Consider the following 144,179-nt stretch of genomic DNA (forward strand, 5'->3'; position numbering starts at 1 on the left):
AAGCTAAATTTAATCACTTTATTATCAATGATATTTTTTTTTAATTAAATAATTATTATGTTAATATATCTATTTAATATTGGTATTTAGTGATATTAAATAAGGTCATCATTTTTCCATTTTATTTTTCAAATAACCATATTATTTATTATGCATGAGGTGTTTTTATAACTTTTACGCGAAGTGGTTATTATATTAGGCTCTCTACTGTGCAAGAATTTAAATATAATTATTAATAATATACAATTTGGCTACTAATTATTATAGCTGTATGATGCATCGAAATAAACATTAAGGGCCAAATGCATAGTAATAAATGAGACTATTGAGACTATTAGTTTCAAAGTCGGTATTCTTAACTTTTTAATTTTTTTTATCTTTCTTGATTCTGTTTGTGTAAATTATTTTTCCAATGTTTGTATATCCATTAAATATATATTCTGGCTAAATACAATAAAATCGGAAGTTGATTGCTATTATTTATCTTCCCCATATATATGCCGCCATTATTGATATTTTACGACCTTACGGTAATTTTTATTTCGCTATATTTTATTGGCAATTTTAAATATTGCTTATTTTTATATTATATTTTTAAATATTAATAAAGCTTGGCGGTTTTTGGCGATTAATTCAAAATGGTGGAATATATGGTGGTTACCGACTTTGAAACAAACCGCCTAAAGTGCTTTAGTGGACAAAATCACGTCGCCAACTTCACAAAAGTGAGAAAAATGAATAAAGTATTTATTATTATTATTATAATATTACTTAAAGCTAACTTAGCATCGACATCTCTGCATTTAGCCATAAAATCAGTAAGTATGATATATATATTTATTGTGGTATTCTTTTTAGACACGGGTTTCATAAAATTGCACGACAAACCTAAATCTAAAAATTAAACTAACACATGAATATACTATACATTATACAACTTAATTAAGTATGTAAACTTACGAAATGATATAAAATTCTTATCAACTAGGTTGAAAAATAAATTGCACAAAATATACTGGAAGATTACTTTACGTTATAGTAATAGTTGTATGTAAAAATATTGCATGTTCCCTCTAAATATTGCACCATAAAGAGACTCACTTTTGTACACATTTATATGAACCCAAAAAAACTTCAGTCGTTATTTTAGTAACGCTCGTACGAATTGTCTTGCAGCATCGGTTAGGTTAGGTTAGGTTCGCCAATATTCAGTATTTAAAATACGTACTAAGTCAGTGTTTGCCAAAAAGGTTCACTATTAATTAATTAATACGGTGTTGTTTGGGCATAACCTGATAACTGCTTTTTTGGTCATTTTATGTTAAGAGTAAAAATTGGGTCACTATTGTATTATCTTCCATTTGGTAATAACCCGATATCTATATTTCACTTAAAATGCTCAAAACGCTATTGCAATAATATGATGATATGTGAACCAACACAGTGGTTAGTTTGGTCAAAACATGATCAAAGACCTTATCATAGTTTGACCACTGATAGGTGACCATATTTTCCTAATTAGTGAAATAATTTATAATCTAAGTATTGTCATATTCTTCTTCAGTTATTTATTTTAAAATGTTTTTTTCAATTTTAAACAAAAAAATGAACTGAAATTTATGTGGGTAATTCAAAGCTTAAAATGGCTCTCCTGTAAAATCAACATTATGCAGTTAACAGGTTATGCCCAAACAACACCGAATATTATGTTTATAATTATGTATCTTTTTTCGACCATGTCTCATCCTAATAAGATCATATGGGCCTTCACAGAGTGGAGGTTTGTATTAACAAATTTTGTTTTTTTACGAAAAACGGATGTTAGCCACTTGTCAACCTATTAGGTCCATACTCAACCAACCCATACACAAATTGAATAATAATATGTGTACTTTCCAGACCCAGAATTCAAACCTGTGACCCACGGCGTTAAATGCCGACACGGCCATCGTGGGACTGACATATTTACATATTGTTTTCTCTATTTCTTCTTTTCTTTTTACACACATTCAGTTCGGTTTACCCACTAAAGCCGTAGATTGTCGGAGATATCCGATGCTACGAAACTATTCGTACTAGCTCTACAGATAATAAAATAATATACTTGCCTAAAATTTAAACAGTTCTACTACATATCAAGCATACTTATTTTATGTAACCCCATCCCTTAATTATTATTTAAATAGTTTACTTGTATAAAATTGCACGAGTTAACAATAATTTCTATTCTATCATTGCACTAACATGTTATGTTTGTCACATTATTATCCGATACAGTTGTCCTAACATCACTTGGCGTGGCCACTCTCATAAATGTTACGTCGCCACTTATAGAACTAGGATGAGACGTTTCCGAACCTCCCTGTTTGAGTTCGAATCCAGCGCCACTGTCAATGGAACCACCGAGCAACGAAGCTTTCCGAAAACTCCCGAAAAACACAGAATGCGTCTCGACACTTTCGGCTCCCGATTCACTTCTCGCATCTTCCACCGATTCGTCTGTCTCACTTCCACTGATCCTTTCATTTGCCACTTTTCTTGCCCTTATTTTTCTTGATTCATCAGATTCTGTGCTCAAATATCCTGAGTCTTCAATGTATTGGTTTCCAGTAGCTCTTCTCCAACATTTTCTCACGGATTCTGATCTATCTTTTTGTTTTCTTGGAGAAACAATATGTCGTATTCTTTTTCCTGCTTTAGGAGTTTGTAACTCACGAAACGGTGGTTTTCCAATAGTTGGTTTTATTGGAACTTCTCTTAAAGATTCTGGTGAAGTTAAACGATCTAAGTTTCTTATAGCTCTTACACGTTCTTCCTCATAGATTTTTGGTTGTCTAGGAGGAAGTGGTATACTATTTTGATCTGCGTTTTCATAGTCCGAGGCATCTTCTACTGTGGCAGAAATCCCCGGTGGACTTTTTTGAAGTCCTGATGACGGTCTTCCTGTCATCACACTGGTCTTATTATCATTCCTCGAACTAGGACTTCTGCCGCTGTCGTTTTTTGGCGGTAGTGGTGGTGCCATCTTTTCACTTATTACCCTTCTCGGTGGCTTTGGATGCTCGTAAATAGGTATACTATCCGCTGGGGGAATAACATCCGGTGGTGCTGGCTTATTGACTCCTTTGGAACTTGGAGGTGTAGATTGACGCTGCCTCTTACAATGCCTAGACTCTAAAGTAAGAAGTCGGCCTTCGTCAGAATAAACTACGCCTTTGCCATCACCAACGATTTCGTAGTCTGCATATCCTGGTAATTCAGTTGGTTTATAATTGGTATCTATCACTTCACTTGTCGAGTTGGGTTTGCCATTCTTTTCATAGATTTCCCTCAAACTTTGAAAGTTCCCTTCCTGTTTAGAATCATCAGGATTATTTTCTAAGCTTACGTAGATTTCTCCGCTTTTGATCATTTCACCAATGTGACACTCTTGCAACGTATTTAAAGAAAACGTTCTCTCAGTTAATCTTGGACCAATATCAATTTTAATTTTACTCGGTTTTCTGTCGAGGGTATCTGGTTCAAATCCATCTGACTCGTGAATTTTAATATAGTTTTCAGGATTCTCCTTCACGACTATTGTCAATTGGCCAGGTCTATCGTTTGGGCGATCGTATCTTATAACTGATTTTCTTTTACCAAACGTAGAACAGTCAGACTCACTAGGAGAAGACGGAGTACTTCCAAAATTGTATCCATTATTTACATAAACCTCACTAACAAGACTATAGTCTCCATTACTATCAGCAGCTACTTCGGGTAAGCTATAAATATGATTATCAAAAGCACTCGTTTGTAGTTTTTCTACAATTTCATAATCATCGTTATTCTTTTTACTATTGTCATTGTTTGATGATAATGCTGATGTTGGTCTACTTATAGTGTTGACTTTATACGTTGCATTTCTCATTGTCATTTCTTCATCCAAAGGCAGAGCAGTACTAAGACTTGGACTGGCTTGCGATGAAGATACATCACCGTATTCAGTTGGAGTACTAAGTCCTTGAATTCGATCACTTCTTTCTAGACTATCAGTCTCATATTCTATAACAGCTTGTCTTTTTGCAACAACGCCATCAGGATAAACTTTAATCGTTCCACTAATAGATTTATCTTTTTTCTTTTCAATATTTGCAGCTACTTCAGCATGGTTAACGATCTTTGATGTATTACTTGGTACGCTGGTTATATGTTTGTCAATTGCAAGAGCTTCGTTTATCATATCCGGCATGACTCTATTAGGTGGCAATGCTGGTGGAGGAGGTAACCTAGATCTTAAATCGATACGATTTGACATTCTTCTTCCTTGAACTGCTTCAATACCAACTGGTGAAATATCTTTAATTGTTGCTATAGTCTTTTCAGAGCGTCCATTCTTCATACTAGCGTGACTAAAACTTGGAAGAGGAATATTGAACGTGCTGTAGGAATTAGATGGTTCAGATCTAACAGAACCATCAGATCTTTTCTTCTTGAACAGAAAATTACCAGCATTATCATCAGCATACAAGGATCTAGAGTCAAAATCGTACCGTTTTCTAGGATAATCAGAGTTATCTCTTGGTAATGATAAAAGGGAATTCAATAAACCGTTAGCACTTGATACAGGAGTTTCAGGAATTATATCTGATTCGGCACTATAAACACGTGAAGTCGAAGATTTCAGAATTGGTACTCCTTCTAACCATTTTCTTATACTGATCTGTTTATTCACACCGTTGGCTGATGAGCAAGAACTGCAAGTTGCCAAAGTCCTGAACTCTGGAATATAAGCTGAGAGATCATACATGTCTCTGCTTTCGCATCCTGGACAGCCAGAGCAGAAAGGTCTTCTGCGAATATTCTCTCTTTTGAGGCTGACAACGCTGCTTTTTTGGCTGCCGATTCTGTAGAAGTCAAGAGTTGCGTCGATGGAACGGTAGCTGTCTTCTTCGGGTATTCCAATGAGACTCGGTGTAAAACGTTTGGTCGCCATCTTATGCTTTGCTATCGATATCACTTCTCTGATCTTCATCAGAAATTCCACAGCAGCTGGAGGAGGAGCCTTGATAATAAGAGAATAATATAAATTTGTAATTAATATATTGTCCAATTTATTAAATAATAAGTAATTCAGCTACAGATATATGGATTATAAAAAACGATTTATTACATTTTGTTATATGGGAGGACTTGCATTATCTTGCAGTATATAAAATGATAATTTGTCACCTCGTTTCTAACTTTTTGTAAGGAGAAAGTTACTTTTTTTAAATTTCTATCAATGTTGTATATTGTATAGTAATATTGTATACTTTTGGTCTGTCTTCAGTAGGCATTGCCTTTATTTTATCAATCAACTTCAGACTTTGTTACCTGTAATTCTACTATGCACTACAATATGTCTACACCGAATATATGAGGCGTCTAATTACAAAAAACGACAGGTCCACAATTGGATATTTGCGGGAAACAACGTTTTTATGTTTCAAGCTTCTTTTCCGTTGTATTCTATGTCAAAATTAGAACCAAATGGCAATTTGTTTCAGCCGATAAACTCTCAAATGTAATAAATATAGGCAAAATAAAATTGGACGTAGCGCTTCTTGTACCTCACTTTTTATTTTTTTTCGCATAAGGCATATATTTCCGTGGCACTGTCATGATTTTACCGGATGCTACAGCATGGGAGACGCCATTTGCAATATTGAACGTTCCCTTATTGGTTGACTTAAACACGCGCGAAATCAACCAAGCTTTAAATAATATGAAACACGGACTTTGCGCTTTTTGTAATAAATTGAGACTTAAAATATATTTTTTCGTAGGGTTTTGTCGCGTTTTGGAATTTATCGATCAATACATATTTTGTAAAATTATACAAAGATTACGTGCGTATTTTTTTCTCGATTTTGACTACATGTGGACTTATCGCCTTTTGGAATTATACGACTCTTATTCGGATTCAATATTCAAACTCGGTGAACAAAAAACTAATAAATCATACTTACAACAAGTTAAAACTGCGACGACGATTTTAAGTTATCGTATTTTCCTGGTATTGTTACAAAACATTGCATAATCAATATATAACAGTGACATTGTTGTTTTACAAATAATGGACTAACTAAGTGAATAAGTTTGAACTACTTTTACTAAAGTATAATTGAAAGAACTGTATCTAAAAAATTAAGTCATTAGTATTATAAAATTAGCTTACCATCAAGAGATGTGGTTCAAAATAAGCCGGATTAAAGTACAGCTTCCTCCTCGTACTTCCGATAGCCCTGATGGTCTCCGAAGGTCTGTCGTCTCTCATATCTATTGTTTCAATGATTGAAACGTTCTCTTCAGGCAGTCTTTCCATGTTGGATTCGTCTCGGTAGTAAAGTGTCTCTGCAAGGCGCATGCGCTCAAACTGTCTGATGCGGGCATCGTTGTGAGAGTCGTGAGCCATTGGGTGAACCGTCGCTGAAGTGACCTGATGCTATGTGTTAAAAAAAATATTTTTTTTAATCTAGGAGGCAGAAAGAGTATTGGTCTGATCACAAACAATAGTAGACAAATGATATTAGTATTACAGAACGCGATTTCCCAGGATTTGAAATCGTAATATGATTTTAAAAACGTCATATTTTTTCAGAGTTTTTCTAGTATGTTTGCATGTTTTATAATGTCAAAAAATACTTACGCAAGACCTTTCTACATCATCTCTTGTAGTCTCATCAGTCGGTTCATCAGCATCAGAAGGACAACTTGGAGAATCACTTTCAAACATCTCTTCGTTTCCTTTATCTCTTTCTCTAAAATGTCTCCCCAATCCCATCAAAAGTGGATTACTCTTCACCATAACATCATCATTAATAGAACTCATGACGCTGGCTTTTTTTTCTCTGTCAACACCTGTCAAAAGATCTCTTCTCTTAATATTTTCTGGATCTTTAGTATTTCTTGGTTCTTCAGATTTAGTTCTTCTCTTCTTAATGTGCAAGTAGAGAAAGACTGATGCTACATATATTAGACCCAGCATGACTGAGCTGATACCGATTGCTATGGATTCTGCAAGGCTTAGACCGGCCGATGCTGAAGTCACATCTGAGGATCGAGCATCCGGGGAGAAGAGAACTTCGCTGACATCTGTTTGAATAGAAAATATTATTTTACAAGTGAAATATATTATAATATTGATACATAACTACCATAGTTTTGGTAGATATGTGTAAGTGTGATCTTTCATAATGCATATAAAGAGAATCAGAATCATGTGGCTATATAATCACTATAAAAGTTCAGTGATGTGGATCAAAAAATAAATGCATTTATTATGTTGGAGGTTTTCTGTGAATGATACATTTCACAATATATTCACGATACAAATAGCCGATATACTTGATTACTTGTAAGGCTAGGTTAGGTTAAGTTTTCGTTCTTGAATTCATGAATTTTGCCAAAATCATTAAAATTGCATTAATGGTCATATTCAATCTAATAAAATTGGAGACCGTATGGCGTATAGTGTACGGTCATCTCTTTCCAATAAGACAGCTCACGGTGAACTGTGCCATGGTGAAAAGTTTGACGTACAATTTACATGACGGAACCATTTATTAGACCATGTCCGATCCTAATAAGATCATTTTGGGCCTCCACATGGTGAAGTTGTATGAACAGATTTTTTTGTTTTTACGAGAAATGGATGTCAGCCACTTGCTCAACCTATTAGGTCCATAATCTAACTCTTAACATAAATTTTAAAATAATATGTGTATTTACCCGACCCAGGATTTGAACCTGGGACCCACGAGATTATAAGCCAATCGGCCATCGTGAGCGTAATATAGAACCTAATTTGAAAGAAGTGTTTTTTAATATATGATCAAATCCACAAAACATATAGTTGTCCTTACTCGTTACATGCCTGGCTGGTGACCCAGCTACCCTGAAGGCAGCACAGGGCGTGAACACTCCATGCAAGCCTCTCGATCCTGCCCCGCCGGGAGCCAAACCGGAGCCCATGCCACTGGAGGCAGCCCCCACATCACGGCAAAGTAGCTGCACCACCAAGAGGCGACCTTCCATGCGAGACCGGACCTCTGCTTCGCCTGTCCACTGCAAACATATGCCAATGTTAACATAATTTGAGTTGCCTAGAATCATAACTCACATGTTCCAAAAATTGAGTTTTGAGATAATCGCAAAAAATCACCACATCACTGTTTTTTGTAATAAGAAGAAAACTATTGAACTCCCTTAAATATTAATGAGTGAGTCAGTCGATTTACATTATTTAAATATATATATATATATATAACACTCTGCTGCAGACACACAGCACACTATGAGAAATATAACTCCCTGAATGGTTAGAAAGGCCTTGATGACAGAACTCACATTGTGCATTGAAAAATGTGACTTATGACACCACCAGATAACTTTGTCAATGAATTTCACATGGTTTAAAGTAATTTTGATAGCAACATATTTTTCTTTATATAGATTATTGCCTTTAGAATCACTTATTAGTATATTTCTACTGAAATCGGGCCATTTTTAACAGGAACTAAGCAAACTATACAATATTAATTTTGCCGAAATTTACCAACTATCTGTCCCGCCGAGATTTATAATAAAGTAGATATTATCGAATTTTGAGATATTATTTCGGACACATAATAATTATTACTTATCTATTTATTAAAAAAAAACCTATTGATTGCATAACAAATTATTAATTCAAGACGTTCACAACATGACATTTAGAATGAAATAACAAGATAATAAGATAGAAATAACGAGTAAATTAAGTTAGTAGAGAAAAAACAAGCCAAAAAATAATTTTATTGCAAAAAATTAAAATAAATACAAATTCGTGTGTACAAAAAAGTGTCGAAGTAGGTACGTTTCTGAGGTATTCCAAATAATGTATAGTATATATTATGTACCTTTTGCTGTTAGATTAATGATGTTAATATAAAAATTTTCCGATTTATACGTGTTGATAAGAAATATGTATTATAATACCGGTACTTATTCATCAAAACCAAAATACCTGTGTTTTCGTTATCAAAATAGCAGAATAATTAATTAACTGAATTATCCGACAAACAATACAATCCAACATATATTATTTATAATTAACTATTTCTTTTATTCAACGAATAATTCACAAGATTTAAGAATGTACCATTCTGATTATTGAACATACATAATACTAAAATTTCTTTCTGCGCACATTCTTGAAATGCTATCATTGACACAACTGGAATTCAAGCCGAGGATCTTTTTCCTGCAAGTATAATATACTCCAAATTCCTGTCAATATTACGATCGATTAACTGGATATTTCACCTTTACCACCCTTGTGTTGATAATTCAGATAAGGTGATAGCACTTTTGCGATACTTAATAATATTTTAATGAAATGCAAATGAGGCATCTCAGCTCCCCAAACCCGTTCACGCAGCAGTTTAATGGCAAAGTTAAACGTCTCCCACGAGCGGGACGCAGTTAGCCCCGCTGCGATATTGCCAGCTTGGATTTACACTGTGATAAATTAATAACAATTCTGTTGATGTTGAGTTTGCTGAAGTTAATTAATATGTTTTTATTTAAGGGGAATGTAGTTTTTTCATTATGTTTATTGGACGTCGGTTTGATTTCTTGCAGTGGTTGCCAACCTTTTTTGTCAGTACCGTTTATCAATATCGAGAAAATTGCGATTCATTTTTTATTATTTTGTGTAAGTTGTTTCAGAGCATCAACACCACTAAGTCATTTACGCAGATTACGTTGACAAGAGAATTCATTATAAGTTTGAGTAAACCATACCATTTATAACCTTCTCATAACAGTACGTCGATACAGGCATATCTCAAAAGCCTCCAGTTTTCTTACAGTCCGTTCCTTCAACGTCTAGGCTTTGACTCCAAAGACCAGTATCGATATGAAATAGTACCTGATCGCACTTCAACATCAAAATATCTATACACATTAAAAATCATTACATAAAAAATAAAGTTTGATGCTTTCGCGGTTGTTTTTTATCTAAAGTTTTATCTTAGCTAATAGGATTCCTTTTGACATTCTAAGAGCAACGTTTACATTCATATACCTACGAGTCCGAAACGTCGAGTAAAGAAGGAAGAAGGAAACACGGTGGAAACCCAAAAATCTACTACATTACATAAAATGTATTTTTAAAAACAATCTATATTTTATTTATATGTGATTGAATGCCATAGAATTTCTTTTTAATTATTAATTATTTTTGACAAAGCGGCAGTCATAGACAATATCATGCAGAAAGGCTTAGCAATCAGAGCCTATCATATTGCGTACATTACGATAGACATGCTTAGGTCACGTGACATAAATTCCACACAAAAATCACCAGATTTTCTCACCAAATAATCCAATAAATACGTTCGAGATAAATGGCGTGTTGTGTCTTTTTTTTTTAAAACCGCTGACAAATGGTTCTGTAATCTGTATATATTTATAATACATTCCAACATATACGACAAATTAATGTCGTTGGCAAATTAAATTATTTTTATAATATAATATAATATAATATAAGTGATTATTTAAATACGTCAATATGCAATAATTAAAATATATTTTTCTAAGTTACTATGGCGTATTCGCCACTGGAGTAATAGTGATCGTGTCATTATTTATTTTCCCATCACACGACATTAATTGATTCCATAGGTAGCAGTACCGAACAACTATAATTGTCATTAAATGTATTTAAGGCTATACCTCAGCTGAGGCATGGTCTAAAAAGATCGTGACTAGGCGATGCGCGGATTGTGCAAGTGACGTGTGCCGAACGAAATATAATTTGTCATAAAAATCCAACATGCGTCCATTTAATATGATGTTTATTGTTATATTACCAATAATAATAGTATATTCATTGGCATGTTTCCTTTTTTAAGTACATACGTAAAGTTTTTTAGTCATCTTTACACGATTTAAAAATATTTTCATCCGACGCCATCAAAAACAATTCGACGTGCAGACAGTTCGACTGTCGGTCTCCGAATGGCAACGCGTCCGAAATTTCATTTCACATACAGTTGAAAATTATTTGCTGTTTCACTTATGTACCCTCTTAATGGTTTTATGGATACTGTACCCAGGGAACTCAGAAATAATGGGAACTGAAATACATAACGGGTAAGGCGATAGCAGGTAACTGACTCGAGTAAGGAAGAATCCGGGTAAATGGGTCCGCCATGACAGATACGTGAGAAGTCTTATATATGCGACTACAGCGACTTCCTGTTATCGATGAGATCTTGTTATCGGACAGTACAGCGACATGATTAAATTTTTTGCACGACTTACCCACAGAATGAACTCACACAACATATGGTTTCAGCAGGATGGCACCACCTGGATTACTTACGGGTAAAACCAGGGAACTCAGAAATAATGGGAACTGAAATACCCAACGGGTAAGGCGATAGCAGGTAACCGTCTAGAGTAAGGAAGAATCCAGGTTAAACTAACACACGTGTCAAGAATACGTTGTACGTCGAATACTGAAAACTGCTCTCGGTTAATGCATTTACGATCATTTAATGTTGGTGTATTACACACACTATTGCACGTGCATAATGCGTGCTTCATTTTTGTAGGATACTAACACATTCAAAACCCTGCATCAAGATGCGGTGCATTGAATATAGCCATCGGTATTCTATTTATTATCTGTTCTGTGACATATACCAATACCATATCGTGTAATATAAAGGCTTTCGCCACATCCGCAGTAGGTATCTATGTACAATATGCCACTGATACATGTATAATAATATATTCCTCCCTTTTCATATTTGGTAGTTGGAAACACCTGAGTTGTCAAAAATCCCTCTGATGGGTAAAGCACGCTACAAACATGGACGCTTAATCTTGAACTATTAAAAAACCCGGTACTTACGTATTCAATATTATTTTATTGCACTCCACGAAAAAATTTAAATCACAATTTTTAGGGCAACCTGTGAAAACATTATTATCTTGGCAGAGGGTATGAATCAAGGTTTTACTGATAAAGGAGGTTTTAAAATATTTTTAATTACGAGTTAATGGAAGTTGCTCGTGAAGCAATCAATCGTGATATAAAAAACCATCCGCCCACTGATTTTGTTTTATTAATTTTTCCGTAGATATGCAAAACACGCACCACAAATATAATGGTAAAAACAAACAGATCTTGCACTGATGCAGAAGTCCCACAAAACAAAAAATACTATGTGATAATATGGGTATATAGCCAAACTACTGAAATGGAATGAATACATCAATTGAATATCGGTATTAATGTTAAGTTTTCGGCAACGGAAATCCTTACCAACGGCCCCAATCCTTCACGTGGTCCAGTGGAAGGTTTATGTCAGTAATAAGACTCGATGGATGTTAATATTCAGAAATGTTTATTCGTCAATTTTCAATTTATAGTTACATGGTGTAAAAATAAAATGGAAATAACTCAGGAGAGTTCGATCCGCAGTGAAAGAACTCGGTGAGCAGAGCTGAGTTAAGTTTCAACAAGTTGAATGGTCCGAGTTGAATGATATCAGAATCATGGCCCCCACATCCTAAGCGGCCCCCAGACTAGGATCTTTGGCGGGCCCCCCTACCTATCGATAAAGATAAAAGCAGTGTGACGCTCTACAGTAACGTTTTCCAAATGGTGTACGCGGTAAAAATAATGTGTATATTTAGTGTTTTTTAGTATATTTTAATACATCCATTTGAATTATGGAGTTGTCGAGTATCGATACACAATTAAACATTGTATTGTCCAACCGCATAATCTAAATAACATTATTGAAGAAAGCAGGCGACTTTTTTACTATTAGAGCAAATTTGTGATGTGTGTTTATCTCACTTATCTGGTCGACTCGCCAAGCCGGGCCCCTCCAGAGCCGGGCCGCCAGGCTAAAGCCCTTTAGGCTCCGCCCCACCTTGTGGGGGCCATGATCAGAATCAATAGTATACATATGAAATTGTAAGTTAGTAATATTAGTGACGCTTAGTTCATGTACAAGGGTTTAAATGTGTAATAACTAGATAGAGTGGATAAATTGGGGTTGATCAATAATTTAATATTGAGTAGGTACAACATTGCAATAGTCGAAATCACACCGATATGATTAGCAACTTAGTGTGTCGATGAATTAAACAAAAGACAATCTATTGTCATTTTAAGGAAATATCATAGAGAGGGAAGTTACAAATATGTACATAACATTAATACCGGTATTTGTCAAAACATATTATAGAGAAAATAAGAACCGATCAATAAATATAACTAAGTATTAAAATCTATTTTAAACACTATTTTATAGCAAGTACCTCTCTACATTTATTATATTGACTTTTATAAACATGTACTTATATAGATCATAATATTTTAGAACTGATAGTTTTTACAAAATACTGTAAGTTCTGGTACAGGAAAATCTCACAAATATTAAACGTTTGTTGGCTGTATTTGAATTTTTTCATTTTCGGAATAATAATTTATTTATTTATTTAGAAAAAGAGTATTACGGCATTACAGCAATTGGCCAATGCGCCATAATACATAATAAATACAAAATTATAAAAATATCTTAATTACAAATAACAACTAATATAACAAGAAAGTTAAAAAGACAACATGTGTTTATGTAAATATTAAAGAAACATTATATATTTGGAGTAGGTATATTTGAAGAATTTTGTTTTAATAATATTATTTAACTTTTTTGTTGGTTTAAGTCAATACAATATTTACGCTTTGGCAGCATAAAACTTATACATTAAAGTTAATATACAATATAGTTGTATCTAATTAAAATATAACATTAAAATACATTTTCGAAAAACATAAATGTGTATGCTTTCTTAATATAGAAAATACCGGTATTTCGGTATCGATAAATATTCGAATACCGGTTTTTAAATACCGGTACTACAATCCCTAGTGTTATACCTTGTGGATACACCAGCGAGTATAGGGAGGTTATAGCTTCAACAACACTAGAAGTAAGCAAATTAAATTAAAAGAAATATACTTACTTGTAAAAACGTTCTTCCTTCATCTCTGAACAGAGAGAAGGGCACGTCAGAGTCAACTGTATTACGCAGGTCCACGAAGCCATTTCTGGTTAAGAATTGAGCACCTGACACTGCACAAATTGGTGTACGAACTCCTAGAAATGAAAGAGGATTTAAATATCGTCGAGTAGAAGTTACAATATTAAATCAGATACCTGCAGAACTATTCTAACTAATTAACACTAATTTTCTTGATCTGAAATATCACGGATATCACTTGGGTCAATTCTGTATACAAGGTCGTTATCTAAATTGAAAGTTAACACTAATTAACAGCTAACTGTAGAGTCACTATGTATGCGCAATGACACTGACATTTTTTTATATTATCTGACGTTTCATAAACCTAAAAAAGAAACTGAAATTATGTATGCCACAGTGGCGAAGGGTGTAGGTAGGCTATTAAGATTCGACATAGATACTGCACACTAAACTTTGACATTGAAACGTGATTCTTTTCATTGAACTAAGACTACAGTGTGTAGATAGTGTTTGTTAGTTTTTAAAATATAATTAAACCCTGCCTAATCCAAGCCATAGTAGATAATAGTCAAAAAATATTCGTTTTTCATGTATTTCCGATACAACATTTCACGGTGAAGTGTGATACGGCGAACTGCATACGTACAAATTTCCGGAGATGATTTAAAATATCGTATTACGTTATTCAAACTATTGCAACCAGTTTGTCATTTTTTGTAAGCATACATCAAGTAACGTAGTGTTTCAATACTTGCTATTTAAACACAAAGTGCCTATTGTCTAAATTCTAGGAAAATTGTATCCGCTGTGAATCACTGATAAAGTAATGATTAATTATTTCAATTTTATTTTAACTTTAATATCTTTTTCAGTTTACTTATAATACGAGGGTGGGTCAATAATTCCTTAGAAAAAAGCATTAAAACAGTTTTTATTTTTGTATTTTTTTTTATTTCTCAACATAATCTCCTTGGAGCTCAATACACTTGGTTAGACGTTTCTCAATTTTTTTTAAACCGTCAGAAAAATAAGTTTTCGGAAGGTCCTCAAAATAAGCATTTGTCCGATCGATCACTTCTTCATTTGCAAAAAAACCTTGTCCACTTAGCCATTTTTTTAAGTTTGGGAAAAGGAAAAAGTCACTGGGGGCTAAATCTGGCGAATACGGTGAGTGGTCGACCAATTCGAACTTCAATTCTTCAATTTTAGCCATTGATCGTAAACATGTGTGAACACGGGCATTGTTCTGATGAAAGAGGATTTTTTTCCTGTTTAAATGAGGCCATTTTTCTTCAATTTCGTTTTTTAGCTGGTCCAATAAAGATGCATAATAATCCCCTGTTATTGTTTTTCCTTTTTCCAAATAGTCAACGAAAATAATTTCACGTGCATCCCAAAATACAGTAGCCATAACCTTACCAGCTGATTTTACGGTTTTCGCCTTCTTTGGACATGGTTTGTCTTCGCAATCTACTGCTTTGACTGTTCTTTCGTCTCGGGAGTATAGTGGTGTATCTATGTTTCATCTACAGTCACAAAGCGGCGAAAAAATTCATCCGGATTGCGTTGCATGAGCGACAACAGGGCTTTAGAGGCCACCACCCTATTGCGTTTATTGTCGACTGTGAGCAAACGCGGCACCCATCTTGCAGAAATATTTTTCATGCCCAATTTGTCATGTAAAATAGAAATGACGCTACCTTTTGAGATCCCTGTAACCTCAATTATCTCACTCAACTTTAATCTTCGGTCACTTAACACCATATCGTGGATTTTATTGATCATTTCTGGCGTAGTCACCTCTACAGGACGTCCTGAGCGTGGTTCATCCTTTGTTGATGTACGACCACGTTTAAATTCATTTAACCAGTTATAAATAGTTGCAAGTGAAGGAGCAGATATGCCGTGAACTAAATCCAACTCATTTTTTATTTCCTTTGCTGTTAACCCTTTTATATTAAAATGTTTAATAACAGCTCTAAACTCAATTTTCTCCATTTTCCATTTTTCCATTTTCCACAAGCAAATTTTTTTTTTAAATGTACGAAAAACACACAACAACCCGACCAATCTGATTGAAACTTCGCAGTATACTGAATCGGTAGTGCCGCTGCATGAAAACAAACCGCTTACAGTACTAGTCGCGCCACTTGTCGGCTTTTCTAAGGACTTATTGACCCACCCTCGTATTATGTAAGCTTGTGAAGTATTATCAGTCTACTCATATCAATCTACAAATCGGTTCAGTAGGTAACGAAAATTGCGGGATATCAAATATTAAAACTAGAATTTTATATTGATTGTAATTAAAGTATTGATGAATTACCTGGAAAGCTGATTTCTTTTGAAGGGTGAATGATTTGTCCTTGCAGAGGTAGAAACACGTAAGGGACCCTTTGTCCTGAAGACCCGCTTCCAAATGGTGCCACAGAACATTCTAAAAAGAAAGATAGAAAAAAACAGTTACTTTCAATATAAATACTATCGACCGAGGAATTTGAATTTAAATTCTAATGGATTTAAGTTTTGGACAGGGTAACAAAAATGTGACACACGAATGGAAAAGATCAGAGAATTTCAAAACCTTGGCTGCATTATGAGATAACAAAGGTTCAGCATTCTCCAACCCGTTATCATAAAAAACATAAACAGTAGTAGGTAGAATGATGTCGCATATGAGTGCAGCTCCACCGAACTATTTCAAATAGTAGACGACAGTGCGATGATAGTCTTAATGGCGGCTGACCTCCGATAGGAAATGAGTCTTGAAATGAAATCAGTCTTTTTTCATACTGGGCGACGATACGCGGACTAAGTCGCGAGATATCACTAGTAATGACTGAAACAATAGATACCATACATTCATAAAAAATCTGTTTATCTTGAAAATATTATCATCATCAGCCGGGGTCGATCCACTGCTAAATAAAGACCTCCCTTAGCTCCCTTGCTAAATACAGTAATGTGGGTTCCATGACAAAACAGAACAACGATAAATATAACTATGACCTTTCAGGAAAAATATAAATTTAATATTGAAATTGTCCTATCTCTATTATGTTGATAGATTTTTAATAGCAAAGATTTTCAATACGCCATAATAAATCAAATTATATACCTAATTTCTGCATTCCTAATCGCTAGAAAGCCTCAAATAGACGGGACTTAACTCGGTGTTGCCGGCAAGCTTATGATATATCATCTTAATCAATATAATAATATGTTCAAAATGATTGGGTGAGTAGGTACAACGAAATAATGACCTAACCTAACCTAACCTAACCCAATCTAACCTAAATAGATTCCACAAAAATTAATGTTTCATTTTTTCCCTGGCTATTCTGTTTTGTCACTGTTCTATTTTGTCATGTGCTGTTTTGTCCGGTTACCGAATTATATTTGTACTAGATTTTTTAACTACAAAATAAATTTATTCCAACCTTATTTATGGGTGTTATAAATTTTCCTTAAAAATATCGACGATTCTTTTATTGGCAGTTATCCGTTATTTATTATTAAAACGTCACTTGAAAGGAGTATTAAAAATTCTGTGCCAAATAAAATAAACATCTTTTTGCGAAAATAATTGACTCGTAAATTAGCATCTTTAATACGATTAAGAAATGAGATTAAACAAAAATTCTCCAGTATAAAAATACTTTCTCGCCATTTTTGTTGTTCGGTGAAAATATAACACTTAATAATATATACGAGCGGTGCTCATTATATGATTATCTACCTCAGCAAGGAAATGATGAAAGATCTAAAGAATTAATAATTTTTTTATTATTATAATTCATTGTCAGTTAAATGCACTTCGTTATACTACCACTATCATGGCCCCCACATCCCGAAGCGGGCCCCCAGGCTAGGATCTTTAGCGGCCCCCCCTACCTATCGCTAAGGTTAAAGGCAGTGTGACGATCTACAGTTGCATATTCCAAATGATTTTCGAGGTAAAATTAGGGGTATTTTTTTTTGATTTTTTGCATTTTTAACACACCCACTTATATGTTGTTATGCACAATAGTTATGGACTACTTGTCGAATATCGACAATAATGAAAAATTGCATCGCACAAACAAATGTTATTAAATATTATTATGTTTGAAGTGAAACAGCGCCGCAGGTGACATTTTCTTGCTAATAGTGCAATTTTGTGATGTATGTTTATCTCACTTGGCTGGGCCCCCCTTAAGCCCGGGCCCCCAGGCTAGAGCCCTGTCAGTCCACCCCTTATGGGGGCCATGATCACTATACTTGCAATGCTCTTTTTATATTTCCATTGTTCTAAAAACCAGGTTTTCACAGCGCCCTTGACTTTGTTATCGCTTTAAAAGTACTGTTTTAAAAGTTTTTTTTCAAAATTCAGCGGAACTTGTTAAAACAAAGATATTTACAATCATCGTATGACTTGAAATTATTAAAATAAGCACCAAATTTATCAAAAATAGTCAAAACCAAAGAATTTTGACTCTAGGCAGGGTCATATTATACGCATTTCGTATTAAGAACGTTGAAGGTAGTTCAATTTTCGAATCGAACTATTGTATGTACATATGCTTGTATTGGTAACAAATTCATTATTTTTCTTCTTCTATTGGTAGTCCCGAAGAAAAATGGTGGCTCGCGTTTTGTTTTGAAGTTGGTTGCTTTGTTTAATTAATCTATGTAAGTATTTATTTTATATGATTGTTCATCTTAAAAAATATAATGGTCAATGTAACTTTTGGCTGTCAAAAAATTGGCAATTTAATATGGCAATATTTGAGATGTGTGAAAATATCAAATTGAATTTAATTATTCACTAACCCTAACCAATCCTGCATACCTACATACCTAAATATATTCAGGCCGGTGCATCAACCTGTGTTATGATCGTAATACTGGATGTTGTGCTTTCTTCGAATGCAATATGGTTAACTGTACGTAGAAAATGCAGATTGTTATAATGAATCGAAGATAATCAATAACTAGATATACCGTTGTAACTCTCAATTCAGTACCTCGGCCTAACTATAGCCTTGGCCTTATCCCATATCGGAGATCGGACACCATCGGGACGATCTTTGTTTTACCATCTGTAACCTGGAACAATTATGTGGATCTATATTCATACCAATAATAAAGACTCTTAATTATTTACAAAATGCGATGTCTTCTTCTATTAGGTTTTCTTTTGATCTTTCGTTGTATAATGTAGGTATAATAGTATGTTGAGTTTGTCCTTTCATAATGTGACTGAAGTATTGTAGTTTTCCGGTTTTGGTACTACACATAACTTCTTGGTCCTTTCTCATTCATATTTTTTCAATAGATGGCTTTATGAATACCTCGGATTTACTAGAAAGCGAAGTTAATATCACTTGAGATACCACATGATGCCAATTTTTTTCTGTCAGATCTATGAATTGTTAACAACACACATAATTAACAAATTAATACTATTTACTGAAAATACAACATGATGAAGTTTGGATTTAAATTATAAAATATAAGTTATATCGTATATATTATAATAATATATTTACCACCCACGGTGGCCACGCGGCTTAAACGTTGGACTATCACGCAGTGGGTCTCAGGTTCGAATCCTGGGTCTGGCAAGTACACATATTGTTTTTCAATTTGTGTGTGAGTCAGAGTATGGACCTAATAGGTTGAGCAAGTGGCTGACATTCATTTCTCGTAAAAAACAACATCTGTTAATACAAACCTCCACTCAGGCCCATATGATCCTATTAAGATCGGACATGATCGAAAAAAAAACCAATCCTAGGCATTTAAGTATTCAATGCATATTTCGGCAATATCTGCACTTGTAAGCGTGTATGTAATTAACTAGTTGGGTGAATCTGAAATTATAGTGGAATGCCATAGTAGAAGAGTGAAGTAGTCTTAAATAAACCTGCAATGCAAAGTAATTTGTAACTAACTTAACCAGTAGACCGGAGGTTCTTGATTTCATCAAATTTCATAGATTTAGGCTAAAAATCTATAGAATACGTTCTTTTTAAACATCTTTGGTCCAAACACTGATCCAAAGGTACTTGGGCGATAATTAATAATCACTAGCTGATAATTCAGTTTAATTATTAGGATTATTAAATAATTATAAATGGAGTGTTTTATAATAAGTTATAACAAATCGTTTAGTCTATTATAAGTTAGGTAACAGCGTCATGACTATTAATAATGATAATCAACATTTTATTGGACTGGATGAGTCGGAAGCACTTGGATGAATAATTATAGACATGGCCGCAGTATACCGCACATCGTCAGGATTATTAATATCATTTACTTCACCCGTAATATCAGTTAATCTGTTTATGACTCAATTATAAAGTTTGCTAACGAAATTTTAGTGTTGTAGCACTTATAATAAAATTATGGGTTATCAGTTATCAGTAAGAACTAACTGTTTTAAATTTACCGCCATTTTGCACTGGTATTACTTTATCATTTCAAATTCAACTAGTCTAGTTAGGGGAAATTAGTCATGAAAAATATAGACTGCAACAAGTACAGATCTTAAAAAAACATTGTCAAAATAATGGTTCAATTACTCCTGATTACAAAAAATGATTTATGAGAAATTAGCCAATATTTATTATCCTGAAAAATTACGACTTTAGACACTCACTTTTTTGTCGGGTCTGCCGAATGGCATAATCTGTTCTAACGCCATTACAACAAAGGTGATATTGCTATAAATTCCCGATGCTTTTTGTCGAGTCTCCCGAATGGTTCTGTTCGAACGGGTTCGCTCAAATAATGAACATTTACACTAGAAACACTGTTCTAACGCCATTACAATAAAGGTGATATTGCTATAAATTCCCGATGCGTGATATCGCATAATAGAAATTACGTGACGTCTACCTATACATGTGCAAATGTCGCTATGCGCGAATTTACTTGCTAGCTACTGTATTGAGTGCGTTGTCCATTAATAATGTCATTGGCAAGAGGTGTCTTTGGCCAGTTTTTTTTAAACGTGATTAGAAATGTGGTGATGGTGAATGGTAACCATTATTGTCGAACAAGATCTTCTTGTCCATGTGTTAAAATTGTGAACTAACAAGCCCTTCCTATGCAGTTAATCGTACTTCCGTTTTCAAATGAGGATCGCCCCCAAACTTATCATTTAATTTTACGCTTCTGTCGTGTACGGATGTATGAATTTACGCAATTTGATGCTTTTATAATTAATAAACCTATGTCTAAAACGATCAGGAGTGATGTTAGAATTATTAAAAGTAAAAGTTTGGTTTACTTCAAAGAAAAAAGCAGTCGCATCTGAAAAGAGAGCCGATATATTATTTAAACACGCGTTGCCGCCATGTTAGGTACGACATGATTACATTTTTTGCACGACTTACACACAGAATAAACTCACACAACATATTATGGTTTCAGCAGGATGGCATCACCTGGATTACTTACGGGTAAAACATAATATATTATTAAATTCAACATTTGATGAGACGATAATTTTAATAAAAATAAAAATAAACACAATCCAAGATGGTGACCTTGTGATGTATTAATGTTTATTTTTGGTTAATACTGTGCACATATACTATAAAATATTCTCCCCTTTAGGCAATAATTTCCAGACAAGGGAAGTTAATTTGACCTAATATGACTTGAGTAGTTAGTGATCGAATCAAATCCATTTTAGGCATAGATATTTACCTTTTACCTGCATATATACTGAATATACATTGATAATAATTATCTCAAAATATTTCAAATATCGACTTTCCATAAAATATGCATTCCAGTTAGTTAGTCAAGTTGACCGCAGACCACATAGTAAACCCGTTTCAACTCGCGGTGTCCATAAATAAAATCGATGGCTTATTTCAATAATAATTCAGGATTTCAATCCCATTTTGCGCATTGCAATGTCGAGAAGCGGATTTATGTCACCTGTATTAGAAGCTTAACTTCGCCCATGAGCTTGACTATTCAGATATCAGTTAAATACAACGTATACACGAAGATATCACAAAATCCACACAATTAAATTAATATCTTTGTGAATTAACATTTACGTGGTGACAGTTTTAAAATGAAATGTTTATAGCCACGGGGTGAAATAATACGTTCAATAAAAATCCAAGCAATATTAATAATTAATAAAGTTCAATATATTCCATTTGAGTCGTTTTTTGCTACCCGGGTTTCGCCTTTCGGCATCTTCAGGCACTGCGTACACTCGCCAAAAGGCAAATAAAAACTGACCACGAATACTGTTAACTACTAATTATCGAGTGTATTAGGTGTCAGAATATTTAAAAGGGGGCCTCGAAATAGTTCAAAGCAGTCATACAATAATTATTAAATTATACCAAATTCTTACAAGGACAAGTCACAAATTGAGTACAGAAACAACAATCTCTACAACTAACATCAAAGACGCTAAAATAACACTCAAACAGATACACACAAGTGTTGTACACACAAAAAACCACTAATATTATTAGGTGTCCATTTGTATGTCCGTATTATTTTAGCTTTGTTTTTTGTATTGTATATATACCTACCATTAAATTCATTTATTTTTGTTAATTCTCCGTGATTTTCTCTACTATGGCACTTTTATTAAATTATCTCTCTAAGTAGTTACGTCTGCTCCTAAGACATTACCTGGCGTAAAAACTGCCGATGCTTCACACCCAAACGTAGGGCTTCATGATACGCTATATTAAGACTTAATTTACTGGACTTAATGTAGTGTGGGAGGGGGTTGGTTTGGAGGGGTCATTGTTTGTGTTACTCTAAAATGTTGGAAAATTGATAGGTACTAATATTAAAACAATGATAAAGTACGAGATGGATTTAGCTTTCAAATGAAAGCATAAAATATCGAAAGACGTTAAATATTAAAAAAAAACTATTCATTACAAAAAGTGTATACAAATTACAATAAACTTTAGTACAGTTTCGTATAATCCATTTGGCGTTTGATTTAGTAAACTGTCAACGCGCAGTACGTAATACAGATAGTGCATAATGGACGGCATATAAAACTAAACTTCTAGCATAATATGAAATATAGCCGCTATTTTATAGCGTATGTAGAATAAAATATTCTACGTAAAAATTATTCTGGTATTACTAGTAAATTATGTAAACATTTTATTTCGTTTTATCATTACTTACGGAAGAAACAACAATCTTATATAGTGTGGGAAGTAGTCATGAAGTAATGACCGAAGCTTTCAATGATTCGTATATTATGCCACGTCGATAGGCTGTGTTATGTTAATGTTTGCCAAATTATGAAAAAATATAATAAATCAATGAGTTTTCATATACGATTAATGTAAATCTACTATAAGTATATAACCCTGGCAGTGGAGGCACGACGATTGTCTAGGACAGTGATCGCCAAGCGGTCGCTCGCGAGCTACCAGTAGCTCGCGGTGGCATTTTGGGTAGCTCACGTATGATATTTTATCATATTTATAAATTTGAGGTTTAGTGACTTTAAAACACTTGAGCTGCTTGGGCAATTTGTTTCAGCTCCTTTTATTAATTTCGAACTATTGCGCTCAAAATGAAGGCATTGTTTTGTTCTACCTATTTATGTGAATCAACGTTTTCCACTATGATGGTGGTTAAAGGTAAGTATAGAAACAGGCTCACAGATGTACATCTTGATAATTGCATTCGGATGGGAGTGACAATGTACTTACCGAGAATTGAAAAAAATGGGGAGGAAAGTGAATGCCATTCTTTTGACTAATTATTTTTACTTTACACACTTTTCACACTTATTTCAAGATATGTTTTAATTATTATTTTGTTTATAAATAGATAATTAAAGTACACATTTTATGTTTTATTGGAAGTTCGATGTATAATATTATATTGTATGGTTCATTCGTGGTATATTCGAATAATATTATATTGTATGGTTCGATAAAGGACGCTGATAAAAAATATAAAGAAGGAATATAAATATTGAGTAGCTCACTAGACAATTTCAATTTCTGAAAGTAGCTCATGTCCCTATTGAGTTTGGAGACCACTGGTCTAGGACCTAAGTGGTGGGGTTTAGCCATTAATTATTAAATATACATACCTACAAATAATATGATTTTATTAATTTTAAATGAGTGATTTTTCAGAATAAATAATATGATAATCAGAGTCGTTACTTGCTTAATCACATCTAAAAATCGTGCTTAAAAAAATTTACCTAATAATTAATAATAATAATTATTATAGACTTACCACTATCGGTTTTGAACAATGATATACAGTTAACTTTTTTTTACTCAGCTCGGGGTTATTTCGCTATCTGGTATGCATATACTAGCGCTAATTAATGCATTCACATAATTTTTTGTATAACGAGACTTGTACCGCGATAACGGGATGGAACCGAGTCATCCCGGTCAGCGAAAAATAAACACCATGGCTTTCTTTGTACATTCATAGGTACCACCACGGAATGCTGAGTATTTAATTAAATTAATTATTTTATTACATCATAATCATTATGTTATTACATAATTATTTACAATCACTGCTTTGTTTATTTGTGTACTAATAATAAATCACACCCACGGTGGCCGCGTGGCTTAAGCGTTGGACTATAATGCGGTGGGTACCAGGTTAGAATTCTGGGTCTGGCAAGTACACATATTGTTTTCAATTTGTGTGTGAGTCAAGGTATGGACCTAATAGGTTGAGCAAGTGGCTGACATCCATTTCTCGTAAAAAAACAAAATTTGTTAATACAAACCTCCACTCTGTGGAGGCCCATATGATCCTATTAAGATCGGACATGATCGAAAAAAAATAGCGTCGGGTTTAGATGGATTAAATAAATTAAATAGTTCATTAATTTTGACCATGTAATGAAGTAGGTATAATATGTCTAATAATATAAATATTGGACGTGTATTTTTGACATGATAGTAGGTAGGGTTGGTCCCTACGAACCCTTAAGGTAGAGCTGCTTCTGAACCTCGGTTACCATCTACACAAAAACTGATGCCCAGGCCATGAAATTAAAATTGAAATGGCAAAACGAGACATAGCTATGTCATAATTGGACATCCTACCATCCAGCATGATTTGGCAGAAAACCATTTCTTCTCAACTATAATTTATATTTATATTATATTGTTTAAAATCGCAAACAATACTTATGGTGAAACAGGCCATTTATGTAGGTCAATTAAATTTAAAAAGAGAGCTGATTTAGCAAAAGTGATAATAATTATTTATTTACAATTTACGAAACAAAACGCACCTGACTGTACAACTAAAAATCAAACATGCTTTTCATTGTCATTTCAAAACAGTAACACGGTGCAGTTTTTCAATCTATAAATATGCTACACAAACATGTACTTTTAGACACTCCATCAATAATTCCTAATGAGCAAGTCAGCCGCTTCACACTGACGTCAATCTGTTAGGTAAATTTCATAGAATCTAAATCAGCACTTCAGGCTTACCATATTGGGCACAAATTACTTATCTGCTGTGAAATTTGAGCCGCATAATATTAACTTGTAATCTTGAGTTCATAATAACATTATTGTAATTAATTATTTATGTGGGAAGAATTAACGGGTAATTCCTTATAACATGCAAACCCAACCTGATTATCGTCATTTCAATTCACTACCCTCGTTTCTATGCATCATCCCCATAGCTCTAAGCAATCGATGGAGGGCGATCAGGCCGTGAGTCTGGACGTGAGAGGAATATACAATAAGAAGACTGGAGGCTTTCAAGATATGGCTGCATCGGCATTCCACGAAGATAGTTAAGGTTGATTACTAATCTCTTTACCAATGATGAGGTTTTACATCGATCCAATAATACAAGAGAACTGATAGATGTTATATAGTGCAGAAATGCTGCATACTACGGCCGTATTTTCTGTAATGAGAAAGTATGATTTACTGCAATTAATAATGTAGGGGAATGTAGAGGGTCGTATAAGTGTAGATAGAAAGAGATTCTCTTAGCTAGGCAACCTCCATAAGTGGAAATCTTCTCCCTCACAAATACCCTCCATATTATAATTACTTACAAGATAAAAATAGCTTTTTATATACCACGTTTTTAAATTTTCTGTTGAATCATATTATAAACTTGACAATTCTATGTATTAATAATTTAGGACAAATAAGGCAATTGTCAACAAATCATTTTTTTGCTATTTTGCAATAAACAAACAAACAAATATAGAATACTGAAATGTCATTTTGATTTCAATAGTAACGCACGTATATATTAATAATTTAGTTGCTAGGACCATCCCCTTAGCAACCAATAATAGTGGATTGGATTACGGATTTCGTCCGAAATAACGTTTCATACAAAACAGAATTAACTGAAAATGAATTCAATTCTACTTAAAGATGGCTAAAATGTCTCTAGTCTAGTCTCTAATGGTCTTGCTAGTCGGGAAGCTAGCTAAAAATCGATTGCAAGATTTGTACTGGATAAATAACCACCGGACAAACAAGAATACGAGCTAAGAAAACGTGGTAAAATGAGAATCAAGTCTTCAGTTCATAATATAATCAATCTTTCGATCACATCGATCTCACCAGTACATCATTACCCGCGATTATAATCTCACGCTGTCATCTGTTTCATCTTTATTAAACTAATATTGTATTCAATATATTCTTGTAACGATGAAACTATCCTTCAAACACCCAGGCAACAACTACCTTCTCTCTCCTTCACATCATCTACTGTCAAAATACTTCCAGGAAAAGTTTCTCTTAAATTAATATGGCAATATTACATTTTTTCTTGATAAATCAAGATGGCGGGATGCAAATACCGTAATAACCCATCTATCTCTTCACACACTTCAGATATCAGTAACAATAACTTAGTCATCTGAAATCGTCGCCATGTTTGTTTTTTTCGAAGGCTATATCCAAAACTGACTGATTCTGTATAACTAAATAGTAAATAAAGTTCAAATTGAGGTTCATGTCGCCTACTATCACGTGACGTCACAGTAAACTGCCGCTACGGAAAAAGTGTGTAATGTCGTTTTTCTTGGTGTTTAAAATGTTATCAGACTGCTGCTCTAGCAAAATCTGCCGAAATCACCAGAACAACAATGAGGTCACCTGCACAGCATCGACACCTGCATGACTCAATGAACGTTTTTATCATCTTCTACATGCATCCACGTTTCGACTGTCATGTCAAAATCACGTTTTTTTTGTTTTTAGCGGTTGGCACTATGTATTTTCTATAATAATGTTGTCTATTATCTATGGTCTGAAGGTTGGCTTCTGTTCAAAATACTATCTATATATTAAATTTATCTAATATGTCATGTTATAAGTAATTTTAACGCACGCACACGTATAAACTGTTAATATAATTGAAATAATTCAAATTACTAATAATAGTTGGCACTCTATTCTTCAGTGAATTTACAGAGATGATGATCGTTCAAAATATTCTGCAAAATGACGAAACCATAGAATAAACTTGTCGTCAGGACAGCGTGTCAATAGGCGACATGCACTTCAATTTGATTCGCGCTTAATTGCGTAAAATTCTAAATTTGAAATTGAATGTAAATAATATTAACCACGTGGCAATACTGTTCTAAATGCACTTGCCTCATCACACTGCAATCTCGTTTCGTTGTTCTCTATCTGAACAAAAGTAACTATATCAATAAAGCTTGAGGTCACAATAGGTATACTCTTAAATAGACTATTGTAATCGCCTTATCTCCATATAAAAGTATCAGTATCATAATGCATTCTAATATAATAACATTTTTTTTCTATGTAGAGCCATTACAATATGGCAGGGATGTTCAACTTCAAGTAGGCTTCGATCTACTACCCAGTATCAAAACTGGCAGTGCTCTATCACACTTTTACACGTGCATGGATTTACTGTGACTGTAAGAAAATGTATGGGTAAACATGTATTACCCTGTAGTTGGTAAGATTACATGCATGAATAAAAAAAGTTTGGATGCTTCTGAGTTTTAAAGAAGTACAAAGATAGTGGCAAACCTGCCGACAAAAAACGAACTTCGAACGAATTTCCAGGTTGAACGATTTTCACTACCTGTCAAATAGTACGAAACAGTACCATAAAATGACAACATCGCGTCTCGCTCACTCTTAAATATTGAATAATTGGAGAGACAGTCAGCACTTTTACGTGTAAACAGTTATTGTCACGATAGTTTAAAATATACACTATTGCTGCCAGTAAATCCATGCACGTATACAGACGCTATTATATTTGGCTGACAACATTGAGGTGTTACAAATTCACCATCATAAACAATCCCATTTGTCGTAAAAATTATACGTTTTAAGCGCTTTTTTTGAGCCCGCATTGTACTCGTCGTTAAATTATTATCCAACTATGTAAAGACCCTACTGCGCGACGGTAAGGAAAACTACGCCTCAGTTTAAAGCGTAGAGATTCATATTTTATATTTCTCTCAATTAATTTTGCGATAGGTTTCGAGTGTACGAATACGACGTCATACAACGAGCTCACGCGGGCTTCCTCGTGGTTAATTTGACAACAACTTCCACGTATGCCGGTTAAGGAAATAAAAAGTAGGAATGGTTAATGATTCCTCTTTAAGGGAGATCCTTATGCCAGCAGAGGCACCTAGCAGAAAAATACGAAGCTTGCAATTTGAGATTTTTTTTGATAATTTACAATTTCAACTGTAAGTATTAATTAATTAATATGTATTTTGAATATAAATAAAAATGATTTCAAGTTATACAAATTTATATTTTTATAAAAATCGATATTTTTAAAATAAATGTAAAAAATATTAAAACGATGTATTAGTCAAAAATCTACACAGTAAAAAATTGAAAATTTTAATAATAAATATGATCATAAAATATAATGTAATAATAACGCAACTCGTGACATAAATATGTAACAAATTCATATTTTTTAATTATATTTTTTCAAGTTTATCTTTGACTTAATAAAAAAATCTTTTTAATGTTTTCAGATACATATTTATTAATTAGTACAGTTGAAATTGTAAATTATCAAAAGAATGTCTCAAATTGCAAGTTTCGTATTTTTCCATTAGGTGCCTCTGCTGGTATAAGCATCGCCCTTAAAATCTCAACGAAATTTTATTAGACTATAGCTTTTTTACATTTTACATTTTCACGACTCAATTGATATGGTGCGATCAGTCAAAACCCTACCGCGATCGACACGTTGTATATGCCTGCAATATGGTAATTAATTATTAAATGATAACATCACGATTCGATGACTAAGCCAGGTGGGCTAATAGCTATAATGAATTAATTTAGTATTCCATCGCGATAGTATTGTCCACTTTTAATATGCCTCATGTTAATCAGTCTACTAGCAATATGAATATATATAATATATTTGGAATGCATCTGATTAAATTATATAAAAAATAGTACTTATTGTTCGAAGTAGGTACCTACCCAATCACATTGGCGTAACAATGAAAGCTTTGAAGCTGTTGCGAGAGCTTATTAACGGCCCACATGCTCGTCGTAGGTCAAAATTGAGTTTTTATTGTATATTCAAACCATGATCCTGGACACTCCTTAAACGTTGTAGATAATCTATTTATATAATTTTGAAGCTTTATTATCCTTTATAGTTATTTTAAACATTTGATGACTGCATAAAGTATTTTTGTTACATAAAATAGTATTCTTTTAAACCTATCGCTCTATTGTTTTAGAATATAGTCATATTTCGGTACATAACTGTGCAGTGGTGTTAAGATTTTTTACATTTATTAATTTTTAAACGCATTTATAAAATTATAAGTATAATTTATGACGAGATAATTTTTGTAAAATATTCACGATAAAAAATTATATTGATAATCTCTGTGATCCCAAATTTAACAAGAATTAGGCATTTTATTATTCAAAAAATCGGCAAATTTAACACATTTAAAGATGATTCTAAAGATACTTATTATAAGCTATGTCTTTGACTATTCAAGTGTGATAAACATCTTATGAATAATGATTGCTTTATAATAATTATTGACCTAAGAACAAGGTAGTGTTTTTTTGAAATACGCCATTTCTTTTGTCATTCCCCAGTGGTTAAACTACAACATACGGCCGTAGCCATAAATTGACAAACTATAATTGAAGTAGGGAGTAAAATGATATTAACGCGCGTGTTTGAACATGTACCGTTTAAAAAAAAAAAAAAAAATCGGTTAGGTACATGTTCAAACACGCGCGTTAACATAATTTTACTCCCTACTTTAAGTATAGTTTGTAATTTAATGGCTATGGCCGTACGTTGTAGCTTAAACACTGGGGAATGCCAAAAGAAATGGCGTATTTCAAAAAAACACTACCTTATTCTTAGGTCAATAATTATTATAAAGCAATCATTATTCGTAGAATGTTTATCACACTTGAATGGTCAAAAACATAGCTTATAATAAGTATCTTTAGAATTATCTTCAAATGTGTTAATCTTGCCGATTTTTGAATAATAAAATGCCTAATTCTTGTCAAATTTGGGATCACAGAGATTATCAATATATTTTTTTATCGTGAATATTTTACAAAAATTATCTCGTCATAAATTATACTAATGGTTTTATAAATGCGTTTAAAAATAAATAAATGTAAAAAATCTTAACACCACTGCACAGTTATGTACCGAAATATGACTATATTCTAAAACATTAGAGCGAGAGGTTTAAAAGAATACTATTTTATGTCACAAAAATACTTTATGCAGTCATCAAATGTTTAAAATAAATATGAAAGATAATAAGGCTACAAAATGATATAAATAGATTATCTACAACGTTTAAGGAGTGTCCAGGATCATGGTTTGAAAATACAATAAAAACTCAATTTTGACCTACGACGAGCATGTCCCCCCTTAATGGAATCTACTAAGAACCTTAATCAATGATTTAATAATTACAAGATAAAAAGAAATTCTTATATACAACGTTTTTAAATTTTCTGTTGAATCATATTAACTTGACTTGACTAGCTTAAACGATCAAAAAAGAAATTGTACTTGATAGAAATACTGAATAATGAAATGTCATTTCATATTGATTTCCATAGTATCGCATGTATATATTAATAATTCAGTTGCTAGGACCCCAGACTCCTAGCAACCAATAATAGTGGATTGGATAACGGATTTCTTCCAAAATAACTTTTCATACAAAACAGAATTAACTGAAAATGAATTCAATTCTACTTAAAGATGGCTAAAATAATAAAAATGCATTGGCATCGTGTTCTGATATATTCTAAAAGTTTCAAATGTTTAGCCAGTCGGGAAGTTAGTTAAAAATCGATTGCAAGATTTGTACCGGACAAACAAGCACCGGACAAATAAGAATACGACCTAAGAAAAACGTTGTAAAAAATGGAGGCAATAATTTCCCTCTTTGAGAATGTCTTGAGAACGAAGGGGGTACTTATAGGCAAAGAGGCGGTGGAGGCATTAGACTAGATAACCAAAATTAGCAGACAATACAAATGTATATGTATGTAATTCTTGTTTTTGTGGTAAATGTGTTTCAAAGTCATAGAGTTTTGTGCATTTGCATTCTCTTCTTCTTTTGGTGCCGCTTTCAATCGAAGACGGGGATCAACTCGAAGCACACTTACTTATTCTGGGCTAACCAAACATAGATCCCTCCAAACCAACCGCTCTGTACCCCACCTGATCTTAATTAGGCGTATCAGCCCTTCGATTCGAATGCGAATTATCAGCAGTTTTTACGCCTGAGAATGTCACAGGAACAGCTACCCAAGGCTGAGATCACCGCACACTCAAGTGTGCTTTGACTGAGTTTACATTACTATCATAGGTTAGTTGTATCAGATTTAGAACGCTTTGGACATTGGGTCACTTACGAAGGTTGCATATATAAGAGAATATATTTTTACATACGCTTCTGCTGCTCTTTTTGTTCCCCTGCAATATGAGTTGGAGTAAATTAAACTACTTGTTGCGGAAAATACATAATATGGCTTTTAAAATAAAAATAGTTTTTCACTAATAAATGGCATTTTAAGAGGTCAAACCTTCTCGTTGCATATGTCGTTTGTATCATTTTGTGTGTTTATAATTAGTGATACATCTTGTTTGTACAATAATCACAATTTAAAGAGATTAATTATTGAAATAAGATGTCCAGTGTACAATTGTTGTCTTGTTTTATATGGGGGAGAGAGATGATGAAATAATATTATATGCTTTAAAAGGAGTTGGTAGTGAAAATTGAGATCTTAACCTAGGTCTGAGACTGCGTATGGTACATTGTTATGTTCTCTCAATTCTTTTCTATGGTGTGGAAGTATGGACGCTAAACCAAGAGATGTCACGGAGACTTGAAGCTTTCGAGATGTGACTGTATAGGCGCATCCTCAAAATTCCTTGGACTGACCGAGTGACAAATGTTGAAGTTTTCAATCGAATGGGGAAGAACCGAGAAGTTCTACGTAGTATCAAAACCAGGAAACTACAGTACCTCGGCCACATTATAAGAAAACAAAAATACAGCATTCCCCAACTTGTCATTCAAGGATAGATCAATGAGAAGCGTAGAAAAGGACGGTGCCGCATTTCGTGGCTTAAGAACCTCCGTGATTGGTACGAGTGCAGCTCCACTGAACTGTTCCGGGTAGCAGATGACAAAGATAAGATCGCCTTGATGGTCGCCGACCTCCGCTAAGGGATGGCACAATAAGAAGAAGAAGGTAGTGAAAAAAAATGATTAATTTAAAAAAAAATCCACATTGTTTAAGGTAAGCTCTAAATAATAGGTTAGTAATGAGCCATTGCCACTAATAACATTTACATATAACTTCTTAATAAGAGCATGACGCACGCCACTGAATATTCTTCCTATCAAGATATCTAATAACTGTAAAATGTAATTAAGTCAATCAAAAATATTCGCGCCTCACATAAGGCGACAAACAGTGCCACCTTTCAATCTGTAAAAATGTATTTCTGCAAAGTAAATGGCCGATGGCAGCTGGTTAACGAATGGTTAAAAACTTGCACAAAAAACATAATTAAATTATTATCTCGCAAACTTATCCGGGCATAACTATTTTTGAGTGGGCTTTATCAATATTTGATTCCACTTGAGGTATAATATACCAGAACGTGAGCATGCACTCATTGAGATGTTTCAAGATCTTCACAAGTGTATCAGACAACTAAAATTACAGTGAATTTAAAATACTTTAATAATTATTTATTTTAACCGTTAGTAATACGTCTTCATATTATATAAAACATTATCAGTACTACAATCTAACATGGTGACCATCTCATTTCCACTTCCCGTCAATATCACATATGAAGGGTATATTTTTAAAATGAACTTATTCCACTACTTGACGAAAATGAGTTATAAATGGCAGAATTTAAAGGATAGAATTTTGAACAAGTATTTTTTAATAAGAACCTAATAGTATTCAATCGAGTGGATAAATCACCTTCAAAATCGGTGTTAGTTACAAAAGTAACTTATTCCAATACAAAAAAATATATGTAACACTAACACCGTAAACAGTTTTTACGCTTTTTCCAAAAATTTGTTGAAGTGGAATTGTAGAGGTTTACTCAACCCTACAACTGACATATTAATAGTAATCAATAATACAATGCAGTTTCATCATGTATCGACAGTTAACACAATAAAAGAAATTGACGTATTATTGTCTATGCTCATTTATATATCAAAGACAATAATACGAACAGGAAATGACAGTCGCTAAAACAGTTGCATTTCGGCCTTTAAAAAGTGTAATCAATTTACGCGCGCAACTCCGCGTAACGTTCAACCTAAATTCAAATCATAATGTAAACCTTTAAACTCAACATAAAAACTAATGTGATAGTCCTGTATTAGTGCCGTTTTAATCCAAACTTTATATTTACAATATAAAACCAAGAAAATACCACCACTGTGTATTATTCCTCACTACCCGAATTTACCATATCACGCACACTCTACGAAACCTTCTGAATAAGACAATCTTAACATCGGGGCTACATCTACATCGTCGATAACCCCCGATAGAATAAGTCCACTTTGAAAATACATGCCTCATATAATATATGTACCTAAATAGGTAGAACAAAATATACTATGCTACCTGCTACCCTACGAAATATACAAGAGGGATTCGTTTAATATAATGAAAGAATACGCTTCAAGCACCTTTAAAATTTCAAACGACCGTATTCTTAACTTATTATATTCCAATATTTTTTAAGTAATGAATCGCTGATTGCCAACTGTATTCTATGGAAATATTCTCATATTATTTTGGTTTGAAAGGGAAGAGGATCGAATATTGTGCCTTCTTAAGATGGAAGAAGGGAAACATCGATCCGTTGTATCACGGTATACTTCCAAAAGGATATGGAGATATGGCAGATGATGAAATCAAATCGTGTATATTATACTCACGTGCTTAGAATTAATGATTACACTTGATTACTTAAGACTTACTCTTATTATATATAATCTGCATTCGGCCAATTTAGAATCGCGTGGAAGTCAAGGCTGTATTCTGTGAGGACCAAATATAGTTTGTTATAATAGCTACTTATGATCCTGTATGGCAGTGAGACATGACATCTTACCAGGCTCTAAAGGTCTCGGATTTGAAGATTTGAGAATCTATGTCTCCACTGAATCATATAGGTAAATTGGTACGACCGCGTTACAAACATTCACATCTATGAGCTGATGCATCGACACTCAGTGATTAAAATAGTGATGATGAGACGCTCCGTGTGTCTGGGACATGTGCTCCGAATGCCGACAGAGAGTGCGAGATGCTACACATGCGATATATGCGTTACATGTATCACATCGTGGGAGGCGCGAGACGTTAGATCGAGGGAAGTGGCGCGACCTTGTGCGTACTCTATGTCCCAATGCTAAGACGTAGCAGAATCAAGTAATTATATTTTTTATCTTATTCTTCTTATTGGCCATTCCTTTATGGGTGAGAATGCTGACCTTTGAAATAGAACCCTCTTTTGAACAACTAAGACTCCCCGTCAGTCCCCCTCCACGACATGCCTATCTGCTACTCCAAAATAAGAGCTAAGGATTCTCCCAGGAAGCTCCTCAGCTTGGTCATTGCAGCATACCAATACATTTATTCTGCTTTGCTTTCACCAAGGGTTATAGAAAACCATAATTTTCTCCAAATTCCTCCTGTCGTCCTACTCTCTGAAATACTTGATGAAATATAAAATGATTAGATGAAAATCTTGAGCCATGTCATTCAACTAGACCGGAATTAGCGTCTCTCTACCGACAGATTAGTATCAAAAACTTTCCGAACTGATCGGTACAAGCCCAGCATTATGCATTTCAGATAATATTATAAATTGTCGATAGTGTTACTATTATAATAGTGACATCAATTGGCAAAAATAATAAGTTAAAGCTCAAACGGTAATGCAGTTTACTGCATTTTTATTTGTTTAAAAAAAAACAAACGAGTCATCATTATTATTTTGTTTTAAAACAAATGAGTCACTTTTTAACTTGTCACTTTTGATTACATCATTAAACATCAATAATATAAAATCAGTTCTGTCGTTTTCTACAATTTTCAACAATTTTAATATGATATTTTAAAAGCTTTTAAATAATGCAAAAAATATCGATGTTTCTGGATAATAATATAATAAAATAATGTGAAATACAAAAGCTCGCCGAAGCACTCTAAGTGATCTGCCATAAAGCCAAATAACGATATTGTTCAAGATAAATTTATTCGTTAATATAATTTTAATTGTAGCTCGTTTGCTTTGCGATTTACTGCAAAACTTGAAAGCTTCGATTCTTTAATAATGTACAACACAGATTTTATCAGATTTCGTAAAAATAATATTTTGAAAATATTCACACGAGAAATTCTTTCATATTGTACATTACAAAAGTAATTACGTAATAAGATACGTGCAAATTTATTTTGATGAGTATAAATCAATGCGATAAAATAATATTATCATTTATTTACGATGTTTATTTGTATGTATTTTAGGTGGATGAGAAATGCTTGCAGATTATCGTCATTTTTTTATATTAATAACCATGCCATTGCTTTTTTGTACAAGGTGGTTGGGTGGGTTAGTTGCATTGATGTGGGGCTAATTAGGTTTCTCCATTTATATCTTTAATTTTCATTATGGCCAGGATTCAATATTTTGTGTAGTGTTCTTGAGTTGATCTATTGCTTAGTACTTCGTGAGGCTTTCGGAAGTCAATTTCATGATTATGCTGTCTACATTGAGTCCTGAGAGTCTACCGCTCCCTTTTTAGTATAGGGAAGTCGTTGATGATATGCCACACAGTTTGAGATGTGTTGCCGTCACATGGACAACAGTCATCATCGCTCAATTTAAATCTTTTTAGATAAGCTCACACCGCTCCGTGGCTTGTTAGTATCTGTATGAGTTCGTGTGATATTGTTAAATTCCTGGCAAGAGTGATGGCACAGTTTATGATTGGAATAAATTTCTGCGTTATTGATCCTGTGGAAGATGTTGTGTATCTGTGGTTCCATAGCTCTATTGTGTCTTCGTTTAGTTTTTGTTTTGCGTAGCTTAGAGATAAGTGTGTGTAAGTTAAAGGTCTTTTATCTGTTGTGGCTTGTTTATCAGCTTCCTCGTTTCCGGCTATCCCTGTGTGACTTCTTATCCAGAAGAATCTAGGGTTTGTTCCTATCATTCGAAGCTGTGCTGATAGTGTTAAAATGTCTCTTACTAGTGGGTGTGTGGATGATGGGTTTTGGAGAGCTGCCAGACTGGATTGGCTATCTGAGAATATGTCATTAGTCATTACTGATGCGCCTTCGTAACCAGGAAAGTTATCTACTCATGATTATTTTTCAGTTTCAGTCCCTGAAGAAAGGTACACGTTTGGCAAAACGTGGAAAGACTACAAAATAAACCAATGGATAAGAAGGCAGACAAGAGTACGCGATGTGATAGAAGTTGCTAAGCAAATATAATGAAAATTGGGGTGGAAGTCTAGCTCGACGAATGGATAACCTCTGAATAAATTCAGTCATACAACAGTACCCAATGGAGTAATAAACGATCACAAAAAGAGTCTAAAACTTGGTGGGTAGATAAACTCATATATTACATACAGTTCTTAATAAACCATTTAATTTATTCAACGAATAATTCACGAGATTTTGAGAATGTAGAAGGTTTATGAAAAATTGTTAGCAAATTCAAGTAGACGTTATAACTAAAATATTTGGCGAGAGTCGGGCGTTGGTTAGTAATTAAGGTAATTAATAATCCTTGATTTAATATACAGAAACCGATAGTAAATAATAACGCAATTTGATAAGCATTTTTTCATGTAGGACTCTCTAGTTTAAATTGTCGCAATTATATAGGAGGCTCATAGCATAATTGGTTAATACAGAGTTGGCACGATAACAGTGGTTATACTGGTACAAATCCTGTCGAGCATCGTATTTTTTTAAAATATGATTTTTTCTAGTGGGTGTTTTCAAGTTATGTATGTTCATATAGTTCTGTAGGTGTAAATGGCAGTGAAGAACTAGGGACCGAGCAGTGTGCCTACGGGTGGCTTTCTTCTAGCAGTAGATCGATCCTATCTTTCTGATGATTACGAGTGCTTAAAGTCAGACAACGTTATCTACAAAAAAGTTTTTTTTTTTTTTTTTGAGATAACGTTATTTTACATTTACGGCTACATGATAGTCAAACAACGTTATGTCAATTTTTTCTAATTTCTTATTAAATCGTCAGTAAAGTTTAACGCTAACTATATAAGTAACCCTTGTTTTCATATTTTTTTTAAACTATCCCTATAAATTTTAACATCACCATAAGCAAGATAAATGTACAATACACAATAAATTATAAAATATTAACATTAGGTTTTAAATAAACATTTCCCTTGTTGAGTAACAAGAATCTAAAATAACGATTTTTGGCTCTCCTGTAAAGTTGCACTTTTGTAGATAGTGTTGTTTGACACTAAGCCCTCGATTATTTAGGTTGTATGCTAGATGATAATTGAGACTACACTATTGATCTGAGAAATCGAGACAAGAAGCCCAGGGTGGTTTATTTTAGGCGTGGATACTTACATAAACAGCTTTACTTTCATTAAAATTGAAGCTTTGAAAATGTGGGTAGACATATAAAGTTATAAAAATCGAGTATTGAGTATGACCAATATCAAAGAAATAGAAAGTAGAACGCTGGTATACTTTGGCTATATTTTGTGAGAGAAATAAACTTCAGTATCTTACCATTCAAAGTATGATTTCTGGTAAGCGAATTCCTGGCAGAAAAAGAACTTACTAGCTCATGACTCTCAGAGACTGATTTAAGCTCAGCACTCCATCACTGTTGGAGTAGCCAGATTTATCACCGACATCCCATAACGGATATGGCACAGAAAGAAGAAGAAGTACATCAGAGGTCGATGGCGATATACCGCATCGAGGATACAATATGATAAAAAAATAAGTATAATAAATTTCAAGAATGAAATCCATTTAACAATAATTACTAAATCATTAATCCCGCGTTCCGATCAAGGATAAGTTTTTGAAAACGATTCGATTCCAGGTGCTTTCTTGTTTTCTGCAGATAACCGATACTTTAATTTAATAAGGATCTCACATGAATTTTATACGCGAATTTTGAGGTTTGACCTTCTTTTTTTTACGTTAAATTGTAGCCTTGTTAACCCTTTACATGATCATTACTTAATAATAAATAAAATTAATTGAAGTAACGGATTTAGAAATATTGAAGAAAAAAAGGTTTCGAGGACGATCACCAACAATACGAAGAAATAAATTACTCCCGCCTAGCTAATATTTCCCTCCAAACTAATCAACCAATCTACGTTTGGTGTGAATCATCAGCAGCTGTTTACGCCTGTGAATGTCTCAAAAGTAGATCTTTTTCGTCGTGCCGGATCTTCAATATCTACAGAAGTTGGCGAAGGCAACACCATTTTCCTCGGTTTGTAGGATCTCGCCAAAATTGCAGCTTACTGGGCAAGCCTTGCACGAAAAAAGATGCTCCATGCTTTGCATTTCACCGCACTCGCTGGAAAGTAGATGCCCAAGACTCACGTCTCGCACCTCCCGCCATGTTAGACCTGTAGATCGTTTTTGTAGCACCGCTGCACGCTGAGGCAGGGTCGGCTAGGGCGACGGAACACTTGAGGATCTGCCACAACTGTACGGAGTATCGAACTCTCTGACGGCATCCGGAACACATGTCTTAACCACGTGAAGCGTCTCCTCATGATTACTTCAATTATCGAAGGTTGCCATCTCCGCAACGCGGTCGTATTAAGACACCCTTAGTTTCGGCAGAGATATCGATTCTCATAGCTCAAAATTTGAGAGCTTTGACGAAATAAATTAAGAGGACTATTTTTTTCCGACCATGTCCGATCCTAATAAGATCAAATGGGCTTCCATATAGTGAAGATTTGTATTAACAGATTTTTGTTTTTTTTTTTACGAGAAATGGATGTCAGCCACTTGCTAAACCTATTAGGTCCGTACTCTGACTCATACACAAATTGGAAAACAACATGTGTACTTGCCAGAACCAGGATTCGAACCTGGGACCCACGAAGCAATAGGCCGACGCTTAAGCCGCGTGGCCTATCTTAGCCAGGCGCAGAATATCTTGTTGGAACACCTATTATTACAAATAAAGGAAAAATGCGTTTCGTTGTATTTATTATTATGGCACTTTAAGAGATTTTAGAATGTTAGGGCCAAATGTTAATTTAAATAAGGGCTCTTATTTTAATAATACGTTATTAAATATTCATAATTTAAAAACACCGTCGAAACATACCTAATAAATTCTCCAATATTGTGAATAACAGTGGCGAAGGGTGTAGGTAGGCTGTTAAGATCCGACATAAATAGTACACACTATACTTTGTCAGTCAAACGTATTTGTTTTTATTGAAGACTACAAAGTGTAGAATAAGTTCATTAGTTTTTAAAATTCAATTAAACCTTGCCTTATTCAATCCATAATAGTCAAAAAATATTCGTGTAACTATAAAATATCTAAAACTGTGCATTCAAATCGTACATGATTTTAGATATTTTATAAATAGAAAATTTTTATCGGTTATGGTTTGGTTTAGGCAGGGCTTAATAAATTTAAAAAAAACTAGCCAAAACCATCTGTAATATGTATTCTTAATTCAACGAAAATATAATATAAGCATGGCTGAAAAGGTGTGCATTATTTTTGGTGGATCACCTATTGCATACCTGAACAATCACCATCTGTAATAGTATATACCTATTCTTAATTCAACGAAAACAAATACCTATATCTGCAAAAGTGTATGCTATTTTTGTTGAATCGCCCATAGCATATCTAAACTATTATGGTTTCGTTTTGGCAGGGTTTAATTGAATTTTAAAAACTAACCAGCACCATCTTCAAATTATATTCATAGTTCAATGAAAACAGATAAGTATGATTGACAAAGTTTAGCGTGCGCTATTTATGTCGGATCTTAACAGCCTACCTCCACCCCTCGCCACTGGTGAATAATTATCAATATAATACAACAATAGTTTATATAATATTGTGGCAAGAAGGGTACAAGGGAATATAATAATAATAAAAGTCCGTTGGTACAGATAGATACTTTTGCAATTATTTTCATTTAGCAAAGTGCACAGGGTAATAATTTCTGACCACATTTAAGAATGGCGGCACACACGCGCCTATAATTTTAATGTTTTCTTTTTTCTCGATCATAAATCGCTTTTGAGACCCAAAAATACACGTTTCGACAGCTTATAAACAGATCCTGGGCGTTGGGTGCTTCGCTTTAATATCAGGCTTTTACTCTTATATTTTGAATCAATCATTATAAGGGGGGACATGCTCGTCGAAGGTCAAAATTGAGTTTTTATTGTATTTTCAAACCATGATCCTGGTCACTCCTTAAACGTTGTAGATAATCTATTTATATAATTTTGAAGCCTTATTATCCTTTATAGTTATTTTAAACATTTGATGACTGCATAAAGTATTTTTGTTACATAAAATAGTATTCTTTTAAACCTCTCGCTCTAATGTTTTAGAATATAGTCATATTTCGGTACATAACTGTGCAGTGGTGTTAAGATTTTTTACATTTATTAATTTTTAAACGCATTTATAAAACCATTAGTATAATTTATTACGAGATAATTTTTGTAAAATATTCACGATAAAAAATTATATTGATAATCTCTGTGATCCCAAATTTGACAAGAATTAGGCATTTTATTATTCAAAAAATCGGCAAGATTAACACATTTGAAGATGATTCTAAAGATATTTGTTATAAGCTATGTCTTTGACCATTCAAGTGTGATAAACATCTTATGAATAATGATTGCTTTATAATAATTATTGACAAAAGAATAAGGTAGTGTTTTTTTGAAATACGCCATTTCTTTTGTCATTCCCCAGTAGTTAAGCTACAACATACGGCCGTAGCCATAAATTGACAAACTATAATTAAAGTAATGAGTAAAATGATATTGACGCGCGTGTTTGAACATGTACCGTTTAAAAAAAAATAAAAAATAAGTCGGTTAGGTACATGTTCAAACACGCGCGTTAACATAATTTTACTCCCTACTTCAATTATAGTTTGTCAATTTATGGCTACGGCCGTATGTTGTAGCTTAACTACTGGGGAATAACAAAAGAAATGGCGTATTTCAAAAAAACACTACCTTATTCTTTGGTCAATAATTATTATAAAGCAATCATTATTCATAGGATGTTTATCACACTTGAATGGTCAAAGACATAGCTTATAATAAGTATCTTTAGAATTATCTTCAAATGTGTTAATCTTGCCGATTTTTTGAATAATAAAATGCCTAATTCTTGTCAAATTTGGGATCACAGAGATTATCAATATAATTTTTTATCGTGAATATTTTACAAAAATTATCTCGTAATAAATTATACTAATGGTTTTATAAATGCGTTTAAAAATTAATAAATGTAAAAAATCTTAACACCACTGCACAGTTATGTACCGAAATATGACTATATTCTAAAACATTAGAGCGAGAGGTTTAAAAGAATACTATTTTATGTAACAAAAATACTTTATGCAGTCATCAAATGTTTAAAATAACTATAAAGGATAATAAGGCTTCAAAATTATATAAATAGATTATCTACAACGTTTAAGGAGTGTCCAGGATCATGGTTTGAAAATACAATAAAACCTCAATTTTTACCTACGACGAGCACGTGGGCCGTTAATATTTTTTCATTTTTGAACAACGCGTACCTATATAATATTATAGTCTTGCGCTTTTGTGAAACTATTTTCAAAAATATACGTTTTTTAATACCGTACATATTTTTCAAATCATCATCGGCCGGAATCCTTCATCCACTGCTAGATGAAAGCCTCTCTCTGCTCCTAATACCAGTGGTGTAAAGTGACTTTTGGAAAGAGGTAGGCTTTGGAGATCAGAGAAAAAGAACACACTTGTCAGGTACGGGAAATAAGAAGATAATACGATATTACTACTGATGAGTAAGTAGCTACTCACTAATGATAACGACACACTAATACGATGAAATTAAAAAAAACTCACCAACGACATAAAATTGAGCAAAAAATTTAAATTACGTATTTTTCAAACCACATTAAAAATCATTACATAAAATTAATTTTTATTTTTAAAAACAATCTATATTTATCAATACGCCATTAAACGTTATAGATTTTTTTTTAAATTATCTAATTATTAATTATTTTGGCCATGAGAACAATATTCAGCGCGATGGTTTTAGGCTCTGCGATAGATCCGATTTTTGTTTTCCTAAGTTGCAGAACTAACATGCCATTTTAATGATGTCAATTGGGAGGGCAATAACTGTGTTCAATCAAATCGCTTCGCGTATTGATATATTCCACTTACGTGCGGTAAATTGAGGTGGACGTTGTTTTATATGTTTTTAAAATAATTTATATTTATACTTACTTCATTCGGTGTGCTTCCATGTACTTTTTTACTCATATTACCGTGTCCGTTTTATTTTAAAATTGTTAATATTTTAGCCATGTGTAACACAATATTATTAAGATCAAAATTTTACATAAAGAAACTTTTGATATAATATTGACTAGTAAGAGTATTTTCTTAAACGTCAGGTCCATAATTTGAAAACATCTCACAGAGATATAAAACCATTATAAAAAATACAAATCCAAGCCCCCTGGAATTGCTCATAATATGCTCTAACTACTAAGCTATGTCCTAACTAATTGCGATGGTGTTAACCAGAGTCTGTATTCTAAAAACTGGCGTACACGTCACACGGAAAGCATTGTGCACCAGCAATCAACTGTTTCAAGTTTTCAATGGGAGGGAACGAGATGGATGCTGAATCGGGGGGGGGGGGACCGGCACGCCAGCTTATAGAAGACAGACTCTGGTGTTTTTACAATTCATACTGAAGCGCTTTCTAAATTTCGTTATTATTTCACAGTCGAATTTTGTATTATAAATCAAATTATCGATTACCTTAATTATTACACACCGGTGTCAAGATCACTCTAAATTGTTATTATAACGTACTTGCACTACTTAATAATTTAATAAACTTTTTTTTTCAACGATTAATTCACAAGATTTAAGATTGTAACATCCTTTATTGAACATACATAATATGTAAACACCCCAGAGAAATATATACCATCAGAAAAAATCTTTTTGAAAAACATACGTCACCCAGTGAGTTCGAACCCGCACCTAGGATTCGCGGGGTATAAATGATTCCATAAAACACTCAAAACATAACATACCATGACGGAATAAATTAATCAAGTATCCCAAATGTATAATGCATCGTACTATTCTTTAATAATTCACCATAAACATTTATAATCTGGGTACGCTATCAATGCAATCCCTGTCTACCCGAAGAGTGATTGTTCTTTTAAAGCATTTCTTTTTACTTTTTCGTGGGTTCATTTACAATCCGCATATACTGGCAAATATTAATTTTCATGTTCCCACCAATATCACTCGCAGCTCCACGGTCTTCAAGATACCTCGTCGCAGGACAGATGTTATGTTTCATGATGCTGTGTATCGTGCAATTAGCTTATTTGATGGCACCATAAAGGTTGATTTGTTTTTTATTAATTATATAATGTTTATAGACGTTTTAAATAGGATAAATTTATAATTGTATATATTATCATATTTCTTTAATATTTACACATGCTGTCTTTTCCACTTTCTTGTCATATTAGTTGTTATTTGTAATTAAGATATTTTTATATATTTGTATGTATTATGTATTATGGCGCATTGGCCAAAAGCTGTAATGCCGTAATACTCTTTTTTATAAAGAAATAAATAAATAAATAATTATTATGTACCCAAAATACTGACCATAAACAAGTAACCAATATTGATGTTATTAGTCAATAATTTATAATCGTCTGCAAAATATTAGCATAAAGTTGATAATTATTTATCAAAAGCTTTCTACTCACTACCAAAAAAAACTCTATGGCAAAAAAACTAACCTAATTGATACGTTACTTTACGATTGGATATGGGTGTTGAAGCATATATGCGTTACATATATTTAATTTTATTTATATATGATTTTACGGTGTTTTTTTTGTTATTAAATTATGAATGGTTTTTTCGTCGGATACCCTGCAGCACACGAAGACGTACGATGCATGAAATCGGCTGTGAGATATTATATTGTGTCCATTTTCACAGACTTTATGATGTGGTGGGTGTATTAAATTTTGCACACTTTGTAAATGATTTCTAATCCATTAAATATAATATGAAAACTTCACATCACCATTTTTTTTAAATATATACTATCATAGATCTTTCCGTAGGTATGTATTTATAGCTAAAATAATTAGTAAGTAACTATTTGCATTTTTATGTCAATATGTAAGTGATTGGTACGAGTGCAGCTACACCGAACTGTTCCGGGTAGCAGACGACAAAGATAAGATCGCCTTGATGGTGGCCGACCTCCGCTAGGGGATGGCACAATAAGAAGAAGAAGGTAGTTTTGAAAGGTTGAAAAATACTGGTCTATCTTATTGATGTTGAAAAAATGTTGAATTCTGTATGTTTTTCAGATTTTCGGGTAGCCAAAATTGTGAGTTATCGCTATTCTATAATATAATAATAATAATTAATAACACAAAAATTATATTTATTGAAACAATTAAATGACAAGAATTAGTTAATTATATTTGTAGAAACAAATTAATGTATAAAAAGGTGAAATCTAATTATGTATCTATATTATGCGTTAATATGTTATTATCAATATTAATGGAAGTGTTTTAACTGTAATAATAATAATAATAAGTAATCCATCAAGCATTCTCATGCCGGGAAATTAATTAACATTCTGTCTGTTATATTAACCTATTAGTAATTCATAGCTTTACTGAAACCAAAGGTAATTAGGTACACTGACAATAATAATAATTCTTGTGGTTTGTATCAGTCGAGTACCTACAACTGGTTATATGTAAATTGTACGTAAACTATTTTACCGTGGCACATTTCGCCGTGAGCTTTCTTATCGGAAAGATATGATTATTTATACATATATTACAATTTTATTAGATTCAATATGAACATTAATTTAATTTTCATAGCTGATTTTGGTAAAATTCATGAATTCAAAAATCATAACCTAACCTAACAAATAATCCAGTATATCGGCTCTTTAAAAAAAACTGCTGCTGACTTCCTGTAAAGTGTAAACCGAAAGAACCGTGTTTTAGTTAGACATGTATTTTAAGTGAGTATTATACGGCCCAAAGAGGTTGGACGGTCTTTAATACACGGCCATATATTTACGATAAAACATTTTACGGTGAAGTGTAATTCGGCGAACTGCATACGTACAAGTTTCCGGATACGCCTACAATTAGGGCCGTCATATCGAAAGGAGAAGAGTATTGATAACTTGTATCGTAAGAAAAATAACAATACTTTTTTGACGGTCTTACTTACAACGGATGATATAACAAAAAATTAGTTAGAAGCCATTTTCATATCACCATATACATAATATTTATGTGTAAAACATAATTCATACACAGAGCAGATGTATTAAAATTATAATATTCCTAATTTGAAATTGAAGTTACTTAATTACTATTGACATAACCTTTTAATAATATTAAATTCAACAGTATATAATTTGAAAGTTTGACCTGATTTGTCTTTTTTCAAACACTAAACGCAGGGCTATTTAAAAAAAAAACAAAGGTGCCGGAACTCATTTAAGAAAATTATATTCAAATATCATTTAAAGCAACCTTTCCTATGCCACGAAGTGAATAAAAAATTAAACAAACAAATACAAATAAACAACTTAAAAAATAAAATTGTAAAAACATCATATATTTGAATAAAAGTACATAGTGATTTCCATGACCCCCACATCCTGAATCGGGCCCCTGGTCCAGGATCTTTGGCAGGCCCTCTACCTATCACTACGGTTAAAGGCAGTGTGACGCTCTAAGGTAGCGTTTTTCAAATGATCGAGGTAAAATTAAGGGAATTCAGTGTATCATCAAGCAATCAAAAAATGCAATAACATAACCACATTATATTTTAAAATGTTAATACGACTGAAAAAAATTAGTGCCGCAGGCGATTTTTTTTACGATTAGAGCAAATTCGTGATTTGCGTTTATCTCACTTATCTGGTCGATCCACCGGACTAGGGCCCTGTCATCCCCCCCCCCCTCTTCCCATTTGTGGGGGCCATGGTGATTTCCAAAGTTCAGTCCAATCTTCGTTTAGCAAATCGTCTCGATTCCTTTTTTTAGTAGAGTCTTTTTAACGTATTTTGAAGGATCGAAAAGTGTCGAAGGTGGTCCAACGAGGTTGATGAAAAAAGTATCGAAACTGTTTTGGTCTTCAACGAAGCTCTTATTGGGGTAATAATTAGATTTATTTGCGAAAATTCGAGTTCACATTCACTTAAAGAAATGGTAATAGAATTCAATTTTCAGGAAATGTCTTTTCATATGAGATGATTCAGGAAAATGAAGTAAGCGCAAACATTGTTTCGTATAATTGCTTTTGAAACATTAAAAATACTGTGAAAAAATGTGCTGGAACGCGGTCATGTAAAGCCATGACAAAAAAGCCCTGTCTAAAAGTTTTAATAAACATAAATAAACGTCAATATTTTTTCATGGAATAATATTAAAGGAGTATACTTGCTTCTTATCTCGTTCACAGAATGTTAAAAAAGGTTATTTTGTAATTTACAGTCGCTTAAGTCGATTTACTCAACTTGGTCAGCGATGCACTTTAAAAACTTAAAATGATAGGTATGTATTTATACCGTATATAGTGAGTACTATTATGGTAATGATATTTTAAATGTATGGAAAACATCTGAATATTGAACAAAGATATCATCGATAATTTTGATTAGTAACAGCTTATCAAATCGATCACTTAATTAAAATGTATCTCACCATGAAAAAAAACTATCTTGAGAAATCGATAACAAAAATTCATTGTTGCGTTATTAATAGAGCCTTATGTGAAAATTACTTCTTGTTAGATCTCACATTCATTTTTAATCTCTGCCTGTGTTTCGTAACAATAAACTAATAAATAATTCACGCCTTTGTATTTCGTTTTCATTCACTGAGTGACTACTTAGAATTTGGTGCTTATATTGTACTCTTAACTCTTGAAGATGTCAGCGTGTATTGTCATTTGACCATCATTAGATGGTTTAAAAGAGATTAGAGCAACTTTTCAGGTACAATGTGACTTTGGAATACTATTTAAAAATAATTGGGAGTAGAATTATTCCAGGAATATTTTTTATGCAATTATTTAATGATCGTAAACAAACGTAATTTTATGCCCACGATAGCCGAGCGGTTACCGCGTAGGCTTATAATGTCGAGGGTCTCCGGCTCTAATTCCAGATCTATCAAAATTCACAAATTGTTTTTCAGTGTGTATTTCAAACCGGAGTATAGAATGAGCAACTAACATCTTGTAAAAAAAATCCATTGATACAACCTTCACTCTTTAGAGTTCCATATGATCTTCTTGGGATTGAACATGGTCAAGGAATAAATACAAGATAAAAAGAACTTTTTATGTGCAACGTTTTTAAATTTTCTGTTGAATTATTATGCTCAATATGCTAAAACTTGTACTTGATATGAAGTAAATAAAAAACAAACAAACAAATTTAGAATACTGAAATTTCATTTTGATTGCCATAGTAACGCACGTATATATTAATAATTTAGTTGCTAGGACCACCCTTTTAGCAACCAATAATAGTCTTTTACTTTTTACGGATTTTTCTGATATAACTTTCCATACAAAACAGAATTAACTGAAAATGAATTCAATTCTGCTTAAAGATGGCTAAAAGTATTAAAAGAATGCATTGGCATCGTGTTATGATATATTATTCTAAAAGTTTCAAATGTCTAGCTAGTCAGGAAGTAAGTTAAAAATCGATTGCAAGATTTGTACGGGATAAATAACCACCGGACAAACAAGAATACGAGATAATAAAAACGTTGTAAAATATGTAAAAGTAAGCGACACAAGGCTAATTTAAAATAAAACATATTATCTTTTAACTTGAAAAATAGTCTAACACGAAAGTGAAGGAAACGCTTATTCTAATCTGGTTGTGAAAGATACATATTATCATATTATTATGATAAGATACTCTTATGATAGTTTGACAGATCCTTACAGTGCAGTTCAAATATATCAATCCAAGAATGTTAAAAAATTGCACTGCGACCTAGTAATTTTTCTAGTTAATTATAATATGTTAACACTCTAATACGTTGAAATAAAATAAAACAATTGAATGTGATGTTTCTTGATAGAGACAATCAGAGATAATACAATTATTACTTATATACTTTCGAAACGCGTACGTAAGTAGGCAAAGTGCAAGATCTCGGCGGCAGAGATACCAACATTGCGAATTAATAAATTGAATGAACGACCACTTTTTTTAATAACACACTAAAGTAAACACACCTTAGTGGCAGTGGCACACTTTTCTATATAGTAAATTAATATAAAACTAGTTTGAATTATTATTGGTTAAATTAATTTATACGTGACTTATATTTGGAATAGTGCATTGAATTTAACTTGACTTTCTTTCTTTTTTTTTGTTAAAACGTTTTAGATTTCGGTATAAGGGTGGAGGTAGGCTGTTAAGAACAGATATAAATAATGCATACTAAACTTTGTCAGTCGAACGTATTTGTTTTTATTGAACTAATACTACAATGTGTATATAGTGTTTGTTAGTTTTTTTTAAATTCTATTGAACATTGCCTAATCTAAGCCATAGTAGATAATAGTAAAAAATCGTCGTTTATCTATAAAACATCTAAAGTTATGCCATTAAAACATACATAATTTTAGACATTTTATAGAAACAGGAATATTTTTTATCGATTATAATTTGTATAGGCAGGTCTTAATGAATTTTAAACAACTAAACGACACCATTTTTAATATGTATTCTTAATTCAACGAAAACAAATAATTACGAGTATGATTGAAAAAGTGTGCACTATTTTTGTTGGTTCGTCCATACCACAGAACAGATAATAAATAGAAGACCAATAGGCTATATTCAATACGCCGCGTGGTGAAGCAGGCTTTTGAATGTGCACGCATTATGCACGTGCAATAGTGTGTGTAATACACCAACATTAAATGAGCGTAAATGCATAAACCGAGAGCAGTTTTCAGTATTCGACGTAAAATGTATTCTAGACACGAGTGTAAGTTTAACCCGGATTCTTCCTTACTCGAGTCGGTTACCTGCTTCGCCTTACCCGTTGTGTATTTCAGTTCCCATTATTTCTGAGTTCCCTGGTCCATACCATACCTAAACTATTATGGTATGTTTTAGGCAAGCTTTAGCTGAATTTTAAAAACTAACCAGCACCACATGCTATTAATTGTATTCTTAGTTTAATGAAAACAAATATGTTTGACTGACAAAGTTGTGGACTATTTATGTCGAAGCTTAACAGCAAACCTCCACCCTTTGCCACCGATACATATTATGGGGTCAACTCGACAATTGTGGTGTCAAGCTATTACGTTACTTACGTTTTTTCAAGACCCTCTATAGTCATTCCATGACCCGAAACTGTAAACTTCGGTGGTAGTGCTACTTATTGTTTATATTCGAATGCAATACGGTAATCTGTTTGCAGTGAATGAAGATTTTTGATAAAATATTTCGTTCAAATTAATTAATGTATCACCATTTTATATCAATCATTTTTTTTAGATATAGGTACATGTAGAGTTGGATATTTCCTGAGAAAATCTCAATCTCGAGATTCGGGATTTCCCGATATGATGAAATTTTGAATTCTTGAGATTCGGGATTTCCAGAAAAGAATTCTCGAGATATTGGGAAATTAAAAAAAAAACCTGTAAAAATCCCAAAAAAATCCCAGTGTAAAAACAAACAAATTCCAAAAAAAAAAATTTTTTTTATTTAGGTAAGAAGACAAACAAAATAGAAGTAGGAGAACAATAATAATTCAAAACATTACTTATTAAAATAAATTTCAAAAAACACAGACTGTCAATCGCGTACGCTTTTGAGACACAAAATTCCCTGATGTTGCAAAAATTGCGCTGATTTTGAGTCGACGTTGGCTTAATTGTTTTAAATGTCCCGATCAGTATTTGAACGTTTTGTGTTTCCTGTCCACTTTTTTCATATAGAAAATCGTTTTTTAAATTAATATTTCATAATAAAGAAATCCCGAATCCCGAGAATAAACTCTCGAGATTCGGGATTTCCCGAAATGTTGAAAAATTCGATTCTCGAAATTCGGGATGGAAGATCTCGAAAATTTCTCCCGTCGGGAAATTCAAGATAACCAACTCTAGGTAAATGTTAAAAAAATGCCTTTGCTCTATTTTTCGAAATAACGATGGAAAAAAATCATCGCCGACGCCCGGTGGAGGATATGGCATTGAAAAAAATAAGTAAAATAATATAATATTTTCTCGTTAACCACTTTAAAGTCGTGAAATACGTCACTGTGTTACACTATTCACAGAAGTTCATAGAAAGTTACAGTGCACTTGTTAATTTCTTATAACGAATTGAAACAGAACAAAGTACTATCCCACGATTATTAATACATAATTATTATATTATTGTACATACTGGTAACATTAGGCATTAACTATCTCGTGGCGCGTGTTTGTTTAGCTGTTAAATCATGACTTAGGATGATATTCAATAATTAATAATTGATACGTGACTTTGACACTTAAATTTGAATGTTGATTCAATACGGGTATATTTTGATTTATATAAGTAAAATTCATTTGAAGTTTTGTTATAATATTGACCAATATAGATGGTAAAAAACGTCATATTATCATGGCGTAACTTAAGTTTTGTTTTGAGTTAGAGCACGCGCTTGGTGCCAGTAAGAAGCAATGACATGGTAAGAAGTATATTCAATAAAATGGCTTGTAGTCTGACCAGTGACGTCCCTGGACAAAATGCCGCCCCTAGGCAGTGCCAAAATGCCGCCACATTTTTTTTATACAGTACTTTATAATATCATCCTTTCATGTCTCCAATATCTAAGAAATATGTGTTGTATGGATACATTACTAACAATATAAATCTAATTTAAATGCCATCTCTGCTTCAATAGACAATATTGTGACTCTACGGTTTCAGATAGGTACATTTAAAAACACACTTGACAACTTCCAAAACTCGCGAGTGACTGGCAAACATATTTGAATAAATTTTAAATAAGGTATGCACGTGTCATTGCTGTTCACCAACTTAACGTTCCAGTTCAACGAACAACGAACAACGGAAGTAAACTAGACATCGCGAACCTGACAAAAAATCCTTATTCGTACCTAATTAATACATTTTGTTTCCAACCAGTGAGCTGAATTTTTTAATGGATATATATTAACGTTATTACTAAGTTTAGGTATCTATTTGTATATACCTAGTGATTATTCTCTATTTGCCGCCCTTTGGGTAACTGCTGCCCCCCAAGTGACGCTAAATCTGCCTACCCTCACGGGATGCCACTAAGTCTGACATAATAATAATATGATCCACAGTACACGCATGTATAGGTTAATGGTAGTATAGTTTTTTAAAACGTCGTAGGAGCCATTTTTTCTTTTCTGATTTCCACGAAAATTGTCATTTGTGTCCAGTATTGTTTGGCCAATAATCATGGAAAGATACACAGTTTTACAGCGTACCTATACAATTTTTTTTTAATATTATTACAACAATAGTAAATCTATTCGAGCTACGTTTTAGGTATTACGGGAAATTTATGGTCAACATAATCGACCTACAAAGCATGCACATTAGGACGCACTTTGCTCAATTGGTATAGTAGATTGTCATAATTCCGGTTAATGTGGGTTCAAGTCCCGCCTGGCGTAGTGTTTTTTTCAAAGATTTTTCCTAGTGGGTACATTCTGAGGTGTTTTCAAATTATGTGTATATTATTGTCCTTGTGTATCGCTACTCTGAACAGTGATGGAGTACTGAATCTAAAATAGTCTCTAATGCGGTGTCCAAATTTGCAACAAGTTGCTGGCAACCTCATTAAATTTCGATTAAAATAATTTATGGTCATATAAATTATGATAATTGTCGTGAAATTTAATAAGGTTGCCAGCAACTTGTTGCCAATGTGGACACGGCACTAGATTCTTGAGCCAGAGTCTCACTTAACGGAAATCTTACATTCCTATCACGAACTTTTTAGTTTGTATTATAGCGCCTGTACACGTGCATGGATTTACTGGCATACATAGTGTGTATTTTAAACTATCCTGACAATAACTGTTTACACGCAAAAGTGCTAAGTGTCTCTCCAATCTCATTCTTCAAGAGTAAGCGAGACGCGACATTGTCGTTTTATGATACTATTTTACAGGTAGTGAAAATCGGTTAACCTCAAAATGAGTAGAGTTCGTTTTTTTACCGGCAGGTTCATCACTATCGTTCTACTGCGCAGGCGCAGATCAAAAAATCCCGACTTTTTAAGCTTTTTTGATTTATGCATGCAAGCTTGCAACTGCAGGATAATTAATACATGTTTACCCATACATTTTCTTGTTATGGCCGCGATAATACTTACTGTCAACAGTAAATCCATGCACGTGTAAACGAGGTATTATTCATTTGGTTTGTTTACGTTAATTTAATCCATCCCTATATTCGTAACTTTCACCTTTAACCAGATTATTTGAAGCATTTGTATAAACGCCCAAATTTTAAATGATTTAAGTTAACTTCGAATGTCACTTGAGAGTCAAACTCTCCATGGCCTTGCAGTTAAGTTCCACGACTCTCGATCAGCCTATAGTGATACTATACAAGAGATCAGACAGTGAGGCATCTAATTACATAAAGCGACAAGTGCACAATTCGATATTTGCGGGAAACAACGTTTTTATGTTTCAAGCTTCAATTATTTTTTTTAACGTGAGATTATTTTTTCCGTTGTATTCTATGTCGAAATTAGAAACAAATGGCAATTTATTTCAGCCGGTAAACTCTTAAATGTAATAAATATAGGCAAAATAAAATTGGGCGTAGCGCTACTTGAACCTCACTTTTTAATTTATTCCGCATAAAGCACATATTTCCGTGGTACTGTTATGAGTTTACCGGATGCTACAGCATGGGAGATGCCTTTTCCAACATTGAACGTTCCCTTATTGGCTGACTTAAACACGCGCAAAATCAACCAAGCCTTAAATAATATGAAACACGCTTTTTGTAATAAATCGAGACTTAAAATATTTTTTTTCGTAGGGTTATGTCGCGTTTTGGAATTTATAGATCAATACATATTGTGTAAAATTATACAAAGAATACGTGCGTATTTTTTTCTCGATTTTGACCAAATGTGGACTTATCGCTTTTTGGAATTAGACGCCTCCTAGGTGATACACGATTGATATGACATGATTTTCTGCTTTGTCCTATTCTCCTAGGCAGGTGCAATATGAAAGAGTGATGTAAATTAGACCTTTATCACACGGCGGATAGACTGCAATTGATGATGATAAACCAAACGTAACCAAATCATAACTGTAACATTGTATATCTCAGTAACTAAAATTACATCTTGCAAGCAGTAACGATCAAGGCTTTGTCGGTAAATTTCCAGTATATAATTTATTACAAATGTCGTTCGGAGAGCAATGAAATGAAATATAGATTAGTTCCAAGAGAACTAATGTCGCGTCGCGTTGCAGTTTACGCAAATTATAGCGGACATATTTGAATAATGTCACGCATCCAGCAAAGCAATCGGGATATAATTATTAATATCTTGTGGTATGTGGTCAACTATTTACAATAGTTTATGAGCAAAACTTATCAAATTTAAAACTACAATTGTTTCAATAGTTTGTATTGATCAAACCAAAGAGCTATCGTCCAATTATTGACTGATAAAACTTTACACCTATCTCAAAATTATTAAAATAAATCATAATACTATGTAGTACCTGCTAGTTCCACGTATTTTAATATTAATCATGGCCAGTTTCGTTCGCCTCAAAAGGACATTATCAACTGGTAAATAATATACAATAATACATATACCAATTTATACAAACACATTCAAAAAGGCAAAATTATTCTGACGATATGAATATGAATGATAATTTTAAGAAATTCTCTGTTCAAAAATAAATTCAATATACATACAAGAACACATTATTAAAATCGCATTCAGTTTCAATAATTTAAATGTATTAGGAATTCAATAAGATTTTTAATTACTTGAAAGAAATAGAGGGAAGACACCGATGAGGTGAAGTGATCAAGTGAATGAATTCGAAAAAGAGATAGCATTTAACACAAGGCTTACATAAAATATAAAATATTGATATTATTACTATCTGTCAAATCAGGGAACCCAGAAATAATGGGAACTGAAATACCTAACGGGTAAGGAGAAGCAGGCAACTGATTTCGAGTAAGGAAGAATTGATAAATTTAAATACGTGTCAAGAATGCGTCATACGCCGTATACTGATAACTGCACTTGGTTTATGCATTTTCACTAATTTAAGATTGGTGTATTACACACACTATTGCACGCCTATAATTCATTTTTGTAGGACTCTTACACATTCAAAACCCTGCGTCAAAATTTACTGTATTAGTATTAGCCCATCGGAATTCTATTTACTATCTGTTCTGTGGTCAAAATCTTTAGATGTGGCGTGAATTCGTTCATTTATCTTCTGATGACGCTTAGTTGATGGTTCTTCCTCATCTATAATGTTGCTATTTTCTTATTAATTATGGATTGCACTGATATGGTACTAAATACTTATCTAAACACAAATGTTTTAAGACTTTTACTTATATTTATCCGCTCCTAAAATCTCTTCAATTTGAATCAAGCGTATTCTTATAGAAATTAACATTTTCCGAGGTATATCATTTTCAAAATTGTCTTTCCTATCGGACATTATGCTTTTTTATACCTTTCCGTCAATCTGTAACAATTTTTTTGTAATGTCATTTAATACCTTTTCTATATAGTATTGCACTCTAAGTACCTAAGAGAATCCTATAATTATTTGTTTAATTTCACGACCCGGTTAAAAAAACGATTTCTTTATTTGCGTGTTAGTTTTAATTTATTTTTTCAAATTTAGAATTTGCGTTTACGAGTATGTTTCCTTTCACCTTACACCTTTTAATCTTGAATATGGGTCGATTATCTGTTGTCCTTATGAGGGTTCCTATAAGCTTATTTTAGAACGCGTCCAGAATAAATTTTAACTATTTTCCTTTCGATAATTCGTCAAATTATTGTTTTCCGACAGCCTTTCTAAGAGGCATGCATACTTTTCACACTCTTGAATCTCGTAGGTCTCTTTTGCTCTTGAAACACTTTTGCCTGTTATCGTGAGGGATAGTTTCCAATCCTGGTGTCTTAATGAATTTGAATTTACATGCGCCTGTCAATTACCTACGTGGTCGCAGCCATGATTTATTCTGGATCGGAACCGTTTCCTCGTGTCAAGCCTATCAGTCACCATTAGCGACGGATGCAAGACTAGTCAATGCGCTCCCCAAAGACGTAGATATGCTCGGTGACGTGCTATGTATTTTGTATTCCAAATTTTATTTTTCTGTATAAAATTGTACCTACTTAAGTATGTTTCTATTTTTATTATTATTATTTTATATAATATTTGTTATGTTCACGATATTTTGTTTTCTTTAATATATAAATAAATAAATACGTCTTCTACCTGTTTTGCTCTCCCATACATATCTCCATATGTTTTTTCCCCATGCGTTATAGATAGATTAAAACAAATATAACTAATGCAATAATACGTAAGTTCAAATTTAATTTTCCTCAGAATCGAATACGAACAGTTTTTATAAGTTATAAAATACAACCTAAACAACATCCACTCGCCGTTATCATTATAATGAAAATGCGAATTATTATTTCTAACAAAATTGCAATTTGTATCAGATTTCCTTCGCATAGAAGCGATAAATTCTAAATTGCCACCTATCCACATAAATGTGTAACACTCAATCACCTCTAATGCTAATCTGGAAGTTCTACTCGCCTGAATCGAAACCGCAAATTAAACGGATATTAGTTATTACGGACGTGAGACTACTGACAGGGCTCGGAATGTGGCCAAGTGAACCGGTGCGACGGATACATATATGACCTAGCTGGGTCGAGTGTGAAAGCACATTTATTTTTACACAATATTTTATAATAAACGATTTTTTATTCAACAAATAAGACACAAGGTTAGAGAATGTAACATTCTTTATATTGAATATACATAATTTGAAAATATCTCATGCATATCTTCTTTTGGCCATGTCCGATCCTAATAGGATCATATGGGCCTGAGTGGAGGTTTGTATTGACAGATTTTGTTTTTTATGAGAAATGGATGTCAGCCACTTGCTCAACCAATTAGGTCCATATTCTGACTCATACACAAATTGAAAAACAATATGTGTACTTGCCAGATCCAGGATTCAAACCTGGGACCCACGACGCAATAGGCCAACGCTTAAGCCGCGCGGCCAACACGAGTGTACATGTATATACACACTATAAAAAGTCATTTTGTAGAAAAAAATATGCATGAGATGTTTTCAAACTATGCAGACTCAATATTTTATGTTAAATTTACAATGGTTTACTTTCATATTAGATAAGAACTTACTTTTCGTAACTTATACTACCTACTATTCTTATTTCTTGTTTTATATTATTAAAATGTTATTAAAAATCTAATTATTTGTAGCCACTTTTTTATATTATATTCTGCAGTATTAAATTCTCAAAAGTTTAATCGTATGCGCCATTTCTTCCATGGGAAAACCATAAAAATGCGGCTCTAAATGGTAGTTTTGAGAAAATAGTTCTACAAGGCCTTTTTATTATCCAGCATATATTTTCTTTGACTTAGCATCAAGTAGAGTTTGTTTGCATGCCAAATTCATTAAAAAAATCTTGATAGTAAAAGCGAGGTATCCATAAAGGCATCTAAAATAACTGTAATGCCTTAATACTTTTTTCTAAATAAAACTATATTATTAATGTAATTCTACCAGGAATCAATAACAGAACCCCAGTGGGGGTTAGTTCAATGATTCTTCAAACTGAATATGTGGCGCTGAAGAAACTGCAGAACATTGATGGTCTGTTTATTTATTGCAACCAGCTGCACCATCGATGATAAGTTTGAAATCAATGACGCGGCCATTACGGTGGCCAAGACATGGCTGGAAAGAGTCTAGGCGCATCTCTCGCACAGATACAATAGAAGAAGAAGAAGTATAAGAGTCTAGTGCCTTGCGCTTTGGACAACGAGGGTCGGCATTTCAACTAGACGCCTTAAATGCGTGTAGCGTATAAATAAACGTTCCACTTTAGAGATTTTATCAAACTCTACAAACTGTCATACTATTGTCTATGCTCATGCTTGGAGCATAGATAATAGTAAAAACGGATACGCCCGAATCTGACAGTTTGCTTGTAAATGCCTTCATGTAGACCGGGTACAAGGGCGCTCCTCTCCGCTAAAATATTAAGTTAAAAGATTTCGTGTACAAACTTATAGCTTCAATGTATTTCGATACTAATGTAATTATTATAATGTGTAAGTAATACATTCACTGCTGAGCTGTTAATTAATTTTTAATTAGCAGATTTAAATAACACGTTTATTATCGATTGGCCAGGTATCTCAAATGCGCCAGTCGCAGGCTCAGCACCCAATGAGATATTAAACTAATAATGTGCGACGAAATACAAGTCTTACCAAAACGCCAACAAGTGTATCATTAATGTTTACAGAATTCAATATGTGAGACACGCGCAAAGTGCAACCCTCTGATTAAATAATAAATGATGTATCCGTAACACACCAAGTAACATAGGAACATCATTTATACCACCTCCAGTGCGCTGATTATGATATGCCAGTACCTACACATCTTGTTGCAATGAAATTACATTTATTTGGCCGTTCACTATTTTTTATGGGTTACTTTTAGAGTATGACCAATTGTTCACTTTGGTTCAACACTTTGTTAAAATAAATGTTCCGATTTATAAAACTAAACACTTCGAGCGCTGACTTTGTAAAACAAATTATTATTATTGAGATATCTACTGAAGCGATTAAGGTACACAACTCAATAATAGTGATCAACGGTTATGAACTGATATAATAAGCACCTGTGAAATAATTATCAGCCCATTAATATGTCTCATTTTATAGTAAGTCATAAATCTCCACTTACCTGAGTATTATTTTGGCAATCAATGTAAAATTATGGCAATTTATTTAGCGATTATGTTATTAATTTAATATGAGATCTTAATACGACAGTCTATATTCGATTTTTTTCTTCGAAGAAAAAAACAACAAATTCTATCGGTATCGAATTTAATACACGTATAAACAACATTAGTATGTAAATTCTGGATATTTTAGTTATAGGCAGACTAACATAAATGTATTATAATTAACTATTTCTTTTATTCAACGAATAATTCACATGATTTTAGGAATGTATCATTATATTTATTGAAAATACATAATTTTGAAAAAACACTTTCTGAGAGAGTATATCATTATAACCAATAAAAAAAATCTTTTTTGAAAAAAGTAAGCCACCCCGACGGGGAATCGAACCCCGTATCTCCCGGGTTTACGCCCCATCCATCGCATTTAACCAATATGTTACGGCGTGACATACTAATTGCGACAAATCTTAACTATTGGTCAATTTTAATACCTACTCATCAGCGTTCTTCCAAATCAAGCTACTTTGGCAATCGATTTTTGTTTCTTAAATCAAAGTAGGTATCTATTACTTCGATTACTAACCGACGTCGTGGATTTCTCCAATATTTTTTTATGATGTAACTTACTTGCACATGCTAATAATTTTTATAAATTAATATTTCTTTTCGAATAATTCACAAGATTTTAAGAATGTATCATTCTAATTATTTTTTCTATTGGTTATATTATATTCTCTCAGGAAGTGTTTTTCAAAATTATGTATTTTCAATAAATGTATTATATTCGATGAGCAACATTTGAACTCAGTAATCATGGTATTGATACGTTACTACAATCATTTACCGAGGTCACGTAACCCACAAAATTGTGGTAAGGCATTTAAACAAACAGAAATAGTTATCATAGATAATTTGTTTTATTGTGTTAACTGTCAATACATGGTGGAACTGCATTGTAATATTGATTAATTTAATAAAACGCAAAATGTTTTTTGTACTTATTCCACTTTTTTATTTAAGAAATTTTGGACCAGTTTCGTCCGGCTCAAAGGGAAATTTTCAACTAAACAATAAGTACAAAAAACATTTTGCGTTATATTAAATTAATCAATAATACATAATTTGATTATACACCTACTAGAAAAAAACTTTGAAATAATTATAAGATAAAAAGAACTTTTAACTTACAACGTTTATAAATTTTCTATTGAATCATATAAATTTAACTTGACTACCTTCAACGATCAAAAAAAATTGTATTTGATAGAAATAATACTGAAATGTCATTTTGACACTCATATTGATTTCCATAGTAACGCACGTATATATTAATATTAATAATTTAGTTTAGACCCATTTAGCAACCGATAATAGTTTTACTTTTTACGGATTTCTTCCGAAATAACTTTTCGTACAAAGCAGAATTAACTGAAAATGAAATCAATTCTACTTAAAGATGGCTAAAAGCATTAAAAAATGCATTGGCATCGTCTTATGATATATTCTAAAAGTTTCAAATGTCTAGCTAGTCGGGAAGTTAGTTAAAAATTGATTGCAAGATTTGTACCGGACAAATAATAATACGACTAAGAAAAACATTGTAAAAATACGACAACCAACGGGACTTAAACCAGCATTCACTGGATTCACATAGTCCCGTGGATACGTGAAGAGTATCTAATAAAATGACTGCATTATCTCTTTGGATTTCTATACTTATTCGATGTCTAAGTTACTCAGTTAAACGGCAGTCACCTGTTTTATCAGTTAAGCGACGACCGATCTCTCCAAATGTCTCTAAACCGTCGGAATATTCACAAGTAATTTGAGATAACAATTAATTAACTCGTAATATTCCAAGATAATTTTATCATACTGTACACCTGGCAACTGGATTCTAATTTTAGCCGCTAATATCTCCGTCACGTAAACATCAGATTCAACATTCAAATAAAACAAAATAGTTCAAATATAGATAGGGTCTATATGCAAAAACAAAATTTTTCAGCAGAGGAAAAAAACGTTTTATTCGATCATGCGGACTTTTGGAGTATATCTGTGATAATAATTATGTCCATGAAAACATCCTTTATTATTGACATTTTTTTTTGGATAATAAAAATAATCATATAGACTCCTCTTCTACGGTGAAAATTTCAGTGGTACTAATATATCAAAAAGTGTGGCAGTTAAAATAATAAAACTTTTCAATATCGTGAGCAATGCTATTTAGACCCGTTTTAGTCAATAAAACCACTTTTTGACATGATGTATTATATAGACCCCTTTTCGGGGACGCCTTTAATTATTTTTCTTCTTCAGCCATGTCTGCCTTTTAGCTAAAACATTTATGGACACCACACGGCGCATCCAAGAATCCCTGTCAATCGCCAGTCTTCGTCATTCCAGATCCACATGTGCAAGTAACTTCGTTATAACAAAAAATGTTGAAAAATTCTAACGTCGGTTAGGAATTCATGTAAGTTACCTTAATGAAGCCACAATAGCCAATTGCCAAAAATTAGCTCATTATTTTTTTGTGTTTCTGATTTTAGTTTTTCTTCTTCTTATTTTCCCAAATTTTTATCTTGCTATCGCCAAATGATAAATAATTATTTACCTTCCACTTTACAGCACGCTTATCTATGCATGGTGAGTCTAGTTTTATCTTGAAATAAAAAAATATTATACAATACAAAAGAAAATTGTATATTCGATAATCCTCATATAGATAACTGCTTATGAGATTGATACATTTTAATAACAGCAGGATGTCATTGTCCGAAGTTAAACGGTTCGTTTTTATATATCATTTGATTCTTTTGTGTTAGCTGTTCACTTTGATGTGGGGTGTTCCCATTAATTGGGAACTGATGATCGAGCTAGAGATTAGTAATTAAGAAAGGTGAGCGTTAATTGGCTGCCATTATGAGCTGATATCGATTTGAATCGCGAACTATGCCACATTCAAATGATAACAATTAACTGTGTACTTGTACATTGCTGTACAGTGCCCATTACTGATAGATAAGACATAATATTTATAAACGCATTGTTTATTGATTAATTTTTAAAAATAAATAATACTTAAATATTTAACGAAATAAGATTTAATATACATAAGAACCAATCGATGTATAAGTGGGTTTAAAAGAGTTCCTACTTTGCGAATGTGGTGTTACTGCCAAAAGTATCGAAATCATGTAATGGAGTAATAATTGCAGTTCGAAAGCTTGACATGTCCTATAAAATTGGGTCTAGGATGATTTGGCACTGGGCAACTGGACGCCACGGAATTTGAAAATAAATAGACGTTAGGTACTTATAGAGACTTTAAAAAAAATATTCAATATTATTATTTATATTTCAATGATTATATTATGATTTAATAGTTGGTGAGAATGTAAATATGCAGACGTAAACAATGATTTAATCGTGCATATGTTTAAGTTCCAACGAAAAAAGAGTTTTTTATTATATATAAAGCCGTAGGCATGGTAATTCTCAATCCGCGATAAAGAATACATTATGTTTTAAGAGTAAAATGAATTCAAACTACTAAGTAGTGTATAGAAACCGATTAAAATACCTCGTCTACACGTGTCTACGACAGTGCGGCGTCCAATTGTCCGGAGGCCAGTCGTCCTATTCCCATAAAATCGGGTATAATGCTAATTTCTCTCTGCGTTTTGTGCATGTTCTATATTATATCACATGAGTTTGATTTTTTAAGCATACATATTTATATATAGACACATAATCCGTTAACTCTACATACCTAAATTATCGACAGACTAACTTTTGATAGCACCCCACAAATATTCCTTCTCAGGAGGAGTTCCAGTTATTTACCAGGCAAAGGCCGCCATATTCGATGTGCTGAATTGCGAATTGCGATGGTACTCGTAGTACTAGTTATTGATTATGATTAAATGATTTTCAATTGCAGGTTTTGTTTAAATTATTTGACATGCTACAATCAACAGTTTACCATTATACATTATGACCAATAACAAGTTAAACATCTAAGTTTACAGTTTCGTGTCACGGCCTGACTTTTCCGTGGATTGATGCATTGCATTGCATTACATGACTATTTGTCATTTTGTTTTTGTGATTTATTTTCGTGGTTTTGTTTTCTAATTATTGTTTATATTTGTCTTATAATTATATTATATATAGTTGTGTATTTATAAGGCTTTGAAATAATATAATTTGTCGATAGAACGAATGCTATGTGCTATGTGCTACGAATGCTATGTGCTATCGTGCTATGTGCTATGTGCTATCGTGTAAGTGAAAATTTATTCAATATGTCGTAGTTGATCGTTTAAAATTTACGATGTGAATATTTTCTCGCATCGGACCCTTTACAAATACTCAATGATGACAAGCCACCATTGGCGGCATTAGGCCCGAAAAAGTGGTAGATCAATTTTGAATATATTATGTTAATTTGTAATAATACTATTTACATAGGATTAAAACAATCAAACACATATATTTAATACTCCGTTGATACCTAGTAGCTTTTTCAACTGACAGAAAAAGTGTCGGCATAGTACGAGTCGTATATCGTAGTCGACGTTTTATATCTGTTTCATTTGACACATTGAAAATGTATATCTATTTCATTCTCGGACATTGACGAAAATGTAGCCTAATGCTGTAACAAAATATGAAGAAAAAATGGCTAACTTTGTGCTTTCTCTCCGTCTCACATATGAAAAATTAGAGAGAAAGAAATATTTTATTCCGGCATGTTCTCAAATGAACGAGCTGAGCGAGCAAACGTGAGACATGTGTGTATGGTAATTACACACACATGAACATATACATTGGCGTGTTCTCACGTTGACGTTTAAGCCGATAATAATAATTATAATTGACATTGTACTTGTAAGTTATTTATTTTTGGAGGGTCATTGATCATTTGACCTAAAGGGCCAACTGCCATTGCAAACTACTTTTTCTTATTTTGTATTTCTTGTAAAATTTCAATTTGGTGGTTTTAACAACTCAACGACTATGTATTATATATGATATAAGAAAATGATATCTTCTGAAATAACATTATGTAAGTATTAACAAGTCGTTTGGATCTATTGTTCAAAAATCTCGCCGCTTCTGCAGTGCAGTCTGTCAAGAATAAAATACTAAAGTGACGTACGTTTCATTAATTTCAATCTAAAATGACACACGCAGGTCTTAAAGTTTGACAATGGATTATTAAATTGAACGTCAAAGGTGTATTTTTTTTCGATAAGAATTATTTTGCGGATGGTGAAACAATAGACATCTTCCAACGGAGCTTTTGCCAAATGCATTAAACCACAGGTGAGTCGAGATTGACCTTAGAGCCCAAAAAAACTTTTGTACGGTTAGTTTGACTTAAATTTAAGATCAGTGACATTTTTGGCGAAACCCAAAAGGTCAAGGTCGTGTTTTTAAAATGATTGCTATCTCGGTATTGAATTGTCAATAAATGATACGGTTCTTTTGGTTAAAAAATATTTAATATTTGTTTTTTCTTCCAAATCGTTTCTTCTTCCAGATTATCTGTATTTATTTACCCAGTCAAAATGCATTAACAATTAAATCGGATGAAAACAATTTATTAAGCGATTATAATTCTTATACGAGCAGAGTGTATCTACCTACAACAATTTAAAAAAAAAAGTAAAATTACATATTATATATTATATATTTATAGCCGTAAACGTTATTTCTGTTATGACATTTGAAATATTATTTAGCACACGCATGAAGCATAGTTAAATTAGTAAACCCCACAAATAATAACATCGCTTAGTTGCCATCCTGATTTTTTATGTTTGTCGTGATTACTTACTCGAGTGCAAATTTTTCATGATTTATTAACTCTAAATAATAATGCCAAATTTTAGTATTATTGGCTGTTTATCCACACAATATCGTGATGGATTGTCTTTTTATAAACCTTGTAAATTGGAAAATAAATATGATAACAATATTCTGAAGTTCTCTGAAAATTAACATGCAATGCGCAATGTCACGTATAGTTAACTTTATTAATGGACCCGAGGTCTTTTTTGCTTAAATTTCATACATTCAAGCTCCATATCTATTGAAGAAAGCCTTTTTTATAATTTAAACATTATTTATTACAAAAAAAAAAAAAAAACGATGTTAGTTCTAATGTGAGTTTTTTAAAATATATTTTACAATAGTTTAAAATGATAAATATATATTATCATGAGTTCAACTTCTTTAGTATCTAGTAAACATATCACAAACCTGCAATGTCACTGACACATTCTATTTTGTCCTCTCTAAAAAGTGGTGCAGTCACAGGACATGAGCAGGAGCATGTTAGTCCAGCAGTACGCCCTCCGCACTCCTGGCGAGAGCACTCCGCACCTGTATACATAAATCAATCATAAAATACCGTATTCTAAAATTAAAAATATATATATATATGTGGGGTTCGATTTGAGTTACCACTGTGGGAGTCGTCGATATGTCATAGGTCATGGTGTTGAGGATGATGATGAAGAAGTCGAAGATGGATGCAGGAGCGAGTTTTATTTGCGGCGTAATGGTCGGTACAATAGTATATTACAGTAGGTAATTGCAATACTTGTGATAATATTCCGAGGTCCAAATCTGGGTACAATAAGATGTTGTGCGAAGCGATATCGAGACTGTGATAGTAAAGGACCAGGTACTTCGATTCGAGTGACATTTCCGATGAATTATTATTCGCTATTTATACATCAAAATAATATCTATCCATTATAATTTAGAAAATATCTAGGTATATTAATCGAGTCAGCTACTTACTCTCATTTGCGTCAATGGAAATCCGAGTAGCTGACTATTCTATAAAATATAGATATCACAGAAATATCTGTAGTAAACTATTTACTGTGGGTCGTATGCATGAGATCCCCAAATACTTTATAGGTTAAATACTGCTCAGTTGCATGCATGAGTGCAAATGTAATCGGTTGTTTAGTGACGTCACGATGTGACGTCATAATGTGTCATGGCGTCCATATAATGGAAAACTTATAAAATTTCATTCCCCGATCATTAATTTAAAATTTTTAAATTGTAAATGTGTCTGAAAGTGTGCGAACGGTACCATATAAATTTAATAATCATAAATGAATAATTATTAAGAACTTTAATTAATTTATCAGTTATTTTATCACATTTATTTTATAATTCTACTGTAGGAAAGGATAGAGTATTTCCAGTAAACATTTCCATTTGGTGGCAATACATACAGTTATATTATGACTAACTTCACTTCAATCACTTCTATTATGATATGTCAAAACGGAATAAGAAAAAATGACAGAAATGAAAATGGATTTAGATAGTAATACGTAATGATCTCTGTATAATATTATCATTTATACCAATCACCGTATGACACTATTGATATTACCAGTGTGTTTGAGAGTTTTGCCTGGTTTATTACAGTTATCTTACAATTAACTAGGTAGGTAGGTACCATAATATTTTGAAAGAATGCAGAATGCTTCCAGTTCTTCCAATTGCATATTTTAATGCCAGATATAGCAGTAGGTACCTATCTTTGCGGTCGTTTAGCGGAGGTATTTTATCGTAATCTTACGTAAATCCATCTTATCTTTCCATGATAAATACTGCGTTTTTTTGATCTAAGCGAAATACGAGAGCGTTGTATCAGCTACCTAATATCTAGATTATAGACTATTGATCAAAATTATACGTATTTTGTAAACAGCACGACTAGGAACTGTTTTTAAAGTTCGCAAATGTTTTACAGAGTCTACAAAATGAATGAGGGTAACAGGCAAACGGTTGTTGTAATGAATGCATTATTAAAATGACATTTGAAAAAGTGACATATAAAGCAACCATTTTGAATGACGTGTGACGTCAGATTGCTTATGTCACAAACAGTGCTATACGCTAAATGGTGGAAAATCGGTCAAATAGCATATAAAGAATTTGGGAATTTCATACATACGGCCCTGAGTTTACAATAATTGGACACTCCAGGAAATGGATATTAGGTATTAGAGAATTTGTAATTCTGGTAATATATTTAATATCGTCGATCAATATGCTGATACGAATTGAGTTGGTATCAACATACATACAAACATTTCAATTCAAATTTAATATATAATTAACTATTTCTTTTATTCAACGAATAATTCCCAAGATTTAAGAATATATCATTCTGATTATTGAACATATATAATTTTGAAAAACACTTTCTGAGAGAATATATTATTATAAACAATAGAAAAAAAAAATTTTTAAAAAAAAGTAAGTCAACCCGACGGGGAATCGAACTCCGTATCTCCCAGGTTTACGCCCTATCCGTCGCATTACCACTATGCTACGAGATGACATACTAATTGCGACAAATTTTAACTATTGGTCAATTTTAATACCTAAGTATTAAAGTAAGTATTAAAGTAGTAGGTATTAAAAGAGTAGGTATTAAATGTACAAATATACAAAGAGTAGGTATTAAAATTGACCAATGGTTAAAATTTGTCGCAATTCGTATGTCACCTCGTAGCATAGTGGTAATGCGACTGATAGGGCGTAAACCTGGGAGATACGGAGTTCGATTCCCCGTCGGGTTGACTTACTTTTTTTCAAAAAAGATCTTTTCTATTGGTTATAATATATTCTCTCAGAAAGTGTTTTTCAAAATTATATATGTTCAAATTTAATAATAAATAATTGAATCTATTATTCATTCTAGTGAATCTACTATGGGCAAATGCTCTCTGTTGATAAAGTATTATCTGACATACTTGTCTCATACAGCAGCACTCTTATATAAACAATGCCAAGTGTTGAGCGACTGGAAAAGTAACTCACACAAAAAAAAGTTTGAATCGTTTGAGAAATTCTCACATTATTTCTTACCTTCAATTACGTATGTGGATAGTCATCGATGAAACCTGTTGGATAGCTAAACATAATATGTCATTGGCTGTGTAAATGTTTTCTCGGACCTAACGATCTAACAAGCTGGAGGGAATATTCCTTCAATAAATAATACACATGTCTATAATATATGCTTACTCCCGCAGTGGATAAGAGGATAAAATCATTACTTTATATTATTTGGATTGTTGTTCCAAACTTACTGCTTGGTTAAATTCATGCCTTGTTATTTCAAATAATATTTTGATAGGACTAATAAATTAAAGAAATAGTTAACACACGTAAAAAACTGTTTAGATACCGAGAAAATGTAAATTTACCAAATAATAATAAAGGGTCCCATGCTCAGCGTAGGTCAAAATGGAGCTTTTATTGCATTTTCAAAGCATGATCCTGGACATTCCTTAAACGTTGTAGATAATCTATTTATTGATATGAAGCCTTATTATCCTTTATATTTATTTTAAACATTCGATGACTGCATAAAGTATTTTTATTACATAAAATAGTATTCTTTTAAACCTCTCGCTCTAATGTTTTAGAATATAGTCATATTTGAGTACATGCATGTGCAGTGGTGTTAAGATTTTTTACATTTATTAATTTTTAAACGCATTTATAAAACCATGATGACAACAGTGATGTTAACGCGCGTGTTTGAACATGTACCGTTTAAAAAAAATCGGTTAGTTACATGTTCAAACACGCTCGTTAACATCATTTTACTCCATACTTCAATTATAGTTTGTAAATTTATGACTACGGCCGTATGTTGTAGCTGAACCACTGGGGAATGCCAAAATAAATGGCGTATTTAAAAAAAACACTACCTTATTCTTAGGTCAATGATTATTATAAAGCAATCATTATTCGTAGGATGTTTATCACATTTGAATAGTCAAAGACATAGCTTATAATGCCGCCCTTAAGGCGGTGAATATTTTTTTTAGCAAAACCTCAAATTTAATACATTTTACTGATGACTTTGATTTTATATATAATAATCAATATGCTTCTAAGAAAATTATTATCTTTGGTTAAATATAAACTATAGAAAATGTGTATTTTTGGAATATAGATTTTTATTAAAACTCGTGTATTTTATAAATATTGTTGTCATTATAATTTAGCTACATAATTATTTTGAAGTTATTTAAAAGGTTACAAAACTATTTTGGAAAATGTCATAGTTTTAAACTACTCTGTCTTTAATTAATTATCTTTTTTATTTAACGAATAATTCACAAGATTTAAGAATGTAATATTCTAAGTAGTGAACATACATAATTTAGAAAAACACTTCTGAGAAAATGTATTATAACCAATAGAAAAAATCTTTATGAAAAAGACATCCGCAGGAATCGAACCTGTATCTCTTGGGTTTTGCGCCTGTGCACATTGACCACAATGCTAAAGGCGCCGTACTTAATTGCGACAAATTTTAACTAATGGCTCTTATTATGCTCTTTGAAGCGATTTTTAAAATTGAGCTTCATTGGTTATCGGCTTTTGAGCTTTAAATCAAATCTTTGGTTACTAACCGACGTCACGGATTACTCCAAGATATTTTGTGTTATAACTTACGTGAACTTGCTAATAATTTTTAAATAACTATTTTTTTTATTCAACAAATAATTCACAAGATTTAGGAATGTTATTTTATGTAGTATTGAACATACATAATCTTTAATACACTTCTGAGTAATAGCAATAGAAAAAACCTTTTTGAAAAAAGTAAGTTCCCTGCAGGAATCGAACCTGCATCTCTTGGGTTTCGTTGGGATTTGGTTAGGATTGGGTTAGTTAAAATTTGTCAAAATTAACTATGGCGCCTTGAGCACTGTTGTCAATCTGCAAGGAAGACTTCTTTTGGTCACCAAATCATTTTTTTTCATCATTTTTTTTTTACATATAGTGAAAAATTATTAATTTAAAATGTACTTCAAATTACACCAATAAAATTAATCTACTATTATAAATGTCTAAAAATCTAACAATTACAGGAATCTAATTTGTGATCAAGAAACGTAATGACAAAACTTAACCGTAAGAAACGTCTGACGATAACTGACGCTTGACACACAATGGAAGGTCACTTTTAAAGATTCTATTCATACGCCAAAATGCCTGTTTGTTTCTGCGAGAAATCTCGTCATACATTGTTTTTCTTCTTTTGATCATATCCGATTCTAATATGATCATATGGGCTTCCACAGCGTGGAGGTTTGTATTAACAGATTTTTTTACGAGAAATGGATGTCAGCCACTTGCTCAACCTCTTAGGTACATACTCTAACTCATACACAAATTTAAAAAACAATATGTGTAGTTTCTAGACCCAGGATTTATTAGTAAGTGGGCTTTGATTAGGCTATTATTATTGAGTTATGTTTTGCTGTTGAAATATTTAGTGATACATACCTTTGAAAGAAAACGTATCGCCAAGATCATTCCTGGTGATGTTGACGGCATCGCGAGGCAGTAACGGAGCAAGAAGCGATTCGGCGAGAGGAATTGAAGCAGCGATCGAAACGGATGGCAGAAGAGCGGTGAGCAGCAGGGCGGGCAACAGAGCGGGCAATAGAGCGGGCGGCAAGCCGGGAGACCGCTCGCGCCGCACCATCCTTATGGCGCGCGACGTCGGCGGCCGCGACGCCCTTGGGAAAATGAGTGATGAAGGGCAGCCGATACCAGAGACGTCGATGTCATCGTGATGATCTGAAGAAAAGAGAAAATAATCAATATTATATAACCAATCAATATTATAATTCTTAATCCTTATTTATATTCAGTAATTTAAAAAAAATATCAAGTAAATATGGTGTTATATAAGAAACGAAAAATCCTATCTAGTACTAGTTTATAGTGTTTTATTAATGGTGAAAAAAGTAATTGATCAATCCCATAAATATGACTGGCAAGTACCTACTTAGGTACTATGCACCCCATAGCCTATCTCATTACCAAAAACCACTCTTCGCCTCTGGTTGGGACAATTATATCCTAGTTACATCCTTTCTTTCCACCAACCTCAAATCCCCAATTATTGTCACATATATATGTCATGGTCGACTGTTATGTAAGTTAAGTTTAGTTACTCCAAGACAGCCGAGTACGTAGGCTTGTTAAAGTTATCGCACTATATCTGATACGATACAAGCGAGGCCGCGTTAACTACTGAGTTATTCATGCACAATGCATCTGTTTGACCTTCGTTTCGCTAAATCTGATACGGTTTGAGCGAACGAACCTTAACTTGTCATCATCATTCATCCCAAAACAAAGTGAAACCGTGAGAGTGACATTCCGAACTATCAGTTGAACAGTGTGTGAGTGCGTGAACACCGAACCGGCTCCAACGCGCGCAAGTCCTCTCAAGATAAAAGGTCAGCGTCTGGCATCTTGTGTAAACCTCTCCCCCCTATATCCGTAATCAACCAACCATCACCTTGAAATTACAGTCCACTGCTAAAAGCGCCACCAGCCACTATTATCTTCGAAATTCCTGTAAGTAAAACTGAAAAGTTTACTGTGTCCTGTTTTACGGATCCTCGTAGTATACCTCCTTCCAAAATTCATTCTTCGCCATCACAGAACCGAGGTTAATATATTATATAAATGTAAAAGTCATAGCTAGCAAGGTTTTGACGCAGAGTACTTTATGACCGTCATGTTATATAACCCAAGTATAACAAAGCATGCCGACTGTCTTCAAAATTGAATGCTGGTTACATTTACGTGAAAATTTTAATACCTACATGTTATTATCATACAGACTTAACTATTGAAAATAATATATTCATTAACCCGTGTATTGGCGAAGTGTGGAGTGTTAGTGGCGAAGGGTGGAGGTAGGTAAACTTTGTCAGTCAAACGTATTTGTTTTCATAAGACGACAATGTGTGGATAGTGTATGTTAATATTTAAAATTCAATTAAATACTGCCGAATCCAAGCCATAGTAGATAATAGTCAAAGAATATTAGGAATATTATCTATTATGGTTTTTTTAGACAGGGCTTAATGAATTTAACACGATCTGTAATAATATGTATTCTTAATTCAAGGGAAACAAATAAGTATGACTGAAAAAGTGTACACTATTTTTGTAGGATCGCCATAGCATACCTAAACTATTATGGTTTGGTTTAGGTTAGTTACATGAATACAAATATAAGTATAAGTGCAAGAGTATGCACTATTTATATCGAATCTTAACAGCCTACATCCGCACTTCGCCACTAGTATATGAGGTGTCTGGAAACAAAAACGGAGATTTTAAAAATTGATAAAAACGAAAATAAAATTGTTCACCAGCTGCCACCAGAATATTGCCGTTTTTGTTTCTATCGATTTTTAAAAACTTCCGCTTTTGTTTCCAGACAACTCATATAATATAAGCTTATCCGATATTTTTTCACACTCGACGTCGACATTCGTAGCCTTTCATACCACAGCCAGTAAGGTACATCAGCTCCTATCAATTCTGTATCCTCTATTAACCATTAAGGGACGCCCTAAAACTGTAGAAGGGAAGTACTAGAGCAGTGGTTCTTAACCTTTTCGAAGTCAAGGTGCACTTTTGATCATAAGAAAAAAATGCGGTGCACAAAAATCAAACGGTCAGAAAACAAAGAAAATATGCGAACATAACTGTTATTACAAAATTAACAGATTACAAAACAGTCAAAGAAATTAAAGATATGATATATACATACATGGAAAAACTGTAACTAAAATTACCCATAACAAAATGGAATTTATTTGATATGAAAATCAATTAAAATGATACCTGAGCTTGTCGGATTTTGCAGATTTCAGAAATATGAGGTCGAATATATTTGACATAGCTACCCTCAATAATTCTTCGTCTAAAGTCGTAAGTCTTTGTCGTTTTTTAGTTTTTATATTAATTATTGTTGAGAAACAGAGATCACACAAATATGATATTGAAAACTGTAAATTTTCAGTCCCCTTATGTAGAGAGGTAGTTATTCGTCTTGGACAGAAATCCAAAATTCCTCCATTGTTATTTCAGAAAATTTAATTTTCCGTTGACAAGGTGACCAATTCTTCGTCTTCTTGGTACGAAAATTCACAACTTGATGTACCTATCAATCGTAGCAAATGGATTTCGTATCCAGTCATAATTTTCTATATCTAAGGAAGGAAATTAAAATGCAATATTTTCTTCCAATAAATTTATATTTTCTGTTATAGTGGAAATTATTCCCTCGGCAATGTTTTCGTTAAGTGAAGATTTTTCTGTTTTTATCATTTTTTTCGCGGTGCCCATGCAACAAGCTCGCGGTGAAGAGAGAGAAACTAGATGAGAACTTTAACCAGTAATAGAACAACCCCGGCTGACGATGTACTATTACGATAATATTATAAAGTTTTGTTATTCTAAATGTTTATGACTACATCTATCCATGATATCTGATTACGTTTCAATAGACAGAAAACATTATCCAATGCGTCTCATTCATTGACAGCATCGATTAAATCATCGATGTTAAAATCAGCGGAGAAAAGATGTCCGAAAAGTTAACGGTGCAGAGCTTAGTGCTAGTCTGACGCTGCCGTTAAAGCAGGCACCCGCTATGTAAGACATTAGACATGGCACGTATGCAATAAACCTGATTCCGGCGTAATAACAGGGATACAGTTTCACCTTGGGGCCTGAAAAGTGCGCGCGGAACCGGTCCTGCTCGCATTAGGAATACATTGTGATGGCGGCAACAATTATTGTTATTCTACAGGTTGGTCCTTATGCAACGGGTGCAGTTTATTTCGTTGGTTTATGTAATAGTCATATCTGATATAAATTGTGCATACTAAGCTTTGTCGGTTGTACGTATCGGTTTTCATTTAAATAAGACTACAATTAATATACAGATGGTGTTGGTTAGTTTTTAAAATTCAATTAAACCAAGCCATAATAGAAAATAGTCGTATATCGATAAAATATCTACAATCTTGATATTAAATCATACAAAATTTCGTATATTTTATAGATATAATAATATTTTTATATAATATTATGTCATGGTTTAAGCATGGCTTAATGAAATAAAAAATACCGACCAACAACATGTCTAATAATGTGTATTCTTAATTCATCTAAAACAAATAAGTATGAATGAAAAAGTGTGCATAATTTTTACCAAAACTATTGTAGTTTGGTAAGGCAGGGATAAATTGATTTTTTTTTAAATCGACCAACTCCATCTGTAAATTGTATTCTTAGTTCAGTAAAAACAAATACGTGTGACTGACAAGGTTTAATATGCACTATTCATGTCGGACAGCCTACCTCCACCCTTCGCCACAGAGTCATACACAATACTTCAAAAACATATTTATTTATTTGAAAAAGTCACGTTGAGTACATAACAAATTATTAATTCAGGACGTTCACAACATGACATTTAGAATAAAAATTACAAATAATCAGTTAGAGAAAAAACAAGGTAGAGAAAAAAAAGAAAGCAAAAATAGTTTTATACAAAAGAAATGAAATTAAAAAAAAAACAACAATAATTTAAAAAATACAAATTAAACAATAAAATAGAATTTAAAAAACAGAATATATAATGGATCGCCAAAAATATCTACATCTCTAGGGAGTGTATTGACCAGCCGCACAGCCCTCACTATTGGTGCCTGGTGAGCCTGACATGAGGAAACAGCTTTCACCCAAAATAGGTCATGGCTGCGACCACGCATGTAATTGACGGGTGCGTAAAAATTCAAATTTTCTAGAATATCGGGATTGAAAACGATACCACGTGAGAGCAGGGAAAAATGCTTTAAGAGCAGAGTGACCTACGAGCTTCAAGAGAATGAAGGGCGAGCATGCCTTGAAGAAAGTTAATCGGAAAATACTCGTTTGAGAAGGTGTCAAAAGGAAAATAATTATAAACTTAAATAAAGGTTACGAAGAAATTTTTTATATTATATTATAGGTAATATACATCTAAGGCATCACAATTTTTTGTGTGTGTGTAACCAATAATTCATCTATTACTTATCATGTTGAAAATTCCTAACATTACGCACCTGAAGTGAAATCCCGCAATATTGGTGACTATTTTTTATCATTCTGTCATTTTTTCATACGCTGAAATATTTTTTTTTAATAACAGGTACTATCGCCGAACGGTAACATGTCCTTTATGAATAACGTCGTAATTCGAATCCCGGGTCTGGGAAAATTCTTCTTTCTTAGTTCTTTTTCAATGCGTATTTGGACCGAGAGTATAGACTATCTTCACTACCAATATTTTAAAAATAAATACCTACACGCTAAATAATCGTTTCATAAGTCGTCTTTGCCACTACAATTCAGATAATTTGATTTACCAATCAAACTAGTGATACAATTACTAATCACGCTATTGTTCACATGAACAGTACGCATCTGAGATATAAATAAATGGTTTAGATTACTTTACATAGCGAGGTCTAATTAATGAATGTTTCACTTTTGTAATAATTATAATATATTATATCACTACATAATAGTACATAGTATACGTCTTGTAAAAAAAAAAAAAAAAAAAAATACAATACACTTAAAAAATAGTATTCGGGTTATTTACCATTATTAAAACGTGTATTTCCGCTTGCAAAAGCTCCGCCCTTCGAAGTGAGCTTTCGCGTCGGTGGATCAAGCATGCCAACTCGCAGCTTACAGGAAGTGGCCGGTGAGTGGTTTGGTGATATGATAAGACCGCAGCGGGCGGGTAAGACACAAACCCGGAATCGTAATGTTGGTTTTGATATGTTTCAACAGAGCTTTAAGTTATGGTTAGATAAGAGATTTGATTATTTCGTCACTGACATTGAGAATGGTATACATAGTTTAAATTAAACCAGCGTTTCATTGACGGCAATTCATGGTCAATTGAGTAAATATTAAAATTATATATATTTTACTAACCTATCTTTATTTTTGTGGAGTGGAGCAATGGTTTTGAAACCAAATTTTTGTTAATTTTTGTTGGTCTTTTGAATAACGTATTTATTAACTATTAATTATTGTGGAAATAATATCTACATTTACATAATATGTAAGACCTGGGAGCACAACATAAATGTGAACTAGATTACCCTACAGGGTGTGATAGCAGTTATGAATCAGGGCTCGCTTATTACTTTAGAGTTTAGGCCATAAAACCAAGGGACACAAAGTGCGCTGACTGTCCTCAAATATTACATGCGCGTTATGTTAACATAACAAGCTTGAATGTACATTATGTGACAGACGTAACTATTAAAATTACATATTCTTTTAACATGTATTTAAGTATACTTATACTAGCTAGTTCCCATTAATTTTGTGTTCTCTGGGCATGATATTTTCCTTAGCAGTGGTAATAAAATGAAGTAGGATTACTAACTTTATAAGGGGACTTGAATGATTTTTTTCTGTTATGTATTTTACATGAAATTCCTAATAATTATTAACATCAATTTTATTCTTTTTTCGTAAATCCATTTATGGGTTTTCTGTATTTTTTGACATTTTTCGTAATTTAACCGCAGTTTATATAAACTATAACATTTTTATTACTCACTGTGGCATAAGAATTGCTAGATATTAAAATATAGTCCGCCACAACAAAACCAAATATTTGCATTATGTAATGAAACAATCTCACTTAAGGGTTAACCAAACAAATAAATGAATTCCCAGAGCCTTTCTGCTCACAACAAATTTAATATTATAATATTGAAATTACTCGAAACGCCGCAAAAGTCCGCCAGTACTTCTATAAACTTGATAGATTATATTTGCGGAGTTAAATTAACAATAAGCTGCACGTATTGTTTTACAGGCAGTGGTTGTGAAACTTTAATTTTATGAAATTAATTAAATTTAACTAATATGTTTCTTATACTTACATATTATATTTTATGCGCTTTCTAAATCAGGGTTTATGTAAATCGAATAAATGGAGTTAGCTGCAAATTGCTTGAAAACGTTGTATTTTTGCGCGTTAATATTAGCTTTAAGACGGAAATTTCACTAGGATATTCTCACTCAATCGCTCCCATGTGATTTTATTTATTAGGTATATAGGATTATATTATAAGGTAGAAAAAAAAAACAAACAAAAAATTATTTTATAGACAAGAAACAAAAAAAAAATATTAATAAAAAACAGCAATAATTAAAAAAAAAATACAAATTGAATAACAAAATAGAATTTTAAAAACAGAATGCATAATGCATCGCTAAAAATGTCTACATCTATAGGGAGTGCATTGACCAGCCGCACAGCCCTCGCTATTGATGCCTGGCGAGCTCGGGAAACAGCTTTCACCCAAAATAGGTCATGGCTGCGCTGCGTACACGCATGTAATTGACGGGTGCATAAAAATTCAAATTTACCAGAATATCGGGATTGGAAATTATACCACGTGAGAGCAGGGAAAAATGCTTTAAAAGCAGAAGTGACCTACGAGCTTCCACCCAGATTAGTGACCGAAATTACAATATCTGCACATACATAATATAATCAAGTATTCAAAGAACCTATTGAGTGAATCTAAAATAATAGCGAAATGTCATAGGAGTGTGAACTTATCTTTAATATGTATTAACAAAACGTTAAGCTAAATAAGACTGAATTGAGATTTCGTATAGACTATATAATATGACCGTTTTTTATTTCAATTTGCATGCAAATTGACATGCGTCAGAGAAAGACAACTTATGCTATACAGGCAGATAAATCGATACAAATATATATTGATAGTATATGTGGTATTAGGTATAAATCAATGGTTATTATTCACATTTTAGAATTCGCACGATTCATAGATTGTTAGATCAAGCGACAAAAGCACTTATTAAGAAAGTGAAAGACGTGAGTTCGAATTAGGATATTTTCTAATATGTGTGTTTGTGATGTTTTTTTTTTCATAATTATGTATTTTCCTCATACCTGTAATATGGTAAATCAATGGTTTATCATCACTACGGTCAATTGTTCACTGGTCTTCAAGTGCGGTCGCCGGCGGCATCAAATAATGATGAACGGCCTCCGAAGATGCTTTATGTGCTCTCCAAGAGTACTTACTCTCGTTTCTACCTTATCGGCCGCAACTCATTCGCCTGCATTATCATTATGCGAACTTCGAGTGCCAGCGGACATGGAATTTCCTTGGCGGAAGATATCTGGCTCTAGCCAGGTGTGTAACTTGCCTTTGTTATGCGTTTTTATCAGCAGTTAGGCAATTTGTTCTGAATATGCTAGTTTGTTTCGTTCATATCAGTTGATATTGCCAATTAAACAGTTAACAAGCACAATAACTTATATATTTATCGATGGCTTACGGTCCATAGATGCTATGGGTACCTACGATGAAGTGCATGCCTCAGTTATTCTATGCTCTTTAAATTATGATAGTTTAACCAATACATAAGCTGCTTGGTACTGCTTCCTATGGGGGAAAAATATATGGTGTGGTACTTGCTATTTGATAGTATGCGTGCGGTATCTTTTAAATTCATACTTGCTCTTCTTAATCATATGTTAAAATCATAAAGGGTATTTAGATGTAACGTCACGCTAGATATTCAGACACCCACGATAGCCTTGCAGCTTAAGCGTCGGCCTATAATGTCATTGATCCCAGGTTCGAATTCTGGATCTGGCAAGTACACATATTGTTTTTCAATTTGTGTATTAGTCAGAGTATGGATATAATAGGTTGAGAAAGTGGCTGACATCCATTTCTCGTAAAAAAAATCTATTAATGCAAACCTCCACTATGTGGAGACCCATATGATCTTATTAGAATCAGACATGGTCAAGAGGACCTGAATAAACTCTTCAATTCGAAGAATGTTGCATTTCCACTCTTCAGTCTACTATCGAAGTTCATCTTGTTCTTTTGGGAGATGTTGGTTTCCAAGAGCTTCAAAACAGCGGTGATTTAGACTACTACTATAATTACATATATTATTTTTAACACCTCAACAGGCCAAGAGGTCTAATGAGGGTAGTGTATTGAAACAGTACTGTAGTAAAATAGTAGTGTACTTAGTAAAAAACAATCACAGACACCCATGCGTTGAGAACATCACATAAATATATTGTGACCTCACCGATAATTGAACTGGCCCCCTGATGAAACTGGACTTCGAGGAATGTCGAGTTACCGACCAAAAACGTTAACCAATTTCACCGTTTCAATGTTAACCTTTAGGATTATTTATTCGTTTTGTCGCATCCTCCATTATTACTATTATTGGTTATACTTAAATCGATATGTGCAAATATTTATATCAATTTCTTTGTCAACATTCAACATAAAATAAAGCTACCAAAAACTAGTCAAAAGCTCTATCTGCATAGAAGATGACTTTTCTTCAACATCTTATAAAGAGAATTTAACAGTAAGTTAATTCATAATAATTATCAAGTACACGCAGCCAATGTGCTGCAAGGCCGGATTGTATCAGTTATAAATGCTTTATTTATTCGTTGTTAATTGCTTCGGGATACAAGATTCTTTGGCTATCGTTAAACGGCGTTACCTGTTTTATTATTTATCCGACTTATGTTGCCGTAAATTTAATCCATTTGAAATGGCGAAAAGATATTACAAAATAGCTACCATAATCCTGAATGCATTTGCAATTCTGTGGCGTGATCACAACCAATGAGAAAATTTTATCTTGTCTTTTATATATTTTTTACAATTTCCAAAAAAATAAACCGGAAATACGCACAGATCTAACTTCTGGGGAATTAAAATGTTTTTAAAGTATTATTTTGAAATCAATGACAGATAGACAAAACAAATAAAAGAAGCATTGTCGTCATTCGCATTACGCACTAAAAATTAGTATTGTCATCAACTGGGGTCAATCTTCTCTCCGAGTTTCTTTCACTATTCTCGATCTTTAGATATAAATGAAAGCCGCAAATTTGATTTAAAGATAAATGTCTCGAAAACAAAGTAATTATAAATTGCTTTAGTGAATAAAAGTGACCACAAATGAAGTCATGGTCATCAACTATGTCTATCTCCGACAACAAATGTTAATAGACGGTATATATGACGCCCACGATGGTCGAGTGGCTTACGTGTCAGTTTATAATATCATGGGTTCGAATCCTGGGTCTGAAAATATCCATATTGTTTTTCAATTTGTGTTTGGAGTCAGAGTAAGGACCTCATAGGTTGAGCAAATGGCTAATATCTATTTCTCGTTAAAATAAAAATCTTTTAATACAAACTTCCACTCTGTGGAAGCCCATGTGATCCTATTAGGATCGGATATGGTCAAAACAAAAAAGTATGACGAGATTTCTCGCAGAAACAAACTGGCATTTGGGCGTCTGAATAGAATCATGAAACTTTAAAACTGACCTTCCAATGTGTTTCAAGCGTTAGTTAGCGCCAGACGTTTTTTACGATTAAGTTTTGTCATTACGTTACTTGATCACAAATCAGATTCCTCTTGATTGGTGTAATTTGAAGTATATCAAATAAAAAGTATCTACCCTTTTGAAGAGGAACGAGCTTATGCTAATACTGAGGCTAAGAACAGGGCACATAATGGGTAAAAGATTTGATGTTCTCGTGGGAAGAAGCAATTCGCAGCTCTGCGATGAACGTAATGTTTTAAAGGACATTGTACATATAGCACTACAATGCCTTAAATATGAACTCACAGAGTACAGCTGCGAATTGCGGATATCTTTGAGAATGTCGACGAATAATTGAAAGGTTCCCTGGTGGTAAGTAAGATGGAAGAGCTTGGCGAAATTGTAAAGTTCTTTAACAGAATTAGAGTGAGAACCTGATCAGCGGATCCCCTTCTAGAAGAGAAGAGGCAATATGACAGCGAGTCGCTGTCAAAGCCTCGGTCAAATCATAAAAAAAACGTATCTTCACATGTAATAATAAATCACAATAATCACAAACAAAAATAATTCACATGTGCGTCTCGATAAGAAAAATAATAAGAACAATATTTCGTTCAATAAAATTTTCATTTTTCACAATTCACATTTTATTTACATAGAAAAACGTACTTACTTTTTAGCCAAAAATATAAATAAAAAGTATACGACGTATAAAATCATCTCAATATATTGTTATATCAGTGTACATGATGTATTTATTATCTTCTGGGTAAATAATTACTTTGAGGCTTCGAATTCACTTAAGGAATCGCCCCCTGTCAGTTTGGTCGTATAGAAACTCAACACACCCATAAATTTACGGTGTTAAATCATTAGCTAGGTATCTGTTTAGTTCCGTATTAACAAAAGTTAACCTGTAATGACGTATACTGTCGAATCAATCAAATTATGAGCGAGCCGTCACGGACACGTTCTCCCAGGAACAGACATTTCGTAAAATTAAATGTTATTTAATCATTTTGTGGAAAATATTTCCAACGACTCAAATTCTTTCATTGGCGGACTATCTCACGCAAGCAGGGCTGCTCTATTAAAATAAATAACTATTGCATAATATAATAAATGTGCTCATAAAATGTGTTTAACTAACTAACAGATAAATTAATCCTTTTGATTAACTATTTCTTGTATTCAACGAATAATTAACAAGTTCTAATAATTGAACATAGATATGGAAACTTTGCTGGTTGCAATAAATTTCATTATTATATTTTAAATTTTTGTAATCAATATGTAATATTCCTTAATAAATTTAAAAAAATATATATATAATTATGAAAACACTCATGAGAAAATATAGCCAAGAGAAAAAATCTTTTTCGAAAAATGTAAGACACCCGACAGGAATCGAACCTGCGTCTCTTGGGTATCGCGCCCTGTGCATTATCACTATGCTACGACTGCCATGCTTAATTGCGACAAATTTTAACTATCTTTTTATTTTAATTTAACTCTAATTTATATTTTAACTCATAAGCGCTCTACAAAATTGAGTTACGGAAGGTAATAAAAGGCCAATAGTATTCGTAAATCTGAAGCGCTTCACAAATTGCATTTATATTGGCAACCGACTTTGTGGTTTGAAACATGGTATTATTTAATAAAAGGAGATTCCTATATGATGTTTTCAAATTATGTATGTTCAATAAAGAATGTTACATTCTAAAATCTTGTGAATTATACGATGAACAAAAAATGATTTGAACATACATAATTTTGAAAAACACTTTCTGAGAAAATATATTATAACCAATAGAAAAAATCTTTTTGAAAAAAGTAAGCCACCCCGGCAGGGAATCCTTCCGTCCGTGCATTAACTCTATGCTACAAGGTGACGTACTAATCGCGACAAATTTTAACCATTGGCCTTTTTAATACCCACTCATCAGCGTTCTTCTAAATCAAGCTACTTTGGCAATCGGTTTTTGTTTTATTAAATCAAAGTAGTTTATATTGGTTATAATATATTTTCTCAGAAAGTGTTTTTCAAAATTATGTATGTTCAATAATTAGAATGTTACATTCTTAAATCTTGTAAATTATTCGTTGAATAAACGAAATAGTTAAAAAGTGATTTATTTGTAAGTTAAACTTTGAAGATAACATCTTCTTATCATGGATTTGATGTTTGTTTACTACAACACGCTAAAATTTAAGAAAATTTACAGTAAATTGTATTAATAAATTGCATCTACTGAATTGAATTTTATACACTATTGAGATTCAAATCAATTCGATAAAAAACGTAATTCCCTAGACAGATCCAATATTAATTCTGAGACACTAGAGACACTAAGTACTAGCATGGCTACAATATTTTATCCGAAAAATCATATCCATCTTCTCCACCACTGCACTTTTTTACAAAGTAAATCGGTTACCTCCTATCCTCGACTGTTGTCACTTCTCCTACAAGCCAAAGCGAATAATAATAACTCCTGATGGATATCTGTCTGCCTGTTAAATGTTTAAAAACAGACATAGAGGCGGAAAATGTCCGTGGATAATTACTTTCTTTAGTACATGTTTTCATCATAAATGTAGCTTTCAGCTTAGCAGTGGAATTTTATTGTTCGGTACATTAATTTTACTGTGGTAAAAGATGTGATCACCTTAAATAAGTATCCCTTAATATTACCACCATCGAACCATTAAACCCCGCCCTCTACCACGTCCCAATCGGGCATATTATGTGGCATTTAAGTTTTGGTATGTTAAGATTTTGGAGTAATCTTATAGCTTACAAAAATTGCATATCTCATAATATTATTGTGTCCGAAACTTGTACGTATGCGTATGCCGACATAAAATTCATGTCTAAATAAAACACGGTTCTTCTCGGTTTACACTTTTTACGGGAAGCCAGCAGCAAACAATTTTTGAAAATAGCCGATATACAGGATTATTTGTTAAGTAAGGTTAGGTTTTCATTCTTGAATTCATAAAATCAGTTCTTATACCTACTACTTTTAGATAACCTTAAATACATACAGATTACATGAAATTTTAGTGTGGACCTTTACTTAGGCACGCTTACATACTGCAGTCTGCAATTTAGAAGACATCTTTATTTAGCTACGTATTTTTTTCGACTTATACGAGGTATAAATGAGAACTCTGCCATTCTGGGCAGTGTTGACCTGTGTGTCCCTGATAACTATCTTAGAAATAGACACCATCAAGTTGTTTATTCTCCCAAGGTGCAGAACCAACCTGCCACTGGTAATGCCAATTGGGAGGGCGATAACTGTGTTCAACGAAATTGCTTCGGGTGTTGATATATTCCACCTACGTGAGAATGAGTTTAGGTGGACGTTGTTTTATAAATTCTTAAAATAGGGTCTGCGTAACTCATCCGGTGTACTTCCTTGTACCTATCTAATTTATCTACTCATCTATCTCTTTTTTTATGTAATACTGTTATATTTATATATCTTTGTTTCTAAATGTCATGTTGTGAACGTATTAAACTTATAATTTGTAATGTCCACAATATGTTAATAAAAATAAATAAATGAACATTGAAAATTATGATTGTATACATTTACGATTTTACTGGCAGAGCGATTTTTAAATATAATATGTCGATTAAGCGTCAATTACATTGAGCTACTTTACGAGCTGTTTGTTGGCGAATTTACAATCTCCCTGTAAAGTCGCCCAGTGTAATCATTGAGCAAGCTAACAAACAGATTGTAAACAATCTACCGAGAAAAGTTGAAAGCCGGTCAACTTTACACGCTACACGCCGGCGTGTGGGCCTACTGTGTCTGCGCAGTAGAGCGCAGTAGCAACCTCCCGGTAAAAAAAACAAACTACATTCTGTCAAAATAGTCGCTGGCTTGTGGCTTCTCAGCGAATAGAAAGTTTTGTGTGTCATCGTCACAGTCGCAGTAGCTGAATCGCCCGCTATCAAATTCGTCAACAAACAGCTCGTAAAGTAGCTCAATGTAATTGACGCATTAGACTACAAAAACATAATGCAGTCCAATTGGAAGTCATTATAAAAACTAGTCAACTTAAAAAGTTAACTTAAAGCAGTGGGCGGGTAAATGAAGTTTATTGCATATAATAAGTCAGTAATATACATACTGGTTTCAGTTCCTATGGATGATTCCTTAAGGGGGGACATGCTCGTCGAAGGTCAAAATTGAGTTTTTATTGTATATTCAAACCATGATCCTGGACACTCCTTAAACGTTGTAGATGATATATTTATATAATTTTGAAGCCTTATTATCCTTTATAGTTATTTTAAACATTTGATGACTGCATAAAGTATTTTTGTTACATAAAATAGTATTCTTTTAAACCTCTCGCTCTAATGTTTTAGAATATGGTCATATTTCGGTACATAACTGTGCAGTGGTGTTAAGATTTTTCACATTTATTAATTTTTAAACGCATTTATAAAACCATTAGCATAATTTATTACGAGATAAGTTTTGTAAAATATTCACGATAAAAAATTATATTGATAATCTCTGTGATCCCAAATTTGACAAGAATTAGGCATTTTATTATTCAAAAAATCGGCAAGATTAACACATTTTAAGATGATTCTAAAGATATTTATTATAAGCTATGTCTTTGACCATTCAAGTGTGATAAACATCTTATGAATAATGATTGCTTTATAATAATTATTGACCTAAGAATAAGGTAGTGTTTTTTTGAAATACGCCATTTCTTTTGTCATTCCCCAGTGGTTAAGCTACAACATACGGCCGTAGCCATAAATTGACAAACTATAATTGAAATAGGGAGTAAAATGATATTGACGCGCGTGTTTGAACATGTACCGTTTAAAAAAAAATAAAAAAAAATCGGTTAGGTACATGTTCAAACACGCGCGTTAACATAATTTTACTCCCTACTTTAATTATAGTTTGTCAATTTATGGCTACGGCCGTATGTTGTAGCTTAACCACTAGGGAATGACAAAAGAAATGGCGTATTTCAAAAAAACACTACCTTATTCTTAGGTCAATAATTATTATAAAGCAATCATTATTCATAAGATGTTTATCACACTTGAATGGTCAAAAACATAGCTTATAATAAGTATCTTTAGAATCATCGTCAAATGTGTTAATCTTGCCGATTTTTTGAATAATAAAATGCCTAATTCTTGTCAAATTTGGGATCACAGAGATTATCAAAATATTTTTTTATCGTGAATATTTTACAAAAATTATCTCGTAATAAATTATGCTAATGGTTTTATAAATGCGTTTAAAAATTAATAAATGTAAAAAATCTTAACACCACCTCACATGGACGTACTGAAATATGACTATATTCTAAAACATTAGAGCGAGAGGTTTAAAAGAATACTATTTTATGTAACAAAAATACTTCATGCAGTCATCAAATGTTTAAAATAACTATAAAGGATAATAAGGCTTCAAAATTATATAAATAGATTATCTACAACGTTTAAGGAGTGTCCAGGATCATGGTTTGAAAATACAATAAAAACTCAATTTTGACCTTTGACGAGCATGTCCCCCCTTAAGTCATATATTATAATGAGTACATGACATTATATTTAATGGAAAGGAAATGTAAAGCAGATTGCTATGCCTAAGAATCAATCTTGACCGTCGATAGATACATACCGGCCATGATTGACGTCGATATACATGATTATAAATACAATCCGTCTTATTAATTGACCTGGAGATTACGTGGTAATCTAATTAATTATTTCTGTTCACATTCGGTAATCTTTAACGTCGATTAAAATTTATTTATCAAAATTTCCGTGTAAGAATTTTATTCAATTCAATCCTCACATAAAAACGTATATTCTCACAAGGAATGGGACAACTGGGCGCCAGGATAATTGGGCACCGCACTGTCGAATGAAATAAATAGACGTTTGTTACGATTTTATGCATAAAGTAGGCGAGGAATTTTAATCAGTTTCTATCTCTACAACTTAATAGTTTTAATAATTCATTTTGCTCTTAAAATAATGTTTTTTTATTGCGGATTGAGAATTATCATGTCTGAGGCTTTATATAAAAATAAAAGAACTCTCTTCTCGTTGGAACTTAAATATATGCACAATTAAATCATTATTTATGTGTGCATATTTAAATTATCACCAAGTAGGTATTAAATAATAATATAAATGTACATAAGAATATTACATAAATGTATTTTAAAAGTATCTATAATTCACAAACGTCTATTTATTTTTGAATTTCATTATATTGCGCCCAGTTGTCTCAGCGCCGAATCGACCTAGACCCAGTATCATATGTGTAAGTAACTTATTAGAATTTACAAATTATCATCTTTGAACTGTTAAACATCCACTGTAACAATTTTCTCAAAATGGTATTTTTTAAACTTTCTGTTCATTAATAATTTATTAATATCCCACATAATTTAGTAACATAACCTATACTAATAAGAGCCATCAAAATTTTCTGAGGAATACGGGCTGGTCATGTTCAACCGATGGACTGCTGGGTTGATTAAACCAGATCACCAAGTTTTGGATGAGAAAGCGTATTAACAGATCCACACTGTTGGTGGTTGGATGATGTGATTCAGTATGCAAGAACGATCAGAATTACACATAATACAATGATTGCGATAAGTATAACTAACCGAATAAGGCAACTTGAATCAAAAATATACAAATACCATATCGACAAAATTGTCACATCGGATATTTTAACAGCTCAACAACGATATGTTCATTTGAAACCCTAGTATGTAAGAACTATATAAATATCTGACACAACTCTCTTTCGCAATGAGTCCTCGTGTTTTATAACCTGAATCTTATAATATTTTACGTGAAATAGTCAATATCAGACATTTTAATAACTCGTTCAAACAGTACACGTACACGGATATTCCAAGATGGTGGAATATTAATCAATCCGGATTCTCTGCGGTCAGTAATTATGATTATGCATAATTAAATGCATGCGCGGTAATTATTTAGCACAGGAAAGCTGACACCAAATGATAATTATTGTATATTTACACCACAAAGTAGTAATATCATCAGCAAACATAATTTGTCATCTCGGTAACTGGTTTTGAAAAAAATGCACGAAACAGTAAAGTGGTGGTGATTGTTTCCCTCATGTGCGGCGCTCTAACAAAGGACATTTAAATAATAATTTAAGTATTTCTTTTATTCAACGAATAATTCACAATATTTGAGAATGCAATATTATAATATATACGAATCCGTGGAGTCGGTTAGTAATCAACATGTCCGGAAACTTGTACGTATACAGTTCGCCGTATCACACTTCAACGTGAAATGTTATATCGGAAATATAATATGGTCGTAAATTAAAGACTGTCCAACCTCTTTAGGTCGTATAGTACTGACTAAATTCATGTATTAATAAAACACGGTTCTTGTCGGTTTACACTTTAAAGGAATCCAGCAACAAATATATTTTGAAAATAGCTTATATACTGGATTACTTGTTAGGTTAGGTTATGTTTTCATTCTTGAATTCATAAAATCAGCTTTAAAATTGAATTAATGTTCATATATCGATGAATAGTATCTATATTTAAATAAGTTAAACATATTATAGTTAATTAAGTAGTTTAATAATAAAAAATATATTATACACGTTGGTAGTCATTTTGAGTAGAAAATGTCAAAAACAACACCTTTATCGGCAGTTTCGCTAGAAGCGGCAATTAAATAACTCCTCGAGCTGTCATTTAATGTGACATGCGTAACATCGCATAAACTCAACCATTATAATCAGACACAACGTACAAACGAGTTCAAATGAAGAGTTAATACCAAGAAGAGTTAATAGTTAGTTAACCGAAGATAACCGTTTTGCACAGAAAATATCCGAAACACATTGAGGTTACCTCAGATTTCGGAAATGTAACATCACGGTGTTATTGGGTGTTATATAATAACGTATTTTGAATAGATCTAATTCTAACTTTAATTCTACGATATTTAAGTTATGTATGTTGATAGATTTTTGTACTTGTTATACCCATTTTTAATACGATCTTAAGATAACTTACACTCAAAAACGTCCGTTTATTTTAATTTTTATTCATGTCAATTTTATTTATAACAGAAAGACAGCATGTATTATTAGTATTGAGTTGACGATATGTATTCTTCTTCTCGACCATGTCCGATACTAATAAAATCATATAGGCCTCCACAGAGTAGAGGTTTGTATTAACAAATTTGGTTTTTTTACGAGAAATAGATTTCAGCTACTTGCTCAGCCTATTAGGTCCATACCCTGACTCACAAATTAAAAAACAATATGTGTACTTGCCATACCCAGGATTCGAACCTGGGACCCACGGCGTTATAGTCCAACGCTCAAGCCGCGCGGCTACCGTGGGTGATATGTATTCCGTATTGAATGAATAAAATAAATAGTAAATTAACGTTAAAACCAAGCAGTTTCATTTAAAACATAAAAACGTCGTTAACGATGCATTTTCAAATATGAAATTGGGCTGCCTTAAATGGTCGGGATTATTACATTAAATTGATGACCCACACAATATGACAAAAAAAATTTATATTCAAGAACCTGGAGGCAAACAAAGACTTGGTCAATCTCCAAGACAAGAAAGGAGCCAAAACGCACGCAGGGTTACAGTGCTAGATAGAAGAAGTGTAAATAATTTGATCGATATTATGCTGGATTTGAACTTACGGATTCAACAATATTGAAATATAGTATAACATCTGGCGTTGCGTGATTTTAATTACGTATATACATTTTCTTCGCATCCTACGCCCCTGCGGTATGCCAATCATATGCATGTCATGGTCACGTGCCACTTAAACGACCAATCAGCAAAAATACCTGTACATCTGAGCTAGGCTCAAAGTCATTTTATATTTATGGATATCATAGTTAACGTCATAGTAATTGATCTTTGTAATAGTTTATAACACTTAGAGAATATTAATACTATTGACCGAAGGTACCTAACCTTGAATTAAACTTTTTGCAACCCGGGTTTCGCCTTTCGGCATCTTCAGGTACTGTGTACACTCGCCAAAAGGCAAATACACACTGACAATGAATATTACTAACTCTAACTGATATAACAAATCAATACAATAAAGTAGATAAAAACTTTATCACCTACATATTAAGTCAAGAACCACAATAAAAAATATAACAAACAAATAATTATGAATAATTGAAGTGTTTGTAAAAAACCCTCTACCTTATCAATACTAATACACTCGATAAGCGTATAATAAATCGTCAAAACCTAATAATAAATTATTAGTAATTTTATTATAAACAATAAAAATACTACACTCAAGAGGTGTAAAATCGTCCATTCTGTGAACAATTATAACGTATTGGGAATTAATGGAGTTAACTAATGCGATATATCTATGATATCAGTCTTTAAAAGTTATTAGTTAAACAATTAATTTATATTTATATCTACTTTTTTATGAAATATTTTTTTTAACATATAACAAATCCACAAATAAACTATTAACTACACAACAAACTATAAGTACAAATAAGTCCATTAGACTTTAAGAGAAGCATGAGCCGATGAATCGAATATATCCAAAATTATTATAAATTATGACATCTCGAGTGTAGTATCATTAAGGTCTATGGCAGACGAGTCTTCTATCCAGCATCTGGCAGTAATATACTGTACTCTCTTATTGTCATTATTCATCTTCAATAAAAATAATATTATTATATTTGGCAAACGACCCTGAAGCGTCATAAATTAAACAAATATTGTCGTTCAACATTATAAAAGAATACCCATTTTCCCATTCATTGCAGACGTTTTGGTCTCCCTTTGAGCACCCATTAAACTCATCGTCAAACTGCACAAAGAGCCTACTGGGCGACTGTAAGCCGGCTCTCACATCTAAACTCGCCTCGTCTGCCGCAAATCCATAAATCAAATCTTCCAAGAACGTCGATCCGGTATGACTACCGCACACATCTACCTAGCGACAGTCACTTTTTTCACCTTTGAAACATATAAATATTTGGATGCGGCGATCAGCGAGCCGGTATAGGAATGACCAATTCGTAGGTATTTTTATGTGTTCTGGCGTCTTCGACTCGCAGCCCGAGAAGCATGCGACTTGTCGATTGCAACAGCAGATGGTTTTTTTCAAACTAATGTCGCATTCGACCAATCTGCAGAGCTCCATTTGGCATTGTGTGTTTTGTGAATAACGATGACGTCACATAGATGTATTCGCTACGTTACAGTCGAGACGAATTTTGATGTGAAAGCCGACTAACTGGAAACTACGTCTCAGTTTAAAACACGAACTTTCACAGCTTCTCTTTTTCTGACTTCTACGGCAGTAAGTTTACTTCTTATAGACCTGTAAAGTGATGCGAGAGCTCAAGTTAGATATAAACAATATAAAAATAATTTCTGGATACGTATAAAATATATATTTTAAATAAATATTCATTGCTGTAGGAAAGAGTTTATTTGTATTATACTACGTTTCGCAACATCTTATCTTGTAGAATATGGATTTAATCGGGTAAAAACAAATCTCGTAGCCATATTGTTATTATGAATAGAGGTAATCTTCATTTTTCACTAATAATATTGCAACCAGACATGAAAAAACTTGCTAGTTTGCATCGGTCGCAAGGATCACAAGTTGTGCACAACCAAAAAAGTAAATGTCAATAAATTACAATATAAAAACGAATATTCAAGTAAGTACGAATGTTGCTCATGAGAAATAAGTTTTAATTATTTTCATTAAATATCCATTTTGTTAAATTAAAAAAAACTGCGCAACTTTAAATCTCTTTCATTTGAGATGTTACGGTGCTAAAAATTCTTTATAATTCCTCAGTTCGAAGTAGGCTTAAGAGGTGCTCTATTTATGGTGAAGAGGATTCAGAAGAAATTCTTAAGGCTGTATGGTTACTAGCCGTGTCTTTCTTTAACTGACTTTCTCTTAGGTATGTTGACATTCTGTAGCCAGATCTATATTTGCTACGTACCTTTTCCAACTTATACACGGTGTGAATGCGAACTCCATTATTGGTTGTGTTGACCTGCATGTCCCTGATGACTATCTTAGAAATTGGAAACATCAGTTATTTGTTTTACCAAGGTGCAGAACTAATAACCTGCCATTGGTAATGCCAATTAGCCGGGTAATAACTGTGTTCAACCAATTTGCTTCGGATACTGATAAATTCCACCTACGTGAGGATCCATTTAGGTGGACATTGTTTTATAAATGCTTAAAATACGATACACATTCGGCATATTTACAGGATCTTCATAATGTTTGTATTTAGTCTTTTGCTAATATTTCTATGTTTTTTAAAAAATACTATTTCTTTGTTTTGCATGTCATATTGTAAACGCCTTGAATTTTTAATTTGTAAAGTTTGCTCAATTTAAATAAATAAAGTTGAACTTGAATTATGGGTAGACAGGCCACAATAAACATTGGATTCAAAAGAAGGCCACGGGTCAAAAAGGCTAAGAAACACTGTATTGGAGTGTGCGTGATTTATTAATTCTGAATTAAATTATTATAAGGTCAAACCTTGATGAGAACAAACCATCTTGTATTAAACAGCATTGGAAATTTTGTTGAATAATATTATTTTATATTATGACCTCTCAGAAAGCAGTATTATAGAAGATGAGTTGATGTACCAGTCACCCTGGATAGATCAAGTTATACAGGTATGTAAGTACACCTTGCACATTACAATAATAAGTATGCTGGGTCTGGACGCCACATGCTCGTAATCTCAGGTAATCCATCTGATACCATAATGGCCAAAGCCACAAAGCTAGGTACCTATTCGTGGAAAGGTATCAATCGACAATAATCATTGGGTGTAGGTATTGATTATATGAGCGATAATTAAAAAAAAAACGTTTTTTAAGATAATCAATGTTTACTAAGTGGTAATTCAAGATGTATCAAATTCCAGCTGAAGTGTTTCGCACGAGGCAGCTTCATTGATCGATATACATTAATTATTCTAAACAAAAGAATAACAATTACATTATTCTATATTAAAATTTCTCTATCTCTGCGTATAACTTGTCAAAAAGAAAATATTTCTGATAGTCGATACAAACAAATGAAATTGAAATCGAATCCAAAATAATATTACGCAAACTTTATCTATCGTGAAACTTTAAAATTGACATTGGTAAACTTTGATTTTTTTATAATATGTATTTTAACCAGAGCGTTGGAGCAAGAGCACGGATCACTGAAACAATGGGATTTTACTCGGAGTAGGAGCGGAGCCGGGGCACCTAAAATTTGTAGTGCTCCACTGCTCCGGATGTTTTTGTTATTATTAAATTTTCTTCCTAAAATACAATCAAAATAGTATAATTATTGACACTTTGGAACACTAGAATTATTTGAAATACGGCAACACTGTTGAGTGATAAATTACCTAACTTATTTTTATAGAAAAGGCCAATAATGAGAGACGATTTGCTGGCGGTAATTTTGTTTAATAGAATTAATAATGAAAATGACGATTATTTTGAAACTCCCTTTTTTAACATTTGTCTACATATTATAATGCTTATTACAACTTTTTACCCAGAACAGAGCAGACCCTGGAGCAGAGCTGGAGCAAGTATTAGGTCCCGGAGCGGAGCTGGAGCGGAGCAACTCAAAATAGGGTCCGCTCCATCGCTCTGATTTTAACCACATATTTTGACTTTTGTAAAGATATAAATCACCCAAGATAAATTCCTCAATCGAAAGCTTCCTGAGCTTTATCAAGCTTGTGTATCAAAATGTTACGTTGAAGATAGTATAACTTTATAATAATTGTCAATAATATGAAGGGATGTAGGTGGACATAATATGTAAAAGCTGATAAAATTTCCAAGTTACAATTAATGAATAAAGAGGATGGAAATTTTGAATGAGGGATAACTGGATGAATGTTTGAATGAATAATGTGTTTTCAATGTTGTTAATTAAAGTGTCATAAATATATTTTTAATTATTTACCATCATTATCATTATTCGTGGCGCAACATTTTGAGTTGGATCCTAGCCTCTCCGCTCAAACAATCCTCCGTAAATCCAATCTCTCGTGCATCCTGGGCCACGCCATCCAACCAATGTAATTTGACTCACTCAATACTCCTTCGTCCAGGTGGTTTCGTATCAAAAACTGTCCTGACTGATAGGCACAGGTCCATACGTTAAACACAGCCAGTCCATTTTATTTATTTATATAAATTATTCTACAATATACAATTATGTTGAAAGATGAATAAATTTAAAATATTTTAAACTGAGTGGACTTACGCTTCATTACGCTTAAACATATGCTTCTTGTTTTCGATACAATATTATAGATTGTAATATTCCTCGAAAAAATAAATAAACAATAATATTGCATAATATATATTTTATAGGCTTCTATATAATAGTATTATTGTTATTTACTCAACCATAAACGCGGCGTAAATGGAAACTGTCATTCTTGGTGGTATTGGCTTCTGTGTCTCTGATAATTATTATCTTATTGTTTGTTCTCCCAAGGTGCAGAATTAACCTGCCATTAGTAATGCTAATTGGGAGGGCAATAACTATGTTTTTACTCGCATTACTCTGTATTTTTATTTGAAAATTGTTACTTACACTTTACTTTATGTCATGTCGTGAACGTTTTGAATTTATAATTTGTCATGTTCATTATGATATTATGTAAAATAAATAAATTTCAATTTGAACCGAAAAGAGAGTGTACCATAATAATATCATATTTCTGACAATAATATTGTATATAATATTGTATCATATACAAGCGAGACATTCTGTCTCAAACATCTTTTAAAATATATTTGGTACCTACTTAAGTTTCTTACATTTCAAAGAGAATATACAAATTTGCATGTATGTAGTCTAAAACGAATACAAATCAATTTAAACAGGTTGGGATGTGTCTAATTCAATATCTAAATTTCAGAAAGCGTTAAATCGATTAGAAATCGCTACAATTTTTATTAGTTAAATTGCCACCGAAATTAGAAACAATCTTTGTAAACTCTTTCGATTCCGGTTTACTTTTACAAGTAATAATTTGTGTTTTAAGTTTTGCAAGATATCATAGGTGTTATATAAATGATGGGGATATTGATTGTACTTCTTACATCTATCGCCAAACGCCTAAACCTACATAGGTGTTTATATTATTTAATAGACGTGGTTCAAACTCTCAATAATTATTTTAAAGATGTTTTTACTACTTTAACTTGACACTTTCAAATATATATAATAATAATTACAAGATAAAAAGAACTTTTTATATACAACGTTTTTAAATTTTATGTTGAATTATTATGCTCAATATGCTCAAACTTGTACTTGATATAAAGTAAATAAAAAACAAACAAACAAACAATGATATAGAATACTGAAATGTCATTTTGATTTCCATAGTAACCCACGTATATATTATTAATTTAGTTGCTAGGACCACCCCCTTAGCAACCAATAATAGTCTTTTACTTTTTACGGATTTTTCTGAAATAACTTTCCACACAAAACAGAATTAAATGAAAATGAATTCAATTCTGCTTGAAGATGGCTAAAAGTATTAAAAGAATGCATTGGCATCGTGTTCTGATATATTCTAAAAGTTTCAAATGTCTAGCTAAACGGAAAGTTAGTTAAAAATCGATTGCAAGATTTGTACTGGACAAACAACCACCGGACAAACAAGAATACGAGCTAAGAAAAACGTGATAAAAAAGTAGTCTAATAGTACCATTGTGGATGACTTTTAGATAATTATTAGTAGCATTATGTATTCATCTATAATTTAGGAATATGCCTCATGTAAAATAACAGAAAAGAAGTCCCTTATAAAGTTAGTACCTTATTCCATCGTCATATTGCTCGAGTATCAACAAAAATGTCTCGCGTGTATTATATCTATTAGTATTATTTTCACAATTAAGAGTGTTAAAAATTTCTTCTGAAATATATAAAATTATTCTTTTTGTTTTTTGACTATACTACCCTTTATTGCATATAGACACCACACAGAGCCTTCAAAAATTCTTGTCACTCGCCAATCTGCTTCGTCTTCCCATGTCATGTCAGCATCCTGTAGTTATGCCGTATACACAATGTGGATAGTATTTAGCTGTCTTCCAAGATGCCGGAATTCAGTTGGCTTAAATAACATAGAGGCATGGTTGAAATTGACTTGACCTCTTCACTCTCAGCAGAATTGAAGGTTGCTTAGACAACTCTATTATCTCCTTGATACTCCTAAAATTCTCCCACCGCACTTCGAATATTAAACATCAGATGTTCTTGAACCTCAGTATACGGTTACTCTGAGCCTTCATAAGGTACAATGACTCACTACCAAACAGCACCATCAAAATGCATGACGTGTTGAATAGACAGCAATTGGTTTTAACTGAGTATAGTTTCGAGTTCCAAATACTCCACATCAAGTTGAATGTTATTTCAGCTATTTTGATTCGGATAGCGAGCTGTCTTTTCAAAGGCTCATCTCCCGAGATGTGCACCACCAAGTATTTAAAGCAATTGTCACTCTCGATGTTTTTCCTGTCGCTAATCAAGAGGAAATCTGGATCAGAGCACAAAACGTTGGTTTTTAAAAGTCCACGTATTTTTTTTTTGTCAATGCGTAATTCGAATGACAGAAAAGTTATTATCATTTGTTTTTATTTTCATCTGTCATCTCATTATTTGACTTCAAAATAATGTTTTTGAAATTGGAACTGCATTTCAGCATTTTTTGGTAAAATGTGAAATTATTAAATATAATAATATATTTGAAAAGTCCATCTAGAAGTCATAGAGTTAAAAGCATACAGTTAATAAATTACAGGTGTCGTCCGTTATTCCATTCAAACCTATAATAAACAATGGACCTTATCATTACACCTGATTTATGCATTTCGTTTTCTCTGTGAACATTGCTAATGTTGTGTTTTATTTCATGTTATTATACCTCCCGACAGAAGTATACAAAATTATTATCTATGGTCAGCGAGAAATTTAATATATTCAGTGCATTGTGAATAAAATAAACAGTTATACTAATTATTGTATTGGTATATTATATAATATGTTTATCCATACAATCAGTAGCGAATTATTCTACAGAAATTTTAATACACTAATACGCAATAATGAATTTTAAAATTGCAATTGAATACATGTAATTACTAATGTAATATTAATATTGTAATACTGGTAATTTTTATTTTAAATAATCAACACGTAGGTAAGTTTCTAAAAAACAAAAAGGTATTTTTCAATTTTAAAAATGTTGTTCTAATAACACAAGATGCAAGTATGTGTTGGTGAGAAAAATGTATTTAGAAAAAAACTGCATTGTAATACATTTTGCTGATAATTTTCATTTCATTTTAAAAGCATAAAGAAGATTTTCTTAGTAGTTAAAAATAAACTTACAATTAAAAAAACAACTATTTATATATATATATATATTGGGAATTTATTAGAAGCCTAATAAATATTTAAATAATATTTATATTGAACATAATTACATAGTTTGAAAACACCTCAGATACCTATTAAAAATAGGACGCCAGGCGAGACTTGTAACCTGTAACCACTGAATTCGCGCCAATGTGTTTCACCAATAATTAATCTACGGGCATCAAATCTAATTACGACGAAATAAACTAGTAGTTTTTATGTGAAATATTAAGAGCGTACATAAGTGAAACGGCAAATAATTTTCAACACTATGTGGAACGAAATTTTGGCCGCGTTGCCATTCGGAGAGGTTATTCGACCTGTTCGCACGTCAATTTCTTTTGTGATGGAGTCGGATGAATATATTCTTAAATCGTGTAAAGATTACTAAAAAACGTTCCGCATGTACTTGAAAAAGAAAACATGTCAATGAATATATAATTATTATTACGAATATAATAATAAACATAACATAAAAAGGACGCATGTTGAACTTTTATGACAAATTATATTTCGTTCGGCTTGCGTCATTTGCACCCGCAACCTGCAATCCGCGCATTGCCTAGTCACGATCTTTTTAGACCATGTTGTGTTTTAAATTATGCAATTAATTAAGTGGCCTAATTACTAACCAATGTCCGGTAAATTAAAAAAACACGTTACATTCTCAAATCTTGTGAATTATTTGTTGAATAATTGAAGCCTCCCCCTTAATAAATGACCTTTGTTGAATTTTGCCAGTTTTGAACTAAATAATATGCAACAATGATCTACATCACATTGCCTCTATTTTGGAATATTTATTTTTTTAATGTAGCAACAGTCACTTATTTTTGATCCGTTATGTCGGCTTCCCTACAATAATGATCTATGCATCTGTCAAAATGGAGGATGACACGAGAGATTTTGTTAAGCCTGCGGACGCAAAAAGACTTTACATAGAAAAATTCACATGGAAAATTGTAATAGGAATAAAAATAAGTGATTAAAGGAATTCAAGGGAGGCCTTTTAATTATATATAATTATTCTTCCCAACAAAATAGTTTTATTTGATTTGATTTCTTAAAATGCCCAAATGTAACATAGATCATTATTGAGGGGAATGCTTCAATTATATTATATTGATTCATGTTTTGCTATTGTGACCGTGTCAAAGCTTGCTTCGATATAAATGAAAAATTCAAGTTACACACATTTTAATTTTTTTATTCACGGAGACTTGAAGCTTTCTCAAGATGTGGCTGTATAGGCGCATCCTCAAAATTCCTTGGACTGACCGGGTGACAAATTTTGAAGTTCTCAATCGAATGGGGAAGGACCGAGAAGTTATACGTAGTATCAAAACCAGGAAACTACAGAACCTCGGCCACATTATGAGAGGACAAGAATACAGCATTCCCCAACTTGTCATTCAAGGAAAGATCAACGGGAAGCATAGCATAGCACGGCGCCGCATTTTATGGCTTAAGAAACTCCGTGATTGGTACGAGTGCAGTTCCACTGAACTGTTCCGGATAGCAGACGACTAAGATAAGATCGCCTTGATGATGGCCAACCTCCGCTAGGGGATGGCACAATAAGAAGAAGAATTCAAGAAAATATGATAAAACTACTAGTTTTTTGAAAATTCTTCTTTCATCTTCTCAAGAATTAATTATGTTAATTAATTATTCACAAAATACTATGTAAATACAAATAAATATCGGATTTTCAATAAATGCACATTTTACACCTGTTTTATCAGTCAAGTGACAACTGATCTCAGCCACCCTCTTTAAAGCTTTGAAAGCTCCATTGTATGTCTCGAAACTCAGAGGACAGACGATAATATTACAATGTGGTAATAGAATAAATCAATTTTAAAAATTGGTAATTTGAATTAAACGTTTTTTTAACCAAAAATGGCGCGAAACTGTAGTCAGTTGGTATTTTGATAAGCAAACGGATCTGGAATAGAGTAATTGAAAAATTGGTCTGTTAAAATCCGCCGTTTACTAAGTATCTTGCGATGAGGACTTCAACGTATTCTTATCAAGTACCTATAATAATGTTAAACAAAGGAAACATATGGGTACCACATGCGAAGGATAAAGCCACAATATGTAATAATATCATAAAATACCTGTGGTCGAATTGGGGCTTGATCCTTTTAATAAAAGGGAAAATTGTATTTCATCGATGTAACAATAAAACATATCACACGGACCATTTATCGTATAGCGTTGAAAAAACGCGTGTTACAGCTCCTTTATGGCATGTTCACCGCATCGACCACAAATTACTTATAAGACATTATAGAATTATTAATACAGCTTAATAGATATTATAAAACCACGGGCACGAGAGTTATTTACTCTTAAGTTTTCAATATAAGGTAACGAATGAATTGTTTACACTTCATTGGCTTATGGAGGGTTTATTACCCGAAACAGCCAGTGTTTATTTATTTAAGAATACAAAACATTGTGGACAAAACAAATCTAAATTCAAGACGTACACAACATGAGATTTACATTGTAAAAAATACTACAATATAGAATATAATAATAATAAAACCACAAAAAAATCAAAACATACTTAAGTACAATTTAATACAGAAAAATAAAATTTTGAAAACAAAAAACATACAATTTTTCACAGAAAAATAAAGTTTCAAAAACAAAATGCAAAGTACATCACTGAAAATGTCTATGTCTTTAGGGAGCGCATATACTAATCTTGCACCCATCGCTAATGATGCCTGATAGGCTTGACACGAGGAAACGGTTCCGATCCAGAATAAATCATGGCTGCGACCACGTAGGTAATTGGCAGGTGCATGGAAATTCAAATTTATTAGGACACCAGGATTGGAAACCATCCCTCGCGTTAACAAGCAAAAGTGTTTCAAGAGAAGAAGAGACCGACGAGATCCAAGAAAGTGAAAAGTAAGCATGCCTTGTAGAAAAGCAGTCGGAAAATAATCATTTGACAAATTATTGAAAGGAAAATAGTTAAATGTCTTAAAATAAAGACATCGACGAAATTTCTTCTGGACGCGTTCTAAAATAAGCTTATAGGAAAGGTTGTCAACTGTCATTCACAAAAATATACCAGATAGAATAAGAACCTAAGTTAAACCAGAAAAAAGTACTAAATTTCATTAAATTAATAAAATGTGTAGATTTTGTAGACATTCATGGTATTTACCATTTCAAAAAATAAATATAATAATGAACATGGTTTTAGTGTGAGTAAAAATTGAAAAATAATTTACTGCTTTAAGTCATAATAGAACTAAGAAATAGTGCAGCGGGTGTATTCTATACACAAGGCGACTATCGACCGTTAAAGTGATAAAATTTATTACATATTTATATTGCGGTATTATAATTGTGACAATAAGTTAGCCGGCAAAACTGACTATCTCGCTCTAAATTTTATCACAGCCAAGAGAGGTGCTGTTAAAATATAGCACTTATTGCAATAATTACAACCAATTTATTGTAATTGTTTCAATAAGTGCTAGTACTTTGATATTTTTCTACCCTAGATAGCTGTTGTAGCGGCCGAAAGCAGTTTTGTGTAGAATATATGTGCAGATAGAACCTAAGTTAAACCAGAAAAAATGCTAGATTTACCTAAATTTTTTTTTAAAAATGTGTAGATTTTTAGACGTTCTTGGTATTTACCATTTCAAAAAATATATAAGCATGAACATGGTTTTTGTGTGAGAAAAATAATTTACTATTTCTAGTCGTATAACAACTAAAAAATAATGCAGTTACAAAATTTGCGCACCGATTAAGGCACAAAATTATAATTTAAAATAAAAATAAATAAAAATTATAAATTATAAAGCTTGTTTATGACAGTTTATTTATATTCTACTATACTATATACTATTTCTTTTCGGCCATGTCCGGTCCTATTAGGATCATATGGGCCTCCACAGAGTGGGGGTTTGTATCGACAGATTTTGTTTTTACGAGAAATGGATGTCAGTCACTTGCTCAACCTATTAGGTCCATTCTCTGACTCATACACAAATTGAAAAACAATATGTGTACTTGTCAGACCCAGGATTTGAACCCGAAACCCACGACGCAATAGGCCAACGCTTAAGCCGAAATCAAAATGAAAAATATTTTGATTATATGAATATACATTTTAATATGTCAAATCGTTAAATCGTATTACATATTATTTTATGAAGATGTTTACCATTAAAATTTAGTTTATCAAGTTTTTTCAAATGCAAAAAAACTATTTTTGAATAATTACTAGTTAAGTATAATGTATTTCGTATATATTAAAAATGTCCATAACAGGATGGTTATCACTGAAATTACAGTCTTTGTCAAAAATCTCTTTCCATCTAGATTCTAGCTAGAACAATCCTGCTCTATCGAGGATGCTATCACAACCTCCTTCCTTCGTCGTCATCAGAGCCCAGTCTTCTTTCCAGGGCTGTCATTTCAGTACGATCATAATATTATGTAAATTCTTTGGTTATATCATTAGAAGAGATTCTAAAACCTTGGTGGCATCGCGATGGTGTGCATCTTTCAATTAGAGCAAAATTATCAAAAAAGCGACTGTTATAATTAAAGCAACAAGTATCGCTCAGGATAATAGAAGACTGTCGGGAACCCCTGTAGTTTCAGTGATTACGATCCTTAGTAATTAAGCAAGGGTTAGTTAAGAGATACGGAAGAGCATAGTGCTAATAAAGAAATTAAACGGCACGATATTATGAAAACTGCAGTTTAATCAAAAATTTGCATATTAATATCCATAATATTCTATTAAAGCCTGTGGCCAATTCTCAAGAAATTATGGGAAAGCTTGATTATCAAATACATGCTACCGTGATTTAATATTAGTACAGTTAATGACCGTCATTAAATCCATTGATTAACTTCCCAATTATTAGTCTTGCTTATCCCAGAGTTTGAACTCTTGACTCAATTGATTCATCTTCAGTTTTACAATAATAATAATAGAATTAATGATTAATTTCCAGAATAATATTATGTTAGTGTATACATGGTGATGTTTACATTTTAGGGGGCCTTAAAAAACAAGCCAAAACCGATATTTATTGCTCATATAAATGAAGTTAGTTATATTTTTGATATATAAAATTTAATATACATAATTTGAAAATACTTCAGATATATACCCACTAGAAAAAATCACATTTGAACAAAAATACGATGCTCGACGGGATTTGAACCCGTATATCCACTGGTATTGCGCCAATATAGTTTAACCAATTAAGCCACGAGCCTCTCATTTTTTAAAAATGTGATTTCTTCTAGTGGGTATATATCTGAAGTGTTTTCAAGTTATGTATGTTCAATATATGAAATGTTACATTCTCAAATATTGTGAATTATTAGTTGAATAAAAAAATGGTTTATTAAATTTAATATAAACTTAATATTAAAGATATATTGTAACCATACTGAAATTGGATTTGATATACTGAAATAAAAAGGATGTCAAATTATACACATTTTTATAACTCATAGATTAGATGAATTGAATAATTCACAAGATTTTGCGAACGTAACATTCCATATATTGAATTTGAACCCGTATAACTATTGGTATCGTGACAATCAGTGCATTAACCAATTATGCTACTTGCACTAACCAATTATGCTGATGAATATTCCTTGATTTTATATATACACAAAAATCGATAGTCAATAATAACGCAATTTGATACGCATTTCATGTATAACCTACTAGATTTAATTGTGGTCATGAGATAGGAGGATCGTAGCATAATTGGTTAATGCACAGATTGACGCGACACCGTTATACGGACGTGGCGTTATGCGGGTTCAAATCCTGTCGAGTTTCGTATTTTTTTCAAATATTTTTTTTTCTGGTGAGTATTTATGAGGTGTTTTCAACTTATTTATGCTTACATATTTATTAATTAAAACACTTTAAAACGTATATCGGTCTGATAGGCGATACATTAACACTAAAAACGAAACAGGTCTTGTAGAAAATAACACTGTACAAATAAGAAAAACTAACATACTTAATTGTTTGTTTTCTCTTATAGTATCATCGACATTTTGTCGCTATGTGAAGTTTTTTTGCAGACAATAAAAAAAGTAATTATCCGCATTATAGGAAATCCAGTGGGTTGAAGCAAGTTTGTCGTACTGCAATAAGGCAAGTACAAATTACATAACGTTTAAATACGACCACCGATCCGCAGAAAGCTCACCTGTATCATTACCCCACCATTTAAATGCCCGTCTACGCGTACAAACCCGGGACAGGTGCATCTATGGCTAATTTCAATATCCTCGGCGCAATTTATACTCGCGAGTGTCTAACTGTCCACAAACTAGTATCGGACGATGTAAACTGACCACAGAATGGACATACGCTGCGAAAAAAACACCATACGATACGAGAAACTCTGTAAAATACATTGATATTAAATTCTATAATACATAATTACTGGAACCTGTCTTACATTTGAAAAATATTATTATTTAATGCAAAATAATGTTGTTAAATTTACACTTTATACTCAGGAATTATTTTATCGTTTTTGGATTAAGTTACTTACATAAAACAATCTAATATTATTTTATTACAATATATTGTTTGAAACCTTCATTAGAAAATGAAGGAAGCTTATACTTCCCTTGCAAGGAAGAAGGCAGTAACTCGCAACATTTTTGAAATTGAGTTATGAATGCCATCCGTTAGGTAATTTTGAAAGCTATATATTCTGTTCACTTTAAAATCAGTATTATCACTAAAATACCGTTAAAATCCTTAGTGAAAAAATAGACATCTTCTAAAATAATACATTTTTTTAGCAAAAAGGCAGTAATTGCAACTATTTATTGCAGTTACTGCTTGTGTATTATTACTATATTTGTATTTTAATATCCTACTAATGAAAATTATCATCGTTTTATACTAATTCATTGTACTAAAGTTTGAAAAAAACACATTATGTCATTTATCTCGAATGTGTGTGAGATTCAGTTACTGCCTTCTTCCTTAGAAGGGCAGTATAAAAGGGTTTGTAATCCGGGAAATGTTTTGATTTTATTACATTTTAAAGACATATACGTTTTTTTGACTGCTAGACCCCTTGACACCTACGATGTCCGAGTGGCTTGTGCGTCGGCTTATAATGTTATGTACTTATCCCAGGTTTGAATCCTGGGTCTGGCAAATACACATATATTTTTTTTATTTAGAGTATGGGCCTCATAAGTTGAGCAACGGGCTAACATCAATATCTTTTTAAAAAAAATCTGAATCTCATGATCTTATTAGGATCGGACTGGTCAGAAAAATTTTTATTTAAAAAATACGGTAAATTTAATGAAATTATAAAAAAACAGGTAATTTATGGTATGCCAGCAGCAGACGAAAAACATTTTTTTGGTGAAGAATTTGAAGCCAACTTTGGTTTATGACTATAAAACACAATAATTAAAAGCACCCGATAGAATGTTCTCAAATATGATCGTTTTGTTTGTGTGACAAACGTTAATGCATATAATGATACAGACGTAACTATTGAAAATTAATACGTCTTTATCCCATATTTTTCTTCACTCGATAATTATTATACTTTCCTACAGGCACACGTAGAAGGTAAACTAATTTCCTTTTGTATTTTCCCTGGTCGCGAGGATTATTTAGATTTACAAACTCAAGATTGTGAAAAATACGCGTATTATGTTTAATATTTTGAATTTTCTTTCTCTCGATGAAATTTCTGCATTCATATAACAAACAATCACAAATTGTTTGAATTCCAACCTGCAGCGTAATTTCACTTGACGCCATTTTGGGTGAATTGTGTATTTCACTCTTTCAGTGACATGACGTGTAAACAAAAAATAAACGCCTGCATTCAATTCACTAAGGATGATCATCCGCAGTGAATTGAAGGTAAGGTGCCATGATTCGATTCCGTAAATCAGAACCATGAGAATGCAAGCGTAGGATAAGCGACAACGTCACCTGCTATATTCTTTTTATTGTGCCATCCCCTAGCGGAGGTCGGCCACCATCAAGGCGATGTTATCTTTGTCGTCTGCTACCCGGAACAGTTCAGTGGAGCTGCACTCGTACCAATCACGGAGGTTCTTAAGCCACGAAATGCGGTGCCGACGCATACCGTTAATCTTTCATTGAATGACAAGTTTGGGAACGCTGTACTTTTGTCCTCTCACAATGTGACCGAGGTACTGTAATTTCCTAGTTTTGATACTACGTAGAACTTCTCGGTCCTTCCCCATTCAATTGAGAACTTCGACATTTGTCACCCGGTCAGTCCAAGGAATTTTGAAGATGCGTCTATACAGCTACATCTCGAAAGCTTCAAGTCTCCATGACATCTCTTGTTTTATCGTCCATACTTCCATACCATAGAAAAGAATTGAGAGAACATAACAACGTACCATACGCAGTCTCAGACCTAGGTTAAGGTCTCGATTGCTAAGGAGGCGTCTCATTTTGAAAAAGGCGCTCCTTGTGATCTCAATTTTAGTTTTAGTTATATACCTGCTATATAACGTAGTATTATTATAGTTGCCGATACTGCCCTCCTAAATATAGGCGCGTAATTTACGGATTTGCACTCCTAAGTATGGTTCTGTATCAGGCTCTAAGTCATTTCAGTAACTTAATATGTATTGCGAACTATTGGTTAGGCAAACTTGATAAATTGTAAATATCAATAAGGAAAACCACTTCATATTAAACGTTTTTCGTTATCCTGAGAAATGGCTTTGACTTGGATTACTGTTAGCATTTAAACCGGGCGAGAACATTAAGCGAAACATATCGATCAATATACTATTCGCTCACGGTATTAACTTTGCGTTTACAAGAGAATTTCAGTAGAAATACAGAGATGTATCTAAATGGCCACCTAGCGGAGGTAAGTTATATGAAAGTGTGGTTTTCAGGATAATGATTGCTTCTGAAGTTGATTGGTAAATATCAATCCTCAGTGTATTGTATACACCCATGTATATCGCGATTTTTTTTGAAAACTATCATCATCAGCCTGAATCTATCCACTGCTGGATGAAGGCCTCTCCAAGCTAATTCTACTCCTCTCGATCCTGTGCGTTGCGTTGCCATGTACTTCCGCAGAACTGTATCATTTCATCGATCCAGCGGCCTCTAAGTCTACCTTGCGGACGTTTTGTACCTGTTGGATACCACTGGATGACTAAATTTGTCCATCGATTGTCCTTTCTTCGAGCTATGTGTCCAGCCAATTTCCATTTGAGGTTGCAAACTCTATTACATCGCAAATCCTTGCCTGTTCCCTTAGAAAACTATAATAAGAGTCATGAATCGTCCTTGCTATTTATGCAGAATGTAGTCCATATATTCCAAGAGTCATTGTCGCAATAAAACAAATCATAATAGACTCTATTGACATAGGTTGCTATATTTATAAATGTTTAGGAAAATACATAATTCAAATTAATTGCTTAATTTTATACCAGCAGTGAGCTTTTGAAAATTCATCGATTTTTGTGTACCTAACCATCAGTAGTAATGTCGGATTATCTTCTTATTTCCCGTAAATATATCTAACAAGTGTGGTTTCTCCACAGCCTGCCTCTTTCTAAAAGTCACCCTTCACCACTGCAATTAACAATACTTAATACATCTCTGTAAGTTAAAACCCTAACCCATTTGCAACTATTTAGCTTGGAATAACTTTCGTGCATTCGGCGAAGCTTTCTGAATTATAACGGCCGAAGCTTATATGCAAAAGCTCGATGTGGGAAAACGTCGCGCTGTCTAATCTATAACCGGAACACCGTTTATGTTATGATTGCAATAAACTAGTTTTGAAAACATACTTATGCAACGTTTCAAGGATTCTCGATGATAATATTACTAGTTCGTATCACGTTTATTCTTTTACGTACAAATGAAGCTATTAACCTTTTATTCTTTAAAAAAAACATACCCATATATTGTTATATCTATATATCATTATGTTTGGAAAGTAAATATTTTTACTTTATGACTTCAGACTATTTTAATAAAACAAAGCGCCAGGCGGTTGAGCGAGATTTCTTTGAAGGAGTTTGAAGAAATATAAAGACACAACATAAAGAAATAAATAATAGTATTAGAAAGATTTAAATAAAATAATTACAAGATAAAAATAACTTTTTATATACCACGTTTTTAAATTTCTGTTGAATCATATAAACTTGACAATTCTATGCATTAATAATTTACGACAAATAAGGAAATTGTCAACAAATCATTTTTTTTGCTATTTTGCAACAAACAAATATAGAATACCGAAATGTCATTTTGATGTCCACAGTAACGCACGTATATATAAATAATTTAGTTGCTAGGACCACCCCCTTAGCAACCAAAAATAGTAGATTGGATTACGGATTTCTTCCGAAATCACTTTTCATACAAAACAGAATTAACTGATAATGAATTCAATTCTACTTAAACATGGCTAAAAGTATTAAAAGATTGCATTGGCATCGTGTTCTGATATATTCTAAAAGTTTCAAATGTCTAGCTAGTCGGGAAGTTACAAAATTTGTACTGGATAAGCGTGGAAATAAGAAAAACCTGGTAAAAATAGTCAAATTTTAATAATATATTTTATAAAACAACATCCATTTAAACTTCTCACGTAAATTGAATTATTGCATAATTGAATTGAATTTGAATTATATTATTGAAAGCGGTTTTAATACAGCCCAATAAGGATTACCAATGGCAGGTTAGTTCTACACCTTGGAATAAGTAATCACTCTTCGAATAAAACGCAATACTTGTAATATAAAAAGTAATTTTAAAATTATACCCACACTAGCACGGTCGTACCGTCCCTTGCGTGAATAGTCGTCGATAAGCCAACCTGGGAACAGTACTGAGAAGTTTTTTTCTTGTTGAAAAGGTAGAAGCTGTGGAAAGTAACGAAAAAATACACAGTCCCATGGCAAGTTTCCTTACTGAGCGAGATCAAGTTTGTTCGTCATTCGTAACAGAATCCAGACCTAGGACAAAGCGGCTTTAACCCTTTATTTGACCGTGAGGATGTTTGATTAACCTTATAATAATATAACAGAACAGTGACAAAACAGAACAACGATAAATATAAATATGAACTTTCAGGAAAAATATAAATTTAATATTGAAATTGTCCTATCTCTATTATGTTAATAAATTTTTAATAGCACAGATTTTCAATACGCCATAATAAATCAAATTATATACCTAATTTCTGCATTCCTAATCGCTAGAAACCCTCAAATAAACGGGACTTTGCCGGCAAGATTAGTATATCTCACCTTAATCAATATAATATGTTTGGGTGACTGGGTACAACGAAATAATGACCTAACCTAACATAACCTAACCTAAATAGATTCCACAAAAAATAATGTTTCATTTTTCCCCTGACTGTTCTGTTTTGTCATGTTCTGTTTTGTCCGGTTACCCACCTCTATTGATAATGGTAAATTTTAGAGCGAGATAGACAGTTTTGACTGTTTAGACTAGTGTTAGTCAACCTTTTTATACCTACCGCCCACTTTCGTATCTCTGTCAGTAGTGAAATTTTCTAACTGCCCACCGGCTCCACAATAATGGTGATTTATAATGTAGGGAGTTTCGCTAAGTTTGGCAGAATAAATCTTTATAAAACAACTTACTGTAGTTAAATCTATCTTTTTATGTATACTTTGCATACATAGAAGCATGAAGTCTGATGAAATTACATTTAATTATTATTAAAGAGACCTCTGAAGCTAATACTGTGAAACTAAATAGTGTATATCTAATTGTAATGGGGAATTTTAAGAAAACATAATAAACATGTTTTTAAAACCCCTACCGCTGAACATGGAACGCCCACTAATGGGCGGTAAGGACCCGGTTGACTACCTAACTTTAGACGGTTAACTTATTGTAACAATTATAATACTTTGATATAAACATATGAAAAACTACCCTCTATAGCTGCCGATAGCAGTCTTGTTTATAAAATAGATGCGCTGAATTTCTTTCTACTTAAATTTGATACAATTCAAAAATATTTAATAATTTCAGAGATATATCACTTTAAAATCATAATTACCATACATCTTTTTTTCTATATTACTATTAATCTATTAAAACTAATTGAGTTGTGAATTAAAATCTGTTAAAGGCTTAACTCAGCTGAGGCATGGTTTAGCTAAAAAGAACGTGACTAGGCAATGCGCGGATTGTGCAAATGACGCGAGCCGAACGAAATATAATTTGTCATAAAAATTAAACATGCGTCCTTTTTATGTTGTTTATTATTATATTCGTAATATTAATAGTATATTCATTGACATGTTTTCTTTTTCAAGTACATGCGGAACATTTTTTAGTCATCTTTACATGGTTTAAGAATATATTCCTCCGACGCGAACACAAAACAAATTGACGTGCAAACAGGTCTACTATCGCTCTCCGAATGGAAACGCGGCTGAAATTTCGTTCCACATAGTGTAAAATTATTTGCCGTTTCACTTTTGTACGCTCTTAAAAATAGTTTTTAATCGTTAAGAATTAATAGAGTAAGTTAATTAAATTGTTGAAGATCGAACGAACATCGGTAAATCCCGGTGACCAAGATGAGTAAATCTATTTCAAAATTGTGATTGTAAATTCTGTTATATTCTATATATTCTATAAATTTTATATTTTTATGGTTTTCAATAAACAAAAATTCAATGATGTTCACCTGCACATCGAGGACAGGCCTATAAAGGTGGTGACAATGTTAAATACAGGTAAAAATAGTATAATAAAAAACGTTACTACAAAACATTGTGTATATATATATATATGAATATTCATTAGAATGCTTTCTCTTTCAAGTATATGCGTACAGTAATTTATAAATTTAATATATAAATTATTCTACCTTGGAATTATCTTGGAAGGACTTCGGAAAGAATCAAAAGACTCTTTTCTTGGTAGTGACACGTATCAATTTAAAGACGCTAAGTGCTAGTGTGAACCATTTTACCACGTTTTTCTTAGTTCGTATCCTTGTTTGTCCGGTGGTTGTTTATCCAATATAAATCTTGCAATTGATTTTTAACTAACTTCCCGGCTAGCTAGACATTTGAAACTTTTAGAAAATATCAGAACACGATGCCAATGCATTCTTTTAATACTTTTAGCCATCTTTAAGCAGAATTGAATTCATTTTCAGTTAATCCTGTTTTAATATTAATATTTTCTTAGGTACTTGATGGAATTTGAATTTAAATTCTAATGGATTCAAGCTCTGTACTATTCCATTTAAGTCGTTTTTTGCGACCCGGGTTTTGCCTTTCCTACTTTATTTATCGATTTACTATATAAGGTAGAGTTAAGGGTGTTCGTTGTCAGTGTGTATTTGCCTTTGGTGAGTGTACACGACGCCTGAAGATGCCGAAAGGCGAAACCCGGGTCGCGAAAAACGACTTAAATGGAATAGTACAGAGCTTGAATCCATTAGAATTTTAATCCTGTTTTGTATAAAAGTTATTTCAGAAAAATCCGTAAAAAGTAAAAGACTATTATTGATTGCTAAGGGGGTGGTCCTAGCAACTAAATTATTAATATATACGTGCGTTATTATGGAAATCAAAATGAAATGTCAAAATGACATTTCAGTATTCTATATTTGTTTGTTTGTTTGTTTTTTATTTACTTCATATCAACTACAAGTTTGAGCATATTGAGCATAATAATAACAGAAAAATTTAAAACGTTGTATATAAAAAGTTCTTTTTATCTTGTAATTATTTATAAATTTAATATATAAATTATTCTACCTTGGAATTATCTTGGAAGAACTTCGTAAAGATTCAAAAGACTCCTTATTTTCTTGGTAGTGACACGTATCAATTTAAAGACGCTAAGTGTTAGTCTGAATCTTTTTTTTCATTCGTTTAATTGGATAAAGAAATTACTAAAATATTTTTTTTATATTAGTAAAAAATCAGTCAATCAATTCAATTAATAATTGTCTTTGAATTGGAGGTGTTAAAAATACCGGCCATGCAGTTAGTACAGATGTGTCTTCGTTATTTTTTTTTATCTCATGGATGCGCTGATCTTATTCAAAGCGAATATAAAATACCTGTTACAAACAGCGCTGATAATACTAAATTTCACATATATCTGCTCTAACAATACATAATAATATTATATATGTTATGTAAATTATAATATAATATATTATAAATCTGAAAGTAGTAGAAATGTAATATATATATAATAGATATAGAATTACAAATTAAATATTTATTTTTCGTAGTGTCAAATTATAGCAAACTCGGTAAGAAGCTGACCTCAATAATAAATTCTGCATGTCCGTTTTTTCACTTAGTCAGTCATCCATTGACGCGAACGCCAGATAATAAATAGTTGACTCAATTATTTCAATAAAAAGAATATTATTTTGATTGTATAAATAGCGAATAATAATTCATCGGAAATGTACTCGAATATACGTTTCCGGCCTCTATATCGCTTCGCACATCTCATTGTACCGAGATTCGGACCTCGGAACATTATCATAAGTATTGTAACATAACTACTGTAACATACTATTGTACCGACCGTTACACCGCAAATAAAACTCGATCCTGCACCCATCTACGACTTCTTCATCATCATCTTCAACACCATGACCTACGACACGTTGACGACTTCCACAGTGGTAACTCAAATCGAACCACACATATATCTAAACAATATTTGAAACAAAACCGGCATTTAAGTGCGATAGAGAAAATTTTCGGAAGCACTTATTAAGGGGGGACATACTCAGCGTACGTCAAAATGGAGCTTTTATGCTATTTTCAAAGCATGATCCTGGTCATTCCTTAAACGTTGTAGATAATCTATTTACATAATTTTGAAACCATATTATCCTTTATATTTATCTTAAACATTTGATGACTGCATAAAGTATTTTTATTACATAACATAGTATTCTTTTAAACCTCTCGCTCTAATGTTTTAGAATATAGTCATATTTCAGTACGTCCATGTGAAGTGGTGTTAAGATTTTTTATGTTTATTAATTTTTAAAAGCATTTATAAAACTATTAGTAAAATTTATGTTGACATTATTATAGTGAAATATTTACGATAAAAAATTATATTGATTAAAAAGCTATGTGATGAACATTCTACGAATAATGATTGCTTTATAATAATTATTGACCTGAGAATAAGGTAGTGTTTTTTTTAAATACGCCATTTCTTTTGGCATTCCCCAGTGGTTAAGCTACAACACACGGCCGTAGCCATAAATTAACAAACTAAAACTGAAGTAGGGAGTAAGATCATGACAAGTGCGTGTTTGAATATGTACCATTTAAAAAAAGATTTTTTTTTTGCAATAAAAGCTCCATTTTGACCTACGCTGAGCATGTTCCTCATTAATACTTCTCTTTCAAAATCACAATGAAATTATATTATAATATAACTGAATTAACACGATTTTTACATTTTAGACCCAATTACTACCATAGATTCAATGTGATGAACCAAAATCTAGCCCCCCCATAGATGAGTTGTACATGCCTGTTCTAGTATACAGATCACATTTATCCATAGTATCGATTATTCAGTCTGTACTGCATAATTTAAAAAAATAATAGATAGGAAATATTAAAAAATTAGGTGCTAATAATGAAATTATATATATAATAATGAAATGCTCGTAATGAAATGATTATTCCAGAAGTAAAACAAGCATAATGGTGGCGCTTTTAGCAGCGGACTGTGTAATTTTAATGATGCTAAATGAGGCGTCTAATTCCAAAAAGCGATAAATCCACATTTGGTCAATCGAGAAAAAAATACGCACGTATTCTTTGTATAATTTTACACATTATGTATTAATCTATAAATTCCAAAACGCAACATAACCTTACGAAAAAAAATATTTTAAGTCTCGATTTATTACAAAAAGCGCCAAGTCCGTGTTTCATATGATTTCGCGCGTATTTAAGTCAACCAATAAAGGAACGTTCAATATTGAAAAGGCCGTCTCCCATGCTGTAGCATCTGCATGACAGTGCCACGGAAATATGTGCCTTATGCGGAATACATTAAAAAGTGAGGTACAAGTAGCGCTACGTCCAATTTTATTTTGACTATATTTATTACATTTAAGAGTTTATCGGCTGAAACAAATTGCCATTTGGTTCTAATTTCGACCTAGAATACAATGGAAAAAATAATCTCACTGAAAACATTGAATTCTGGACTTGTTGCTTTTTGTAATTAGACGCCTCATATGGATTCTGGACCTAGGGGTGGGGGCGATTTAACAGGATGCCAAACACTGGCCTTTTATGATGTTGATGATGGCTCCGTGATCTAGTTGCACTGTCACTCGCGCGGTATTGTTCATTTGGGTTACTCGGTGCGCAGCACGTGACGGTACATTGTTTATGAATGATATGTGCGGTTGATGAATTATGATGATTTGTGATATGAATGATGAGAGCCGGTATCACGGCTTGGCAAGTATTCAGAAGTATCGCTTGAATGACGGTCACACTATATCAAGCTGACCCGGCCGGGGTCTACGAACTACTTCTGAATCAGTCTGTATAATAACGCTGCGCGGCAACACGCGCCAGTGGTATTTTCGAGCTGACCCACGCGCGACGGCGGTTTTGAATTAACTTTTGAATCGCGCTGTAGATAGGAAACGACGGTAAAGTTTAACAACTTGCCCACGTCTGCTTGCTGCCTATTAGTTGAGCTAACTAAATGTTATTTGCTTCATGGTATATAATGACCCGTGACTGCCGATCACTTGGTCTTATGACAATAATACTGGGATTTGAGGGAGGTGGGAAGTAAGGATTACGGCCACCATAATTTAGCGCAACCCCATAATATTATGAATAGTCTTTCAACTGTCCGAATCTATCATTAACTGGAGTACTTTCATAATACTTATTTCGGATATTAAGTAATGTTTCAATATGATTCATGTTCATATTAATTTAATTTCTTACTATGAGGATCTATACAGACATGAATCAAAATCAACGACGATGACCAAGAGAATAAAATTTACTTTATAACTGGTTATAATCCTTTTAACTAACTCACAAACACGTTTTAGATTATCACACTGCAAGCATATGATACACTTGCATATTTTAATACCTTGAAGCAATAAACATGGCACTTAATTATCTAACGAAGTAAACTTTATATGCAATCTGGTTCCAGCTCTACCTGTCCAGTAGCCTGAAATCATTTCCCAGCGAGAGCTTTTCAAATGAGCTTTGGACAAGTAAATGAAGCTTCGCGCTAATGTTATACCACAGCGATATGGTTACTGTTAGGCCGATTTCAATGTAATAGAGTAAAATCTAAGTACTGTGTGTTAGATTTTCTTCTAATAAATGGTAGATTAACACATTTAATACGTTACGATATTATGTAGTTTTAATTGGACTGCAATATGCATTCATATACCTAGTATAATTATCTAAAGAGTGAGTTATAAATTACAATTAAACCCCGTTGATACAACTAATCATTAAAGCATACGTTATATGGTTAATCGGTTTACCGGTACTTAAATGCAGATAAATTACCGGTATTTTTTTACAATTACCGGTATTCCGATAAACTAAACTTTTCTATGTAATATAATGAAACTACAATCTTAACATAAATATTCTTAGTTCGTCAAGGTCGGAGACTGTTGTTTACTAAGATATTCTTAGAAATATCTTTGAGTTATTTTTAATAAAATCACAAAAATGGTTACTCCACACCCTCACCGGATACTATCATAGGTCACCCGTAGTTAGAGTTGGGTTTCGGGAATTTCCCGAATCTTGAATCTCGAGAATTGAAATTGTTAACATTTCGGGAAATCCCGGATCTCGAGAATCTTTTCTTGGGATTCGAAATTTCTTTATTACCAAATATTAATTGAAAAAAATGATTTTCTATATGAAAAAAGTGGACAGAAAACACAAAACGTTCGAAGACTGATCGGGGCATTTAACACAATTAAGCCAACGTCGACTCAAAATGAGCGCAATTTTTGCAACATCGGGGGATTTTGTGTCTCAAAAGCGTACGCGACTGTGAGACGCAGCGATTGACAGTCTATGTTTTTTGAAAATCTATTTTAATAAGTAATGTTTTCAATTATTTTTGTTTTCCTAATTCTATTTTGTTCTTAATTCTTACATAAATAAAAAAAATCATATTTTTTTGGAATTTGTCTGTTTTTATACTTATTTTAGGATTTTTACAGGATGTTTTTAAAATGTCCCGATATCTCGAGAATTCTCGAGAATTCTTTTCTGGAAATCCCGAATCTCGAGATTGATATTTTCTCGGGAAATACCCAGCTCTACCCGTAGTTAAGCTTAGCCATCAACTACTATATTCCCATATTGTATTCTAGTATTATTGTATTAAAATAATTCATATGACCATGCAATGTTTATATTCAAAATTGAAAACAAATTTAATCATAAGGCGATATATTTACTACAAAGTTTTTAGACTCCCAAATTTATTATTTACGACCATGATTGTAAGCCCAGTCGCACATTACAAATCGTCTCGACTGGTACAATTAATAGTCATAAATCAAAACTGAGCACATCATGCCACTTTCTTATCTGCATATAGATAAGACCGTCCGAGGACAGTGACGTCACTCGGCAAGCCAAAATGAATGACGAAGTGCGACATTTCTGGATTATACTTGCGCAGCATGTCAGGTGAAAATAGTTGCATGTCCTTCCAGATGTTTTTTCAAACTAAAATGTTTTATCTCAGCAGTGTGCGAAGATTCATAACACAAAGTGTGTTTTGTGAATAACGATTACGTCACATCGACGTATCCGATACGTTACAGACGAGACGAGTTTAGATGTGAGAGCCGGCTGAACAACATTTTAAAAATCCATTGTACGTATTCAACAAAATAGGTTTGGCTTATTAAGAAATACATAAAACCTTTAAACGTTAATTTATCATATAATAACTGTAAATAGATGTATAATTCATTTTTCTTATCAATAGGTATATGAACGGCCGTCATCTTGGATTCAAGACATCATACAGCCATCTGCCACGATTTCATACAAAATACTCGGTTTTTAAAGTAATAAATGTATTTAAGGTAGGTACCTATTCAATTACTTAATTCAAAATCCCACGAGATTAATATAATTATGAATGATTTGTTTAATTTGTGAATATAATATTTATGCCTTGAGATTACAATGCTATTTCTGGTAGCTAATTTTATGACTTAAACTGTCTGACGATCAAAAGAAAACTCTTAGGTATCATGCAACGTTAGTATATTTAATAATCGTCATTTGCATGGACATGTTTTTATCGGCGGACATCCTGAAGTTATTTAATATGCAATAACCTCAATTAGATCTTGAAGAAATGTGCGCTGCAGGTAATGGAATGAGATGTGCTGAGTGTGATTATATAAGTACAAGTTAAGGGGGAGGCTTGTACCTACCAGAGACACCTAGCGGAAAAATACGAAGCTTGCAATTTGAGATATTTTTATTAATAAATATGTGTCTGAAAACATTAAGTCAAAGATAAACTTACAGTTGTAAAAAAATCTGAATTTGTTGTAACATATAGTATTGTAAGTACTGTTTACTATATTATAAAGTAAACAATCTTATACTAACATGCACTGTTGAAAAGTCAGTCCTTTTTTATCAATGACATTAATATGGACGAAGCATCTGGAAAATAAAATGACACTCACTTTTTTGTCGGGTCTGCCGAATGGTTCGGTTCGAACGGATTCGCTCAAATGAACATTGACACTAGAAACACCATTCTAACGCCATTACAATAAAGGTCATATTACTATAAATTCCTGATGCGTGATATCGCATAATGGAAATTGCGTGACGTCTACCTGTACATGTGCGAATGTCGCTATGCGCGAATTGACTTGCTAGCTACTGTATTGAGTGCGTTGTCCATTAACAATGTCATTATTTTTTTATACATCTTGGCTTTGGAATAAATTATTTATGTTCATATTTGGATTTATGACGAATCACCGAATCTTAGAAAATTCATATCTCAAAATGACAAATTTACACTTACAATACTTTTCCTAGAGACCATCGAAGTGTGACTACAGTATTGCTAATCTATTTTTGCTTTTGTGTGAAAAATCTTTAAAAATCCATTACATTAATAATAATTTCCTTACTCTGTCGATTCAAGGAATACCACGTCCAATTTTTGATAACATCGTAGAAATATGCGGATAAAGATATTACTAGTAATAATAAAAATTAACGTAGGTAGTTTAAAATTAAACAAGAAAATTTCCGAATAACGTATATATTCAAGCGATTTATTTTAAGCCACGTTGTTATATCAATAACAATTTTGAATTCAGAGAGCTAGACTGCACATATACATATCAAGCAAATTCTATTGGATAACAAATATTATGTTGGCGTTAGTGACCGTCTTAAATATAAAATTTACCTCTACAATGATAACGAATATACTCAATTCTCGCTTACATAACAAATTCATTGTGATTTATGATTATTCAATTTATATTATAATTTATGTGCAGTATAATTCATGCAACACAGTTATATGAAAATTAAAAAATATTTATTGCAATATTTATAAAAATTTAAATATTTATAGAAATTAAAAAAACAAATGGCAATAACTCCGACTTCTTGTGTGACGTTGTCTGAGTACTTTGCGACTTTCGCACCTGTCATTATATTTTCATGTGTGCATGTCACATTGACGTTATTTTGATTAATGTAACTTGACATTCTTTTCATGGAGGTGAATATTTTCTTTTATTTTGTTAAATGTCAATTCATGGTGGAACTGCATTGTATTGTTGTTTTTATTTAATAAAATTATTCCAGGTTTTATCAATAGATTAGGACCGGTTTCGTCAGCCTCAGAGCGACATTTTCAAAATTTTCAATTTCATTTTCAAAAAGTTGAAAATGTCCCTCTGAGGCGGACGAAACCGGTCCTAATCTATTGATTAAAAGTGGAATAAGTACAACAAAAAAAATGCGTTTTATTAAATAAAAACAACAATAGGTGAATATTGTTATTATTTTAGTTTCCTATGATCGTTTAATTGTTTACCTCTATCCAGCAAGTCGTATTTGCTACTGCATCATAGTTACCGGGCATTATCCGTGCAGTGAAAGCAAGTGGTAAACAACATCAATTTTCTAATGTTGTCATATATGGCCGGAAATTCTTACAGGATGTCATAAATAGGGAGAGCCTAAGTATTATCCGTGAATAATAACACGACTGGCATCAAACCGACGCCCCTAGCTTAAACAGCATCCTGCCTAACGTCTGAGCCAACAACTGGGAGCAGGTGCATACTTAATACTGATCGTGAATCGATAGCATTGCCCTTCGCATTTTATAAGAGCTCGTTTTCCTATCACAAATAAATCACGTTTCGATACAATAAAAAAGGCAAATCTAATGTTAAACGAATGGAAACAATTGAAACGTTGGAAGAAATTTTTAAATTTAAATTTAACTCAGCAATATTAACGAATGTCTTCGTACCTATACCTAGAAAAAATAAAGATTAAATATATGGGGATAAACAACTCAATCCGTGTCAGCATATTGATCAGCGATATTAAATAGCTGACCGCAATTATAAATTCCTTAATTTTATTTTCCCGTAGTGTCCAATTATGGCAAACTCAGTAAATAGCTTACTGCAATTATAATTTCTACAATATCCATTTTTTTCACATAGTCAGCCATATCCAATGACGTAAACTACATAAAGTAGCTAACTCGATAATTATTTCCTAAATATTATTTTGATTGTGAGTACGTCAATAAATAGCGGATCATAATTCATTGGACATGTCACTCGAATATAAGTTCCAGGTATGTTAGTATCTCAGTCTCTGTATCGCTCCGCACAACATCTCAATCTACCGAGAATCGGACCTCATAAGTATTGAAACATAACTACTGTAACATAGTCTTGTACCGACTGTTTACACTGCTAATAAAACTCGCTCTTCTATCCATCGGAGCAACCACCAAATCTTGACTTCTTCATCAACACCATCACTACCACAAATACATTTCATATCTATAATTGGGAGTTTATATTTAAGAGTTCATTTATGACATCCAAAAAGGTGTAAAAATTAATGTTAAACGGATAAAAACATTTTTTTTTGGTGTCGACGATATAGTGCTACTGTGCGGATAATGCTGATGACCTTCAATATTTACTGGCTAAAAGTAAATAACATCAATAGTTAAATATATGGACTTAGTATAAATATGTGAAAAATGAAAAACCGTTTTTGTGATTGTCAGTAAACAAAAAGTAGGAGATGTCCGACTACACATTAATGACAGGCTTGTAAAATAGATTGCTTTGTAAAATACCTCCATAGTTGCCATTTATAGAACGACTGGAATCCAGACCATAAAATAAATATCAAGATTGAGGTGGCAAAAAGCATTTTTGGAAGAAAAAAAATACTCGGAGAGCGATCAGGGAGGTGGTGCTATATCATACCAGTACTGTAATAAGAAGATTGGAGATTAAAGGTGAAGGAAGAAATTAAATTCAAATTCCATCAAGTACCTTCGGTCGATAGTATTAATGTTATAAACATCATTTAAATAAAATCGCAAGAATCTCTGCAATATATTATGTAGTACTTAGCATAACTACACAAAATTTAATAATTTAAAACAATAAACATCTGGTATTGAACTACAAATGCATTGGACGAAATAAACAATATTGAGTATAATAAATTTGTAACGTAATTTACAATTAATATACCTGTAACACAATGCAGGTAGAGTTAATTTAGAACAATACTATAATATATTATTATTACCACGTTTTTATTAGCCCGTATTCTTGTTTGTCCAGTACAATTTTTTTCTTGTTTGTTCAAGATTTGTATTAAACGATTGAAGATTTTTAACTAACTTCCCGACTAGCTAGACATTTGAAACACGACGACAATGCATTCTTTTAATACTTTTAGCCATCTTTAAGCAGAATTGAATTCATTTTCAGTTAATTCTGTTTTGTATGGAAAGTTATTTCGGAAAAAATTCGTATAAAGTAAAACACTATTATTGTTTGCTAAGGGCGTCCTAGCAACTAAATTATTAATACATACGTGCGCTACTATGCAAATCAATATAAAATATCAAAATGACATTTCATTGTTCTATATTTATTCAGTATTTCATCAAGTACACAAAAAGTATTTATTAAAACATAGAATTGTCAAGTTTATATGATTCAACGGAAAATTTAAAAACGTGGTATATAAAAGGTTATTTTTATCTTGTAATTATTATACATCAACACTTTACTGATTAGTGTTTGCTTACCTATTCTATTAACACTAGCTTAACACGCATCCCTCTAAACACAAACTGACACAAGATGTAGTTTCAGTCTCCATTTTTCAAATAACCACTCGTCCAGACTACTAAAGCAAAAATGAGTATAGCCTCGATCCGTTATAAAGTACCTACCAACTGGAATCCCGTCACATGCCGTCTAGTGGCAGGTTATTTATTCTATCAGATCATAGGACATGAGACAGATATCAAACGCGAGCAGGTGTCAATTAAAGTTATATTGAAATAATAATAGAGAAAAGAGGAGTACGCTCATCTTGCATTTGATCATTCAATAGTATAATAGTTATCACTTACTATTAATATATCATAATATAATATCAAAAACAACTAGCGTGAGTAATTAAATTAATCTAGTTTGATGTGACGTCTGATGTCTCTACTTGACATTTTAAAAATAATATAATATAATATGGCCTTCGCGCATGGCAGAAGTAAAAATAATTAATAATTACTATTAAAACTCAAAGAATTCCGACTATGCAATATAGAAGAAGCCTTATACATTATTACAACGTTTTTATTAGCTCGTATTCTTATTTGTACGGTGGTTGTTTATGCAGTACAAATCTTGCAATCGATTTTTAACTAACTTCCCGACTAGCTAGACATTTGAAACTTTTAGAATATATCAGTACACGATGCCAATGCATTCTGTTAATTAGCCATGTTTAAGTATAATTGAATTCATTTTCAGTTAATTCTGTTTTGTATGAAAAAGTTATTTCGGAAGAAATCCGTAATCCAATCTACTATTATTGGTTGCTAAGGGGGTGGTCCTAGCAACTAAATTATTTATATATACGTGCGTTACTGTGGAAATTAAAATGACATTTCAGTATTCTATATTTGTTTGTTTGTTTGTTTTTTATTTACTTCATATCAGTACAAGTTTGAGCATATCGAGCATAATAATTCAACAGAAAATTTAAAAACGTTGTATATAAAAAGTTCTTTTTATTTTGTAATTATTTTTATTATGATGATGTTTGTAAGCTTATAACAAATGCATGAAGCATGATTAAGTTGGTAAACTCGGCAATTAATATTAACATCGCTTAGTTGCCATTCAGATTTTCTTACTCAAGCTAAAGCTGCCATTTTTATGTTCATTGTGATTACTCATTCGCAATTTTACAGATATTTTCAACAAAATAACAATGTCAAAATGTTGTATTGCTGGCTGATTATCTGTCTACTCATTGTGACGAATTATCTTTTCATACGCCCTGCTAATTGTAAAATATAATAGCATTTCAGTAGTGTGAAGTTCTCTGCAAATGAATTTTTTAATGCGATATCACTTTGTAGCTAACTTATTAAATCAGTGAACCAGATCTTCTATCATTGCTTCAATTTCATACATTATAGCTCCATCTCTATAGAACAAGGTTTTTTGAAGTTATACTTCTTTTGACGCGTTTGGGAAAACAGATGAGAGTGTATTTTTAGCGTGTGACGAAGTTGCACGCGCCGATGTAACACATACTTTATTATTACGATTATATTCATTTCGGTCTCAGGGGTACATGCGCATTCGCATAGTGTCATTTAGTTAGTCGTTCAATACAACCAAGTAAAAAGCACGTGTTATAAACATAACCAATATTGTGTCATAATAAATATATATGAGACCATTCTACACTGTCAATTTATATTGGAGTGTATATTTATTTTTCATTGTAAAGATTGTGTATCACGATTTGAAGCTATATTTATCTAAGTATTATTTATGAGTAAAATTATATCAATAAATAAATAAATTTTGTGAATGTTAAATTGGTAAATAATTCAAAAAATTTATTAAAATTTGATTTTCTATTAATTCATCATAGGTACTTCTGAATCGATTATAACCGCTGTATTGCAAAGATGAGTTTTGGTACAAAACAATAAATAAATTACAATTATCATGTGCTATATGAGACACAGATAAATCGCGTAGGTTTTCATCAACCTAATCCACTGTAATATTAATAGACTCAGGTGACGGCTTATTTTGTTTTGCTACCCCAATAAAGTATAACTTCTAACGCGCGTACATAATTACACACACCGATTTTTTTTCAATATCCTTATACTAACTATATTTAAAAACGTCAAGTTAGATTAGATAATGGTCTTCTTCTCAAATCAAAGAAAGATTTACAAAATTAAATATGACGATTGTGTATATTGAATTCATTGATCTGACCGGAAAAATCATTTCATTTATTTCGAATGTTCTATATTTAAAATATGTTCTTTATTTTTTCAGTTTAGTTTACTCTAGAATCGAATACCTCTTTACATCATATACCTACCGATCTGATACTTCATTTATTTCGTGATTAATTTTTAATTTAACATTATTTTCCTTTCATAGTATGTTTATATAATATGGTGAATTAAATATTATCTATATTCGTGCCGTATCATTAAAACAAACAACATTAAATTCCTGTAACTCTAACTGGAAGCGAATTGAAAAGAATTGGCATGACTCTGAACCGGTATTATTCAATCAAAAGTCATCGATCTACAGCAACTGTGCTAATTGCTTTTAAAAATTGATATACACGCGTGAACATCTACCATATTAGTGACGACAAAATATAACATATTGTCAAACAATATATCGATCGCAATTATTATAAAAAACCGTAACTATTCAACATAACTCATTATTATATTGTAATTTAACCGTAGTCATCAAATCGTCGACCCAAAAGCAAAAGGGCACATGTGCAAAAATAAAGTTTTGAAAAAAATGCATTTTAAGTTTTTTTGGATGAAAAATATCGTGTGGAAGCTATTTCCTAATATTTTGAAATTCAGAACACAGATGACTTATTACTCAATGATTGAAATTTTATTTTTTTCATATCTTCTGAAGATTCTCGTCACAACGTTAACAGCCCTTTTTCTGCAATGAAATATTTTTATTTTGTACAAAGGTCTTTATACGAGTAGGTACATAATTTTACTTAGAATATTTTTGTAACCACTGCACATAGACTGGCAAAATTGTGTACACGTTGCGTTTTTGTTATACGTTAATTGAAAATTAGTTTAAACAATTACAAGATAAAAAGAACTTTTTATATACAACGTTTTAAATTTTCTGTTGAATCATATAAACTTGACTTGACTAGCTTAAACGATCAAAAAAAAATGTACTTGATAGAAATAATACTGAAATGTCATTTTGACATTTCATATTGATTGCCATAGTAACGCATGTATATATTAATAATTTAGTTGCTAGGACCGCAGACCCCTAGCAACCAATAATAGTGGATTGGATTACGGATTTCTTCCAAAATAACTTTTCATACAAAACAGAATTGACTGAAAATGAATTCAATTCTGCTTAAAGATGGCCAAAACTATTAAAAGCATGCATTGTCGTCGTGTTCTGATATATTCTAAAAGTTTCAAATATCTAGCTAGTCGGGAAGTTAGTTAAAAATCTTGGACAAATAAGAAAAAATTTGTACTGCAGAAGAAAAAATCTGTACCGGACAAACAAGAATACGAGCTAATAAAAACGTGTTAAAAATAAAAATAATCGAGCAGCAAAAAATATCGATGGAACTTTATACAATATTTATTATTTTTTTATGTAATCTAAGCATTTTCAATCGTATTTAAATGTGAACAAAAAATTAGCGATGCAGGTTAATTGTTTCAATGCCCAATTTTTATTTCCCTAATTCATTCAATTCAGTCCTAACCTAATCTTACGCGACGAGTAGTGAATATTGTTGTACGGAGCGACGGTGTACAAAGGCTTAAAACTCTTTCGTATATAAAGACAAAGCCCAAATATACAAAAGTTAACCAGTTTACCCTTTTTAGTATAGGGCAGTCGTTGATGACATGGAATAAATTTCTGCGTTATTGATCCTGTGAGGGATGTTGTGTATCTGTGGTTACATAGCTCTATTGTGTCTTCGTTTAGTTTTTGTTTTGCGTAACGTAGAGGGAAGTGTATATAGGTCGAAGGTCTTTTATCTGTTGTGGCTTGTTTAGCGTATTTATCAGGTTCCTCGTTTCCGGTTATATTTATAATTATAATATTATATATTATAATATTAATAATTATATTATATCATCAGTAAGGGATATAAAGAAGAAACCATTAGTCACTGTATTTAAATCGGTAGCAATTTTCTGTAAATAAAATATGTTTCCTACACTTGTATCAACGTCCCTAGCAATAATATGTGAGCACTGCATATTTTTTTTATTATTGTGAATTTCGCCGAGTGTTGGTGCTAATACTATATTCGACACACCAGCTGTTATGTAATTTAAATTGTATTCAGTGAATACGATACAAAAAAAAGGAATCAGCCAAACATAATCCTGTTCGCGTGAAGAAATGCACTTCCTCAGATCTGTATCATCAGATTTTATTTAACCGTCGTATTGATTGATGTTTTAACACTTCCAGGCTTTACACAAATTTAAATAAATATACAATTCAACGATAAACATTAAAAATATACGAAAAATGTGTGGCATTCTCGCGCAAAAGACTTAAAATTGAATAATAACCATTTAAAGTTAAGTTAAATTCAAAAATAAAAACAATTAATAATAAAAGAAATATATATAAAAAGATCTTTCTTAAACAGGAGAATGATCAACATAATAAATACTATATGAATAGTGTTCTAATTGATTTAAGTTTTTTACTATTCGATTGGAATAGTTTTTAGCTATCATGGTTTCAATATTCGACATACTCGTATTATGTGGTAAATATTTTTTTTCGACCATGTTCGATCCTGATAGGATCATACGGGCCTCCACAAAGTAGAGGTTTGTATTAACAGATTTTGTTTTTTACGAGAAATGGTTGTCAGCCATTTGGTCAACCTATTAGGTCCATACCCTGACTCACACACAAATTGAAAAACAATATGTGTACTTGCCAGACCCAAGATTCGAACCTGAGACCCACGGCGTGATAGTTCAACGCTTAAGCTGCGCGGCCACCGTGGGTGGTAAATATATTATTATACGATATAACTTATATTTATAATTTAAATCCAAACTTCATCATATTTTATTTTCAGTAAATACTATTAATTTGTTAATTATGTGTGTTGTTAACAATTCATAGATCTGACAGAAAAAAATTGGCATCGTGTGGCATCCCAATTGATATTAACTTTGCTTGATAGTAAATCCGAGGTATTCATAAAGCCATCTATTGAAAAAATATGAATGAGAAAGGACCAAGAAGTTATGTGTAGTACCAAAACCGGAAAACTGCAATACTTCAGTCACATTATGAAAGGACAAAGGTACTGCATTACTCAACATACTATTATGCATTATACAACGAAAGATTAAAAGAAAACCTAATAGAAGAAGACATCGCATTTTGTAAATTAAGAGTCTTTATTATTGGTATGAATATAGATCCACATAATTGTTCCAGGTTACAGATGGTAAAACAAAGATCGTCCCGATGGTGTCCGATCTCCGATATGGGATAGGCCCAAGGCTATAGTTAGGCCGGGGTACTGAATTGAGAGTTACAACGGTCTATCTAGTTATTGATTATCTTCGAATGTAATACAATAACCTGTTTGCAGTAAATGAAGATTTTTGATTGAATATTATAATTTCATATTAATTATAACAATCATCATTTTCTACATACAGTTAACCATATTGCATTAGAAGCAACAGCATATACTATAGACTTAGGCAGCTAGTATTACGATCATAACACAGCTTCATGCATCGGCCTGAATATATTCGGCATTTGATAGTGTAAGAAGAAAAAATAAATAATAAATTTTGCTTTGTATTACAATTTTTTTATTGAAGCTATATTTCTTTAGGCGCGTTTGGAAAATCAAATCAGAGCGTATTTCTGGCGTGTAACATGTAACACATAATTTATTTTTTCACATGAAAAAAACGCACTCGATTGGATTCGAAGCACTGATTGTTCGGTTACCAGCCTAACGCACTACCTTTACGCCACAGTATGATACCGCAATCGTGACGATTATACAGTATAATATTATAGTTTAGAATGGTTCCGTTGCCTAGGCAGCAAATTTATTATTGTCGGCCATTTGCAATTCCTTACGTAAACAAACTATTAAACGTCATAGTGGCAGTTGTTACTTTAACAATAAAAACAACGAGAAATAATTATTTAATTTAATAATATAAGTTAAAGTGTATAGAAATAAACTAACGGCGTTCCAATAAGCGGTCCTTTTTCTTGATTGTGTAATTTAACAAGATAATTAAGAGCTAGTCGAAGAATCTAGTTGTTTTATTACGCCAAAGAAGTATAACTTCTAACGCGCGTACATAAGTACACACACCGATTTTTTTGCATCATGTTCTTTTTTAATCTAAATATTATGTTGTAAACGTCTCGAACTAATAATATGTATATTTAAAAATAAATAAACTAGATCACGCATCACGGTGTTAATCAAACAATTAACGACTCACTGACCATTAATGCATGCAGATTTTTTATCATCTATTTTATATGAATAACAATACAATATACTGAGACAGTATAAAAAAAATATATCACTGATTGCGATTCATCTTGCAGTTTGGCCAATGTATCAAACAATACAATCATTGTTATCAGCTAGCTTGGATTGTTTTTTTAACGTACTTAACTGTATTGTTTAACTAAGGCGTTGATAACTAATTCTGTCGTGATAACTGTACAATGTACATGCACAGATTCTACTTCTATTGTATAAGAGAATAATTACTATTTTTCTGATATGGATTTTTCTGAGGATGCTGTAAAATGCTCAATAATTAATGAGATATTCCTAAATATTTTGAATATATATCTAATGGATTTAAATTTTGTACTATTCTATTTGGGTCGTTGTTTACGACCCGGGTTTTGCCTTTCGGCATCTTCAAGCACTATGTACACTCACCAAAAGGCAAATAAATACTGACAACGATACTATTAACTCAAACTTATATAAGTTAACTCTATTAATTCCCAATAAATTTCCCACTGTTCATGGAATGGATGGTTTTACACCTCTTGAGTGTAGTATTTTTATTGTGTATAATTATTAATGATCTATTATTAGGTTTTGACGATTTATTATACGCTTATCGAGTGTATTATTAATTATCGTAATAAGATAAGGGTTTTTTAGAAACACTTAAACTACCTATTCATAATTTTTTTGCTATATTTTTTATCGTGACCACTTGATAGGTAGGTAATGGAGTTTTTACCTTATTTTATCACTATATTTATTCTATTACTATATTTACTTTATTCTATTGATTGGTTATATAAGTCAGAGTTAATAGTATTCGTTGTCAGTGTTTATTTGCATTTTGGTGAGTGTACACAGTTCCTGAAGATGCCGAAAGGCAAAACCCGGGTCGCAAAATACGACTCAAATGGAATAGTAGAAAACTTAAATCCATTTGAATTTAAATTCAAATTCCATCAAGTACCTTTGGTCGATAGTATTAATAATCATTTATAAACAATATTTTTATGTTCTTTATTTGGGAGATCCTACCAAAATCAGTACATTGATATTCTTGATTTTAAAAATTCAATAGGCTGCTACCTATATTAATGAATTTCATTTTAATATGACACCTCAAATTCATATTATTACGAAATAATATATGCAGACAATATAATAGCTGTATCTATAAATCTCACTACTTGATTTATTAATCAAACTATGAGGCCAGTACTCTGGTGAAAGTCACAATCAAAAACAAGTAGGCTTTGAAAAAATCATAAATATATTGTGACCTCATCGAGAATCAAACCCGGACCACGAGGGCAACATGTGATAGTCTGCTCCTTACTATCATCAATTACAATTGCATCAAAATTAAACACTTAATATTAAGAAACGCGCACACAAGGGAAATGTTCTCGGGTCCAGACCCTTTTACAGGTGAGTGAAATTTTAGTTACCGCGTTGATATTAAAATAAATAATTTTAGATTTTAATTTTTCCTTGAGGCTTGCACGAAAGACAAAAAACATAGAACGATCAGCACAAACTTATACTTAGGGTCTGCTAGCCCATTCTCAGACGATAGCCACTTGTGGATGCGACAAGTGTAAGATTCAGATAGCTGTCAAAAGTTGAACGCGAATAAATTTTTGACAAAAGTCGTTAAAAGATTGATACTAGCCAGCAGTGATTTTACTTTATAAACTGTAGCTCAATTTCACAGAACTTTAACAAACGTTAGTTAAAAATCGAATACTTAACCGAAATTTACAAAAATGAACCGGCTAAAACTGTATTGGTTTTTAAATACCGTTCAACCATTTTTTTAAATTGAATAAAGGTTCGTTATATAATGTTTGAGGCTTTCACGGTTGTTTTTTATCGTAGTAAATTTTTGGGTTTCTACCGTGTGTCCTTCCTTTTTTCCTCAACGTTCCGGGATCGTTGCAGAGGACATTATCAAGAGATGATATTTTTTATGATGAAATGTAGTATGGGTATATGAATGTAAACGTTGCTCTAAGAATGTCAAAAGGAATCCGATTAGCTAAGAGCAAACGTTACTCAGAGTAATGTGTCAATCGTTATATAGAAACCCTGAAAATATTAATAGGGATGATGGATTACGGTTAAAAACGTCATGGCTTCCGGCACTATCAGAAAAATCCAATATTCGAGGCGGTATCTCTGGTTGTAACGATTGATACATTACTCGAAACGTCGATGATAGAAGGAAGTAGGACACACGGTGGAAACCAAAAAATCTACTACGAATAACCGAAATTTACCAAAATATTGTAACCGGCTAAAACTGTATTGGTTTTTAAATACCGTTAAACCATTATTAAAAACCGAATAACCGTTCACAAATATGTTATGAAGACAGTACATAGGTATAATATTATTATTAATAAGCCCTTTAGAATATTGTATTCATACTCAATGACCCGTCACGTCGCAATCAGCGTGCAATCAATTCCAAAAGCACATCTTATTCCGATTAATTCAATCTCTGCTAAGTCCCTCACATTAAAGCATCAATCATTTATTTATAAGTGAGACATCAAATTAATTAAATTGTTTAAAAAAAACTTTCATTATTTGCAGCTGACTGCGAAACGAATTGTTAGTAATAATGTGCTCACTTTTGACACATGAAGTGGGTGTTCATTGACGGTGATTGAATTGTCGTGTGATTATTAAATTATTATGTTTTGGTACAAGGTTACCTATGTGAAATAACTGTCAAGTTCAATACTGTCAAGTCAAAATTCTCGAAGAGGACATCATTATTAAATTCATTGAACCAGCATTTGGGTGGCAGATCTCTATTCTAATAATAAAAAGCGAGTCGCCATTACAAAACCTGTAGAATAGGCATACACTGATCTCCGATTCTATGGTTTTCAAGGGAACCTAAAAAACCGATAAATACTGGATATATATATGTATTTTTTTTTAATTCGTTTTTCTCCTGGATTTTTTTCGACGTCTGGAATTATTTTCAGTTTCTCAGCTAGAGTTCTAGTTTTCTTCATGAGGGCATTTTAGTTGCGACTTATAAAAAATCGTGACATGAAATGCAAGGCAAGCCTAAGCGCCGACCGACATGTGCAAACAAAGGGACGCGACTGAAAGGCAGTGTTGCCAAGTCAAAATTTAAAATTTCAGTAGATTTTGACAAAAAAATCAGTAGATTCTATAAAATATCAGTAGATTTTGGAAAATGCAATATATTAGATATGATTTTAAAATATGGAGAGAACTCGCATTATGCAGATAACGACGTTCATGCACTTCATAATATGCTCGTATAATGTATAATATAATCCAGTGATACAACCGATTAAGACCGGGTGTAGTGTGGGGCGTATGTGTTTTGGTGGAGCCAATACCTTCAATGTGCAAATAGTCTACTCTGCGACGATAAAGGGAACTACGCCTCAGTTTAAAGCGCGGGGATTGAAATTTTCTTTTTCACTAATTCCTGTAGCAGGCCGTGGTTGATGCAATACGAATCAAGTGATACGAAGTCACGCGGGATTCCTCACGGTTAATTTTAAAACGAATTTCTGCTGGTGAAAGAAATCAAAATAGAAATAGTGAAAATCTCAACTAAATTATATAGGTATTACAACTGAATGTAGGTACACGACATAGTTCCTATGAGCCTGTGGTGCGTTCGACAAAAATCCGCGTCCGGTCGGACATGCACGCTGCAGAGATAATATTGGTCGACATCATTTTCGAATTTAAATTAATTATGTTTTATCAATAATCACCAAAATGACCTCTCCGTTTATATTCCAAGTATAGTCAACACAGCCTGGATGGCTGGAGAGGAGCTAGTTTAAAGTAATGATGCTCCTGGAGAAGTCTTGCGCCCTGAATAATCGACATCTGCAGGCCTATTCTAACACATTATCACTTAACATAAAAAAGAGATAATTGTGATAAATATATCACATTTATCACTTTATGTATTCTGGCGGTTAATTATGTAAAAAGTTAACCGTCTTAACTGTTAAAAGGTGATATCATTTAACAGCCCCTCTCTTGGCCGTGGTAACTTTGAGAACAAGACAAATTATGTCAATTTAACATAATTGAGAAATGAGATGCAAGATCCGACTGTTTAGCTGCAATCGAAATGACATGACTAATAAAATTGTAGGTTATGTTGAGATGTTTGACGTGTCAATACAAAATTCCTGTGTTCGGCTCATTACCCACTAGATAGCGCTGGGTCAGCTTTATCCGCATGGTTCGGCAGCATGAATATGACCGACATGTATACCAACCAAATTTTTTGCCGTATTACAAATTAGAGATAGCCGCCGCTAACTGTTTAGTGGAAAAAATACCTTCCGTCCTAATTTGGAAGGATGAAAATAACGGAAACGTGCTAAAGTGATAACCCTTAAGAATAGACCCGCTGGAGTAAGAAACTACCATTTGACGATAGACGTTAGAGTTCCCAAAAATCTTCTTAAAATACTATTTAGGACTAAATTGAAACAATTCGTTGATGAATCTTATACTGGCACCTCAAATACAATTAATTTACTAACTCCTGTTTCTCTGCATTAATTGTTTGCCGGTTATCCGCTCGCGCGAGCATACAATTTAATGCATCATCAATTAAAACTGACAGATGGTTTTTTAAAAAAATTCCAACCAATTACAGCTTCGTGAGATATTAATTTATTACTCTTGCAAAATTTGCAAGCTGCACCAAAAAATCATAAAAGGAATCATCCCACAAAGAATCATATAGCCGCTAAATGTTACAACTAGGTAACTTTATATATACCGTTTAAAAATGATACTGAATTTGAAGCGCCTAGTTTCAAAAGCCCCTAAAACGGTTCTTGAAAATTTTTGAGTTAGATATGTATTTAGATGGATATTTTTGTAACCTATAGTATGGCTAAAGATTGAACTTTATAAAACGCCAAAAACCGTTAATACGTATGATCAAAAATTAGGGTAAATTTCAAAACCCGCTAAAATGGGTGGATGTGCCTTTCAAATGCACCTAAAATGCAAAACCAAAATACTCTTTGGAATGTAACGAATTAAAAAATAAATACATAAAGTACACTGATTTAATAGATTTCTCATTTTTCTCAAAACCACCTAAAATCGTTTTTCTCATTTTTCTCAAAACTACCTAAAACCGTTTTAGGGGCTTTTGAAACCAGGCGCTTCATTTGATACATTTTCTTTCTCTCCGTGGTACTTTCACCAGATAAAAAATATCTGGTTCTTCAATGCATAAAGCACTAGTTTTTTTTATACCGGGGGTTCTGGGTTAAATTCCCTGCGAAGTCACAATACATTTTTGAAATTTCCTCAAGTGTGGGTGTTTTTGTGAAATTTTCACGACATAGGCCCGTTTCAGACGGGACACCGGTGTCGCGCTCGATAGAATATAGGAGGCCTTTATATTATGTTTATGAACACCCCAGAGCTAATGAGTCAACACATAATTTCGCGTTGTAAATCAGAACATAAAACTGGCTGCGGTAATAAAAACAAGTCTATCGGTGGCTTGAGAATGTAGCAGCCGACGGAAAAGTGTACGGGGCACGCGTTGACTCATAAGCTCTGGGGCGTTCATAAACATAATACAAATGCCCCTTTATTCGAATACAAAGGCTTCCTATATTATATCGAGCGCGACACTGGTGTCCCGTCTGAAACGGGCCTTATTCTACTCTACTATATAATATAATATATACACTTTACTACGAGGGTTGGAATTACCGTAGGGCGAAATAATCTATATCTCAGGCCACCCAAATTAATAGGACGACCAGAAACTAAATTAGAAGAAATATGAAAAACTGTATAAGCCTTATACAGTACAAGACATATTTAAAAAATAACCTAATTCTATTAAAAAAAAGATAAACCGAAAACTGTGTTTAGCTTATGCCAGTAAAAAAGTGAAAATTTCCTCATCAGCTACTTGTATAATATATCCACGTGTTTTTATTCGTATCCGAAAATTTGTACGTAAACGGGACACTGCGCCGCAGTACGTGGTGAAACCTCGTGTAACATTTAATCAAATGACGAGTTCTTCGTTGAACATTTCACCGTGGAGTATATTTGTACGTATGCTACAACATGTGATGAATATTATGAGATGTCTTTACTAGGTTAAGTTAGGTTAGGTTAGGGTTAATCTAATTGGAACAGTACTATTTGCAAACTATCGCCGCATTTTGTAAGATACGTACAAATTTATTCCACGCTGAAATGTTCAACGAAAAACTCTTCATTTGATAAAATGTTATACGAACTCATGTTTCACGTACTGCGGCGCATGAATAAATGTCCCACGATGAACTGCATACGTACAACTTACATGTAACCGTTTTTATTTGCATTTGAATATTGCTACTACTTAAGGTAAACAATATTGTAATTTGTTTGGTTGGACGTTTGCTACACTAAAAATCCTAAATAATCTTAGCAATACAAATATAATTTCCCAACAATATAAAAATCATAGTTGTCTAGTTGTAGTATCGAAGTGACGTTACGTAAAAATACTGTCAATTTTTTCGTAGTCACGATTAATTTTAACATTGATTATTATGACTATTGCCAATTATCTCCGTAACATGTTCAGTTATGCATACCAGGAGTGCAAATTCAAGATGCATAAAATCACAATACCAAAAAACCTCACAATCAATATACCGCCAAACAGCAGTGATTTTTTTTATACTTGACGAGGTTTTACACAGTAAAAATACGTATTAATGATTGTGATGTCCATGACACAACATTATGCAATGTCGGATTTAATTAAATATTTATATTACAAATAAACAATCAATCAAAATATTTAATAACAGGAGATGTATTATAAATAGGACGTTCGGTCGCTACACAACTGCGGGGGCAATTGTATAATTATTATTGTGCTCTATAAATCTATAACATCCGACTCCTGTAACGGGTTCTTGTTCCGGCGCTGGTTCAAATTTACAATATGTTGATTGTTTTTTGGTATGTATTTGGAATTCAGAGCGAGCACCCCTTGAGCGGAATAAATCAGTTATAACAATTAAAGCTTTGCCATCAATAATGATTTATGTTAATACGGGCAGTTTTCAGTTGTGAATGCAGTAATGATCTTCAAAAAATTCTATATGGTTTAAGACATATCAACTTTTTCTAAGGCAACATTATATATTCTAAATTAACATTTCTTCAATGCATTGGTCATATAATGTAAAATCAAAATAGCGGATTTACATGGCCCCCACATTCTGAACCGGGCCCTCAGGCTAGGATTTTTGGCGGGCCCCTACCTATCGCGAAGGTTAAAGGCAGTATGACGCACTACATTAGAGTTTTTCAAATTGTGTTTTCGGACAAATTAAGGGTACATTCAGTGTAATACTAACGATTTTTTGTATATTTAATACGTCATCTACTTTAATTGTAGTATCGACATACAATAATCAAAAATTACATTGCATAATTTCATGAAGAATGATAGCGCCGTAGGCGACTTTTTTGCGATTAAGGGGGGACATGCTCGTCGAAGGTCAAAATTGAGTTTTTATTGTATTTTCAAACCATGATCCTGGACACTCCTTAAACGTTGTAGATAATCTATTTATATAATTTTGAAGCCTTATTATCCTTTATAGTTATTTTAAACATTTGATGACTGCATGAAGTATTTTTGTTACATAAAATAGTATTCTTTTAAACCTCTCGCTCTAATGTTTTAGAATATAGTCATATTTCGGTACATAACTGTGCAGTGGTGTTAAGATTTTTTACATTTATTAATTTTTAAACGCATTTATAAAACCATTAGCATAATTTATTACGAGATAATTTTTGTAAAATATTCACGATAAAAAATTATATTGATAATCTCTGTGATCCCAAATTTGACAAGAATTAGGCATTTTATTATTCAAAAAATCGGCAAGATTAACACATTTCAAGATGATTCTAAAGATATTTATTATAAGCTATGTCTTTGACCATTTAAGTGTGATAAACATCTTATGAATAATGATTGCTTTATAATAATTATTGACCTAAGAATAAGGTAGTGTTTTTTTGAAATACGCCATTTCTTTTGTCATTCCCCAGTGGTTAAGCTACAACATACGGCCGTAGTCAGAAATTTACAAACTATAATTGATGTAGGGAGTAAAATAATATTGACGAGCGTGTTTGAACATGTACCGTTTAAAAAAAAATAAAAAAAAATTCGGTTAGGTACATGTTCAAACACGCGCGTTAACATAATTTTACTCCCTACTTTAATTATAGTTTGTCATTTTATGGCTATGGCCGTATGTTGTAGCTTAACCACTAGGGAATGACAAAAGAAATGGCGTATTTCAAAAAAACACTACCTTATTCTTAGGTCAATAATTATTATAAAGCAATCATTATTCATAAGATGTTTATCACACTTGAATGGTCAAAGACATAGCTTATAATAAGTATCTTTAGAATCATCTTTAAATGTCTTGCCGATTTTTTGAATAATAAAATGCCTAATTCTTGTCAAATTTGGGATCACAGAGATTATCAAAATAATTTTTTATCGTGAATATTTTACAAAAATTATCTCGTAATAAATTACACTGATGGTTTTATAAATGCGTTTAAAAATTAATAAATGTAAAAAATCTTAACACCACTGCACAGTTCTGTACCGAAATATGACTATATTCTAAAACATTAGAGCGAGAGGTTTAAAAGAATACTATTTTATGTAACAAAAATACTTCATGCAGTCATCAAATGTGTAAAATAACTATAAAGGATAATAAGGCTTCAAAATTATATAAATAAATTATCTACTACGTTTAAGGAGTGTCCAGGATCATGGTTTGAAAATACAATAAAAACTCAATTTTGACCTTCGACGAGCATGTCCCCCCTTAAGGCAAATTTATGACATGTTTATCTCATTTATCTGGTCAATCCGCAACGCCGGGCCCCCAGGCTAAAGCCCTGTCAGCCCCCCACTTGTGGGTTCCATGGCGGATTATATTACTTGGTTAGTTCCTTCGATCGAAAAATGGTAAATAAAAGTCTGAAATATACTATTTTTTTAATCAACGAATAAGACACAAGAATGCGACATTCTATATACCTATATTGAATATCCACAATTTGAAAACATGTCATGCATTTACACACTAGAAAAAATCATTTTTGGGTAACGGTTCTTATGGATATTCAATTTATATTATATAATATTTCATTCTGCAATCTTGTCTTATTCGTTCATTAAAAAAATAGTTTATTAAAATTATCAGCATTAGCATTTACGTTATAAAAACTAAATAATGGAGTAATCTGCGACGTCGGTTAGTAATTAAGGAATTAATTTATACCTACCTTAATTTAATATACTAAAACCGATAGCCAGCATTATAACGCAATTCGATAAGCATTTCATGTAACAACTATTAGTTAAAATTGTCGTAATTAACTAAGATGCCCGTAGCTTAATTGAAAAAACATACTGGCGCGAATTCAGCAGATACAGGTTCAAGTCCCGTCGGGTGTCGTATTTTTTGTACAAAAATGATTTTTTCTAGTGTGTATATGCATGAGATATTTTCAAATTATGGATATTGAAAAGTCTAAGACGCAAAATTCACATGGAAATTTTGGAAATAAAATGGTACCAAATTCAAACATTCTAAAACAAAGTTTAATTATATTGGAGAATATATTGTATGATTTTCTCAAAACATCGAATTCTAACATAAATCATCAATAGTAATGAGGCTTCAATTATTCTTTAATATATCTATATATATCTATTAATAAATACAATAGTGCCTAGTAGTTATTTGTATCCTAATCAATCCTTCTTAATTTTCTTTGAAAACATTTCTTAATATTTAGATTTAGATGGTTAAGTACCGGTAATTTCGTAACGTCATGATAACACGATTATACATTGTGTAGTTTAGATTCCACTTGATTTTCAATGCACTACGTCACTCGTTTTTATTGGATTCCTTCTCAGACTGAACGAATCAAACTGGCCTTACAATGAATACTTATCATGTTACTTACTGCGACTTACAACGTCTAGCTGTTGTCCTGTTGAATATAATCATTCCATTCTCATAATTCTTGAAATTGGACTGTCTTATCGTATCTCTAGCGTTTTAAGTACAGTTTACTGAATACGAATATAGGTACCTATTTAAATTCTCGACTTTTCTAAATTTAAAATAATTAGTGCTACGCCAGCCTCACTACGATATTGAAGATAAACTCGCTATAAGTAGTCTCTCCTGTGAAAATAGTTGTTAACATTTAAAAAACGACAGAATAAAATGTCCACGACATTTCGACCGAATGAGTTGTAAAGTCTATAGAGATATATGTATAAAATATTTTTATGACGTATTATATGAACATACATTTTTTGTTGAAAAATAAAACCTAAGATGGATATTTATAAATTAAAAAATACATCATTCTTTCTTCCTAGTCGCCATGAGACAAGTAGAAAACCGCATTCAGTTATTTATATTTTCTCACTATCGACCATATCCGATCTTGGGGCCTCCACAGAGTACTGTGCAACAAAATCTTCTTGTCAATGTGTTACAACTGTTAACTAATAAGCTCCTCCTATTTTTAATCGCACTTCGACTACAGCGACTTCCAGTTATCGCCTAGATCTTCTTTTTGGACAGTAGAGGTTTGCATTAACATAATATTTTGTTTTTACGAGAAATGGATGTCAGCCACTTGCTCAACCTATTAGGTCCACACCCCGACTCATACACAAATTGAAAAACAATATACTGTGTACTTGCCAGACCCAGGATTCGAACCTGGTACCCATGACGCTATAGGCTGACGCTTAAGCCGCGCGGCCATCGTGGGTGTTTTTTTATATTTCTGTTACTTTTAAGTTTGTGCAAAATACAATATTTTTAATTCTGTTTAGATTTTGACGGCCAATTTTCATTATTCATAACAATAATAACAATCATAACAAATGGTTCCGTAATACAGTGCGAGCCGGTTAAACGAAACTAATGGATCTATATCACGTCTCCACAATTATAGTATGTAATAGTAGTAGAAATCACATTTGGAAACTTGCCCTGTGCGCAATAAGACAAATTATTCGCAAATTGTATCCACTTCAGCCGGCATATCTATTGATGAGTTCCCTTAAAGGTTGAGGAATTTTTCCACCCAGGAATCTTCAGACGGCATCTTCAGCGAATCCAGTTTCTTGCCCCAAACGGTTAAAGTCAAAGTAAATGCTACCTACTTACTTCTAAAACGTGTTCCGATCTAATGAATACGGAAGCTTCAACTGGACTGCAGTGGAGTACCCAATAGCACATACTAAGGGGTAAGAAAATAAATATTATATTTAACAATACACTACGCTACAAAATGGCATGTAAAGCAATTCAAAAATCAAATGATTCTCTCTAGATTTCTAGGCCAGATTTTTATAATCTGGAAATTGTCTTGCAATATTTCATTCTATATTATCCTTTAGCAATCATGTAAATTCTGATTTATAAAAATAATAATCTTATTATTAAGGCATTTTGTTCTGATGGAGTGAGTAAGAGGGAGGATGTTGTCTCTTTCTGTATTTTAAGTAGGCACTTAAGCATTGACAAGTCGTTTATTATGTTTGTAGTCTTGATAATAATTCTATAACAACCTAAATACCTATTGACTAATAAACAAACTAATGGTAGGCCATGTAAACTAACCTGTAGTTTTTAAAATAATTTATAATATTATATTATCAAAAATATTTTTGTGATTTTTTTCTCACAATTTTATACCAATATAAGATAAAGAAAAAGTCGCCCACTGTACAATTTTGCGATGTTTATGAACATTTAAAATAATTATGTTATTCGCGCGATAGTACAACGGATTTTTTTTTATTTATTATTATTAATTCTGGTTTAGCTATTCACTATTTTTGGAATAATAATATGATTCTATCACAGAACAGAGATAATAAATAGAATACCGATAGGCTATATTCAATACGCCGCGTGTTGATGCCGGGTTTTGAATGTGTGAGTGTCCTACGAAAATGAAGCACGCATTGTGCACGTGCAATAATGTGTGTAATACACCAACATTAAATGAGCGTGAATGCATAAACCGAGAGCAGTTTTCAGTATTTGACGTAAAACGTGTTCTTGGCACGTGTGTAAGTTTAACTCGGATTCTTCCTTACTTGAGTCGGTTATCTGCTATCGCCTTACCCGTTATGTATTTCAGTTCCCATTATTTCTGAGTTCCCTGGATTCTATAAACCTCATTGATAGTCCTGTTATAGCTGGAGATTGCTCTGGAGAATAAATATTTTTACTACGTACATATTTAAATTTATGTACGTATTGATATGAATAATCTCAAAAATCGCAAAAAATATTATAAAAGTATTCCATACCTACATTATAACGAAACGTCAAAACAGGCCTCTAAATTTAGCAATACTTTCTAACAAGAGTTTATAAATGCCATTTTTAAATGTGACGACGTATATAACATTGATTATTCTCTGGCTAAAAACTTATCTACATTAAAAAATATGTGATCACTAAAATATTATACAAAAAACTTGTGTGTGTATTTATTACGCGCGTTAGAAGTTATGCTTCTTTGGCGTAACAAAACAAAAAACAAACTTGTGATAAACCAGATTCTTTGACTAGCTCTTAATTATCTTGTTAAATTACACACTCAAGAAAAAGGAACGCTTATCGGAATGCCGTTGGTTTATTTCTATACACTTTAACTTACTAAATTATATAATGGTTTCTCGTTGTATTTTTTAAGTACCAACACTCAATCTGACGTTTAATCGTTTGTTTACGTAAGGAATTACAAATGGCCGACAATAATAAATTCACTGCATAGGCAACGGAACAATTCTAAACTAATCGTCACGATAGCAGTATCATACTGTGGCGTAAATGTAGTGCGTTCGGCTGATAACCGAACAATCGGTGGTTCGAATCCAATCGAGTGCGTTTTTTTTCGTGTGAAAAAATAAACTATATGTTTATCACACGCCAAAAATACACTCTGATCTGATTTCCCAAACGCGCCAAAAGAAGTATAACTTCAAAAAAATCAAATGATCCCTTATAGTTACAATGCAAACTCTTTTGATTTGAAATTAAAAGGTTTTAAACTATATTCACCTGTACGAATATGGCAAACACTAAACAGCTGATGTTCCATTTGTATTTGGAACTTCGATATAAAAAAATTGAAATTATTTTAGAATAAATTATTTTGTTTCCATTCGATATTTTTAATTTTGATAGACCATTTTGTAAAACGTCAAACTGTGAATAATATACTAGATACCTAAATCCAATTAGTTTTAAAAATCGTTAGTTTATTACGAATAAATTAATATAAATACTACAGTATAAATACTTGATAGTTAAATACAAATTCTTGCGTTAGGTACGCACCTGAAATTCATATGACCAGCTTTGTATCAAGGTATCCAATACCCGTTACAACTAATGTGGATTGAACTGCAGAATAAAAAAAATGTACCGTACAAGGATCAGCATTTTCTCTAGATACTATCTCAAGGCAGTAATCTAATCATACGATTCGTGGAAATTTATTAACTACAAATTCAAGTGTATCTCCGTATATTTGATAGGGTTTTTATTACCGATGTTAGTTTGTTTTCGATGTCAGGAAACCGGGATTGCAGGTGATAACGATTTTTTACTCATTTATAATAATGTTTTTGTACGAACTATTTGTATAAATTATATATCTCAATCATTTTTTCATTGTTATTTCAGGAGGTACTAAGTATAGTCATGTTTTGAAAAAATGCATATCTACTAGGAAACCTTTATACCTAACATGGATATTTTTGATTGAAGACTTTTCACGAAATGTTCTTGAAATTTTACATAATCTGAAAGAAAATATTTTTTTGAAACAATGTTATTAATATGACAAAATAGTAGCTAACGTCATGGTTTTGAAGTGTGTTGTTTTGTTTACACAACCTATGTATGCATTTCTTGTAGTTTTACGTGATTATTTATCATAAAAATACTGGCCAATGTATTAGTTTTGGCTGCCTATACAAAATTGAATAGAAAGCATGTTTTACAGATATTCAGCTCTATAGACAGGCTTGTCTGCTTTTATATGACAATAATATGTGAGATGCACAAGTGTCAAAATGAAGTCAAATTTGGAATACAAATCTAATCCTATGAATTAAGTATTTAAAGCTTATTTTGGCGACATACAAAATACAAAATCATGTATTTAATTAACTAATTAGGTAAATTTGTAATTATAATATATTGTAATAGTAGTTTTAGTGTGAAGTTTTCTCAAATGAACCCGTAACGTGATGTCACTACTAGATAACTTAATCTGTATACCAGAGGTCGTTTTTTTTCTTCAATTCAACATCTTTCTAAAAACACTGTTATTTTCATCAATAAAAAAAATCTTTTTCGAAAAAAGAAAGACACCCGGCAGGAATCAAATCTGCGTCTCTTGTCTCTTAATGCACAGGACGCGAAACCCAAAAGACGCAGGTTCGGTTCCTGCCGGGTGTCTTTCTTTTTTCGAAAAAGATTTTTTGGTACTGTTCGGTTATGAGGAATACAGCGGAAAACACATTTTGAAAATACCCGATATACTGGACTATTTGTTAGTTTGGGTTAGTTTAGGTTAGGTTAGGTTAGGTTAGGTTTGGTTAGGTTAACCTAACAAATAATCCAGTATATCGGCTATTTTAAAAATGTGTTTTCCGCTGTATTCCTCATAACCGAACTGTACCGATTTTTTCTATTGGCTATATTTTCTTATAAGTGTTTTCATAATATTATGTATGTTTAATAATTCGAATGGTACATTCTTAAATCTTGTGAATTATTCATTGAATAAAAGAAATAGTTAATAAACATAAATCTTGCAATTGTGCGCCCTAATATTTTTAAACCTTTTTTTTTAACAGATAGCGATAAACGTAAATTTTAATATGCAACCAATTTATTTCACCAATTCCAAAGCATTATTCATGATTATTGTAAATTGAATAATAATTGAAGGGTTTTATTCAAATTATTGTAAACAAACTATCGATCGAGATGTGTCGGTTTGTGAATAAATACAGTCAGCGACTTCATTACAGAGACTTAACACTGTTTAATTTACAAGGGAGGCGTCGTATCCCATACACGCAATGCTAATAGGCTCTGGTTTTTATCTATGGCTATGCGTAATCTTTTGGATAAAAAGATAATCTTTAGATTGGTCTTAGAAACCGGACATAATATATGGGTGATTGGTGACGTTGCATAGCGTTTCATTATTATAACGCGAATTTCTACAGTCTATACCAGTGATTCCCAATCACAAACGCATTTGCTTTTTCCTAATATAAAGTGGCGCCTGGAGATAGCCAGATTGACTCCAGACCATTGGACTCCTCAGTTCTTAACCGGACACAGTGTTTTTGCCTCCAAGCTCTATCAGCTTGGCCTAATAGAATCTCCGACTTGCTTATGTGGCGAATTGCAGGATGCCGAACACATCCTCTGGGAGTTCGGTCCGATCCTAAGTTGGACCGGTCGGCCATTGCAACTTGGTATCTACGAGGGAAAATTTCTCAGCTTTTAAAAAGTTTGCGGCATTTTACAGCGAGCGAGAAGGTCTTTTCTCACCGAGAATTGACCGTAATATATTATATCAAAGTAGGGATCACGGACATTCTAGTGCACGCCAACCAAGGTCTTGGGAAGTTGCCCCTGGGACACTTTCAGCATAAATTTGAAGAGCTCCTAATGTTAGTTACGCCACGGTATACGCCTGTATAATGGGTGCGGAGACGTGCGAGTAGTGTAGGGAAAGCAAGTGATTCCCAGTTGGTGTTCTCGGATCCCTGTGATTGAGCGAGCCATGACTTAAGAAATCTCGAAATATTACTATAAATTTTAAACATAGTTATCATCAAAATATGTTTAAAAAATTCGTTTATTCTATGACGTGTATTCGAAGTATAAGCAGTCAATAATACTATGGCGATAAACAACTCATTATCTGTGTCAGCAGATTGATTGGCAATATTAAATACTGTATGGCAATGACATATTATTTTAATATCCATTCTCATAGTATCAAATTATATGACCACAATAATAAATTCCTAGCTACTCGTACGTCTATTGACGCAAATGCCATTTAGTCGCCAACTCGATCAATATAATTATTTACTCAATTATAATGTTTAGATATTATTTTGATGTATAAATAGCAAATAATAATTCATCAAAAATGTCACTCATAGTGGTCAACTCATATTTTGTACCTAAGAGGAAAAAATTTTTTTTTTTAAAAACGGTACATGTTCAAACACTTCACTCCCTACTTCATTTATCATTTGTCAATTTATGGCTACGGCCGTATGTTGTAGCTTTGCCACTGGGAAATGCCAATAAAAATGGCGTATTTCAAAAAAATACTACCTTATTCTTAGGTCAATAATTATTATAAAGCAATCATAATTCGTAGGATGTTTATCACACTTGAATGGTCAAAGACATAGCGTATAATCAATATCTTTATAATTAACGTCAAATGTGTAAATTTTGCCCATTTTTTGAATAATAAAATGCATAATTCTTGTCAAATTTGGGATCACAAAGATTTTAAAATATATTTTTTTATCGTAAATATGTCACTATATAATGTTGACATTAATTTTACTAATAGTTTTGTAAATGCGTTTTAAAATTAATAAAGTTAAAAATATTAACACCACTGCACATGGATGTACCGAAATATGACTATATTTTATAACATTAGAGCGAGGGGTTTAAAAGAATACTATTTTATATAATAAAAATACTTTATGCAGTCATCAAATGTTTAAAATGAATATATAGGATAATAAGGCTTCAAAATTATATAGATAGATTATCTACAACGTTTTAGTAATGTCCAGGATCATGCTTTGAAAATAGCATAACACTCCATTTTGACCAACGCTGAGCATGTGGGCCGTTAATACAATAATACTCGTATCATGTTGTACCATAGAAAGAAAAATACTTACAAGCTACAGCTCCGTTCTAGTGACTGCCAAAATATGGTTACATCAA

The 144,179-nt window shown here is 32.5% G+C and overlaps 1 protein-coding gene across 1 annotated transcript; it reads right to left on the reverse strand.

Moving 5' to 3' along the window:
• Nucleotides 1–1,637: 1,637 nt before the first annotated feature.
• On the reverse strand, nucleotides 1,638–70,667 carry LOC147074696 (uncharacterized). Its single transcript, XM_085943455.1, is given in 11 exon segments — nucleotides 1,638–1,651; nucleotides 2,359–2,784; nucleotides 2,854–4,251; nucleotides 4,324–5,044; nucleotides 6,200–6,496; nucleotides 6,686–7,116; nucleotides 7,887–8,088; nucleotides 14,059–14,192; nucleotides 16,406–16,516; nucleotides 65,378–65,500; nucleotides 70,466–70,667. Coding segments are annotated over 11 exon segments (4,059 nt in total).
• Between the last annotated feature and the right edge of the window lie 73,512 nt (nucleotides 70,668–144,179).

The sequence above is a fragment of the Rhyacophila brunnea genome, unplaced genomic scaffold (assembly GCF_057557595.1).
Source record: "Rhyacophila brunnea isolate RB1 unplaced genomic scaffold, BYU_Rbru_1.0 scaffold_16, whole genome shotgun sequence".
Lineage (NCBI taxonomy): Eukaryota > Metazoa > Arthropoda > Insecta > Trichoptera > Rhyacophilidae > Rhyacophila > Rhyacophila brunnea.